Here is a 132,939-nt window from a genome sequence, read left to right as displayed (position 1 = left end):
TTAAGTAATCTTATATCTTTGACTTCACTTTATTTATATTGGTGCCAAGCTTAACAACATTACCAAATGGACTAGGTAATCTTATATCTTTGACTTTACTTGATCTACATTGGTGCTCAAGCTTGAAATTATTGCCAAATAAATTGAAGAATCTTATATCTTTAATTATACTTGATCTATATGGATATTCAAAATTGACATTGTTGTCAAATGGATGGAACAATCTTATATCTTTGACTACACTTCTTCTACATAGGTGCTCAAACTTGATATCATTGCCTAATAGATTGGGCAACCTTACATCTTTAAGTACTCTTAATTTACTTAGTGTTAAAGTTAAAAGAAGTTGTGACTATCTAATATTCTTAAATGCTAAATATACATAAATGCTTAAGCTTGATATTATTGCCTAATAAATTATACAAACTCACATCTTTGACTACATTTTATTTACATAAATGTTCAAAATTTAAATCTTTATCAAATATATAAAATAATCTTACATCTTTGATTATACTTGATTTATGTGGATGTTCAAATATGATATTGTTGCCAAATAGATTAGACAATCTTATAACTTTGACTACACCTAATCCAATTAAATGCTTAAGTTTGATATTTTTACTAAATATATTAAGTAATTTTTATGTTTGACTTTACTTAATTTATAATGGTGCACAAACTTGACATCATTACTAAATGGATTAGGCAATCTTTTATCTTTAACTATATTTAATCGACTTGAATGTATAAACTTAAAATTATTTTCAAATAAATTAGATAATTATAGAATAGATATTAGTTTGTTTTTATAAGATATTGGTAAAATAGACTAATAGTCCATAGAATAGTCAATTCAAGAGGACAGATGGTTAACTTAGTTATTAAAAGTGCTTAATTACAAGATTACGATTAGAATCTAGGAATAGAGAGTAAGTATATAGGAGTTGTAGAAGTTAGTCTGAGTGCCAGACTCTGATAGTCATGAGCTAAGATAAGCTTGGTGCAATCTCTTGTTTCTTATTTTTATTTTTGGTTTTAGGTTTTGATCACTATGAAGTGAATCTGTGGAATAAATCAGAGTTTGATTTATGAGTTATTGAGTATGTAATTGGAGTATTGTGTGGTTGAATTATTATGAGAAGATATTGGGAGTTTGTTATCAAATTCTGTGGGAGATTGTTAATGGATGGAAGATTATGATTATTGGTTATTAAGAGCTGTGTGTTTTGAAGGAAGAAGTCTGTGATTATAGAAATTATATGAAGACAGATTGTTTGGAGTGGAAGTCTGTTATTTCTCGTATAGGATGGAATTTATGTATTTGGAGCAATCTTTTTAGACAGTGCGAGAAATGCGCTTTATTGTTATTAGTGATTGCAGAGTACTATTAGAAAGTCGAAAGCATTGTAGTATTCTATGGTGTTTTTAGTGATTCAGAATATGGTTAATTGTGTGACCCTAACAAGTAGAACTCATGTACTTAGTCTTTCCCTACGTTTTAATCTCTTTATACAAGTTTATTCTGAAAGAAATTTGTAGAATAAGTAAAATGACAATTACAATAATCTTATAATTTTTCCTACAAATTACTTATATGGATTTTTATAAAAAATCCGGCCTTATCTAAACTTACAAATTTTTTCAACTGACTAAATATGTATTAAAATTATTACCAAATGGATAAAGTAAACTTAGATTGTTAAATTAAAATTTATGCTCTGATCAATATATTGCTTTATTTTTTTTATATTTTCTCTTTTTTGTATATGATTTAACAAAATTAAAGTTTAGATTTTTTTGCATCTACATACTATCATTATTTGAAAGATTTTATTTAATTAAAAATCAAATAAAGTAATTAAGTAGTACTATGTTATGTAAAAATTAGTCTAAAAATGTAATAAACATTTGATTGTAGAAAGATTTGATCTTACTTTGAAATTATATTGATAATCCAAAACAATATATAAGATTTTTAAAATATATATTTTTAGAAAACTTGAATAATTTAAGTAAGGTTTCAATTATCCTAAAAATACCTATTTAATCTTAGAAATTGTTTAGATATATCTTTTATATTTTAATTAATTCCAAATAAATTTTAAATAATTCTTAACAACTACAATCAAATCCTAAAAAATCCTAACTAATACAAAGTCACATTAAAAAAAAACCCTAAAAAATATTTAAAAAATCTTAAAGAAATTCTAAAGAATTATTTAATAAATCTTAAAAAAATTAAAAATCTTTAAAAAAATCCTTAAAAAATCCTAACTGGACTTTAATCAAACTTATAGCATATTTAAAATTCTAGTATTTATAAAATTTAAAATTATTCTTGATTTAGGTTTAAAAATATATTATATTTCTATACTTGTTGAAGATTATTTTAAATGCAGGTAAGATTTAATAAGGATTTATAAAATTTATGCATAAATAAAATTAAGTTGAAAAATAAATGAATATTTTTACCTAAAGGTATAATCATGCTTATGTGCATGCATCTTTTTTATTGATAGCTAACATACATAGTATTTATTATTTATTATTTATTTAATTTCAAATTTATAAATTAAATAGAATTAAGAATTGATAATATTTTTTGAATTTAATAAAAATAACTTATATTTATATTTATGAAAAGTCTTACAAATTTAAAATTGATAGATAAATTATATTTCATGAATTTTTTTTTCAAATCATTAGTATTTAATATTGGTATATTTAGAAGCCAATCAATCATAGCCTTGGAGGAAAGATTTTAAGAAAAATAATCAAAAAATATGCTAGAAATTACAATAAATGTAAAATACCAACTTAGACCAAATATTTATATCTAATATAGAATTTATTATCTATATTATATAATAAATGTGGTTTCTTTTTATATGGAGATTTGTAATAAATATACATATAAATCTTCAAGCTTGAACTAATTTATTGGATGATAAGGAATATAAAGTTATTTTTAGCTTTAGATTTATTAAAACAAGTAGTAATTGAAGAACCAATGTGTGAGCATAATTAAAAGTTCTAATGGTTAGTTATAATTTTTTTATACTTTTAACATATTTTTATTAATTTTAATACTAATATAAGTAATTAATAGATCCAAATTAGTTTTTTAGCTAATTATGACCTTGATCATATCTTTAGGTTGTTAATTAGATGAATACTTCTAATTAGTAGATTGATTGACTAATTTAAAGTTCAAAAGAAAAAAATAGTAAATTTAGAAGGAATGTGATTTCTTTTTCTTGAATTACTTTAATTCTTTTTCTTGAATTACCTTAAATCTTTTTCTTAGTAATAAAACTACGATTTTAGTAGAATTTTTCTTCTAATTCTGAGGAATTATTTCTTAAATTAATCCACAATCTTAATTTTCAATCCAAAAGATAATTTCTAATTTGACTATGGTTAGAAAGTCCCTTAAACCTAATTTCTCTATCTTTTTAATTAATTTTGAAGATTTTTAAGCTTAAATTTTATTTGATAATTTAATTAGATTAAAAATATAAAGTTTAATTGTTAAATTAATGATGATCTTAAAAAGATGGAGACAAGCTAAATTTTTGGTAGAGTTTCCTCTCATAGTGATTTTAATCACTACTTGAAGTTGATAAAAAAAAAAAAAAAATGGAAAAAATAACAAATTCAAGGCCAATTTATAATTAGGATTTTGGATTTGCCAAGAGTTCATGCTTAAGGGAGTTTAAATTGAAGAATGGTGATTATGAAGGCTTTGATGGCAAGAACCCTTGTTGATTTCCAAGTAAGCTAATTAGAATTAAAATTGTAGTTGAAATTTACAACTAAATTAGTAAATTAATTAATTCTTATGATTTAGAACTCAGATTTGGCCTTGTGAATAGTTGATCTTAGGATAAAAATATGTTTTAGAGACATTGGTGGTGTTGGTTTAACCAAAAAGGTGTTAATTTTTGAGTTCTAGGAATTTCCAACCTTAAAATCGGGTTTGGACTGAGAGTTATTGAGGATCCTTGATCTTGGTTAGGAATTTTTCGATTTTGATGGTGGAGATGTGTCCGCCACTTTGAGGTCTCCTCCCACCTGATTAAGAGGGCTTAGGTGACTAAAATCTCTCTCTCTCCATCTTCTTGTGGCGAAGCCATGGCAAAATATTCCCCCATCTTGTGAAACCAAATCTTCTTCTTTAAACTTGTATGGCCTTAGTTTTAACTCGCTCAGTCTATCTCTTTTTATTTTCTTTTTGTAAAACTTTTTAAGCAAATTTTACTCACCCTTAGCTTTGTAACTGCATAAGACACACTTAATTTGAAGTTGTGACGAATTTTTGGCGAGTTTTCAAGGTGGCAAGGATCTACTGCCTTAGCAATGTAGGAGTGTCAGCTTCAAAAATCTATAACTTGGTGACCTCTGACTCAAATTTGATGTAGATTGTTGAAATGAATGCACTCTAAAGTTTAGTTTACTATAAAGTTTAAAGTCTAATTTATGATCTATATCAAAATTTTAATGAATTTATAAATACGAAGGGATCTGCTACCTCAGTAGTGTTAAACAACCAACTTTGAAAAATTATATCTTAATACTTACTTATATTTTTTTTTTGCTAAAACTTGTTGAAAAAAGAATTCTACTAAGTGTGGTTTTAGAAAAAATTATAATTGTCAATTTTAAACTATCAAGTGATTTTTAGTGAATTTTTAAGTAGAATGGAATCTGTTGCCAAGGCAGCTCAAGTTGCCTTGCTTTGAAAACTTACATCTCAAATATCAAACCTTGGCTCACTATGAAATTTTGTAGATAGAAGCAACTCTACGCCAACCTCAACCGCAAAAAAATTTAAGTGCATAGGAGCTGTGTAGAATTGTTAGCAATTTTTTGAATGACAAGGGATTTGCTATCCTCAACTTGACAAACTCTAAGTAAGTTTTTTCTTCCCTAATTATCCCCTAATTACATCTCTTAGCACCTAAATTGCTATATTATCACTCTATAGAATAGATATTAATTTATTTTTGAAAGATATTGATAAAATATATTCATAGTCCATATAATAGGAAATTCAAAAGGATGGATGAGTGATTTAGTTATTAAAAGCGGTTAATTACAGAATTACGGTTAGAATCTAAAGAATCAGGGGAAAGTATATAGGAGTTGTAGAAGTTAATTAAGGTGCCTTCGCTATGATAGTGTGAGCCGGGGTAAGCTTGGTGCTACCTCTTTTCTTTTGTTTGTTATTTTCTTTGAATAAGAGGATTGAGAGTTTCTGAATATTGTGAAGTGAATTATGGAATGGAAATGTGATTGGTATTATTTGAGAAGAAGAAAAATTGAATGCTGAAATTTGATTGTAGTTCAGCAGAGAGAATGAGTCTGTGTTTGTGTGAAACACTGTAATGTGAATGGCAGTTCTGTGTGAAGAATTCCAGTGATTGGAACGAGGGTAATTGTGTGCTAAAAGCTGTGAGGGCGCAGTATTACAGTTGGAGATTATGAGGGTGAATATATTGGTGGAAATAGCAGTTATTGGTATGACTGGATTGCTGTAAAGAAGAGACCGATAAGGTGAAGGATGAGATTATAGTTTCCTTGTGTGTTCAGATATTGGAAATAGAGACGATACATTTAGGAGGTAATTGATTGTGTGACCCTAACGTGAATGCTTAAGCAACTAGTCATTCTCCATATTCGAATCCTCCTATATGGGTTTATGCTGGGAGGTTTCTTCTGGAATAAGTAAAATGACCAATCACATTTTGACGCCACTACCGGGGAGTGATAATAGCTTTGAGTGTTAGAAATTAATTACCAAACGTGTGTAAAATTTTCAATGGAAGACGATTTCAGTAGTGTTTGAAGCAAGATTATGGTTAATAAGAACGAGAGCATTGCATCGAGGAAAATAAATCAGTTGAGAGAAAGACAGGAAAGAGCACAAGGAAGGAACTTGCTTAGAGAGGAGCAAGAACGTAATCTTAAAAGGAAGCATCGAGAGAATTGGATTAAACCATGGTTGCAAGGTTGTCGACGCATCCGAACATATCAAGAACTGGACAGACTGTTAATTTTGCAGTCGTATGTACCATTAAAAAAATTGCCAAGAACACTCGCGGGAAATTTTGTTAACATTCCAGTGGAAATCTTGAGGCCATTAACTGAAAGAGAAAGAAGTGTAGAAGATTTTGGTACTCCATTGGGTATTTTTTCAGTAGGAGGTACGGCTGAAACGAGCAATAGTGGCTCTTCAGATTGGCACAAATTGGTCGCCAATAAAGATAACTATATTGTATTTCAAAATCCAACATTTTCAACTGCAATTCAACCAATAAAAGTAATTGCAAAAAATAACAGTAAATCGAGGAGCACTTAGAGCTCGAAAATTAGAATAAGAGAAAACAGAGATTATTTTAAAATGGAGTTTAGCGTAACAAGAAATTCAATGGAGTCAGGAAGACAAGCAATTCTGATTGCAGTTCAAATGGGTGCAGTGGGCGATCATACGACTAGTGTCGTGCCACTACCTACTTTTCAGGGATTTTCAAGTGCGGATCGCAACCAACATTTGTCTCAGTTTCTTATACCATGTATAGCTAATAATGGCAGAACAGAAGATATTTGGTTGCGATGGATGCCAGCAACCTTAAAAGACACGGTGTTTGAATGATACAACTGCCAACCAGTGGGTCAATTTCTGAATTGAGAAGCATTAAAGAATACATTTTTATCTCATTTTCGGCCAATTGGTTTTGAGGACCGCCTTCGAGAGAGGTTAATGAACAGCAAAATGATCTTAAGAGAGGCGGTGGAATCGTACTATGGCCGAGTGGCTGATATACTCAATAAGTGGCCAAATCATTAAATGCCACAGGCATTTATCTTATCCATATTAATCAATGGTTTGCACCCACCAGAGCTAAAATTTTTTATAAAAGAAGCTCAACCTGTTACGGTGGCTGCATGTCATGGCCATAATCATGTAAGCTAATAATTACATATAGAAATAGGTAGAAGTAAGTAAAAGTAGATAAAAGTAAGTTAATTCTATAATATTTAATATAGAAGCTTCCTAAAAACTTCCTTGACGCTGCTTTGACTTCATAGGTGTCTTTAATTGACTTTTTGGATTAGAAACGTGGTCAACAAGTTGGCCATGTGCCACACATGTTGTTAGCTTGAAGATCAAGCTAACTATGTGGCCCACACGTAGAAAAACTTGCCTTGTAAGTCAAGGCATGTGTCCTACAAAGTCAACACATATTGGAGGTCCTATAGAACGTTGCCACGTAGCCCCTTGTTAGATAGTATATATAGAGACAAGAGTGAAGGCTTCTTCACTCTTGTCAACTCCTTTCTTGCTCCTAGTCCAGGTTCAAGAGTCTTTAGTTTCTTGTCTTGTGGCAATAGCCATTCCAGTTTCCTTTTAAAATACATACTTGTTTATATTTTGACTTATTATATCTAGATAGCCTTTTGGTGTATATTTTCCCTCATCGAGTCTTTGTCCTTGATAGATTGACAAGAGTACACTTACAATATTAGAGCTTTGTTCTTCTTGAGTAAGAGTGGATTACCCCTTTCTCTTGACAAGACATAAGCGTATTAGAAGTTTACGGATTACCCACTTCTAAACTGATATTGTTCTTAGTATCTTCTTTGTTATCAAGTCTTTCTTTTCTTTTGTCTTGAGTAATATCAAACAAATTTTTCTTCTTAGTGTCATTATGGCAGAGCTTTTTGAAATGAAGAGTGCAATGGCACAAATGTAAGAGCAAATGAGGGAGTTAATGCTTGCCATGCATCAACTCAATTCACCAACACAGGAAAGAACAAGAATAGCAGAAAGTGGGGATATAGAGATGATCGGAGCTGCTTCAACATCTACAACAAATCACGTTCCTTTCCCAATTGTACAACATCCTGTAAGCACTAGAGAACCAAGAATTGTCTTACCCAAGAAATTTGATGGTACGAGATCAAAGTTTCAAGGGTTCATCAATCAAGTATAATTGGCAATTGAACTTCAACCGCAAAGCTATCCAACTCCAGGATCACAAGTCAAGTTTATTGGCACTCTACTTTCTGGTTCTGCATTATCGTCGTTTTCATCTTTTTTTGAACAACGAAATCCAATATTGGACAATTTGAAAGCTTTTTTGGCGGAGTTTCAATCTATGTATGGTGAACACGATGCAACTCGTGTTACAACAAATAAGATCCGAATTCTGCGACAAGAAAATCGCTCTGTAACAGTGTATGCTTCACAATTTCGACAACTTGCAATTGACATCAAGATGGATGATGCTGCACTCATCACTCAATTTTTTTATGGATTGCAATATGAAGTAAAGAAATTGATGCTCAACTTACCTGATCCTCAAACTTTGAGTCAAGCAATCAATTTTGCGGTAAAATGTGATAATCGACTTTTCCAATTTCGATCCGAAAATCATTCACGGGAACCTCAACGTTATTACTCAATGGCACTATCAACATCTTTGTCAAACGTACATTCGGAAGTAGAAGACATGCAAATTGACGCGGTACGTTTTAAACCTCTAACTGAGCAAGAAAAGATTCGTCGTCGTCAAGAAGGATTATGTTTATATTACGGAGAACCTAAGCACACTGCTCAACATTGTCCAAAGAAACGATGCAACTATAAAATGAGGGGTACGGCATTCAAAGAAGACAACATGTCGGAAAACGGATTCGTCCAGCTACAATAGGGATCGTGCAGCTGGAACCTTGTACAATTCCTAATGAAGGTCCTATCCTCTCCTCAGAACCCTCTCCTTGTTTTATAATAGACTTATATTTAGGACCTAAGAATTACAAAGCCTCTGCTTTATTAGATTCGGGAGCCTCAGCATGTTTTTTAGATGAACAATTTGTTAAAAGTCGTAAAATACCTTTTATACAGAAACCTAAACCAGTACATGTAGAAGTCATAGATGGTCGTCCCTTGTCTTCTGGAGATGTCACTCATAAAACTCATCCTATAAAAGTAACAATAGACGGTCATGATAGCTACATAGCTTTTAACATAATTAAATCCCCGTCCAATCCAGTTATTTTAGGTTTATCCTGGCTAAAAAAATATAACCCTCGAATAGATTAGAATTCGCGTAAACTTGACTTTTTCCAGAGCGTTATTAATAGTTCTACCAACCAAGTAAAAAATTATAAGTCTAGTATAGTAAAACCCGTACTGATAGGTACAAAAGCATTTATACACGCAGTAAAAGAAGGATCAACTTTTGCTATTTATGCTGCACCTATTTCTGAAAACGTAAAGACTTCAAGTAGCATTCCAAGTCAATATCAGGAGTATCAAGACGTTTTTGAGAAAAAGAATGCAGATATTCTTCATGAGCATCGCCCATATGATTGTTCAATCGACCTCAAGGAAGGAACTCAACCACCATTTGGACCAATTTACAGTTTATCGCAAGATGAGTTGGCTGAACTCAAGACATATATTGACGAGAATTTAGCGAAGAATTTCATACGCCATTCAAAATCTCCAGCAGGAGCTCCAATTCTATTCGTAAAGAAAAAAGATGGATCTTTACGAATGTGTATTGATTATCAAGGACTCAACAAGATCACAATCAAGAACAGGTATCCATTACCTTTGATATCAGGACTCCTTGACCAGTTAAATCAAGCTAAGATCTATACAAAAATAGATCTAAGAGGAGCATATAATCTAGTACGGATCAAAGAAGGAGATGAATGGAAGACTGCGTTTCGAACCAGGTACGGGCATTTTGAATATAATGTCATGCCTTTTGGACTCACGAATGCACCAGCTGCTTTTCAACATCTCATGAATGATGTATTTCGTGAATTCTTAGACAATTTTGTCGTCTGCTACCTAGACGATATCCTGATTTATTCTAAGAATGTTGAAGAACATGAAATACATGTTCGTCAAGTATTACAAAAACTCAGAGATGCAGGATTGTACGCCAAGATGGAAAAGTGTGTATTTCACACTACTCAAGTTGACTTTTTAGGATACATCATTTCAAATGATGGTCTCACGATGGATTCTAAGAAAGTCCAAACAATCATGGATTGGAAGATTCCAAGGACAGTAAGAGATGTCCAATGTTTCTTGGGATTTGCCAATTACTATCGGATCTTCATCAAAGATTTCTCACGAGTTGCAGCTCCACTTACACGCTTGACTAGTAAAGATAAATTTCAATGGAATCAAGAAGCGGAAGCAGCATTTGAAGCCTTGAAGACATCGTTTGTCTCTGCACCAGTCTTATATCGTGTTGACTTTTCCAAGGTATTTTTTATGGAAACAGACGCATCGGATTTTGCCTTGGGTGCAGTTTTATCACAAATGGGAACAGATGACAAACTTCATCCGATAGCTTTTCATTCAAGAAAATTCTCAGCAGCCGAGGTTAATTATGAGATCCACGATAAAGAACTTCTTGCAATCGTGGATTCCTTTCAAGAATGGCGTCATTATTTAGAAGGTGCTTCTAGTCCAGTCACTGTGTATACAGATCACAAGAACCTCGAGTATTTCATGTCAGCACGCGTGTTGAATCGTCGTCAAGCTCGTTGGAGTATGTCTTTGTCAAGATTCGACTTCATTATCACTTATCGGCCAGGAAAACAACAAGGTTTGTCCAATGCCCTGTCTAGACGTTCTTATTTTACACCAAAAGAAGGAGATGCAGCTTTTGAGCAACAAAGAACGGTCCTCTTGAAACCGGAGCAATTTCATCTCCGAACAGTGAAATCAACATTGACTGTTGATTCAACTTTTCTCAAGCAAATCCAGTCCAGTATGTCCTCAGACCCTCTTGTTCATGATATCGAGAATAATTCTTCCAAGTCTCATGATTCTTCTAAGTTCGAGTTCAAGAATAATCTATTATATTTTGAAGGACGCCTATATGTTCCAGAAGGAAAAGCACGTTTGCGTGTTCTTCAAGCACGTCATGACTTTCCAGCAGCAGGGCACTTTGGATACAATAAGACTCTGGAACTCATATCAAGAGATTTTTGGTGGCCACAAATGTGGAAGTCAGTCAAAGACTTTGTACAATCATGTGATATTTGTTCAAGATCAAAAATTCCTCGACATCGACCTTACGGACTTCTTCAGCCATTACCTATACCAGAACAACCATGGTCTTCTGTTTCTATGGATTTCATCACAGATCTTCCAAACTTAAGATCTTATGATTCTATATTTGTGATAGTAGATCGTTTCACCAAGATGGCACATTTTATGCCATGTACAAAATCTATCACAGGTGAAGAAGCAACTAAGCTTTTCATTGATAATATCTATCGCTATCATGGATTACCTAAAGATATCATATCGGATCGGGGAACTCAATTTGTGTCGAGATTCTGGAGGACTCTTTTCAAGATTTTAAAAGTGGACATAAAGCTATCTTCAGCTTTCCATCCTCAAACTGATGGACAAACAGAGCGCGTAAACCAAGTCTTGGAACAGTATTTAAGGTGTACCATCAACTACCAACAAGATGATTGGAGAAACCTTCTGCCATTGGCAGAGTTTGCTTATAATAATACGGTACATTCTTCCACGCAACAAACACCTTTCTTTGCCAATTATGGCTATCATCCACGACTTGATACTTTTGATTTTTCAAAAGTTGATAATCCTGCAGCAGAAGATATGGCAAATCGGTTGTCAGAGTTACATGCAATAATGAAGGCGCAGTTGAAGAAAGCTCAAGAACGACAAAAGATAAATGCAGATGTATATCGTAAAGAGCAACCACAACTCAACGTGGGTGATAAGGTATGGCTACTTCGTCGCAATATCAAGACCACTCGACCTTGTGACAAATTGGACTATCGTAGGCTTGGCCCCTTTTCTGTTTCTGAACAGATCAACCCAGTTGCATATCGGTTACATCTACCGGAGTCAATGAAGATCCATCCTGTATTCCACGTGTCTCTTCTTGAACCATATAAGACAGTGGATATACAAGGAAGAAGACAAATGCCACCGCCTCCTATAGAAGTAGATAATAATGAAGAATTTGAGGTAGAAGAGATATTAGACTCAAGGCGGCGCCGAAATAAGCTGGAATATCTTGTTCATTGGTGCGGATATGATATTAGTGAGCGCACATGGGAGCCATCCAGGAATCTAGCAAATGCATCAGCTAAAGTCAAAGTTTTTCATCAACGACATCCATCAAAACCAAGATGAAAATCTCTCTTATAAAAGAGACAAGATTGAGGCAAGATAACATTCAATTTCCTATCCTTGTTTGTAACTTCTTTGCATTTTGTGACGCTAATTAGATGGAGAGCCAATAACCACTGGATTCAACTCAAGAACCTTCGTTTGCTGACTTACCGAATGAGACATTGCGATTGTCACAACCTTCAAGACGACGCAACCGAGATGAAGACCCTCAAGAACGACATGTTCTTCCTCGAATAGATGGTGAGATACAACGCGTTTGGTATCACGACCTTGGAAGAGATTCTCGATGTTTGGTGATATTATTGGAGATAGGAACGACTCCTGATGGTGTTTCAAATGTATTATTTGAAGGAAGTTATGAAGGCCTCAACAGTGATCAAATAACAGGGTGGTCTTCTCGCCCTGGAATGGGACACTATCGATGGCTAAGAGGACCCATCAACTATCCTCGAAGAGAACAAAGATCAGAGTATGTAGCAAATACAATTCGCCGCATATTAGATTTTCTCAATATATAATCACTGCTCCTCGTGGAACTCGTCCCTAGAAGGGGGGGTAATGTCACGGACATACATATAATTACCTATATGAATAGATAAAAGTATGTAAAAGTAGATAAAAGTATGTTAATTGTGTAATATCTTCTAGAGAAGCTTCTTAGAAGCTTCATAGATGCTGCTTTGACTTTATAGGAGTCTATAGTTGACTTTTAGGTTAGAAACTTGGTCAACAAGTTAGCCATGTGCCACACATGTTGGAAGCTTAAAGAACAAGCTAACTACGTGGTCCATCCATAGAAAACTTGCCTTGCAAGCAAAGGCATGTGGCCTAGAAAGTCAACATATATTGGAGGTCTTATAGAACATCGCCACATGGCTTCTAGTTAGATAGTATATATAGAGGCAAGAGTGAAGCCCTCTTCACTCTTGTCAACTCCTTTCTTGCTTCTAGTCTAGTTTCAAGGGTCTCTAGTTTTCTTGTATTTTGGCAATAGCCATTCCAGTTTCTTTCTTAATATACATATTTCTATTTTGTCCTATTTCTTTTTGAGAAAAGTCTCAATTACTCTTTAGCTTTCATCGAGTTCTTGTCCTTGACAGTATTTCATGTCAGCACGCATATTGAATCGTCGTCAAGCTTGTTGGAGTATGTCTTTGTCAAGATTCAAGTTCATTATCACTTATCGGCCAGGAAAACAACAAGGTTTGTTCGATGCCCTATCTAGACATTCTTATTTTACACCAAAAGAAGGAGATGCAGCTTTTGAGCAACAAAGAACGGTCCTCTTGAAACCGGAGCAATTTCATCTCCGAACAGTGAAATCAACATTGACTGTTGATTCAACTTTTCTCAAGCAAATCCAGTCCAGTATGTCCTCAGACCCTCTTGTTCATGATATCGAGAATAATTCTTCCAAGTCTCATGATTCTTCTAAGTTCGAGTTCAAGAATAATCTATTATATTTTGAAGGACGCCTATATGTTCCAGAAGGAAAAGCACGTTTGCGTGTTCTTCAAGCACGTCATGACTTTCCAGCAGCAGGGCACTTTGGATACAATAAGACTCTGGAACTCATATCAAGAGATTTTTGGTGGCCACAAATGTGGAAGTCAGTCAAAGACTTTGTACAATCATGTGATATTTGTTCAAGATCAAAAATTCCTCGACATCGACCTTACGGACTTCTTCAGCCATTACCTATACCAGAACAACCATGGTCTTCTGTTTCTATGGATTTCATCACAGATCTTCCAAACTTAAGATCTTATGATTCTATATTTGTGATAGTAGATCGTTTCACCAAGATGGCACATTTTATGCCATGTACAAAATCTATCACAGGTGAAGAAGCAACTAAGCTTTTCATTGATAATATCTATCGCTATCATGGATTACCTAAAGATATCATATCGGATCGGGGAACTCAATTTGTGTCGAGATTCTGGAGGACTCTTTTCAAGATTTTAAAAGTGGACATAAAGCTATCTTCAGCTTTCCATCCTCAAACTGATGGACAAACAGAGCGCGTAAACCAAGTCTTGGAACAGTATTTAAGGTGTACCATCAACTACCAACAAGATGATTGGAGAAACCTTCTGCCATTGGCAGAGTTTGCTTATAATAATACGGTACATTCCTCCACGCAACAAACACCTTTCTTTGCCAATTATGGCTATCATCCACGACTTGATACTTTTGATTTTTCAAAAGTTGATAATCCTGCAGCAGAAGATATGGCAAATCGGTTGTCAGAGTTACATGCAATAATGAAGGCGCAGTTGAAGAAAGCTCAAGAACGACAAAAGATAAATGCAGATGTATATCGTAAAGAGCAACCACAACTCAACGTGGGTGATAAGGTATGGCTACTTCGTCGCAATATCAAGACCACTCGACCTTGTGACAAATTGGACTATCGTAGGCTTGGCCCCTTTTCTGTTTCTGAACAGATCAACCCAGTTGCATATCGGTTACATCTACCGGAGTCAATGAAGATCCATCCTGTATTCCACGTGTCTCTTCTTGAACCATATAAGACAGTGGATATACAAGGAAGAAGACAAATGCCACCGCCTCCTATAGAAGTAGATAATAATGAAGAATTTGAGGTAGAAGAGATATTAGACTCAAGGCGGCGCCGAAATAAGCTGGAATATCTTGTTCATTGGTGCGGATATGATATTAGTGAGCGCACATGGGAGCCATCCAGGAATCTAGCAAATGCATCAGCTAAAGTCAAAGTTTTTCATCAACGACATCCATCAAAACCAAGATGAAAATCTCTCTTATAAAAGAGACAAGATTGAGGCAAGATAACATTCAATTTCCTATCCTTGTTTGTAACTTCTTTGCATTTTGTGACGCTAATTAGATGGAGAGCCAATAACCACTGGATTCAACTCAAGAACCTTCGTTTGCTGACTTACCGAATGAGACATTGCGATTGTCACAACCTTCAAGACGACGCAACCGAGATGAAGACCCTCAAGAACGACATGTTCTTCCTCGAATAGATGGTGAGATACAACGCGTTTGGTATCACGACCTTGGAAGAGATTCTCGATGTTTGGTGATATTATTGGAGATAGGAACGACTCCTGATGGTGTTTCAAATGTATTATTTGAAGGAAGTTATGAAGGCCTCAACAGTGATCAAATAACAGGGTGGTCTTCTCGCCCTGGAATGGGACACTATCGATGGCTAAGAGGACCCATCAACTATCCTCGAAGAGAACAAAGATCAGAGTATGTAGCAAATACAATTCGCCGCATATTAGATTTTCTCAATATATAATCACTGCTCCTCGTGGAACTCGTCCCTAGAAGGGGGGGTAATGTCACGGACATACATATAATTACCTATATGAATAGATAAAAGTATGTAAAAGTAGATAAAAGTATGTTAATTGTGTAATATCTTCTAGAGAAGCTTCTTAGAAGCTTCATAGACGCTGCTTTGACTTTATAGGAGTCTATAGTTGACTTTTAGGTTAGAAACTTGGTCAACAAGTTAGCCATGTGCCACACATGTTGGAAGCTTAAAGAACAAGCTAACTACGTGGTCCATCCATAGAAAACTTGCCTTGCAAGCAAAGGCATGTGGCCTAGAAAGTCAACATATATTGGAGGTCTTATAGAACATCGCCACATGGCTTCTAGTTAGATAGTATATATAGAGGCAAGAGTGAAGCCCTCTTCACTCTTGTCAACTCCTTTCTTGCTTCTAGTCTAGTTTCAAGGGTCTCTAGTTTTCTTGTATTTTGGCAATAGCCATTCCAGTTTCTTTCTTAATATACATATTTCTATTTTGTCCTATTTCTTTTTGAGAAAAGTCTCAATTACTCTTTAGCTTTCATCGAGTTCTTGTCCTTGACAGTATTTCATGTCAGCACGCATATTGAATCGTCGTCAAGCTTGTTGGAGTATGTCTTTGTCAAGATTCAAGTTCATTATCACTTATCGGCCAGGAAAACAACAAGGTTTGTTCGATGCCCTATCTAGACATTCTTATTTTACACCAAAAGAAGGAGATGCAGCTTTTGAGCAACAAAGAATGATCTTCTTGAAACTGGAGCAATTTCATCTCCGAGCAATGAAATCAACATTGACTGTTGATTCAACTTTTCTCAAGCAAATCCAGTCCAGTATGTCCTCAGACCCTCTTGTTCATGATATCGAGAATAATTCTTTCAAGTCTCATGATCCTTCTAAGTTCGAGTTCAAGAATAATCTATTATATTTTGAAGGACGCTTATATGTTCCAGAAGGAAAAGCACGTTTGCGTGTTCTTCAAGCACGTCATGACTTTCCAACAGCAGGGCACTTTGGATATAATAAGACTTTGGAACTCATATCAAGAGATTTTTGGTGGCGACAAATGTGGAAGTCAGTCAAAGACTTTGTACAATCATGTGATATTTGTTCAAGATCAAAAATTCCTCGTCATCGACCTTACGGACTTCTTCAGCCATTACCTATACCAGAACAACCATGGTCTTCTGTTTCTATGGATTTCATCACAGATCTTCCAAGCTCAAGATCTTATGATTCTATATTTGTGATAGTAGATCGTTTCACCAAGATGGCACATTTTGTGCCATGTTCAAAATCTATCACAGGTAAAGAAGCAGCTAAGCTTTTCATTGATAATATCTATCGCTATCATGGATTATCTAAAGATATCATATCGGATAGGGGAACTCAATTTGTGTCAAGATTCTGGAGGACCCTTTTCAAGATTTTAAAAGTGGACATAAAGCTATCTTCGGCTTTCCATCCTCAAACTGATGGACAAATAGAGCACGTAAACCAAGTCTTGGAGTAATATTTAAGGTGTACTATCAACTACCAACAAGATGATTGGACAACCCTTCTGCCAATGGCAGAGTTTGCTTATAATAATACGGTACATTCTTCCACGCAACAAACACCTTTCTTTACCAATTATGGCTATCATCCACGACTTGATACTTTTGATTTTTCAAAAGTTGATAATCCCGCAGCAGAAGATATGGCAAATCGGTTGTCAGAGTTACATGCAATAATGAAGGCGCAGTTGAAGAAAGCTCAAGAACGACAAAAGATAAATGCAGATGTATATCGTAAAGAGCAACCACAACTCAACGTGGGTGATAAGGTATGGCTACTTCATCACAATATCAAGACTACTCGACATTGTGACAAGTTGGACTATTGTAGGCTTGGCCCCTTTTCTGTTTCTGAACAGATCAACCCAGTTGCATATCGGTTACATCTACCGGAGTCAATGAAGATCCATCCTGTATTCCACGTATCTCTTCTTGAACCATATAAGACAGTGGATATACAAGGAAGAAGACAAATGCAACCGCCTCCTACAGAAGTAGATAATAATGAAGAATTTGAGGTAGAAGAGATATTAGACTCAAGGCGGCGCCGAAATAAGCTGGAATATCTTGTTCATTGGCGCAGATATGATATTAGTGAATGCACATGGGAGCCATCCAGGAATCTAACAAATGCATCAGCTAAAGTCAAATTTTTTCATCAACGACATCTATCAAAACTAAGATGAAAATCTCTCTTATAAAAGAGACAAGATTGAGGCAAGATAACATTCAATTTCCTATCCTTGTTTGTAACTTCTTTGCATTTGTGATGCTAATTAGATGGAGAGCCAACAACCAGCAGATTCAACTCAAGAACCTTCGTTTGCTGACTTGCCGGACGAGACATTACGATTGTCACAATCTTCAAGACGACGCAATCGAGATGAAGATCTTCAAGAATGACATATTCTTCTTCGAATAGATGGTGAGATACAATGCGTTTGGTATCACGATTTGGGAAGGGACTTCCGATGTTTGGTGATTTTGCTAGAGGTAGGAACAACTCCTGATGGTGTTCCGAATATTCTATTCGAAGGAAGTTACGAAGGCCTCAACAATGATCAAATAACTAGGTGGTCTTCCCGCCCTGGTATGGGACACTACCGATGGTTGAGAGGCCCTATCAATCATCTTCGAAGAGAACAGAGATCAGAGTATGTGGCGAATACAATTGGTCGCATCATAGATTTCCTCAACATATGATGACCACTCCTCGTGGAACTCGTCTCTAGATGGGAGGGTAATGTCACGGCCATAATCATATAAGCTAATAATTACATATAGAAATAGGTAGAAGTAAGTAAAAGTAGATAAAAGTAAGTTAATTATATAATATTTAATATAGAAGCTTCCTAAAAACTTCCTAGACGCTGCTTTGACTTCATAGGTGTCTTTAATTGACTTTTTGGATTAGAAACGTGGTCAACAAGTTGGCTATGTGCCACACATGTTGTTAGCTTGAAGATCAAGCTAACTATGTGGCCCACACGTAGAAAAACTTGTCTTGTAAGTCAAGGCATGTGTCCTACAAAGTCAACACATATTGGAGGTCCTATAGAACTTCGCCATGTAGCCCCTAATTAGATAGTATATATAGAGACAAGAATGAAGGCTTCTTCACTCTTGTCAACTCCTTTCTTGCTTCTAGTCCAGGTTCAAGAGTCTTTAGTTTCTTGTCTTGTGGCAATAGCCATTCCAGTTTCCTTTTAAAATACATACTTGTTTATATTTTGACTTACTATATCGAGATAGCCTTTTTGTGTATATTTTCCCTCATCGAGTCTTTGTCCTTGACACTGCATCCCTTAATAGAGCCAAGATTTGAGAGGAATGTCATTATGATCAGTTTTTAATTGTGGGAGCCACGATGATTTCAGTTCATGGTAGATATCAAAATCCGATTTGGAACGAATCACTGGGTAGTTATTTACAGATGTTAGAAACATGGACCAATTCCAATACCAATATTCAAGGGCCTGTTAATATCACCCTATTGCAAGCTATACCACCAAATGTGACAACAGCGTATGCTCCATATTTTCCATATCAACAACAAGCATTAACTACGGCAGAGATATCAATAATGCCAACCCTAAAAGATTCTAATGAAACCTTGTTATTAAATTTGACGAAGAAAATGGAAGAAATGGCCATCAATATGGCCAAAGATAAGGAGAAGAGGCAAAAGCCTACCAATACTAGGACTAATATATGGTGCAGTAATTGTAAGGGCCACGGTCATTCTGTAACAGAATGCCCCTCACCCTCACAAATAATGGGTCAATGTACATTTTGCGGAGGAAAGCACCTAACAGCAAATTGTTAGAATTGGCAAAGACAACAACAACAATTTAGTAATCAGACCATGATCCCACCAATCCAATGGGACATCAATCAAGTACAAATGAATAATAGGTTTGGTTGGAATGGAAATCGAGCGAATAAACAAAACAGGAATTATTCTAATTTTTTAAACTCTGAATTTTATCAAGAAGGTGTATCCTATACTCACGGATTGGCAATGAACCAACTAAGATATCATCAATATCCACCCATGACAAAACCAATGCCAGACTCTATAGTAACAAAGGATCAACTAGGATCCTTTACTCATCCGACATGGAACAGACCTAGCCGTTATATACTGGTAGAGACACCCATTATCCCTAAAGGAGTTGGCAGGAGACCACTTCATTGCTATCGTTGCAGACAAATCAGACATTATGCGAGTGAATGTCCTAATCCAAGGGCCAGTGATGACTATGCTCCAATATGTGGAAATTGTAAGGAGTCTGATCAAACTTATCAGCAGTGTAATGCGCCCTTTAATTATAATAACCGGGACCCGCAAATACAAACAAGCTAATCAACGGAGGACAAAGGCCCTCTTCAACGAGACTCACCAGTACATCATGTTGAGGTGGTGAACGCAGTGCTTACCAGACGCCAACAAAAAGATAAGAATCTAATTCACGACTTGAATGAACTAATCGCAAGAGAGCAAGTAGCGCCATCTACGGGGCTAAACAAACCAATATCAGTATTGGAACGTATCACAATATTGAGACGTCAACAGACTAAGGAACCTAATTTAGTTCCACATACCAATTTACAGGGACCATCCAATCCAGGTCCTGTTACAGAATCTGTACCCAGTATGGGACATGAATCAGTGGCAGAACCCAATGAGGTCCTAATTACGGAGGCTTCGATTCCATTCCAAGCAGTTCCAATTTCTACGCAGTTTCGAGAAACGTCCTATCTGTTGAAAGATCCTCTCGGGGGGGAGAATTCCAAGGAAGCCCCGGCTGTTGTTCCAATTCCGAGTCCAGAGTGGAAGAATATCTTACCTCATGGAGTAAAATCGAAACCAATGAAACGCAAAAGAGGATTGGGAATTACTCTCAATATGGAACCCTACGACATTCTGAAGGATTTGGATGTTATTCAGCCTTCAATTATAATGAAGCAACTTTTTGCAGTAGCACCAGAATGTTGATCTACATTGAATTCAGCGCTAATACGACAAAGATCCTGCACTAAAGAAATTCATGAAGTTAGCTTAAACCTAGATCCGAAAGCACCAACAATCGATGTATCAATTGATGGCATTTTAATTCCAGGAATACAAGTCAATGGTGGCTCCAATGTAAATTTAATGAATGCGAATACAATGGAGGACTTCGATCTAAAGCAATTGCTACCTACAACATTGGTATTGCGAATGGCAGATCATAGTCGGGTAAAGCCAATAGAAATCTTACGCAATATTGTCACTGTAATTGCAGGATTGACATACAAAATCGATTATATTGTATTCCGATTACAAAGTTTTACATTATCGTATCCCATTTTATTGGGCAAACCTTGGCTTTATCAAATCAAAGCTAAGAACGATTGGGGCCAAGGCACATTGACAATTGGAAAAGACTGGGACCAGATTGTTCTACAGATTTACTCGGTACAATATCATAGAGAATCTCAATTGCCAAAATCAGAATTTACATCAAACAACGAGAGTCAATCAATTGAGGCAGATGATGATGCTATAGGTTCACCGCAATTTGGGGTAAGACAAAACACTTCAAAAGTAAAGGCAGGAATCTACCAATGTGGAGGTCCCGGCAATATATTTACTGCATCAAGAGAATGTGACTAACTAAGATCATGCTATTGCCGAATGGATGAACAATTCCGTAGTCAATAGAATCAGTACATTGGAACCAGATTTGGATGGTTCCTATATGTCGGATAATACAAGATATTGAGATCAGGAGAAGACAATTAAATCAGAGGTTGTTGAAGACCCTGTGTGTCAATCTATTAACCTGGGCACCAACAAAATGCCACAGCTAATTAAAATATATGCCAGTATTATCGGTACAGAATTGGATGCTTAGAAACAATTTTTCGTCCGTCACAAATCTGCCTTTGTATGGTCGTATACGGATTTGAAAGAGATTCCAGTTGACATTGTCGTGATGTAACATGATTAATAGGTGAAAGAGTGTGGAGATTATTATAATTTAAGAGATCTTAGTTCAAAGTATTAGAACAAATTATCTTAGAAATATAATTAATAGCCAAATGGTTAGAAAAATTAAAAGGTATCAATGCTACCTTTTAGAAAGGTGACTTCTACTTACTTTGTAGTACCATAAGTAAGGCAAATCAAAATAGATTGGAAAAATAAATGATATAGAAATCTATAGAAGAAAGTTAAGAGAAAATTCTAGAAAAAATTTACTTAGAAAAACTAGATATTGATACCTGGAGAGGGCCGGTTATGAACCAGGGTCGAAATCAGACCCTGAGGCACAAAACCGAGTCTCGACGACTATTCCGGGATTCTTTGGAAAATCAAAGAACGCAATTGGAGAGAAGGTTGAATAGAGTTTCTATGGGCATTGATTTTGGGTAATTTGGAGTTGATATGAATTTGTAAGAGCTTTGCAAAGTTGAGTTTTTTTTCGGATGACTTGGGTTTTATGAAATAAAATAGGGTTTATGTTTTGAGTGATTTCAAGAGTTTTGTTGCAGATCTACGGGTGAATTTTTTTAATTTCATGTTTATAGTTTTGTTGAATATATTTTGTGAATTTTAGCTTGATCTAACGGTTGAACTGAGAGATATTGAGGTTTAAGTGAGAAAGTAGAATTTTAGGTCTAGTGAGGGTTTTTAAGATTTTATGCAATCTGCTAGTTAAATTGAGTAAAACTTATTGTCACGGCCATAATCATGTAAGCTAATAATTACATATAGAAATAGGTAGAAGTAAGTAAAAGTAGATAAAAGTAAGTTAATTATATAATATTTAATATAGAAGCTTCCTAAAAACTTCCTAGACGTTGCTTTGACTTCATAGGTATCTTTAATTGACTTTTTGGATTAGAAACGTGGTCAACAAGTTGGCCATGTGCCACACATGTTGTTAGCTTGAAGATCAAGCTAACTATGTGGCCCACACGTAGAAAAACTTGCCTTGTAAGTCAAGGCATGTGTCCTACAAAGTCAACACATATTGGAGGTCCTATAGAACGTTGCCACGTAGCCCCTTGTTAGATAGTATATATAGAGACAAGAGTGAAGGCTTCTTCACTCTTGTCAACTCCTTTCTTGCTTCTAGTCCAGGTTCAAGAGTCTTTAGTTTCTTGTCTTGTGGCAATAGCCATTCCAGTTTCCTTTTAATATACCTACTTGTTTATATTTTGACTTATTATATCGAGATAGCCTTTTGGTGTATATTTTTCCTCATCGAGTCTTTGTCCTTGACAGATTGACAAGAGTACACTTACAATATCAGAGCTTTGTTTTTTCTTGAGTAAGAGTGGATTACCCCTTTCTCTTGACAAGACATAAGCGTATTAGAAGTTTGCGGATTACCCACTTCTAAACTGATATTGTTCTTAGTATCTTCTTTGTTATCAAGTCTTTCTTTTCTTTTGTCTTGAGCAATATCAAACAAATTTTTCTTCTTAGTGTCATTATGGCAGAGCTTGTTGAAATGAAGAGTGCAATGGCACAAATGCAAGAGCAAATGAGGGAGTTAATGCTTGCGATGCATCAACTCAATTCACCAACACAGGAAAGAACAAGAATAGCAGAAAGTGGGGATATAGAGATGATCGGAGCTGCTTCAACATCTACAACAAATCACGTTCCTTTCCCAATTGTACAACATCCTATAAGCACTAGAGAACCAAGAATTGCCTTACCTGAGAAATTTGATGGTACGAGATCAAAGTTTCGAGGGTTCATCAATCAAGTACAATTGGCAATTGAACTTCAACCGCAAAGCTATCCAACTCCAGGATCACAAGTCAGGTTTATTGGCACTCTACTTTCTGGTTCTGCATTATCGTGGTTTTCGTCTTTTCTTGAACAACGAAATCCAATATTGGACAATTTGGAAGCTTTTTTGGCGGAGTTTCGATCTATGTATGGTGAACACGATGTAACTCGTGTTACAACAAATAAGATCCGAATTCTGCGACAAGGAAATCGCTCTGTAACAATATATGCTTCACAATTTCGACAACTTGCAATTGACATCAAGTGGGATGATGCTGCACTCATCAGTCAATTTCTTTATGGATTGCAATACGAAGTAAAGAAATTGATGCTCAACTTACCTGATCCTCAAACTTTGAGTCAAGCAATCAATTTTGCGGTAAAATGTGATAATCAACTTTTCCAATTTCGATCCGAAAATCATTCACGGGAACCTCAACGTTATTACTCAATGGCAACATCAACATCTTTGCCAAACGTACATTCGGAAGTAGAAGACATGCAAATTGACGCGGTACGTTTTAAACCTCTAACTGAGCAAGAAAAGATTCGTCGTCGTCAAGAAGGATTATGTTTATATTGCGGAGAACCTAAGCACACTGCTCAACATTGTCCAAAGAAACGACGCAACTATAAAATGAGGGGTACGACGGTCAAAGAAGACAACATGTCGGAAAACGGATCCGTCCAGCTACAATAGGGACCGTGCAGCTGGAACCTTGTACAATTCCTAATGAAGGTCCTATCCTCTCCTCAGAACCCTCTCCTTGTTTTATAATAGACTTATATTTAGGACCTAAGAATTACAAAGCCTCTGCTTTATTAGATTCGGGAGCCTCAGCATGTTTTTTAGATGAACAATTTGTTAAAAGTCGTAAAATACCCTATGTACAGAAAACCTAAACCAGTACATGTAGAAGTCATAGATGGTCGTCCCTTGTCTTCTGGAGATGTCACTCATAAAACTCATCCTATAAAAGTAACAATAGACGGTCATGATAGCTACATAGCTTTTAACATAATTAAATCCCCGTCCAATCCAGTTATTTTAGGTTTATCCTGGCTAGAAAAATATAACCCTCGAATAGATTGGAATTCGCGTAAACTTGACTTTTCCAAAAGCATTATTAATAGTTCTACGAACCAAGTAAAAAATTATAAGTCTAGTACAGTAAAACCCGTACGGATAGGTGCAAAAGCATTTATACACGCAGTAAAAGAAGGATCAACTTTTGCTATTTATGCTGCACCTATTTCTGAAAACGTAAAGACTTCAAGTGGCATTCCAAGTCAATATCAGGAGTATCAAGACGTTTTTGAGAAAAAGAATGCAGATATTCTTCATGAGCATCGCCCATATGATTGTTCAATCGACCTCAAGGAAGGAACTCAACCACCATTTGGACCAATTTACAGTTTATCGCAAGATGAATTGGCTGAACTCAAGACATATATTGATGAGAATTTAGCGAAGAATTTCATACGCCATTCAAAATCTCCAGCAGGAGCTCCAATTCTATTCGTAAAGAAAAAAGATGGATCTTTACGAATGTGTATTGATTATCAAGGACTCAACAAGATCACAATCAAGAACAGGTATCCATTACCTTTGATATCAGGACTCCTTGACCAGTTGAATCAAGCTAAGATCTATACAAAAATAGATCTAAGAGGAGCATATAATCTAGTAAGGATCAAAGAAGGAGATGAATGGAAGACTGCGTTTCGAACCAGGTATGGACATTTCGAATATAATGTCATGCCCTTTGGACTCACGAATGCACCAGCTACTTTTCAACATCTCATGAATGATGTATTTCGTGAATTCTTAGACAATTTTGTCGTCTGCTATCTAGACGATATCCTGATCTATTCCAAGAACGTCGAAGAACATGAAATACATGTTCGTCAAGTATTACAAAAACTTAGAGATGCAGGATTGTACGCCAAGATGGAAAAGTGTGTATTTCACACTACTCAAGTTGACTTTTTAGGATACATCATTTCAAATGATGGTCTCATGATGGATTCTAAGAAAGTCCAAACAATCGTGGATTGGAAGATTCGAAGGACAGTAAGAGATGTCCAATGTTTCTTGGGATTTGCCAATTACTATCGGATCTTCATCAAAGATTTCTCACGAGTTGCAGCTCCACTTACACGCTTGACTAGTAAAGATAAATTTCAATGGAATCAAGAAGCGGAAGCAGCATTTGAAGCCTTGAAGACATCGTTTGTCTCTGCACCAGTCTTATATCGTGTTGACTTTTTCAAGGCATTTTTTATGGAAACAGATGCATCAGATTTTGCCTTGAGTGCAGTTTTATCACAAATGGGAACAGATGACAAACTCCATCCGATAGCTTTTCATTCAAAAAAATTCTCAGCAGTCGAGATCAATTATGAGATCCACGATAAAGAACTTCTTGCGATCATGGATTCCTTTCAAGAATGGCGTCATTATCTAGAAGGCGCTTCTAGTCCAGTCACTGTGTATACAGATCATAAGAACCTCGAGTATTTCATGTCAGCACGCGTGTTGAATCGTCGTCAAGCTCGTTGGAGTATGTCTTTATCAAGATTCGACTTCATTATCACTTATCGGCCAAGAAAACAACAAGGTTTATCCGATGCCCTATCTAGACGTTCTTATTTTGCACCAAAAGAAGGAGATGCAGCTTTTGAGCAACAAAGAACGGTCCTCTTGAAACCGGAGCAATTTCATCTCCGAGCAATGAAATCAACATTGACTGTTGATTCAACTTTTCTCAAGCAAATCCAGTCCAGTATGTCCTCAGACCCTCTTGTTCATGATATCGAGAATAATTCTTCCAAGTCTCATGATCCTTCTAAGTTTGAGTTCAAGAATAATCTATTATATTTTGAAGGACACCTATATGTTCCAGAAGGAGAAGCACGTTTACGTGTTCTTCAAGCACGTCATGACTTTCCAGCAGCAGGGCACTTTGGATATAATAAGACTTTGGAACTCATATCAAGAGATTTTTGGTGGCCACAAATGTGGAAGTCAGTCAAAGACTTTGTACAATCATGTGATATTTGTTCAAGATCAAAAATTCCTCGTCATCGACCTTACGGACTTCTTCAGCCATTATCTATACCAGAACAACCATGGTCTTCTGTTTCTATGGATTTCATCACAGATCTTCCAAGCTCAAGATCTTATGATTCTATATTTGTGATAGTAGATCGTTTCACCAAGATGGCACATTTTGTGCCATGTACAAAATCTATCACAGGTGAAGAAACAGCTAAGCTTTTCATTGATAATATCTATCGCTATCATGGATTACCTAAAGATATCATATCGGATAGGGGAACTCAATTTGTGTCAAGATTTTGGAGGACCCTTTTCAAGATTTTAAAAGTGGACATAAAACTATCTTCGGCTTTTCATCCTCAAACTGATGGACAAACAGAGCGCGTAAACCAAGTCTTGGAGCAATATTTAAGGTGTACTATCAACTACCAACAAGATGATTGGACAACCCTTCTGCCATTGGCAGAGTTTGCTTATAATAATACGGTACATTCTTCCACGCAACAAACACCTTTCTTTGCCAATTATGGCTATCATCCACGACTTGATACTTTTGATTTTTCAAAAGTTGATAATCCTGTAGCAGAAGATATGGCAAATCGGTTGTCAGAGTTACATGCAATAATGAAGACACAATTGAAGGAAGCTCAAGAACGACAAAAGATAAACGCGGATCTATATCGTAAGGAGCAACCACAGATCAACGTCGGTGATAAGGTATGGCTACTTCGTCGCAATATCAAGACTACTCGACCTTGTGACAAGTTGGACTATCGTAGGCTTGGCCCCTTTTCTGTTTCTGAACAGATCAACCCAGTTGCATATCGGTTACATCTACCAGAGTCAATGAAGATCCATCCTGTATTCCACGTATCTCTTCTTGAACTATATAAGACAGTGGATATACAAGGAAGAAGACAAATGCCACCGCCTCCTATAGAAGTAGATAATAATGAAGAATTTGAGGTGGAAGAGATATTAGACTCAAGGCGGCGCCGAAATAAGCTGGAATATCTTGTTCATTGGCGCGGATATGATATTAGTGAACGCACATGGGAGCCATCCAGGAATCTAGCAAATGCATCAACTAAAGTCAAAGTTTTTCATCAACGACATCCATCAAAACCAAGATGAAAATCTCTCTTATAAAAGAGACAAGATTGAGGCAAGATAACATTCAATTTCCTATCCTTGTTTGTAACTTCTTTGCATTTGTGACGCTAATTAGATGGAGAGCCAATAACCAGCAGATTCAACTCAAGAACCTTCGTTTGTTGACCTGCCGGACGAGACATTACGATTGTCACAACCTTCAAGACGACGCAATCGAGATGAAGATCTTCAAGAACGACATGTTCTTCCTCGAATAGATGGTGAGATACAACGCGTTTGGTATCACGATTTGGGAAGGGACTCCCAATGTTTGGTGATTTTGCTAGAGGTAGGAACAACTCCTGATGGTGTTCCGAATATTCTATTCGAAGGAAGTTATGAAGGCCTCAATAATGATCAAATAACTGGGTGGTCTTCCCGCCCTGGTATGGGACACTACCGATGGTTGAGAGGCCCTATCAATCATCTTCGAAGAGAACAGAGATCAGAGTATGTGGCGAATACAATTGGTCGCATCATAGATTTCCTCAACATATGATGACCGCTCCTCGTGGAACTCGTCTCTAGAAGGGGGGGTAATGTCACGGCCATAATTATGTAATCTAATAATTACATATAGAAATAGGTAGAAGTAAGTAAAAGTAGATAAAAGTAAGTTAATTATATAATATTTAATATAGAAGCTTCCTAAAAACTTCCTAGACGCTGCTTTGACTTCATAGGTGTCTTTAATTGACTTTTTGGATTAGAAACGTGGTCAACAAGTTGGCCATGTGCCACACATGTTGTTAGCTTGAAGATCAAGCTAACTATGTGGCCCACACATAGAAAAACTTGCCTTGTAAGTCAAGGCATGTGTCCTACAAAGTCAACACATATTGGAGGTCCTATAGAACGTTGCCACGTAGCCCCTTGTTAGATAGTATATATAGAGACAAGAGTGAAGGCTTCTTCACTCTTGTCAACTCCTTTCTTGCTTCTAGTCCAGGTTCAAGAGTCTTTAGTTTCTTGTCTTGTGGCAATAGCCATTCCAGTTTCCTTTTAATATACCTACTTGTTTATATTTTGACTTATTATATCAAGATAGCCTTTTGGTGTATATTTTTCCTCATCGAGTCTTTGTCCTTGACATTTGGTTAGGATTTGATTAGTGTTCAGTTTAGGGTTTGGATTAGGATTTGGATTAGGATTTGGATTAGGGTTTAGGATTTGGTCAGGGTTTGATTTAGGGTTTGGATTAGGGTTTGGTTAGGATTTGATTTAAGGTTTGGTTTAGGGTTTATGATTTGGATTAGAGTTAAGGATTGGATTAGGATTTGGATTAGGGTTTGGATTAGGGTTTAGGATTTGGCTAGGATTTGATTTAGAGTTTGGATTAGAGTTTGGACTAGAGTTTGGTTAGGATTTGATTTAAGGTTTGATTTAGGGTTTAGGATTTGGATTAGAGTTTAGGATTGGATTAGGGTTTGGATTAGGGTTTGGATTAGGGTTTAGGATTTGGTTAGGGTTTGATTTAGGATTTGGATTAGGATTTGGTTAGGATTTGATTTAAGATTTAGTTTAGGATTTAGGGTTGGATTAGGATTTGGTTTAGGATTTAGGATTTGGAATAGGGTTTAATTTAAGATTTGTTTAGGATTTGACTTAGGGTTTAGGAATTATTAAGGTTTAAGATTTAATTAGATTTGATCTAAAGTTGAGTGAAATTCAATAGGGTTTTAACTAGAATTAAATTAAGGTTGAATTGACATATATTTGAATAAAATTTGTGATCATTCTAATATTTCTTTAAGAATTTCATTGTTTATTTGAAATTTCTTTGAGTTTTTTTGAATTTGATTACGTTTGTTTACCATTATTATAGTCTAATTAGAGTATTGTTAATATTCTATTTAGGATTTTGTTATCACAATTTCTATTCTTCCTTCTACAGCCAGGTGCCCGGAGCATTCTCAAGCAAGACTTCACACATTACGACAACGTGTGTGATCACCAGATTATTCTGGAAGAGGATGTTATGCCAGTTCGTCAAAGATAATACCGGTTTAATCCAAAATATTCCTTTTTAGTGAAAGAGGAATTGGATAAACTTCTCGACGTGGATTTTATTTATCATGTTCCGCATACTGCATGAGTGTCATCAATCGTGATGGTACTGAAGAAGAATGGAAAAATCAGGATATGTCAAGATTTTTGAAAGTTAAATGTGGACACCAAGAAAGATTACTTCCCATTACCTTTCACGGACAGTATGGGTAACATATTGGTATTATCACCAAGTAGTAAAAGAATAGGAGTAGGGCACTAGTTAAAGTCATTCTGTGGTGTTGTTTTGGGTTGGCTAGAGTGCCATTTTCTTGTATTTCTTGTATTTTCGAGAGTAGTAGTTTCAGTTAAGACATAACAGTGAGGAGCCAGTCACAAGTGTCGATTGAAGATATTCCAGAATGGATGAGTCAGCAACAGCAACAATAGAAATTTCGAGATGTCCAGATCCTGAAATTAGAAGCTCAAATCCATGTACTGGGTGAGTACAATAAAGACCTTTCAGCTCAGTTGAGGAAGGAGTTGATGGAAGGATTAGAGGAGGACGAAGATTTGCAGTTGGAACCGGAATCGATTGAACCAATAACAGATACTGTGGCAATTGATTAATTAGATAGGCCAGAGGAACTAGTAATTTTTGTGGAGATTTGTTAGATAAATTTTAGATAGGTATCGATTGAGTGTTTGCAAAGATGCTACATAGATAGGAGTGGGGCTATGTAGAATAGATATTAATTCATTTTTGAAAGATATTGATAAAATATATTAATAGTCCATATAATAGGAAATTTAAAAGGACGGATGAGTGATTTAGTTATTAAAAGTGATTAATTACAGAATTACGATTAGAATCTAGAGAATCAGGGGAAAGTATATAGGAGTTGTAGAAGTTAATTAAGGTGCCATCGTTGTGATAGTGTGAGTCAGGGTAAGCTTGGTGCTACCTCTTTTCTTTTGTTTGTTATTTTCTTTGAATAAGAGGATTGAGAGTTTCTGAATATTGTGAAGTGAATTATGGAATGGAAATGTGATTGGTATTATTTGAGAAGAAGAAAAATTGAATGCTGAAATTTGATTGTAGTTTAGCAGAGAGAATGAGTCTGTGTTTGTGTGAAACACTGTAATGTGAATGGCAGTTCTGTGTGAAGAATTCCAGTGATTGAAACGAGGGTAATTGTGTGCTAAAAGCTGTGAGGGCGTAGTATTACAGTTGGAGATTATGAGGGTGAATATATTGGTGGAAATAGCAGTTATTGGTATGACTGGATTGCTGTAAAGAAGAGACCGATAAGGTGAAGGATGAGATTATAGTTTCCTTGTGTGTTCAGATATTGGAAATAGAGACGATACATTCAGGAGGTAATTGATTGTGTGACCCTAACGTGAATGCTTAAGCAACTAGTCATTCTCCATATTCAAATCCTCCTATATGGGTTTATGCTGGGAGGTTTCTTCTGGAATAAGTAAAACGACCAATCACACAGTCATTTGTCTTATTACCATCAATTAATTTTATTTAATAATTTCAAAGAAATTTTATCTCACTTAGAAATTAATCTTAAATTCTTATCTTTCCATCCATTCTTATCCTTAAGGATAAAATAAAATAAAAATAAAAATAAATTAAAAATTAATCTGATCTTTTAATTTTTTCTTATTTCTTTTTTTATCTTAACCTTTTAATTTTTTCTTTTAACCTTAACCTTTTAGCTTTTACTTTTAGCCTTAATTTTTTACTTCTATTACTTTTAAACTTTCATTTAATTTTTAATTATTAATTCTAACTTAAATTTTAATTTATTTTTTTATTTTAATTTTTTGATCTTCCAAATTTCATCTTTTATCTTAAAAAAAATATATTAATATCATTTTAGTGCTGAAATTAAATATTTAAGGCTGTTTATTATTGAATTTCTAATTCTAGATGAAGTTTTGTCATAAAAATTTCATCCATAAATAACTTCTTATATAGAACTCCGATTTATATGATTAATACTACTTTGGAAAGCCCTAAACTAGCACTCTAGCATGGTATTTATTGTTTCTAATTTATTTTATTCTAATTCATAATTTTTAGAGTTTAAATTTGATAGAATAAGTTTTGGGAGGAACTTAACTAAATGAACTACAAATGCTAAAAATTAAATCATAAAAAAATACATCTAACTTGTTGTTTTGTTGGATTAATCTTGATTATTATCTCATTTTGGTTTCCCTATCTTATAGATGATTTGTATCTCCACATTAATTAGTATTAGGCTTTGATGTAAGTTATAATCTAATTAAATCAAATTTAAGTGAGGGAAGAAAAATCCACTCACACAATAGAAACAAAAGAATAGGAGGTAGAACTCCTAAGAAGTCTAGATTAACCATAGATATAAAAAAAAAAAAAAAAAAAAAAAAAAAAACTTAACCATTTTTTATTAGAAGGAGATGGTAGTTGATCCACATTGATTTATGATAGTGAAAAAGACATTACTTATATTTATGGAGCCATTAAAGACTTGAAGAGGTTTTATGGATTAATAAGTATAATTAAAATGTATGACTCTACCATTGAGTTTGAAGCATGGTATAATGGCCAAGCTAATAAAAAGATGAAGGTTTAATTCTTATAATATAAGGAACGAAATGTTCCAATATTTAAAAGGTGCCTCTTTTTATTACTATTTAGAATTTGAAACCAAGTATAAAGCTAAAATTTAATAATTAAAAAATTATTAGATGTTAAAATTGAAGACTTTATTTACAAGAAAATACATATTAAATTATCCAAAATTAAAAATAATAGTCTCACAAGTAAAATATAAGATAGATTTAAGAATAAAATACAAGAGTAATAAATAAATTTTTATTTAATTTTATTTTAAAATTCTTTGATATATTTTAATTAAATTATTATAAAACAAATTAAAAAAAATATTAGAATTCCAAATATTTCAATTAAAAGAAAAAAAAACATATTACAATACAATCAAATTTTATTACAAATAATTTGGTAAGAAGAAAAATAATTGTGACTATGATAGACATATAAAATATAATAAGTCTTTTCTTGCCAAAGTAGCCATATCAAAATATTATGAATAAAAGAATATACTTTTTTTACTTTTTATGGAGCATAGAATATTTTTTTATGTAGTATGAATGAACCATATTATTAAGTAACTACTAGAATATAAGTACAAGAAGAAGTGCCATGGGATGCAATTGGTACATTGGATCTATAAGTTGGAGATGTGTAGCAACATGTTAGTCTATCCAAATTATTTATTCAAAAGATTTGAATTCTAAAATACTACAAGTATTTGCAAAATAATATAAGAATTATGATTTCTTGTAAGAATTGTGCAAGATTGTTAAGTAGAGATGGAGTTTCTACTGCAACAATGATCATTTGTAACACATCTTTATTTTTTGCTTAAATAATTGATGCACTTAAATTTAATATAATTAGAATATTGGATATTATAATTATTATATATAGGACTAAGAGAAGCCAATCTATAGTACCAATGAAGGCATGGACATTTGAAGAAGGTGACTTATAAGATAACTTATTGAAAAGAGACAATTTTTATATAGGCCTAGATACCAAGTTAGTGATGGACATCAAGTCATTCTTCTTGTATAAGGAATACAAGTATTATATTAATTATCTTTTGATGGAAAAAATAAGTGTTATATTAAATAGAATTTCTATTTATAAACTAATTTTATTATATTATTTTTTATATTTAAATTATTTCAGAAATATACTAGGCATAAAGCTATAAAAGATTTGATATTATCTTGAAGTTGGATTTACATAAATGCATAAGGAGTTTACAAACATCATTTTTGCAATCTTAAAAAATCTAAGCTTCTAATTATATTAAGTATACTTTATCAAATTTAAAAAATCTTAGAAATATCTTATTATATTCTAAGTAACTTTAAATAAATTTTAAATAATTCTTAATAGATAAATTAAATCCTAAAAAAATATTAATTATTCCTAAATAAATAATAAATTAATCATAATATAATCATAAAAAACCTTAAGGAAATTCTAATCAAATTCTAGCCAATTCAAAAGAAATTCTCAGTAAATTCTAAATAAATCTCCAGAAAATCTTAAATAAATCCTAAATTTTTTAATCAAATATTAATTAAATCCTGAATTAATGCTATGTAAAAATTAAAAAATTATATTTAAAAAATAAATAAATTATAAAAATTCTAATTAAATTTTAATAAAATCTTAAATGAATCTTAAAATATCTTATTCAAATTTTAAATAAATTCTACAAAAAAAATTAAAATTTATTAACATTTAATTTAACCATTTATTTTAATTCAAAAAAATTATATTTTTCAATCAATAAGTTGATAACAGATACAATTTTTTTAAAGAGATTCAAACTTATAAATTAAAAAAAAATAAAAAAAAAAATAAAAAAAAAAAAAAAAACTCATAATCTACCTAGATGTTAATCATCCTCTTCTTCTAAATATGATGTTAAATATCTAACACCAATACCTCCTTTTTTTTCACAATTTTCTTATTCTATAAGCTTATTCAAATCTAAAAAATTAATTAAAATACTAGTTCACAAAAAAACCAGTTCAATTTAATTAGCAGATTTCCTAAAATCCTAGAAATCCTTACTATTCCTCAAAAATTAAAGTTCCAAGATCCTAATCTACTTAGATTTCAATAAAATTTTATCTAACTATTAAATTAAGCTCAATTTTATAACAAGATTTTAGCAAAAGTATTTTCACAAATCCAAAAACTTTCACTTGTAAATTTGCTTTGAAATTCACAAAATTTACCAAAATCTAAATCTTTTTTTATTATACAAAAAATTAAGTTATTATAAAAAATATCTAACTTTACAAAGCTTTTATGAATTCAAATTTTTATTCAAATCTCTCAAAAGCAATTTTAAAGAAACCTCATTAAATTCACTCACTAACTCTACTTTTTAATTAACAAAAGAATCCTACATTTGCCACATGTGTACAATTTTGTGCCTTAGGATCTAATTTCAACCTTGATTTCCAATTAGTCACCTTTTGATATTAATCTATGATTTTTCTACATAAATTTTAATAAATGATATTCTTTATTTCCACCTAATATTTTTTAAAATATTATTTTTTCTAGCCTACTTTATTTTGTCTTATTTATGGCTCTACAAACAAAGTAGAAGCCATTTTTATAAAAACCCTAATTTATTTTAATAATTTCAAGGTAGCTACAACAAAGCTTATTTAGAATAAAAAACAAAAATAGACTTCAAGACAAGAGGAGTATTTTTTTCAAAACTTTATTTAAATTCTTCACATTCTTCAAGATATACAATCTTCTAAGCTATGTTATATCATTGGAAATGTGTCTATTACCAAGAATATACATGTTATTTTAGGTCTATTAAAACTTATTGATGTAGCAAAAATAAAATCATTGAATTAATGAACTTGCTGTTGGTAGACTAATTTTATACCTCAAGTATTTTAAAAGTTGCTTGTGACTATAAAAAACAACTATCTTATTTATTTGTCCAAGATATTTTGGATCCTTATGTGCAACCTTGTGATATAAAGGTGGTATGATAAAATACTTTATGTTGTAGTTAACATAGTTGAAGAGCCACATAAAATATTTCATACATTTTTCAACTTTGTCAAATCATATGCATTTTTGGGAGATGGATCAAATATTATTCTAGATATAAATAGTATATAATGTATAATTGTTGAACTTAATGTAAATGAAAGATAACATGCCATAGAATTTTATACTAATACCACACAATTGTTTAATCATTCTAACTTTGAATATCAAAGAAGGATGTTAATTGAACAAGCAATGAATTTAAATTGTTTACATAAATAATAGCTATAGTTTTAAAAAAGCAATTGCATTTGTTTACTACAAAGATATTTTTTCCATCATTCTTAAAAAAAAAAGCTATAATACAAAGTCTAATTCAACTCTAAATAAATAGTGATGTAACTTAAAGCAAAGAATAAAAACCATTACATTTCTAGAAATTATAGGATCTAAAAAAACTAGACAAATATTTTTTTATCATCTTCAAAAACTAATAAGATTCTTTAACACTAAATAAAAATTTATTTTTTATTAATAATGTTAATACAATAAATTATAATAAAATATTTTTCAAAAAAAAGAATTAATTTATCTATCAAATAATATAAAAAACATGTTATTCTAAATTCTTAGAAATAAATTATGAATCTTTAAAGATAGGAAGTAAAAAACAAAAAGTTAAGTAAATGGATTTTTTTTCAAAAATAACTTGCTTAAATAGTTAAAGATTTAAGCTTTATTAAGCCTCACAAATAGTATGTTGGGTAGCTTCTTTTTCCAACTTTCACATTGAACTTCCAATGCCAAGTGTTTTTACATATATTATTCATCTAATCTAAATTTTCATAGATATTAGCAATCATATTAGCTACTAGCTTATTAAATTTTACTTCAATCCAATTTGAACATTGCTATAAATCCCCAGAAATCATATCAATCCTTAAAATACCAATTTTTTATTTTAATCTATTTAAATTTTAATAAATTTGAATTTGACTTAACATTTGGATTCAAATTCACGTCACACTTCTAATACAAGTATATGTACTATTTCTCAAAATTTCACCTAAAAGATTCTTTTAGAATTTATAAAAAAAATTAAAATATAAAATATATTATATTTTTCAAAAAATTAATTATCTAAAATCAAAATGAGTTGCATAACTCTCACAAAGTTATTACAAATTCAAATTGCTCAAAATCAACACTATTTTGTTATATTAAAATAAACTTGAGAATAAATTAGGTATCTCTTTGTCAAAAAATTTGATTTTATCTTAAATTTAGATTTACAATCCAAAAAGAATGCTTAAGGTATTTAAATATACCTTTGTGGCAAACTTCAACAATCCAAGAAAGTTTCTAATTATACTATATATTCTTTATTAATCTTAAAAAATTCTAAAAAAATATTATTACACTTTTATTAATTCCAAATTAATCTTAAAAAATCCTTAAAAATCCTAATTAAGTCCTAAGAAATACTAATCAATTCTTAAGAAATCATAAAGAAATTATAACCAAATCCTAGCCAATTTTAGAGAACTTCTAAATAAATTTTAATGTAATCCTAATTAAATTTTAATCAAATTCGTATTGAATCCTCAAAAATCATAATCAAATCTTAATCAAATTTCTAAAAAATCCTAATAAATTCTTAAATAAAGTCTATGAAAAAGTTTAAATTTTAATAATTATTAATTTAAATAGTAATAACAATTAAAGTTTTTTTAAATTCTTAATCTATTAGTTAACAATTAATATACAAATTTTGAAGAAAAAAAATATCTAATTGAAAGAAAATACTCCTAATCTACTAAAGTGTTGGCCATCTTCTTTTTCAAACTTTAATGACAATCTTCTAGCATCAATAAGTCCTCTTTGTCCTATGTATTTTCTCTCAAAATTTTCTAATTTTTTTGAAACTATGTCAAATATCAGCACACAAAAGAATTATATAAAATCAACTAGCATATTGCTAAAAATTGTAGAAATCCTCATTGATCTTCAAAATCCAATTTTTGAGACTATAATTCATTTAAATCTCAATTAATTTTGATCTAATTGCTCGATTGAACTTATTCTAACAAAAAAAATTAAATAACTAAATCTATAGAGACACAAATTTTCACTTGCAGATTTGCTATAGAGTTTACAAACATTACAAAAATTTAAGCCATGTTTTATTCTAAAAAAAAAAAAAAAAACAAAAAATACAAAAAATACAACAAATGAACAAAAAAAATCACCTCAAATAATCCTAACTTTGAAAAATTCTCACAAAATTTATATCAATTCAAATTCTTTAAAACCAACATTTAAAGAAACTATATTAATTTTTCTTTCTAACCTTTACTCTTTGATCAATAAAAATATCTCTATATTTGCCATAGATATGAAATTTTTTATCTTAGAATTTATTTCAACTCTAGTTTGTAATTGGTCCTTTTTAGATATTAATCTAAGCTTTTTTCAGGTAATTTTTGCTAAAAGCTGTTCTTTACTTTTACTTAAGGATTTCTATTTTAGTTGTATTATATTACAAAAATACAAGTAAAAATGATTTAAATTTTTTTTTTTATCTTATACTTCAATAAAATAAAATAAAACAAAAGACCTTGATTTTTCCATAGGTATGCAATTTAATGCATTAAATTCTAGTTTTAACTTTAGATCACAATTGGTCCTCCTTAAATATTAATCTAAGATTTTTTTAGATAAGTTTTACTAGAAACTATTGGTGGTTTTTACTTAAAGATGCCTATACTATTATTTTTTCAAAAATACCTTATTTTTCCTTGTTTATGATTCCACAAAGTAAGCAAAAGTTTTTTTAATAAAAAGAGCAATATAAAGATTACTTTTATCTATATTTTTTATAAGAAAGATTACTTTTATCTATAATTTTTTTTACCAATTCCTTAATTAAGCTCTCTTATAAAATAGGTCTTTTTTATTCTTTCACCTAATAGTTGTGTTACAACAAAACAATGCACACCTTAAATCTTTACAAGCATTTTGATATAAGACTAAAATGTATAAAAAACATGATCTAGTATCAACTACTTATGCTTTTGCATGAATGCCAATGGATTACATTTTAATTAGAAATTCAAATAAATAGATCCAAATAAAATTTGATGCATTCAAAGATAAAGATTAGAATTGAAAATAACATGCCTTGCTTGCATTTTGTTAAAATAGCCTTGCAAAATATAAAAAAACTATATGGAAAGATCCAACACAATTTAGATTTGATATTTATATGAGTATAATTTATTTTTGGAATTATTCCTAAATTCATTAGTATATCCTATTATATTTTATGTGTATTTATTATATTTTAAAATAATAAGAATTTTTATTAATTAATGTGCTTTAATACACATGTATATTATTTTTATTTTCTAAAATTTCTTACAAAGATATAAAAAGGCACTTATAAAATAAAATAGCCACCATAAAATATTATATTATTATGTATGTAATTAATTAACATTATATTAATTCACAACTACTAATCATCATATGAATCAATATAAATTAATCTTTAAAAAATAAATATAATGGTACATTATATTATTTTATAATCTAAAAATTTGTATAATTATATAAAAAATAAATTTGAATGTTTGGTGTATTTATAGTTATATTTGTAATTATCAATTTTTAAAAGAAGAGATAAAGGATGACCTAAGCTTTTGATGTTTTATAAAACTCGTTGTATATAGAAAGATTATAATAAAATATAATATTATATTCTTAGTTATATATACTTTTTATCACAATATATGCAAGACTTATAAAGATTATCACAAAATTTATAATAATAATTTATAAAAATTCTTCGAAGAAGTATTCAATACTTTATTTATATCAAAGTAGCATATATTATATATTACAAATTTTAAAAAGTAATAATAGTTAGAAGTAATTTGTTTAGTAAATATTACGTTGACCTTATTATTAAAAAAAATAATTAATAGACTATATCTAATTGAATCTATTCTTCAAAATTCTATAAAATCTCTTATATAAAATAACTAAAGAGGGAGGAGGGGGTGACAAACCAACAAGATAAACAAGATAAGACAAAAACCATCTTTTATTGGATGCATCTTTTATTATTTTTATCAAAAAAATACATCAAAAGTGAAGCAACAGTTGAGTTTATAAGGCCTTAATAGAATTCCTACTGAATAAGATAACTTAGAGTGATTTTTGAGAGTGATTTTTGAGAATAATGTAGAGATAACTCAGAGTGATTTTTTGATTAGCTTAACTGATTTTTCTTCTCTCTGCAGATTGATTCAGCTATAGGATTTGGTTTAAATTTTGTTATATTGGATGGTATTTTGAGTTTTGCTATATAGGATTGAACATTCTCGACTTTTGAAGGTTCTTGGAAATGTTGATGGTTGTGCCATTTTTGCTTATATGTCATATGTCAACATTAAAAACAACTTTTTGTGACTATGTGATATGTAAAGCATCTATGTAAAGCTCGACTTTTTTGCATCTTCTTCAATATTGTAAATTTTTTTTTTCTCAAAATAGATAATGAGGTCAATAATCAAAGATTTTAAAGTGGTTCTATTTTATTTTGTAGAGTAGAATATAAACTGATTGCTCATTTTGGAGAATTGTGCATTTTTTTGTTACAAGGTTTGTATGGTGTATTTAATGGCATGTATATATTCTATTTTTTTTTACTCATACAATATGGCTCCAAAAAATAAGTATATAATGTAATAAGGGCAAAATTTGATGAATTCAAATAAATAAGTAAGGTATTTTTTAAAGGAAGTTAAAAAAATAGAAATAAAAAAGTATATATATTTAAGAAAGTTTCATGTATATTTAATTTTTTTTTACTCACTAACATATCTTTCTGTAACAACAGCATGGTTTCAACTAATATTAATATATTGTATTTAGAAAATGGAATTTTCATTTTTTCTAATCATCTATTTAAAAGAATCTATAAAATAATTTATTTAAAAATTGGATCATAATAGAAAAAATGTATGGCATAGACAAAGATGGCTTCACATTTGTATTTTGAATTACAAAAAGACTCTCACACAATTTAGAAGAAAACTCTACAATAGAACCAATTTTTTTCTACAATTAATATTAATACCCAACTATAAAGAGCTGCAAAATAATACAAATTGATTTAAAAGAGACTAGAGATTTACTCAAAGTGCCTCCTAGCAGACCTTATATGTAATTACACGTGAGAGCCTTCTAGGTGATAACGAACTCTGGTTCACGGCAGCAAAAGCCACTAATGTGGGGTCCCTTCTTCTGTATCACTGGTGACTTTCCATACTCTACACAAACTAAACTAAACTAAACTGTGAAACTAAACTACACAAACTACTTCCCATCATCATATAACTTATACCAAGGCTCTCATCGGTTGGACCATTGGAACTCCACTTCTAAAGTTCTCGGCGTTCCGTCCCGGTTCGTCTCAGGTTGCAATGTATACTGCCCACTAATGGTTCCCTGCATCACAACTCTGTCTATCTGAATAGTCACCTTTCCTAACGAACCCTGTAGAGGATACAACACAATACGGAGATGGGGTTAGTCCTTCACCTTCGACTAGCTAGAGCATATCAACCATTGGTCCTTGTGGCTACGTATAATGCAAACAGCTGTGGGCTAATAAAAAAGTGGACTGAAAAAAGGTATCAGCTGCAAAGACAATTTACTACCGATCATCCTGTTTTGCATGCCAGAAAGACGAAAGTAACATGTAGCTATATCGTCTGTGCAATTCCATCTGGTGCAATTACTGACCTTGCCAAAAGCACCCTTGTTTCTACAAGAGATGTGAAGCTTTTGTCCTTTGGGTGGATAGTCATACGCCCATGCAAAACCTTGCTTCCACTGCGGAGACACGCTTTGATTCACAACCTGCACCAAACAGGACGACATTCATCAAAGCTGAGCACCAAGTCAGGCGTACTACGTCGACTCAGATCGGACGGGATGAGATCCACAACACTTGTTTTTTTACATCGCCAATGCAGAAATCTCAGTCAAGGTAAACAAATGTACACCGACCACACGTGCGCACTGCCAGTACCCCGATTGAACATCTTTTTTCAGTATTAATCAATACTTCTACAACTCACATGCATCCTCCACTCACGGTTCTATAACCATGCATTCTATGTTCGTAGTTGCAAAACAAATCCAGAGAAGAAGCTAGAGGTCTCCGCACACCTTTGTCTGACGTGGGGGACCATTGCCAAGTGTCAACTTGCAGAAGGCGTTTGTGCTCCCCACGGATTGCTTCAGGTTAAGACCTTGCTTCACGGTCACCACCAAGCTGCCAGGTAAACATTGCAGTAGAATTTCAGCCTTCTCGACGAACCGTGGCGGCCCCTCTCTAACCAAGTACTGAAGAATTGGTATCGCTTCGGCTGCGGCCATGGCTTGCGCCTTCCCTACTTCCGCGGGACTATCTGCCCAGTCCTCCTGCAGCAGGAACAGACCATCCAGCGCAGCTTCCTGTGCTACCTCGTTTCCAGCCTTCAAAGCACCCACTAGCTGTGCAATGCTCTGCGTGGCCTCGTCAGTCGACCGCAGTCGGGGGAAGTTTCCCAGCATCACGGTTAATGCCCTTGCAACGTCTTCATTCACAGAGGCGGTGGCCCAGAGATCCTTCTCCAGGGCAGCTGTTCCAAACAATAGTTCAAGCTCAACATCAAGCTCCAACACGCAACAAGTAAACTGGTCACTCTAGACAGGGGAGAATATTAGCTTCTTTACCATCACAACAATACCGGTAACTTTCACTCAATTGTCAACTCACCTGCTAGAGCCAGGATCATTTCACTGGAAGCATATTCTTGTATCGTGTGATTTGCGAACAACTGCCCGATCAATATAGCTGCTTGCCCTACGCTCTCCGAGTTGCTAGACGCCAAAAGCTCCTGAACCACCTGAACACCCCCAGCCTCTGCGACAGCTCGCTTGTTCGCACGGCTGCTGACCACCACGTTCTGCAATGCGCACACCGATACTACCTTCATCTCCTCGGTCGGCTGGTCCTCCAGCAGGTTGACTAGTGCTCGACAGGCTGAAACTGCATCACTGCTGCGGGACAGGCCTTCGTGTTGAAATAAGTCACCAAGAGCAAGAGCTGCCAGAAGGCGAGCCGGCTGTGTGCGCGTCTGAGGATCCAGCAAATACTGCGATAATGGCGAGATTGCAAGCCTCGCCGCCTTCGCATCCCGCACCTTGAAGTTGTTGAACAAAGCCTCCAAAAGACGGGCTGCCGCTTCCTCACACTGGTGGCACCGCAGCAGCTCCAACAAGGCTTCCACGGCTCCTGCCTCGGCCATGCCCTCAGCGCTGCACGAATCTTCCCTCTCCAGCAAAATCAGGGCGTTCAACGCCACCACTACTATTGCCACGTTGCTGGACCGCAACAACTTCACCAGCACTGCTAGAGGCACCTTAAAGTAGTATTGGGAACTAAACCGAAGCACGTTTGACAGCACCAGGGCTGCTGCCTCCCACAGAGCGTGAAGCGGCTGTGGATCCGTCTGCAGCAATAGACCAGAGAGCTCAGTGATGCCCCCTGCATCCGCGATCGCATTCGGCCAGCTGCTCGACGCACTCTCCAATGCTCGTATCGCCTCTTTCTGCAGGCTCGGCACTCCCACCCCTACCAATCTCACAAGTGCAGCCACCGCTTGTTGCGTAAACACGTCACGCTGGAATTGCTCCAGCGCCAGAAGGTGGGACAGAAGCTCTGCAGCCAGCTGCTGGACGGGTTGGGATGAGGAATCCAGCAACAGAACGAGGGGCTCGATGGCCTGATTAGGTGTCAAAGTCAGGTTCGCCAGACGCTGCGGTTTTTCGAAAATGTTCACCAAAACTTGCATTGCACTGTGCAGCCCGGAAGTGCTCAAATCCGACCGAGTCAAGGAAAAGAAAAGCGGCTCCACAACCTTGGCTGCCGCCACTCCCTTGGCAATATTGCTGTTGTTCGTCAGAATGCGCAGCAGCTCCGCACACAGTGCACACAGCGAATCTGGAGCTTCCGGAAGTATGTCCAGCACGTTGTTAATGATGCCGCCTTTCACCATGTCCAACTTGCATAAAGGACGGTCCTTCGCCAGCTTGATGAGCCCACTCACTGCAGACTCGTGCAGACTGAAATTGGTTCCAACCACTAGGTCCACCAGAGGCATCACGGCCCCATTGGCAGCAACAGCCTCAGCCTGTTGCTCGTCGTCCAGCAGATTGTCCAGCGCACAAGCGCCGGCGTATTGGGCAGAGGGTGAATCCACATCCAGCAGTGCCACCAAGGGAGAGATGCAACAGGTTGCCTCCGGAGTGGACCGAACTCGAGGGTTGTTGACCAGCGTTCGGCAAAGGTTGGCAGCATCCTCTTTCAGTTCCAGCGAGCAGTCCGACAGCAGCACCCTGCACACTCCCTCCACGGCGTTGGCCTCAGAATCAGCGATGGCCAATACCTTAGAAGGGTTGTCCTCCGAAAGCGTGATGAGTGCACTGATAGCAACGCGCTGCTCCTTTTCCACTCCGGAGCTCAGCATTTCCACCAGCGGGGCGATGGCTTGTCCAGCTGCATGCCCTACTCTGATGTGCTCCGCGGCAAACAGCTCCTGCAATGCCCTGGCCGCACTCAGACGAGAGCCCCGACTCCCGAAACGTAGAACAGCAACCAACTGTTCCAAAGCACACACCGCAGAATCGTGTCGGCGCAGCTCTGGAGAGGTAAAAAGGATCCTCAAAAGATCTGCTGTAGCTTCTTCGATCACATCCTTTGGCCCGATAGACAAGTACTTGGTTAACCCATCCAAAGCACCAGCTTCTGTCATTGCAAGTTTGTTCACGTTGTTGTCGTTGGCCAGCTGAGTGAGCAGACCAAGAGCAAGAGGTGCAGCACCTGGACGATCAGCAAGAGGCTTCAACAAATTCACGAGCATTGGGATGGCCTTCCGAGCAGTTGCCCCAACCCGAATGTCGTCCACTCGGAATAACCATTCCAGTGCAACCTCATCGGGATGGCCGTGGAGTCCAAACTCCTTCGACAGAGAAACAAGCTTGCTGATATCCGACGCTGACATGCCCAACATCTGAATCAAACCTCCTGCAGCCCCTGAATTGGCCACCGCCAGCAAGGTGCCACGGTTGCCATTGCACACCAGGCTGGCTAAAGCTTGAGCTGCAAAGTATCGATCGATTGTCTCTTGCGACTTCAACAAGGTAACTAGTGATGGTATCGCTCGCATTATTGCAGGAGCCCGCGTCACATCTCTGTCAGAGAACAAAATCGCAAGCAGGAGTGCACTTACCCACGTACTCCCATTGTCCTCCACTTCAGCCTAAATTCCATAATGTTTCCACACCAAGTAAGGAACTCATCCCATGTTCCATGAACGCTCTGAATACCAAACTGAAACCCTTCATTTGTCTCAATAATCACATCGTATTGCAAGATCAAGCTTGTCAATGTCCACTCCACCACCATGCCAAAACACACACTCAATTTTCTACAAACGGCAGCAGGACGCCACAAAATACCAAGTGTGAGCAATCGGCACGCATCACAGACCCATCGATACATGACAAAAATAAATACTCCAACGAACAAAACAATCTCACCTCACGAGCATTGGGTGCGAATATTGCAAGCTTCTCGGTCACAACTTCGATTGCACCTGCTTCCGTGATTGCAAGCTTGCTCAGACCATCAATTGAAGCAATCACACACAGCAACCACAGAGCAGCTGTGCCTCCTGATATCTGCGCAGGCCCGTAATCCAAAAATACGCCCCCATCCGCTCCATCATGTGCTTTCTCCTTCCTCCTGGATACACCACTTTCATCAACAGTGAACGTCACATCTTCCTCTTCACTATCACAGGTGCCAAGTTCATCCCCTGTCTCTTCCAAAGACTTGAAGCTTATCATATCGACTAAGGATCGGACAAGCTCCACAGAGAACCCAGCTTCACGAAGAGCTACCATAGTCACAAGCCGGTGCTCCTTTGCCGCACAGATCAGCAACGCAGTGCCTCCAACCTTCACCTCCAAGCTTGACGACTGAATGATGCGATCCGCTAGTGCTGCAATGCATTTCTGATTGTCGGCAATCAGATCGCCCAGAACCACTGGCTGATCTCGACACAGCCTTGACAGGACCTCAATGGCTTTCCCCTGCACTGTCGCCTCCCCCACTGCAAGACACGTTACTAGAGGACTCATGCTGAATGGGGCTTCTGCCAAGACGGCCCACAGTGGATGACCGAATGAACCGCCTCTACTCGTTGTCCTTGCCAACGATGCAAGAGCCTCAAGGGCTTCAGACGTCGAGCTCTCTTCCGAGTTCCCAGCGGCAAGAAGAGATACCAGCGCCAGGACAGTGCCGCACTGATGCACACGCTCCACCATCACATCGTTCACATGCTGAGACCGAAGCAACCGGGCAACTGCTCCAGCGGCATGCTCCTTGCCCTCTAAGCTGCCCTCCTGCAGCGTTCGCGTGAGGGGTAATATGATATCCTCAGCAGGTGCCTTTTCGGCTATCTCCACGTCCAGCATAAGGTTCGCCACAGCCGTGGTCGCAACTTCCGCCACACTGATGCTCGAAGACCTAGCCAAACTGATCAAGGGCAACATGGCATCCTTGCCCACCGACGCAACCTTCTGATTCTGCCTGATGCACCCGAATAGAGCGCCTAGTGCCCGCGCTGCCTGCAGCGCAATCTGCTCGCTGGCTTCACTCACAAGCTTGATCAATGGAGGAATCGCCTTCACAATATCCGGGCTCTCGCATACATCTGGCCTGCAAGCAAAGATCTCTGCCAAAACGGAAGCTGAGTGCTCCTGGGTCTCGCATTTGCCGCTTCTCAGAAGCTCTATCAAAGTCTCCAGAGCCTCGTACGCCGGGGCGCCCTCCTGGAAAATATCCTCCTGGGAGGCCACGGAGAGCAAGCACCCCACCACGTGAAGAACGTGGACCTTCGAAACTGGCAACTCCTCGGTTAGCAATGCAGTCAAATTGCTAATGGTGCTCGCATCCGAATCCTGCACCAGTTGTGTCAGCGCTCTCGCTGCGATCCCTTGTCCCATGTAACCAGCATTCTTTAGCAACCCCAAAAGTGCAGGGACGGCCTCTGCTGTCTCCACACACACCCGAATATCTTCGCTGTGATTGCACAGGTTGCCAAGCACAACAGCCGAATCCTCTATCGCTTTCTCTGAACCGCTCTCAAGAAGTTGCACCAGTGGCGGGATCCCTCCGGCTGCAGTGATGGCCCATTTGCTCTCTTCTATCTCTTGCGTCATGATCGACAGCAACGAAGCTGCGTATTCCTGCTGCTGCTCCGTAGACTGGCCCAACAAGGATATCAGAAGCTGCACACCGTCCCGACCACGAAGCGCTTGCCACAGATCTCTGTGCCCGCAACAGATGTCCATCAGAGACATCGTCAGGCTCTCTTGCATCTCACCGCTGGCCATCATGATCAATCCAACCACCATCTTCTTCCCTTCCGAATGCTCTAAACCCCGTGCCAGGTACCCATTGCCATACAGACTCATCAGAGCTCCAATCGTGCGCTCCTGAATCAACACCGAAGTGTGGTGCCCAAGATGCTTCATCAGAACCTCCTCCACATGAAGAGGGTGTACGGCTTCCACTGATTCGTCACTGTCGTCCAAAACCTTGAGTGCATACGCCAATGCTCCGATGGCTTCGGCTGTCTTCACTTCGGACTGCCCCTTGGAGCTAATAATTTCGCCAAGAGTCACGATCAGAGCAGGCAGACCTCCAAGTATGTTGGCAGATGCACCAAGAGCGTTCTCCTGCAGAGCTTGGATGAACTTATCTTGCATCACCCCCTTGGAGGTGCCAACCGTTTCGCGGATCAACTTGTCCATCCCACCAGCAGCTTTTATAGCGTACCTAGATTCCCAGTTGTTAGCAGAAAGAGCTTGTAGAGCACCGGCCGCTTCAGCTCGCACTGAAACATCCTCGGCGCTTAAAAGCTGCAGCAATGGTCCCATGGCTCCGGCGTGCAGCACCAGCTCACCGCTATCCTCAACTGCTGACATCAGACTCGCCATCAGAGACGCTGCATTCCTCTCCGTTTGCGCATGTCCAGATGCCAGCAGCCTCACCAGAATACCGACACCGCCAGCATCCAGCGTGGCAGGCCAAAAGCCTTCGCTGCTGTTGCACAGGTTGCGAAGGGCTCCAGTCAGCAATCCAGGAAGAGAAGGGTCCAGGCTAAGTCTCGGCTGGAGCTGCTCCCACAAGCTCACAACCACCCCTTCCGTGGAAAAGATTTTCGACCCAACGTGATCCTTTGCACCTCCCTGAGACACGGCATTCAGGGCACGAGCCGCCACCGTCTGTGCCTCAGGAGAATCGGACTTCAGCAGTGCCAGGAGAGGTGGAATGCAACCCCCTAGTAACACTTTTACGCGCAGGTCCTCTTCCTTGCACAACACCCCCAGGATTGCGGCAGCATTCACTCTAGCAACCAAGGATCCAGATCGAACCAGCCCAACCAGTGCAGGCACAGCCTGTGGGTGAGAACCAACTGCCGCTCGAGCGGCCTCTTGGGTATCGGCCAATTCGAACACAATCCTAGAAGTGATCTCCTTCTCTTCTGTCGACGTGGACGTTGAGCGAAGTTGTTCAATGCAATCCGACATTTTCGCCACTATCCCATCAGATACGACCTCCTCCTCCTCCTCCTCTGCTGATGCCGGTGCGGACAACATTGCTAGGATCTGTTCAATTTTGCAGTTCGCAGCTCCTGACTCCACCTCCTCCATGTCTGAAAGGTTGCTCCATTGCCTGCACAGGACACTCACTGCTTTAGATCTTCTGGTCGAAAATGTCGCACCTAATAGACATCCACAATTTCGAGCGCGTAGTAAGCTATAAAAATCTTGGCTTTTGTGACACGTGCATTCGCACCGTATCCTCGAAGGCTTTCAGTTACACGCTCTAAAATGAATCCGAAAAGGAGAAGGCTACTTGGCACATGCTTGACCCTCAAATCAAACCCATGACTGAAACTGCAAGAAACATACCTTGTCAGCAAATTTGCTACGAGTGACTCGGGGGTCTCGGGTAACTCCTTGCTTACTGGTGCCGACTGGGGAGCCTCGGCCGACGTGAGAGTTTCCGGCGTCTGCGAACGCAGCTCCTCAGCCTGTGCCATCTCCTGCGCTCAAACCAATTACTCGTCAATAAGTACACAACCGCCAAAACGAGGCTGTCGTTAGACAAGCAGGTCACTGCGCTGAAGTGTGCAAGCCAGCACCCACAATCGCAAAGACTAATCGAGTTAACCATCGGCTGCTATCTTCTCACTCAAACCGGGAAATATAAATAAATAAGAATGATGGGAATTTGTAAATCATTATTGGATGATCCTGCTCATGGTATGAGCTCGACTCCATCTACTGTAATTATATTTCGACAAGCACACTTCCAGACTACGGCGGTCCACATACAGAAACGTTACACTAATGGAACCAATCGTGCGGATTCGGAGACGCTCTATCAAACGCAAGTCCAATACGAAGCCAACCGCAATGCACCTGCCACGACTCTCAACCTCCGAATTCAAAAGAAATGCTCGCAACTCAGTCCATGATGTATCAACATCTGCCATTCCAGCAACCAGGACGGAGCTCAAGCCACACCACGATCTTCGTCAAATCCACTCACCAAACACGCTTCCTGCTACAATACGATGGGCAGAGGAAGAAAATGTGCGCCAACATAATCAGGCTGCAGCTTCACAAGCATGTTTCCGCATAGAAAGGCACTCAAAATTTTACTACTGAATCACCAAACAAGGAGTCACCGATTGGCGATCTGGTCGAAGAAAATCTGATGACTCGACAGCCCTGCGAGGAGACGCCACTGATCGCCAGTGATTATAGCTCCGAGGAGAGACAAGAAACAGAGACACCACGAATTGCGAAGCACCTATCTGGTGCACGTATCTGACTCTCGAGCAGCTACAAGATCCTCTCGCTGCTCATACGTGCAACTAACTCACCAAACAATGTACTCCCTCGCTTCCCCATTTCTAAAGTGTCCAATGTCACAAAAATGCACACGCATGCCCACAGCCGAGCTGCGTTCTCCGCCACGAGCAAAACCTCAACCTCGCACCCATCAACATCAACAACACTGCAGAATCCAACTTCCAGCATAACACAGGCGCAAACCTGGGAATGCTGAGAATCGGGCATGGCGTCGGCGGATCAACTCAGCAAGCCCATCCACATACCCCACACTCTCTGAGTCCTTGCAAACTCCACAAAATATACCTCCCTCCTCCTGAGCCCCCTTCGTGGGCTTCCTCAGTCCCGGCGAAACGCCCCCACCTTGCTCAGAAACGTCTTTCCCCTCACGTGACCATTCTCAAGGGCGACTCCTCCGCCTCTGCAGCTATGCATCTCACTCGAGACCCCGCTGAATAATTGGATCCAACTGCATCACTCATGCATCAACGCCACTCAATTCACCACTCGACGAAACTAAGCTGCACCAAGCTTTACAGTCTCGCCCCGCTGGGCCCAACCCAAGAAACCAAACAGTCTGCTTTCTATGGTGGGGTATTCACGCTGGAGACAAGCGACACGTTCCATCAAACCCCCCCCCCCCCTCGCAATCACCCGAACCTAACGAACAACAGACATCATGCCTCTAGACCTCCTGGAAGGTGAATAATACGTCACAGCTATAATACAAGCTAATCGCCGCAGACTCGAAGGACCGTCGCCACAGAGCCCAGCAGAGCAGAGCATGAGCATCCCCGAATGAATGAAAAGCACTGTAGTCATGCACCTGCCAAAACCCACGGGACACCGAACTGGGTGGGACAAAACCGGCGACGACCCGTCTCCCCAACAAATCAGCTTCTACGTCTCCGTATGCAGGCTTGCCCCCAAGGAAGTGGCGCTATGGCGCCTGAGCTGGGTCTGCAATAGAACCAGCACTCCCCTCTCCTGTCTGCCTGCCAGAAAAATGTCTACTAGTCGGCCAGGCTGCGAGTGTCAGAGACGAGGAGGACAGTGGCCCAGATAAGACAACCAGACAACAGACACTCCTCACCACACTCACACTCCCACTCCCACTCATGTATACTCCACGCTACTTCCCAGCACCCCAATTATGGACCCGCCCTCAAGTCTTCCCTTCCACCTCCCGCAATCGCACGCTCCTGTCATAGTCCATTGCATGCATTCTGCACCTGAACAAGCCGACTTAAGAGCAGAACCGGAAGCGATCGAAAACCACGCTTACATACTTTACACCTTTCTTAACGGACCCGTTGGACGGAGACTTGACGAGCGACGATTCAACGACGACGGAGACGCAGCAGCGGCGAGAATAGTGAGCGGATGCGGGCCACCCACCCAGTTCGGAGTTGGTAGACAGACTGTGGTAGTATTAGTGTGTGTGTGTGTGAGAGTGTGTGTTAGAGTGTGTGTGTCCTGGGGAAGATCGATAGCTGCGACCATGCAGTTGTTGTAACTGTGGGTACTCACTCACTTACTTACATACTCGAATCTTAACAGGGGAATGAATGAGTAATCCTCAACTGCGATTGGATTCCACCGACGGCCCATCGAGTCCTGTTTTTCTGATGCCTCCGAATGCGGCCTTTTTTCCAGAGACTCGTCGCGACGACGCCGTCTCCGTTCACGATGGTGCTCTCATTGATTGGGGGTCAGGATTTTGTCACGTCTCGATTTTTTGTCTCGTTGTTGTTTTGTTTCTATTTTAATAAATAAATAAATAAATAAATAACAGAAAATGTGGTATGCATAGTTCTTGGATTTGGATGTGGGGATTTCGATTCAGCACAAACTTTTTTTGCTATGGGTTGTGTCATGGGGATGTTGGAGATGTAGATTTATCGAATTGTCTTAAGTGGTTTTGCTCTTTTGTTTTAGATTGAATTAGCAAGTCACAATGAGACCATCTTAATTTCTATTCCATTGTTAAGTTGGATTTTATTTAAACCATATTTCTAATTACTTAAATTTTCTTTCATTATTTTTTGAGAATGATTTTTTTATTGTCTTGTTTGTTTCCATGCATTTGGATATTATTTTTCTTTTATAAGATTTGTCTATTTGTAATTAACATTAATATATAATGATATTTTATCTTTTTTAGTCTAATAACTATTTTTCCACAAGTTTTCACAAATTCTAAAGTTATGATTTATAAGAAGTATTAGAAGAAACAAGATCGTTTTTAATTGGAACAATCTAATTTCTAATTTTAGAAGCTTAATTTTTTTTTGTATAGCTTATCAATCAAATAGTATGAATATGAGCTTGGAATTTATAACCAATATTAATAATTTTTTTGGTTGATTTCTAATTTTTTTGGTTGTTTTTAAACTAAAGAATTTTATGCATATATGTCAAATTAATGTGTAGTTGTTTTTTTTAAAACTATTCTTACATTATTTAGTAGATCTTTGTTGTTGGATATTTAAATCAATTATAAAAAAATATTGGATCTTACTAAATTATTTTCTTCTAAATTTCAATTCAATCTTTTTTGGATGTGAATGTAAATATGAGGCAATTTATGTCCACATCATTTCTATTGTGATCCAATTTTTAATTTAATATGTGGTCTAGGACTAGATGTTAAGGCAAAATCTATCTAAAATTTTGTTTGCAACTTAAGCTATCAATTTTAAAAAGATAAATTATAAATTATTAAGTTTTTTTTAGTACCAATTCAAAAATAATAACTAATTTGCTCAAATAATTGTATTTTAAAACACATAATTTCCTTGTAGTTGTACTAATACATTCAAGTGTTTCTAAAAACATATTCATTTCAATTGCATTTCAAATTCTTACAATAGTAAGAATTTTAAAATTCATCTTTTATAAATATCTTTTAAAATTAAATCCTTAATTTTTTTATTTGAAAGATATTGTTTGAACTTGTACATTTCAATAGACAAATATATTGATTATCCCTATTTGTGATTTTTAAATTTCGTAGTCTAATGTAGACATTGAGTTTTTGGTTTTTTTTTTGCTAAACATATATTGAGTTTTGGATAAGAGAAGTGGTGATGTCTTTTGTTTTATAATTTTACGTCAAATGTTTTAATATCTAAACAAGATTATTAAGTAGAGTTAATAAAGTATTTACAACCATCATCAAATACACCAAAATTAGAAAATATTGCATTTTTTTCTATGTCAAATCATGATTCTATGTCAAGATACTAATAAATTGGTATTCAAGTATTACCTGTGCACTGGGAAACAAGAATTCAAGTCTCGATTATGTCAATTAGACGTTGAGGCACGGTTGCATCTCACCTTAAGGCCTACTGTTGTCCATTTTTACCTTGAAGTTCTGTGTTGTCTGTTTCAGCTTTTAGGAGCTGCTTGATATATGAGGGCCTAAAGAGCTATAAAACATGTTGGTAGATGGGTTACTCCTTATTAGAACGTACACCTTATGCTTTTGGGTTTTGATTATAACTATGTAACAGCAAACGATTAAGTCATTTATTATGGATCGCTATATTGACAGAAAGCATTACAATGTCTTCCTAGCGTTGTGTACAATCAAATTCTCAAATAATTTAGCAATACAAAACCTCGAGACCCCATCGTAGTTTCTACTCTGCGGACTTCAGTTCTAGATGCTAACTATCAAATTTTATCTGCGAAACTTTTCTTTGCAACTGCTGCAGGCTTGACCAAAGCTGAAAGGGTCACCTTTTGCGAAGCATCGTTGACCACTTCGCTGGAGAATGGGACATCGAATACTAAAGCTTTATAAAGACAAACTTGATCTTCCTTGCAAAAATAGACCTGCACGTTCCGATTTTATGGATGTGAAATCTCAGCACTGCTAAATCTGAACTGTTAACATGTACTGCAAGTCATCTGCTTACAAATGGGTACAAACCTTCAACTCATACAATGAGATGTAAACGGCATATTCATATTGGATGAAAGACAGTTCAGTGCAGATAGATCACGTATCATATTCAACAGAAAGTTTAAAATCCTTGCGCACTACAAATTCTCTAATTAATTTTACAAGATCGCTATCAGGGTTGCATCTCTCACCTTGCAAGATACTCGAGTAGTAAATTTAGAAGCGGAATTAAGATCTCTCTTAAAATGAATTATCGCATTGCCGTCAGGTCCAATAGTGCCTGTGGCAGGATCCAGGGTTACGCCACTGTCCATCTCCAGTTCTACCTCGTACTTGCTTTGAGCCTCCTGCGTAATTTTCATCAAATGTGAAGAAAGTATATGAGAACTGCTGAAGAGGATCAACTAACCAAAACCAAGAGAGAACCACCAAACGTAGACTAATAGTATTATTCTCCAAAAAAGGGACAGTGGTTCAGCTTCCAAATTTAGGCTGGGTATGCAAGAGGCAAGGGATAATAACTCACATTACTGAAATGGTACCCAGGAGCAAGTGAAATTTGAAGCTGCAAGTCACCATTAAGAGAAGTAATTGGATCGATGCGTATCACTTGCGTGTCGGATGAAAGCCGCTGTCGAAGTCGTCGAGGACCGGTAGGTGCAGCAACACTCGGTGGCTGTACACCTTTCAACTCCAGAGTTTCTATCTTAGGTCCACCTTGTGCCTGAAGGTCTAGAACTCTGATGAGGCTGTTGTTGGTATCAGCTACATAAAGCTTACCTGCAGGTGCACATCATATCCCAATGAAAAAACCTGAAACATTGTCTTGGCGTGGATTCAATATTCAATCCTAACACATGATACTCTAGTTGGAGCTGTGAATTTGAGTGATCTTGCAACTCGAAAACCAGCTTTTGAACGGTATCATATTCACGACATAATACTCAGTTGATCTCTTCAGAAAAGTGGACATGCACTAAACTCTTGTCAAGATTCCTAATGATGACTCACTGAAATTAAAGTTTTTACACATCCTTAAGAAAATGAAAAAGAGGTTACCGTCTGGACCCAGTGCGATTCCAGCGGGCTCTGACAGCTGCGGACAAAATAAAAACGTACTTAGAAGTCAATGCACCGTAGAGCTTCCTTTCGAATCATACACCAATGTCAGAAGGCAAATTTTAGCTTCATACACTCCAATTTCCATAAATTTACGGGTATTGCTACTGTTAAAAGCGTCTTGAAATGTCAGAGGATGCTTCCCAAATTATTTAGAGAAGAATGAAAGGAGGTAACCTCGCAAAATAGAAGAGGATTTTATTTGAATTTCAGGATTTCCTGACATTAATTCATTCTGTGTCGATAGCTGACCAGGAACTTCATGGAAAGAGGGTAATCTCCAGTCAAGACATGATGCTGCCTTCTTTACTCTCACCAACAGGAAATAATCAGAAAAGAATGAATTACCTGTCCTTCCTGAGCCGTCCCATCCTTAAATCCAGCAGTTCCAGTGCCGGCTAGTGTGGTGACCTTTTGGGTACTTGGATTGAGAACTTTTATCTGCAAGCAGGATACTCCAATGTGAAACATGCTTTTGTCGTCAGGGATAAAAGACACAACAACATCAGCTTCCGTATGCGTACAAATCATTGTCTGGTACTTTTGATATAATCAATGACCAACCTTCTTTTCGATCAAGATTTAAGACCTGATCAACTAGCAGAACAGCTCTTTCAGGTCTTCTAATATTCAATAGTACGCAATATCTATACGTTAAAGCTCCAGAGTGTAAAGGAGACTCTGGCGCGCCTAAGCCTACAGTGGCATGCAAAATCGCTCCTATTTAAAATTTTGACAATAAATTAAGTGTGAACTCAAAATTGAAGGTGTAACCAAGTCGATCAACTTCACAGGTTATGATTACGTGGAAAACATGCCCACTTTTTCAAGTATTTGTTGAGGTTATGTGCAAAAGAACTAGAAGGTTCTTTAGAATTGAGTCATGTAAGCAAAGTGTCCTGGTAGCGCAGAACTTGCCTTGTGATTATAGGAGTCAGCAACATAAACCAGCCCTTCTGAACTGTATAGAACTCCTAATGGATGCTGCAATTGAGCATTGGAACCTACTCCATCCCTGTCACCAAACTGCACACCAGAACGGAATTCAACTTTAGTAATCTCCTCAAAATGACTACAATTCTAATGTTACCTGTCAATGACCTGAAAAACAATATGGAATATATTATGTGCGAATGATGGTTTCACTTCACTTAGTTACGAAACTAACCTGAAATAGATTATCTGAAAATGTTGGATCACCACCCGCTAACAATTTAGAACCTCCCGTCGTCATGTCCACTCTTCGGATAGAACTGCTCTCGCTGTCGGCAAGATACATATATTTGAAATCTATAGTAACATAGTCTGGTCAGAAGAATTTATAAAAGAAGCTATGCTCTGGTAGTTTACAGGTAATAACAATATAACATCATAAAATACCAAAAGTGAGGATTTGAACTTGAAAGCAAAACGAAAACCAAATATTTATACCTGGTGTAAAAGAGATTCCAGATGGTTGGGCATACGAAGTATCTTTTCCCCTGTTCCACAATCGAAAAACGAATTTTATACCTTTTAAAGTGAAAACCACCTCAAAAAAACCGTAACAAAAATTTTTAAAATGACAAATGGATATGTAATGGTCTATTCACCATGACATTCAAAGCTCGAAGAGGAAAGAAACAAGAACTGCAGATCCACCAGTTAAGAAATAAGTGATAAGAAGAGGATTCGCGTGTGAGACCTTTTTCCATTTTGGTTTCGCTCATAACCATCCCCACTAAACACTTCAGCTCTTCCATCTGCAATATTATAGCGCCAAATCTGATGCTGACCAGCCATTGCGATGTATACGAAGCCACCCTCTGCATCGTGAGCGACGTCCCAGGGTGAATTCAGGACCTGATCAGACAAATCAAAACCCAGCAACGTGTCAATGTTAACTGGCCGTGACCAAAATCCTTTCATTCTGTGTAAAATCTGCCACATTGAAATCGCCCATTAGAGCACAATCCCATTGAATCTAGAATTCAAACTAAAACACAACAAAAATATGAGTTTATGACTGGAGCCTTCGAAGTACCTGGGCTGAACCCTTCTTGCCACCCCGGTAATCTGAACCCTTGATACCGTTTCCAGCGAGCGTTCGGACTGTCTCTTTAGCAAGATCTATTTCTCTGAAAATGTCTTAATTTTAGCTTGAGAAAGCTTCAAGCAAGTGTGCACAGCAATGCGTTGAGGGAGGCATAATGTGCGCATTAACATGGATATTGAAAAGCATTGCCATCATCAATCAATCAATCAATCAATCTTGATGTATGTACTTTGCATAGATTATATTATGCAAACAATGCCAGACGAATTCGCCTGAACTTTAAAGACACAGATCGGCACACCGTTTCGGCGGGAGTTATTTATTTTTGAAATTCTTCAAGCAGGGTGAAAGGAAACACAAGGGTATTAGAGGTCTACAAAATGAGAACATACGACAAGACTTGATCCTTTCAGCTCCTATGGAGCTTAGAATATGTCAAGGAGAGCATACAAGCATCGAAAAGTGCAAGAGAATTACCTCAAAGCATGATTTTCAGTATCAGCAACATAAAGCACGTTCTTGAATGCGTTGTAAGCCACACCCTACACACCAGAGAAAACCTTGCCGAGTTGTAGAAATGAGGCAAAACTTATAATCAAAAAGAAGAAACGAAATATATCAATACTGGTAAAGTAATAACAAACCTGAGGTCGGTTGAACAAAGAAGTCTCAAAAGATCCGTCTTTCAGACCCTCTCCTCCACCTCCAACATTCACGATGAAATTCCCATCCAAATCAGTTACCACCTGGTTTCAAATCATTGGTCGTCAAACATCATCATATTGCTTTGATACTTGAATCCAACTCTAAGAGATATAAAGTTCATGCAAACTGAAAGAAAGACACACATCTAATTTGCATTCGAATCCACGAAAACAAACTATTTAATTCAGAAATATTGTTTTAAAATCAAAACAAAGCATTTGTTACAAAACAGGCTATGACAGTCCAACCTCCATATATCAAATACCACGCTTTTCAGCCCTAACTTGAAAATTTTAAATTTTAAAAGAATTGAAAATGGACATCCAACTAGAAAAAGCAACATTTAATTATTATTCATATGTTAGAATAATAGAAAACATCTCCGTAGAAGAATTGCCTTCCGTAAATGTCATTGTCGTGAGTTGCTCTGCAATACATTCTAAATTGGAGACCGCTAATTTTATCAACTGGTTTTTAAGAATTATATGGTTTTAAAGAATCTTTTTCATTTTTAATGTGAACATAATTTCTTAACTTTTAAAAACATATCTGATGGACAAGTTCGAAAATTGGTGCCTCCCAAGGTTTAATATATGTTGTGTGCAGGCTGTTGCTCAAATCCTCAGAGTAGACCACCACATCCTTGCCACATTCAAGACATGGAAATTCGTAAGATTCAAGTATGAGTTTTGATCTTACAATACGGTGATGGTTGCTGTCGGATATGAACAGGCGACCATTAACAAGATCTGTTGTCAGTTTTCCAGGAAACTTAAGAGGTGACGCAACAAGGCGAGAGTCCTTGTCCCTCTCTAAGCTTGGAATGAGAGGCTTAGCGTCCAAAAGATTCTTCTCTCCATAGAATTCAAGTGATGCCTCTAAGAGATCATCCAGATCCTATCTTCAACACACAGAAAATCGATTAAATGCCGTCGCACTTCGCTTCACAAGCATAAGCTTACTTGTACACGAGAGTCCTATTTCTTGTTAGAGAATATTAGAAACAAAGGTAAGATTGAGCCAAGAAATCACCTCTCGATGACCCTCTCCGGACAACATGGCAATCAATCTGCCTTTTGGGCTTACTACTGCCAGAGTCGGCCATGAGCTCACGCCTAATTGCCTCCACATAGTCATCTCTCCATCATTTACCACCTGTCAGAGCATCCATCCACCCCATTTTGCTCAATTCCACGTTGATAATGAACTAGAGAAATTCTAAGTCTCAGCATTTTCACGCCCAAAAAAAATATTGTTCGTTCTTACACAAAAAATCTCTTTAATAGGATGCCGCAAGCATCACTCAGTATAAACAATAGTTTTAGGATTACTGAAGGAGCATGTGCATACTAAGGAAAGAATAATTGTGCTCCAAGCTGGGAGCAAGGAAATAAGTTACCGGGTGAGTGACATCGTAACGGAGAACAGCGTTCCGAATGGCTGCGGAATCTTTTTCATTGTCGAATTTAGCAGAGTGCACTCCGATCACAGTCATCTGTAATCCACCCACACTTTACCCCTGTAAGATCTTTGGTAATAGAAGAAATTGGAGGTTTTCGTGTATCTCAAATTCGAGCACCATACTATCGACCTGCAGTAGATAATAAAAGTCTCACTTACCGGCTGGTCTTTGTACTTTTTCTCCAAGAATGCAAGATCCGGGAGTATATGCATACAGTTTATGCAACAGTAAGTCCAGAAATCCAGCACCACAACTTTACCCTTCAAATCCTGTCATGTTGTCAAAGAGCAGATCAGTAGCCAACTTGTTGTCAAATCGCGGAACTAAGAGCTTGTGTAAACAGAATTAAATACAGAAATAACATGATGATGTTCACAAAATTGTCAGTACATCACGATCAGAAAAGAAAATGATGCCTGTGTTAAGGAGCAAACCTTCTTAAGTGACAAAGGAGCGGTGTTCAGCCACTCAAGCTTTGGTTGAAATTCAGGTACTACCTGTCCAGCTCCTCTGTCCACATAAGACGACCAAAGACTTATTTCAGGTGGGTAGAAAGATGTTCGAACTCCTCTTTAGATGTCTTGAGAACAACATTCAGGTTAGCAACTTAACATAAATGACAGAAAGAAACAATATCTCCATCTACAATGGAATAATGATAATAATAAATAAATAAATAAAGCAGAATTCGAGAACCATACTTTGACTCAATGTCGGTTATGTATTGCTTGAACTGACGAACGCGTTCTGGACGAGCCAGTTCTGCATAATCATCATTTGACAAATTTCGGCATTGTGAGCGAGAATAGTGGTAAGTGTTCTAAGTGTATTCATACAGATTATTCCTACTTCCCGTATCAAACACAATTCGTGTAATAAAGTAGAAATCAGACGCATAGGATATAGTGAAAAAGAGGAGAAAATGCGACAAGTAGCTTGAAAAGGGACGCTCAATTGATAACACTCCCATTTAACCTCGTGATCTCTAGCTGAGTGTAGCAGAATCGATAACTTCATTCCCTTATCATTCTTTCCAAATATCTATTTTTCACGCAATTACAAACCATGACATCTAACGTTCCAAAGATGTACTCCAAATGTGAAGCGTAAGGTGATAACAAGAATATGAAACTTAGAACAAAAAATGCTCAAGATCTTGATATAAGCATATCCTACCAGATCCATTCGCAAGAAGTGGCTGGCCAACACCTTGAAGAGCATTAAGTAAAGCCTTGGGGGACGCATAAGAAAGCGCCTACATCCTCAGAAACTATGCATCAGTAACATTCCCACATTTATACGAAGGCTACACGAACGAGCTGGCAGACGCCTCACAAAAACCAGCCTGAGCAAACCAGACAAAACGTATACGTCGAGTAAATTGAGATAAGGTGTCTGCCACTCATAATATGCATATAAGTTGCAAACTCTTTTTTCTCTTGAGAATGACACGGAGATTACAATAATAATCAGAACAGTCAGAATTCCACATGCACTCTCACCACTTTAAAAATGTTCAAAGATGCAACACTGAGCCTTCAAAGAACCGTGAGAAGATTAAAATCTAGATCAAGACCTAAATTCTCTAATACGACCCAAACACGAGCGGAAACACCAAACCTTGAGGTGAGTCGCACTGAAATAGGCGCTTCCTAAACCAATTGCAAGACTACCAAGCTTCAGCACCTCACGTCTAGTTGTGGAGAATCTGCATATATACCCAATTTGGGTTAAATTACTAGCAAAGTAGGCTATACTGCAGTGAAGCTTCAAGAAAATGCTTGAAAATGTTCCGACGGAGATCAAATTTGAAGACCGTATGCCACCGACCAGCCCCATTAGCATACGCACAATACACGAAAGTAAACACTCAGTACGGAAAAAAAATTGAAATTCCGATCATTTATTAAAACCAGCTGTTGTGGGCTGGAAGTAACAAGACACGAGGCAAGGTCTATGGCCTAACCCGCCAGGTAATGGAACTTCGGCATTAAGGGCTGCCTGATAACTGTTGCTCAAGCTAGGGTTCACATCCTTCGTAGCATAAGCACTTTCGAATCCGTGTCTTCCTGCAGCGATTATAACAGTACACATGTCGATTTATCCTTTCTATCCCATTTAGTTGCCTGTTTCGGTGCAAGCAAGACAAGTGAATGCCCATACCGACCCATCTAAGTTCCACACTCTGCTTTGATTAAGAGGACAAACCTAGCTCTTGAATATCCTTCAGTGTGATTCTAGAAATGTCCTTTCTAACCAGCTGGGGTCCGGCCTCCATCAGCTTCTCCTCGCTGAGAGTAGTTGTCACCGAAATACACCTGCTCCAAGGTACAAAGATCAGAAATTCGTAGCATCCAGAAACACACATATACACCTCCGTAGCCGTGAAACTATCAATCTTATCAAACTGGATTGTCATCAGGGGAACCTGGGTGAGCGAATTCAAAAATAAAAAAGAGTTTGTACCTCATGCCAGCCGCTCTAGCTGCCTGTATGCCAGCATATGCATCTTCAATCACTACACACTGCAATCAAAACATCGCATTACAGTGTCTCGTGATTGGAGATACATCACCTTAGCATCTGGAAAACATATTGAATACTTCTGTTCATGGACGCTACATGTGTCTGTCTGTGTACCTCATGTGTTGGCAGCCCCAGACTCTTTGCAGCTGCGATGAAAATGTCCGGAGCGGGCTTCAAATTCTCAAACAAATCCGCCGAAACTATCGCATCAAAGCTGCAAGCATCACGCTGTCAGAAAACACAGGTCCAGACCGCATCCACGTTATAGCAAGACAACACCTGCTTGTTACTGTCCATGCTTAGAAGGTCCTGATCGACAAAAAGGCAAACGGCGACAAGGCACTCACAATATACGACAATAAACATTTCCTTAACACCAAGAAATGTCAAGTAAAAATAATATCGTAGCGAAAGATGGCCTCCCAGCAACAGTAAACAAGATAAATTGGGTGGAACTATACTTGGATTGAGGGAAGCCTGCAGCTGCAAGGTTTGCGTCCACTTTGACTCTATCCGCACTCGACGCCACCGCGAGTTTAAGGCCGGCCTCTTTACACTGCCGTCACATACAACCAGCTCGTCAACACTACGAATACATTCCGCTCCAGGGACACAGGGATCGCACTCGTTCCTGCAGTCCTTTGCGAAAAGCATAGCGCAAAGATATAGGTCCTAATATTGTAATTGATGGAATTCTAATGTTGCAGTTGATGGGGATATTCAACCCTCACCTGGAGAATCAGGTCCAGAGCTCCAGGATATCCTAGTCCAGAATTTGGTGGGGCGAACTGCGACAAACAAGTGGCAGCAAACTCACCGTTAGGCCCGAAGCATTGTAGCCGAGAGTTACCAGGGGATTTCACGATTTAACGGCATCTGCCAGCAGTGCATATCAAAATGGTGGAAGTCCCCAGAATTATTGTGTGGATTTGTACAGCGATACCTTCTCAATGTAGATTTGGAAGAAGCGTCTTTTCGCTGAAACAGTGTCAAAATCCTTCACTCCGTACTTCTTCGCCACTCCGCCAAGAAAATTAGCTTCACCTGCACCCAAATGACATAGTTGTAAACTACAGCACGGTTTCATTCGTCCTGATAGTATTTACAATCCATCAGTTCTGTATCATCTCACGTCATGAATTCATCACGGAAAATCGCGACTCAGATCAGGACCCTTGATACTGTTAGGCCGTCGTCGAGGTAGATGTAAGAAGATACTAGGATACTCTTTCGTACAAAATCTTGCAGCAAGTTCCTATTTGAATTATTTCTCATCTTACTTGCTATGTTTTACTTCTTCACCTGATTCGTCTCTGTTGGTTTACTTTCATTTTTTCCTTATTTCTTGTCTCTTTTTCAGAGAAGGCGGACGAGTGAAGCGGGATGTTAGTTATGTCCCAAACTAACTGCGCTCAAATTTAGCAACACTGCTAACCGTACATAAATACTAAATACAGGGAAATGCAAGTAAGAGAAGAGAAGAAAATCTTCAAACCAGGATGCGATTCATCAGTTAAGTCGTTTAATTCAGTCTCTAGGCCCTGTAATCGTCAACACTAAACCGAAACCAACAATTTGCAATCCACCGGATCAAAGATAACAGCAAACGAAGGGAACTAACAACGACCGGAGTCTAAGATGCATTACCGGTTCCCATGAACGGAATGAAATCCTCTTCGGTGACATTGTACCCCATCTCAGCAAACAACTCAACGGCAGCCTTCCGAGAGCAATGCTCGCTGTCACACAACACCCCGTCCATATCAAACAACACCCCGCGCACAACGCCCGCCTCTTTGTCTGCAATTGACACCCCTTGTCCCTCCTCGCTCACCGCGGCTCTCACCACCACTCCCGCTCGATAAGCCTTCCCGAATTCACCACCAACACGCCCCTTGGCACCACCACCACGAACCCGCCCCAGCTTCACCATTCCAGGCGACATCAGGGGCAGAACACCATCCTTCCGGGCCACACCAGTTCTGATAGCCGCAGCCTGGATGGCGCCCGCCAGCTCCATGGCGCAGCACGAGCTCGCCATGGCCACGTCCAATCAACCAAAGAAACAACACCACACTACGTCTTCGCCGGAATTCCGATGCTGCTCGTCACAGCACTGTCAACAACAACAACACTACCCTTGCAGAGACACGAAATCCGAATTGCGAGCGGCAAAGCTCTCTTGCTCGCTGGCTCTATCCAATCTGCAGTGAATTTGTGGATTTGTCGAAGCTGGTGACGACTGGCTGCACGACGTAGCGTCATCTGCTTCCGTTCATAATATTCATGGTGGCTCTCGCTCTGTCTCTCGCTCTGTCTCCGAGGCGGGCAATTCAGGGTCCTTATTCCGCGACGTTGACGTCATTTTGGTGGATTTGAGGCATGTCAAAATCTTTATCTACATCCTCACCTTCTTCATCCTTTCCTCATTCATCTACATCCTCTCACCTCATTCATCCTCATATCATTCATCCACATCCTCTCACATCATTCATCCGCATATTATTCATCCATATCCTCTCACCTCATTCAACCGCATCCTCTCATCATTCATCGACATCCTCTCACCTCCTTCATATACATCCTGTACACACCCCTCGCCTTCTTCTGCTTCTTCTTCTTCAGGTGACTTGCTTTTGGCCAGTTTGGTGCTTAGAAGGCCCTTCGGTACAATACAGCAGCAGATCACAATTCATGATCTGAGGGCCACTTCACACTATGGTTGTTTGTTAAGCAGACCTTAGACAACTCCACCAGAAATTAGGTCAACTTTCAATGTAAAAGTTTTATTAAAATATTATCAATGATATTTTTTGTTTGTTTAGTTGACAAAGAATCGGGGGTATTTTATTTTTTATTTTTTTTATTTTTTGGTGCAATATAATTTCTTATTGAGTTGACAACTTCTTAGTACCAAAACTACCATTAAGTGCCATGTTGGCATGTTTGGCCAAAATGTTTGTTGATTGTTTGTCTCTAGTGTGAAGGCCAAGTGGTCAAATTTATTAACTCCATCAATCATATTGCTTGGATCTTTTGTCTGCTTGATAATTGACCATAGTGTGAAGTAGCCTTGAATGTGTACATGTTGTTGTGTTTGGAACACTTTGCTAAAAATTGGAACAAAAACGGGGGTTATTAGTAGTCTGTTCAATATTGTTCCAAGTTGATTTTTACTTCTAAAGAAGATAAATAAAAACTTGTCAATTGTGTAATAACTCATGGAGAGTTTAGCATTGTGGGGGTCCCAATTTTTGAACTTAAAGGTTTATTGAAGGTAATAATTGCAAGATTATTAAAACAGTAAAGACATGATTTTTTTAATAAAAAATTTAAAATTTTGTAAATATGTGTATGTATTGAATATGTTAAAGAAATAATTTTTTGCTTGTTTATTTTTTTAAAACAACAATATCATTCAGTTTAATTTAATTTCTAAAATGCTGCAAGGTCTTTTAATAAAAAAAGTTACATAAATTTCAATAAACGGGTTAAACATTATCACTTCTTCACATTTTTTTAAATATTGATTATATTAACAAAATAAAATAAAATAATAAATATAATGTAATATATTATTTTAAAGTAAATTTGAGTTTACGAGCATTTTTCAAAAAATGAGTTGGAGAAATATGTGGTGAAAATTCGATTGAAATCATAAAAAACATATTGTAATTTCATCATCAAAAAACCATCTATTAGTTTTATAGTTTAATTACTTCAAAAGAATAACTTAGTAAGGTTACGCTGAAATACATCTTAAAGCATAATTATGAGAATTCGAAAAAAAACTAAATAAAACTATTCAAATCTAATTTATTAAAAAAACTCATAAATTTTAGTTTTATAATAAATATTAGTAAATATATATTAATAAAATTTTATATTAAATTATTTCAAAAATACCACAAAAAATATGTAATTATGTCATAGTAAAAATTAAATCTATTTTAATATATCATCCAAAAAATTTACTTTCAAAAAAAATTAAAAACTGTATTAGTAGTAATTAATAAAAGATGTTTTACATGCTAAATGTGATAATAAAGTAAAATTATTTCACAAAATCTCATTTATTATAGCTATTACTTGAAGGATATTCTATAAATCAAACTATTATATTTATTTAGTTTTGTTTGATATTTTTTTCTATTATATTCTTACAACTCTATGTGTTGTTTTTTTACCAATTTAAATAATTTAGTCTTTTATTTTTTCAGGAGTAATATTATTGGACTATGTTTAAATCATATTTGGTTATACTCTATGTATAATAATTTATTTTTTACTATGTATTATTTCAAAAATTTCATATACGAGTAAAACTTATTTGAATACATTACTATTGAAGCAAAGAAACATCCTTAAATACTAATGTGTATGTTTAAAACGAGAAAGAAAAAAAGAAAAAAAAAGATGTATCTATGTAATAAATTAATATCTTATCATGTACATAGTTATCAAAATATAATAATATAATTACTTTTTATGTTTGCAATCACATTTTTACTCAATTAAATTCAGTTTTGTTGATTTTCATCAAAATTAGATTAAATTTTTTTTTAAGAAATAAATTAAACTATAATTAAATTAATAAAAAACATCTAATATTTAAATTTTAAATTTTAAAATTTAATAATATGAATAATAAAAGAAATATTTATATAATTTTTAATTATAAAAATATGTACATATATATATATATTTAAAATTTTAAATATTAATTAATTTTATTTTTATTTTTTTAAAAAATAATCAAATATTTATTTCATATTATTTTTATTTTTATAAATTATATATATATATATATATATATATATATATATCTATATATATTTCTAAATTCTTGCATATTTTCTTGTACTTTAAAAACTCAACATCATAACTTTTAGTAATTTTTTCTTATCTAAATATATTTTTCTAAATTCCTTGGTGGCTTTAAAATAACATAAAATACATACTTAAATTTTTTGTATAAAGTTTTTTATATAAAAATTATACTTTTTCATATGCATGGCATTTAAAATTTTATATGTAAAAAAAATTAATTGATAGGTCATTTCAACCATTGGTAGTATCATATACAAAGGTAAAAAGACTACCTTGATATTTATCATTATTAAAGCCTTTATAACTTCTTTTAAATAAAAAATGTAAAATACTATCAAAAGTGGTTCTTATTTCTTATAATATGAATAAAAATCAAAAGTATCTTCTAAGATTTTAATATCAAATATATTATATTTCACCATCTATTTAAAAAAGAACATATTATTTTTGAGAGTCTTTATTTCTATTAAGTCATCTTGAATTTCATAACAATCTCAATGCATGTCTAATAACTCAACAAATAATAGCTCTTAAGTTGAATATATTGGTTGTTGATTGTCCATTTCATGAGTGCTAAAATTATATATAAACCAAAAATAAAGATAGAAGATAAAATTTAATCTTCAATAAACTTTGTTTTCTCAACAACAAAGAATGGTTCGACTCTTTGTCTTGGTTTTGATGAATTTTATTGATGAAAGCATCCATCTTCTTTGCTCTATTTACAAGATTTTTGGTTAGATCCTACATGCATTTACTAATATAATATCTATGCCAACATACAAGTTATTCAAATCTATTTTAGCATTGTCTTAGATCTAAGACTTTTTTGACCTCAATTTCCTAATTATTGTCATTTTTTATAAAAGAATATGGCATTTGCCTTCTTTTTAGTATATCCATAGTCTTATAAAGTTTAAAAAGAGACATATGGACACAAGATGGATCTTTATAGAACTTGATAGATATAATTAATAAGTAATTAGATTGATTTTTTCACAAAAAATAAATAGTCCGAGTATATGATAATTTAACTTGTTACAAAGGCAAGTAGTCTTGATATTATGACAAAGTAACTATACTTTTATGCCATTGTAGAATTAAGGTTGTTTCTTATAATGGAAATTTTTATTGATTTTTTATCATTCTTGAATTTTTTTTAATTGTACCTTTATTATTATATGTAGTGCTTGTAAATAATTTGTCATAACTTCTATCTCATCATTATCAACTTTTGAAAAGTTAAAATTATCAAGTTATGGATGATAATTATAATTAATATAAAAAGATATTTATTAAGTAGAAGAATATATTGTATTATTATAAGAAAATTTTACTACTAACAAAAGATTTATTCAACCATCTTGATGGTAGTTAATAGTACATCTCAACTACTACTTTAAAACTTGTTGTATGTATTACATTTGTCAATGAACTTGACGATAAAAATTAAAGTTAATTTTCTATCTATCTTTGATATCTTGAAAAAAAATCTCTAAAAACTTAATATAAACTTGGTCATTCTAACAAATATAATATCTCTAAGCAATCCATGATAGCAATAAATATTGTTAAGAAAAACTTTAATTATTTCTTCAACTGTAATAGTTTTTTTATATAATACAATATGTAACATCTTAGTGAAACAATATATTCTCACAAATATATAGTCACAAAAACTTGAGTACAGAAGGTTTGTGATAAAATCCATAAAAATAAATAAATAAATAAAAATCATAGTTTTTTTGGTATAAATAATGGTCGAAGCGGTCCATACGGTCAATGATTTAGAATATTTAATTTTAAAAAAAATTACATAATTGTACAAAGTCTTTAATTACCTTCTATATTTAATGCCACTAAAAATCTTTTGATATTAATACCAAAGTCTTGTTATCTCTAAAATATTTTACAGCTAAGAAATTATGTCTTGTTTAAAAAGTATAAAATTATATTTCACATTTTAAAACATATGAGCAATCTTTAAAATATAATAGATTATTTTTTAATCCAAATTTAGAAATATCATGAGATCTAGGTAGAGTAATTTTAAAATCAATAATAAAAAAAATTGACAACACTTTTGATTAAACTTGATTAAAATAGGTTGAATTAAGAATTAATAATGAATTTATTGCTTATAAATGAAATTATTCTAGCTTCAAAAGTTTTTTTTATTGTTAATCAAAATTTTTTTATATATATATACATAAATATATATAGATAAAATATAAAAATTTCTAAAATAATCATCTAATAAACTTTATTATTTTTTTAGTCAATAAATAATCTTAAATTCAAATCTTAAAAAAGAGATATTCCAATAAATTAAGCAGTGCTTTAAAATACGTATTGACATGAAATACTTGAGGTTCATATATTCTATATAAATTGCCATTGGACTTGAAGCACCTTCTAAATAATGGCATCATTTTGAAATGAAACTATAATTAAAAGAGGTTTTTTTTATTGTAGATCTTGTAGTTTTATTTAACTACTAAAAAAATTCTTATATAAAAAGCTATTAGGTAAAATTTGTCATCTATTCTTATTTATGATAATATACTATCCAAAGAAAAACAATTGATTCATATATTTTTATAAAAAATTCCTTAGAAAAGTCAATGTAATACAAAATTAGTGCAAAAATAAAAGTTATATTTAAAGCTTTAAATATGAATTGAACTTCTATATTCTACTTAAATTTGTCTTTACAAGTCAAACGTGTAAATAGAGTTCCAACTTGAAAAATGTTTTTGATAAAGATTCAATAATAATAGACAAATCTCAAAAAATATTGCACATTTTTTACTATTCTTTGAAATATCCAATCTATAACAGCCAAAACTTTCTTAAAATCCATTAAAAGGCCATTATTTAAAATGAGATAATCGAAGAAGTCAACTTAAATTGTGTGAAATATATACTTCTTTATTTTGACATATAATTCTATAATTTTAATTTTTATAATATAAAATATATAATTCATATTTTTCTATGTATTTAGAATAAATTAAAATATTATTTAAATAATAAATATCAAAATTATTTATAAAAAATCTCAAAAAAATTCATTTATGAGATATTTAAAAGTATCTATTATATTTGGGGATTCAAAATATATGATATTATATTCAAAATATCCTTACATAATTAAAAATATAATCTTTTATTTATTTATTTTTAAAATTTTATATCAAATTTTATATTCTTTGTGGATTTAATATTCTATAGATCTTTTATTATTCAATTAATCAAGAAATTTTAATATCAAAGATAAAAGATATCTATTTTTAATGATGATCTTATTGAATTCTTAATAATCTCTATAAATTTGATGTTATTCATCTTTTTTCTTTGTAAACAAATAAAATCTTTTATTTGACATTTTAAATGATATATGAAGTTCTTAGCCATGTTCTTATTAATGTATTCTTTGAGCATATCCAATTCATTTTGTAATAAGCTATAGATTGGTCCAAATTGCAATTTAGTTTTTCCTTGAAATTTAATTATGTAATTATAAAAAATATATTTTAAAAGAATATTTATATTTTTTTCAAAAATAAATTGATAATTATAAATATTCACTTGAAATGCCATTTAAAATATTTCTACCATTAGAAATAAGTGTGGCTTAAATTAAAAAAGATGACTTTTATTTTGCACTATGCATAAATGTTCTTGCACCTACCAATAAAGATTTGGTTATATAGGACTTATAAATTTTAAATTAATCAATAGAAGTCTAAATTTTTCTAAAGAAAAAATAAAGATTACAAAGGATCTAATCTATTTAAGAATTATATATTTTTAGTTATGATAAACCTAAAATGATTGGATTGGATGGAGATTTCATAATATTAAAAATTACTCAGCAATTATAAACATTAGTTGTTGCATCTATAAGATTAATTTAATAGGTAACATCTTCAAAAGACAATGAAAAATTATTTAGGACTTCTACATATACAAACTTAGTTTTTTTAATTAGGATTATTTCTTATTATTTAAAAAAATATTTATCTATAAAAAAAGTTGAGACTCTTAAATCTAACAAGGCAAAGATTTTGTAATTTTTTGACTTTAAAAAAAGATCTATCGTAAAGTGTAATAAAAGATCTTAGGAGGTAATATGACCTTTTATTAGGTATTTTATAAGATTTTGGCTACATGATTCTTATTTTAGCTACATGGTTGTTATAGTTGTTAGGCAAATTTTTTTTCTAACATATTTTATTCTTTAGCAACCATAATTTCAAATTTTTATTTCTGTTGTTTCTTTGAATAATGTTGAGTAGTTGCTTAGATTCTCCATAATACAAGTACAATCCTTCTTGACAATATTAAGTCTTTTCTTGCTTGATCAGAGGTTCAAAATATATTGTATCAATTTGCATAGATTTTGGCATTGATGAATAAGTTTCTAAAAACTTAAAAAATTATTGTTATGGCTTGAATTATGATTCTTCATTTAAAACTTTCTTCTTAGTATCTTTTAAAAAATTAATTATTGTATGCAATGGCTTAAGAAATAAATTATTTCAATGAACCTATTTTTGGTATTTTTAATAATGAATTTATAACATTTTTTAATTCATATCAAAATTGATTGTTAAGGGCTTGTTATTCCAATCTAAGTTATAAGAAAGGTTTAGAAATTTAGTAGCATATATAGTAGTAGAACATGATCAGTATTATTAAGTTAAGAGTTTGATTTTTGTTATTCTTTCTTAATTACTTTCTCTAAATATGGTTGTAAATACTTCTAAAGATGAATTTAAATCATAGGAGAGTTATAAATCATTTTTTTTAAAGGTACAAATTAAGAGAAAGCACTTCCAAATAAAAGTGCTTCTATAAATTTAAATTGAATAAATCTATTAAGATATTGGAAAGTATTTTATCTTAAATAGAACTTGACTTATTGTAGAGATTTTCAAAATTTTGATCTTATTCCATCAAAAAAAATTATCATACTGAGCCTTAATTCTTGCATATTTGTAGTAGTAAGTCTTTTTGGATTTAATTGTGAGGTTGGTCTATTTTCTTCTTTCAATTATACAACTTTTTGGCATAGATTTTGAACCTCATTGTTGAGTTCTTTGATAGGTGTGAAAATAATATCTTTATGATTGATGTTTGTAATACATGAAATTTATATCCTGAGAGTATTGACAAATTTGTGAAGATCTGCAATATTTATAAATTTATTTTTACTTCTTTCAAGTCTAGCATCCATAATTTTTTCTTCTATATCTATAATAGATAACTTTAAAAAAAACAAAAAATTAAATTAAAAGAAGAAGTTTCAAAATCTCTAATATTAAATAAAAAATCAGAAATAAATAAATAAATAAATAATCATCTTTTTTAAGAAAATAATCAATATTAGAAAACAAAAATATTAGTTTGAAGGTGAGTAGTCTATAAGCTTTAAAACACAACAAAAGAAGTAAAATGATCTATTTTTTAAAAATAAAATATAAATAATAAATTAGTACTTTTGTTAAATTGTCAAGGACATGAATCACAAAGAATAAAAATGTCAATACTCTTTTGTGTCACTTGAAAAAAAGTAAATATTTACTCAAAGATAATATGATATAAATACTAGAATGGCTATTGCTAAAGACTAAGAAACTACAAACTCTAAAAACTAGACTTAAAGCAAAAAGAAGTTGACGAGAGTAAATAAGACTTCACTTTTGCTTCTATACATATTATCTAACTAAGAACTATGTGGCAATGTTTTAAAGGACTTTTAACACATGTCTAACTTGACAAACATTAATTTAACTTGTAAGACAAGTTCTTTTACATGTGCAACATGTGGTCAATTTCTTGGCCAAATTTTCAATCTAACTATCACCTATAAATACATATAAAGTCAAAATTGCATTTATAAAATTTTTAAGAAGCTTCTTCACAAGATATTATGACATCTACTTAATCCTATGTATTTCTATCTAATTATTTTAATCTAAGTAAACATGTATGTCCATGACATATAATTTGGTTTCAACCTTTGTTAATAACCAATCCTCGTTAGATATCAATTTAAGATTTATTTAAATAATTTTTGTTGAAATTTTCTCATTAGTTCTATCTAAAGATCATTGTAATATTATTTTGATTAATATACCTTATTTTGCCTTGCTTATGGCCTAATAAAGTGTTTAGAAATTTAATTATAAAAGACATCATTAATATTAAAATTTCTTAATTAATTTTTTAATTTTTATCTATGTTGCAAAAGTATTTTATTACTATATTTTAAAATAAGCTTTTTTATAAAATTATATTTTTTTTTCTTTCATCTAAGAGATGTATTACAACATGACAACATTCATTTTTTTAATATTATAACCTCATTAAAATAATACATTAAATTTGTTTTAAAATAATTTCAATCTACATACATAAGTTTAATGTAAAATATTTTTTAAAAGATTAAATTTAAATAATTAAATTAAATATTGGAGAATATATTTTTATTCTTGTTTAATTTTTTTTAGAATGATAATAACAAATTATAAGTCAAAATATTAAGTCAAAATTTAATATATTAATTTTATGTATTTTATTTAAAAAATACAAAATATTTGATATTTTTTACATTATAATATTTTTTTCAATATATATGCTTAAAAAAACATGTGTCATTGGATATCACAATCTTTAATATTACCATCCATCTATTCCTTCATTTATCCTTATTTATCCATGTTCTATAAATGAGTAGGCTTCTATAAAGATAAAATTCACCTTTCTATAATGTTTCTTTCATTATTTTCTATAATGTTTCAATTTAAGACTATATTTGTTTATCTCAATAACTTTTATAGTAATAAAGTTAATTTAAATCAGTTATCATTTTAATTTTTTACATAAAAAACTAATAAAATATAAGATTTTTTTCATGATATTTCTAACTTCTATCTAACATTTATAGGTTTTTTTAATAAATAATACATACAGATAAAAAGCCAATGTAGACATTGGTCTCAATAAATAAACATTATTATTTAACAATAAGCAAAAATATTAAACCAACTAAGCTAATTATTACTAAGACTTACTAAAATTCCATCCTTATAACTTTGTTTTGTAATAAGACTTTTCTAATAAATCCATTAAAATTCTATGAAATACTTGAATAATCAAAATGACTTCAAAATCCTAATATTTTTTTATTTGAATAATTTAAAACTATACTTTAACAATTCCACCAATCAAGATCCATTGATGAAACTTGTTGCTTCTTTATGTCTTCATCTTAGATCTAAGTTGTTTTAAATAATAAACATATATAAATATGCAAATGCAAATATTATATCATATTTATACAAAAAATAGAAAATTATTTTTTATTGATCTATAGATATATATACTAATTATATCATTTTTTCAAAAAGTATAATTTGTGTCTAATTTAAAATGTTATAGATACTTGATTTATTTTATTTCAACAATAAAATAAAAATAAAATAAAAAAAATAAAAAACATTCTACAAACCGATCTTCATAATCTAATGGTCAAATTCAAAACATATACACAAATGATGTAGAAGGAACACTCTGATACAATTAGGCTACCATCAAGTCACCTTAACTGACTCATACATTGTGGAAGTTAGCATTAAATATAAACATGAATTTTTCCAAAATCACATGCATCATTGTTCTAGTATATCTCCATCACAATGAATGTGAGAAAGGAATTCTCCAGTCAGATGGATCGATTCCGCAAAAATTCTAAAAATTCGAAATGGCTCCATTAAAGTTCCTCCCCCGCCTTTCCTCGACGAAATTCAAACTTTTTAAAATTTCAAAATTTCAAGTTGCAAGGGCCTTGACAACGACGTCCGAAGCTGCCGACCGGCGATGCGTCAGGCCGCTTGACAATGGAATGCGCGTCAATGCGGCGAGGGCGGCGGCAGAATTTCGCCCCTCGAATCCAGCCGGAGAAAGTGGCGCACAGAAATCGTAAACCCTCAAACACGAAGCCCCAACTGTCACGGAATCCTCACCACGCCCCAAAGTCCTGGGAGAATTCTTCTAACGGTTTTCACAGCATCGACGCCGGCGCAAGTTGGTTTTCTAAATCCTGCAGCTGAATTAAAAACTTCCGTGATCATGTCACCCCAAGACGATGCGCAAATGCTCGTAAATCGATGAAGTCTGTCAGGGGTCAGTAGGTTCAGATTTTCGAAGTGTTCTGTGGCCGGGCGATTTCGTCTTCCCGCCTACGTGGTAGCTTCAAGAAGTGCTACAACTAGGAAGGGATTTTCCATTCAATGCGCTTGGTCGCGGGGGAAATTCCTCGCGAAAGGGCAATGGATCGGAGCCGTTTCGCGGAAGCGGTTGCTAATTATAGAGGATTGGACTGACCTGGAGATGTAGATGAAATTGAGTGTTGACATCAGTTGGGGGTGGAATGGACACAAGTCTACCGCGTGAGTGAGCCTGAGGGTTCTGTTTTTACACGTTTTGTAGGTGACACCGAGTTGCCCTTGAATTCGATTCGACGGAAGTGCATTCTCGGGCGTGTGGTGTTCTTGATTATGCAGAAGGAGCCGTTGTATGCGGAGGTGACGCAGTGGGATCAATTTGACTGGGAGTTTCTTTTTTCTTTTGCTGTGTACAGGGAGTAATAGGTTGTTTGAGATTGGCGGGTTGGAGGCGCGGGTGGTTTGTCTCGGTGGTGCTATTCGAATTGACGTAGCTGCAGCTTCGCCAGTTCTTTGGATCTGGTATTGCTCAGTGACTAGTAGCTGAGGGAGGATTGTTACTTCTGGTAGAGTTGGGAATTTGCCCTTCAGAGCCGTTTTTGGGTTTGGGAGGGGGTTTTTGGAGATACATCGGGGGTTTTGACAATGGAGGAACGTCAGGAAGTGGGAGGATGGAATGTGAATTGGGTTTGGTTGTGCTTGTTGTCCGGTTGTGTTTAGTATCACTTGGGCGCGAGTGTTGGTGCTTGGGGTGTTTTAGGCCGGTTGGTTGTTAGAAAGTTGGAGATGCGTGTTGAGAATTGATGACGTTGGATAATTTGTGTCTGTGTGGTGCTATCAGAGCAGGTCTATTTGGTGCAAGGGGTTTGAAGTGGTAGTTAGATAGGAGTTCTCATGCAGCGATATCCATTGCACATTTGCTTTGAGCATTAGCATAATGGGACATGTGGAGTATGAGACGGGTGGTGAAGAATTGTTGAATAGGAGTTGTCTGTGGAAGCAGTGGTGAGGATAAACAGTATCGCTGTATTCTAGAGCAGCACAGTTCTCGCCTCGAAGGCGGAGGATACCCCTGCCGGTGCTAACAGTGGTGAGCAAGCCATGGCTCTCAGCGAGGTCCAACTAGCTCATGATGTTGGATGGAATTGTCCAATTTTAGAAGGCGGTATTTTGCATCAAAACGGGTACAGAATATCTGGAGAGTTGCGGAGGTCAGTAGAATTTTCTGCTGGGAATAGGCGTAGCATTAAGGAAGAAGAAGATTACGTCTGCGCACTGGATGATGTAGAGAAGGTTAAAGTGGACATGCGCACTGCCTCGAAGGATCTTGGAGAAGAGGTCAGTGACGCCGCTCAGATTATTGATCGACACAACGGTGTGAGAACGGATGCGGAAAATTCGAATCTGGAAGACCATGGTCTGAGGAACAGAGTTTGGGCTTTGGAAGAAGAGAAAGGTGCACTGCACAAGGATTTGGCTGCTATGACATTGAAGGAGACAATCCTGAGAGACAAGGTTAGGGAATTCGAGTTGCAAATGGATGGTCACAGGAAGCGAGTGGAGAAAGCGGAGAGAACAATTCTAGAACTACGACAAGCGGCAGCTCAAAGTAGTAAACAATCTCGAGAAGCTGACATTGAGGTTGAAGAGCTTCGTTCGATTTGCGCTCGTAATGACGGAGAGAAACTCGACATGCAAAACAGAGTAGAAAGATTGCAACAATTGTGTATGGATCATGAGAAAAGCATTCATGGTCTCAGGCAAGGGCTGAAGAATGGTATGGATGGCAATAAAGAAGGAAAGATGAGCAGGTTGCAGAAAGAATTGCAAAGGTTGAATGATGTCGAGATCACTCTTCGTAATGAACTTGAAGCTTCTCGAGTTGAGAATGTAAACGTACGGCGAGACATCAACTACCTATTGGAGAGATTTACCAATCAACAGAGGGAGGGTACATTGAATATGAAGAAACTAGAGCAGGATTTAAGAGCTGAAATTGATTGTGACCAAGCTAAATTTGCCGAACTTCAAGATGAAAACAATCTTCTGTATGCAAAGTTGAGGCTATTGACAAGGGAGAGGCATGACACCAGAGAGGCCCTGCGATCCTCTAATGACAGAGTTTCCGGCTTAGAGGAAGAAAATCAATGCCTTCTTGAAAAGATTGCAAAGGTAGAGTGGGAACTGGAGGTTAAGCAGAAGGATATTCTGAGCTTACAATCTCAGATGGAGCGCTCCATACAGGACAGAGATTCAGCTCAGGCTGCGTTTGCGTTAAAAGAGAAGGTTTCTCCAAGAGGTGCTGCGACGATGAAGTTGAATGATAAAGAAGAGAATGAGTCTTCAAATGGTGATGTGAAGATGAAGGTGAAGGACAAAGAACTGCCGAATTCTGCACACCTGGGAAGTGAAATGCGTCAGAGTCTGCAGGCTGCGGCACAGCAACTGTACAGCATGAATGAAAGGCTGGAGGCACTGATGAATAAACTCTCCGAACGTGATTTTCAATTAGAGGAAGCTAGAGCAGTTATTGCGGGAAAGGACGATGTTGTTAATGATCTAGAGCATTCTCTCAGCAATTTAGCGAAGACAGTAGATTCTCAGAATTCACGTATCATGCGTCTCTCCAAACAGAATGAGGTCCTCACCAGGGAATCCCAGTCACAGTGTAAGCAGATAGAGGACTTTCAGACTCAGATTACAACTGCGTTGGGCTCTAAAACCAAAGCAGATCAAGAGCTGGACGTAACAAGAACACAATTGGAGGAATATGAGAAGCAGTTGGAATCACAGAGTTTGACATGTCAGCTGCTACAAGGGAGAGTGGACGCATTAGAGGTAAAGCTCCAGCATTGTCAGCCACAGATTACAAGTCTTCTGCAACAGAGGGATGCATTAGAGTTAGAGAGGGAAAATTTACACCATTCCCTTGCTAACGTCACTCTTCGAGTCACAGAATTTGAGCATCGGTTGGATGATAGAGAAGAGGTGGTAAAAGTACAGGAGACAACCCTGCAGAAACTAATGAAAGAGATGGATCATGGCTGTAAAGAATTAATTCTTGTCAAACAAGAAAGAGATGAAATGCAAAAGGATGCAGAGGCTATGAGCAGGGAAGCATTGCGAACAAGTATGGAGGTGGAAGTCTTACGTCGACGGATTCACCAGCTTGATGAAGACGTACTGCTTCGAGATGGTCAGATTTGTATACTTCGCGGCGGTCTAGAAGACTCGTAGCGAACTCCTTCCATTGAACGGTTCTGGGCACAACCAGAAAGTGTAAATACTCCAACTCTTGCTTGAGCGTTTATCAGCTCCTCTGCTTTCTACACTATAGCTTCAGACCTTATTCATAATTAATGAATATGACTGTGTTAACCATTACATTCTTCAAATGGCGATGGTTACCCTACAGAATTGGTGGATACCCTACGGAATATAATGTAGGGTATCTCCAGAATTGGTGGATTAACAACTAGCCTTTGTTCAGTTATCTGGATTCTGCGTTGATACGTTGTAGGCAGGAACACACAGGACTTCTGCCTGTTGAATGGTGGAGAATTCATTTGAGTATTCCATTTTGAATACACTTGGTTATGTTGAGACCAGAGAACGTGTCACCGTCTACCATTGCCCATCTGTGTGTTGCTGAAGTACTAGTCATTTCGAGCCAGTTACGTGGGTTTCTGTATGGTAGATTCTCTCTGGATCGTTAACATGAGATGTTGAGTTGGCGTCACCTTGTATCTACGATGATTTTTGAGCTGAAATTGAATTTGCGAGCTTGGTATCCTACGTTGCCTAGCATCTCTGACTTAGATAGAGTGACCCATGGATTATGTCTAGCTCCTGTGTTGTGATGATTGAATTTTGAGGGTAGTCTATGTAACCTATTAGCTCACGTATCGAAATCTGAGTGGCTTGATTTGGTTTCAGAAACATCTTCATGAATAGCGTGTTGCACGTAATTCATCTTCTTTTTTCAGGATCTTTTTGGTCTGCATCCATGCTTAAAGGGCCGTACCTCCTGAGCAACAGGTTGCAACTCTCAGCTGTCTGTGTCCTGTGCCTATCAGGTCATAAGCAAGATGCGCGTCTGGTGGCCCTTCACCAGATGCTGGAAGGCTTCGTCGTGCATGATTGAGATTTTAAGACTCCGGACAGTTTCCAGTTAAAAATCTAGCTTCTTGTGCTGCACCGAAACACCGATTCGGACAAACCAGGCTTTAACGCAGTACTACTCTAGAAATCCTCTCGTACCACCTCATCAAATTACTACGAAACACCCAACGCACTCGCACTCCTCCGAAACGCGTATTACTGCGCAATTTGATGGAAATGATGGATTATAGTCTCTGATCAAACTGCAGCTCCCCATCAAGAGAGTGACATTGCAACGTAACATCCGAGAATTAGCGAGATTATATCCCCATTAATTTCAATGTGAAGTCTTTGTTGTGAAGCTCGAGATCAGACTCAAGCATCTTCAACTCTGATTTCCCACTCCTACCCAAATGGAAAAATTGTCAATGCCCTCTAGATTCGCCTCGGATATTCAGATACGAAGTCCAACACTGTACCGTGGGACTGAAAGCCGTGCAAGATATTTCCAGTGACCAGCCAATTTTGCCCAAGCTTGATTAGGATTTGTATATATGACTTGTCAAACTTGCTTTGTTTGACGGAACAATGCTATGCCATGACGATTCGATGTGCCTCAACGTTTGTGACGCTGCACTATTAAGAAAAATCTGCCCAGAACATTGTTATTCGCATGCGGCCAGAATGCTTCATGAAAGAACAAAATTCAAAAACAGGACAAGAGCTAGATACTTGCAGTTTCGAAGCGTTTTGGAGTGAGACCATCACCTCAGCACGATGTCTGACCAAATCTGTGGCTACAATTCAGGTAAACCCTAAACCATAGCACAGATGGTGTTCAAAATTACCAAATCAAACAAGTTTCTTAAGAAGTGTGTTTTTTAAGAATTGCCAAAGCTGGATTTCTTTGGGATTGGCTACCTAGGGGATCAGCTTCAGCTAAATCATCCAACCCACCTGCTTGGTGATGGCCACAATGCACAATTAGGGCAAGACCGAGATAGTTTGAAACTAGTTTAGAGTGCTAGGAATTCACCCCTTCAGGCTATCTCCATTGATGCTGTGAATGAGTTGGTGCTGAAGATAGAAGGGGCCAACACAGTGGAGGCAGAAACCATGACACTCACAAATGAAAATGAAGCAATATATATATATATATATATATATATGAAAATGAAGCAAACATATCAGAACAATAAATCAATTGTATAAATCAAAGGAGACAAAAATCATCTCTAATTGGTTACATGTCTTATTTCTCATTGTTTTCATCAAAAGTGAAGTAATAACTCAACTTTTGATCAATCATAGATCAAAATCTTCACGTTGCTTTAGATTGCCAAGAATAGCATTGCAAGATCACTAAGCATAGGGTTTAGAAGCACCACAATGTGGAACATGGAACATAGAAGACCAGCATGCAACATGGAGTTTCACATCATATGAAGCTTCAAATAAAAGATTAATTTACAACACATAGTTTATAATGTGTTTTTTGTGACCAACTGCACACATTTCTGCTAGTATATATGTAGAGAGATGGGATTGGCTTGAAAAATAAATTACAAGGAGATGAATCAAGGACATAAATAAGTCCTGTCATTGATCAAATGGAGTTATTGTTGTGATGCTATCCTTGAATTAAAATGCCAATCAAGTACATGTTGCATGACTTTGAACGTATTGTAAATTCACTATAATATGGACTTACAATGACAATTCTTTAGAACATAAATTAAAATAAATATGGAATAATAAACTACTGTGTGTTTTTATTTAAGAATGAAATTGGTGTAATATATAACCTAATATATTAGATTATTATATAATATATATCTGAAATCCACTATAATTATAAATATATATATATATATATATATATACACATATATTATCAGATAATTTTATATCAAATTATATTTGAAATAATATTTGATCAGAAATACATATAATATATATTATTATATAATATATATCTGAAAAATTATATGAAATCCACTATAATTTTATATTTTTTTATATTTATATTATAGAACTATTTTATTTTTGGATATTATCCATTATATGATTAATTATAAAACAAATTGGTACTTTATTTTTAAGAAGTATCTTAATACAAAATCACAAGATACAAACAAAATATATAAGAACTAGGATTTAAAATAATTATAAAATAAATTGAGTTATATAATTATAGGTGTGCCAATTGTCTTTTTAAAGAAAAAATGTGGATTCTTCCTGATGTATACAGATTATTGTGGATTGACTCACTTTGATGATAATTAAAAATAATATTACAGAGATTTAAATAACTTAATCTCTATTTATGAAATAATAAATTAGATGCAAAAACTTCAAAATTATCCACATGTGCACAAAAAAACAATTCACATTCAAAACACATGATACATTGATACCATTTTCATTCAAATGAAAGCAGTTCGATCAATATTTGATGAAGAATAAAACAAATGTTTCTGTTACAATGTTAACACAATCAAAAACTAATGCAAGTACATAACTGGTATTCATTTCTATTTTGGCAATAAATCAACAATGGCTGCATGCATGAATGATAATTTGATGTTTTGAAGTTGGATGCATGTGAAGAGCATACAAGCCATGTGACTAAACACATGCATATCGTTCACATCAAAAATAATTATTATACTATATTTACATTTCAATCTTCTTCTAGTTAAATATGCTGATTATAATGAATTATTATTTTTTTCGTTCTTTTTTTGCAACAATAATTTAATGGATAAAGAATAATAAATGGATAACCATGTACCCAATCACAGCCTTCTTATAGCCACCAAGTCAGGTTTGGCACCATTCAAGCCCATCAAAATTGGATGGAACTTCTACCAATCCAGGTGAGTGTCACTAGATTGCCTCAAGAAGAGTGACGTTCCTTGAGAATATTCTTAAAATATTCTTAAAATCTTTGAAGACCTTGACTTTGATTCCCAATCAGAGGCAGCTATCGATGCATGTATGGAATAATGGAACTTTGAATAGTTCCAAGGTGATTCCCTTTGTGAGCCTCCTCACACTTGTCTGGTGATATTTGTGGCAAATTTAAAGGGGACACAGCTTATTCTATGATATTGTTCTCTTGTTGAGATTCCGCATGCTTGCTCAATGATTCACATGCTTAAGCTAACTTGGTAATTTTTTAGATAAGTTTTTTTTCTCACTGTGAAACCCAATTCACAATTGAAGCATCCATGGGAAAAAAAAAAAAAAAAAAAAAAAAAAGGTGCAGAAAGTAAGAATCTTGTGTATGTTTGCTGCCCCAGAGCTTGAGAAACAATGATACAGAGTTGTTCTGGTTCATGATCCAGCAGTTTCCACACATGCTGGCTGCCTATTATCATTGCAAAATACCATCTCATCACCAATTTTTTTACTTAGACATGGCACCAACAGCAACAAGCCGCACTGTGGGTTAATCTGAAGCATGTAGAGAGGTTAAAGAGAAGCATTCAATTGATTGTGGGAAGTTGCACCTGCATGATGCAAATCCATTTCATTATCAAGTTTGTGGGATAAGAATTGAAGAGCAGTAACAGTGAGTATACAGTCGAAAGAGGGAACCTGGTCGGCTTTGACCACATTGACCAGGGCGACATCAGAACATATTCTAGAGGTAAATAAAACCAAGAAACTAAATGTTCTCCTACGGTTTCTGCAACAGCAGGATCAAATATTACATAACCTATAAGGTGTTTTGATCATAATGGAAAAGAATACATCAAACCGCACTCCATGCAAGTGATGGAGCAAACGGGAGCTGGACTATGAAGCGGAAAATCAGTCGCACACAGATCGGTGTTTGACGCTAACAGAACTTCTACAATGCTCCAATTTACAAGTTATCTGCTGGACTGGTTGAAGACGCATATCTAATCCAAGAGTACACACCAGCTTAACTAAACATCCTTCACTGGATACCCATGAATCTCGACATCGGCCCCTGGGAGACGGACTCAAAAAGTTGGGGCAACGAGGCCACACGGGGTAGATTCATAAGCAATTCTCCTGTGGAGGGATTTTTGTTGAGGCACTGACCGACTGAGTTGAATGAGGGTTCCAACATATTGGTACATTTTGATAACCTACTATTAGTGTCAAAATTGCTGTCAGCCTGCCCATTGTCAGTGCCCATGCTTCGTTCGGAATTCGTAGTGTAATACCCAGGATTTTCATTTAAAACAGAAAAACCATCAAAACCGGGCTGTGAAAGGGGCCCAGCCTGAAAGTCTCTAGCTATGGCAGCTTGCATAGTGCCCACTCGGGCGGCAAGGAGGATTGCTTGCTCGTTTGAAAGCGAAACGGATGAGTCTCCGAGCAACAAATGCGCAATCTCATCCAAGAATTGTCTGTTTGCAGCTGACCCGCCGGCATTCCCAGAATAAAGATTCATTGATGACTTCATGTCTTGTAAATCGTAGCCAATTGCAGTAGAGTACCCAGAATCGACTGGGTAGGGACTGTAGCTTCCCAAATCCCCATAAAACTCCCCGCTATCACTGTCGCCGCCCTCCTCGCGTCTGCGAACTTCCATAACTGCAACGTGAAGAAGTTTGCAAATTAGTCGGTAATTTTTTAATATCACCAGTAGCAATAATCTTGAACAAGAATCACGTTCAAAAATAGTATACAGATTGGTGCTAGAAATACAACTGCAGAAAACATGCAGTGCATAAAAAAAGATTAAAGACAAACATGAGTATTAGCAGACGCCTACCAGAGCTTGGGGAAGATGTCTCATTGTTACGGTTCAAGAAATCAGACTCCAATTCGGGAACAACAGAAGGACATCCTGTCCTGGCTTGCAAATGCGAATATGGAGACAAGGGAGAGTCTGGTCTGTTATTGAAAGCATCGTACACATGTGCCATTGCATTCCGAGGCTTCGTCTGCTGCAGAACTGATTGACCTTCTAAGGCAGATTCACTTGAATCATAACGAGGACCTGAACCTGACAGAGTTCCGTCAACAAGCGCCTTCAGCCGAGGATCGCACTGGACAAGTTTCTCATAATGTCTGTTCAAGACACCTTCAGGAAACTGCAAGTAGTGAACCCTGTCACAAGAAAAAAGGAAAAAAAAAAAAAAAAAAAAAAAAAAAAAGGATCAGCATTTTATGATATCTGGGCCCAATACCGACACAAGTTTCCATATCTATCACCTAGCTAAAACCAGAAAGGAGCTCCATCCAGTGACATCTCGACGTATCTACGTGAGACGACGTGCAACTAATTTATCAACCACCAACATTTTTACATGCGAACAAAAATCCCAACGGCAAAGTAAAGAAAAGTGCTCACTTGCAAATACTTGCTTGGCCCCCAGTAAAATCGGTGGTAGCCTGCCATAAAGTGTGCTTCCTTGGCTGAGGATTCGTCTCTTTGAAGAACAAAGGCGGACGAGAAATCTGAAAACAGTCACCAACTATTATGAGATAATGATGTCCATGTACAATAAATACTAAACCAATCAAAGACGCATAATTCGAATCAGAACTGCAACAAACAACCGTACCTCGATCTCGAGAGATCCAGGAAGATTATCAGGACAAATAGCCTTCATCGCCGAGATATCAGACCACTGTATTTCAATCTTGCTTTTGAGTCCACTATCCAGCACCTCCCAAACAAGCTTGCGCTTGGCATAGTAGCATTTGGCCACTAGATCGCCTTCGTATCTGGATGCACGCTGATATACAAAAGTACAACACCGCTTATCAATAAATTCAAATAAAATACTCCTGTCACGAATCTTCAGGATACACAAACAGAAACTCGGCTTTAACGGTGCAGCATAATTTCAATCGCCATAAAGACCTGAAAATGAACAAAGAAACATGTCGCAGGAACCTACCTCCCAGGTTCCAATTTTAAGAGTTGATGCTGGAAAATTAGAAGCCTTCAGTTTATCTTGAGCAGTAGAGCCAGTTGGAGCTAAACACTTCACAATCCTCGATTTCCCAAAGCCTTGGGCAGAGTTTTCAGATTCAGTAGCTTGCGCAGTAGCACTATGTTGGAGTTGAAAAGAGATAAGGTCCAAGAGCGAGGGAGTTTTCTTCAGCGTCAAACCCAAGGGACTGGGCTCTTCGAGTGGGTTACATGGGGCTTGAGCAACAGAAAGAGGCGTAGGAGGAAGCATAGAACTGCTTTTCCTCAGAACGGATAGTTGCGGATACCTAGTTGGGAGAGGAGATCCACCTTCACTATCATGTTCGAATGTAGTTGATGGAAAACGACAAGAGCTCTGCGGCAGAGATGAAAAAGCCAAAATGTTAACCATGATCATTTAGAAAATTGAAGGTCCTATATACTTACTGTGTGTTACATTAGTTCTTCAACATGATCCATCCAAGCATCTAAAAAATGTGCACGCGCACGCGCACATGTCAACACACACATATACACACGCACAAGCACAAGCACACACGTAAAAATTAAAACACAATATGTGAATCACACGAACCAAAATGCAGCCAAAAAATTATTCGGAAGCAAGTCTTAAACAGAGGCAATTAATCAATACTCACCTGTAATACTGGCGAAGAACCAGTGTCATGGAGCTTAGTTCGTTTCCGACCATGCATGTAGATATCATAATCCGCAGCTTCTCCTTCGGCTTTACGATACAGCTGTGGCTCTGGCTTCGGGAGAGTGAGTACGGGAGGAAGAGTGGATGAGGTCACTTGAGCAACACGGGGACCATCTGTCCGGTTGCCTCCGTCATTCATCGTCAATCCTACACTGTAGATTTGCCTTCCCGGTAAAGGAGTGAAACCTCCAACTGCGACAGTTGAGCCAGGGTGTTCACTCTTCGTACGAGCTACAGGGGCCACATATGCCATCATTCTTCGAAAGACCTGTTACCTCGTCTTCTAAATTAAATAGCTTTTTCTCTCTCTTAACTTCTTGTAATGAAAAACAGCCTCAAACCAAGAGCCCAGAACTGCCCCTCCAACTGAAAAGCTAGTCCTCGCAATTGGGATGTTCGGTGATATGTTCGTGCCTGTTGCAGCAGCACTTGGTTACCAAGTGTTGTTTATTCGCTGGCACGCACTGCTAGCGAAAAAGATCTTCTACTCCTTCAACAAGAATTAACCAGATTCGGCGACGTGAGTCTAGAGGTCCACGCAGCATGGCCTCCTAAGCTGAGAAAAAGGGATGTTTCTTGAAGAAGTCACGAGCACAGCTTGAAATCGGCTTTAGTTCACCGAAAATCGATGGCACAAGCAAGCATGTTCTCTTTCAATTGATGAAAGGAAGAAGAATGAGGAGAAGAAGAGCTCAAAGATCACAAAAGAACTTGAGCTGACGAAACAAAAAGTTCAAGGTACTTTGAAAATTTGAAGCCCGAATAGAGCGACAGCAAGAAGGAGCAACTAAATCAGTCAGTATGATTTTAAATGAGAGAGTAAAAATAAAAAAAAATAAAAAATGTAAAAAACGGAACAAGCTTCTAAGCAGAAGATACTCGATAACAGTAAGGAAGTTATAGGTGGGAGCAAGGAATAACTATCTGAAGTATTAACTCTGTGAGTGCTAAAAGTACGGAACTTCACGATAGCCGTCCCAGACCCACAGAAAGGACCTTGATAAATGGGGAGACAAGGCGTGTAGCTAAGAATATAACTCAAATCGATAACAGAGGACAAGAGTGTCGAGTGTAGCAGACTAGCACACGACAACAAGTACAAACTTCTACGTAATTTGCGGGTACAAACAACCTTGAAACTGCAGGTAATTCCACGGGCATCAAGACAGGCTCACATCAAAGCATAAATTGAGAAGGAATCTCAAAGCACTCGTAGAACACCCGGACTGCCTATTGCTGTTGAAGCTAATTGTTACTATCCCAGCACAAACTATGATTCCACAGTCTGGAAGCCACAGCATCACAACACGGCCAGCCTGGAAAGCACGTCCAAAAATCTCCACGAACAAACGTCGCAACGTCGCAATTGAAATCCACAGACTCGAACCAGCACCAACAAACCAGAACCTAGTCACACCACAACTCTCAAATCTCACCAAATCCGAGACCAACCACTCAGGCCACAAAACAAAACAGTCTGGACTAACGCAGAGGAGGTACTCAACTCGAATCTCTCTCACAACCTCCACGACGGCAGCGATACATCAACCTCAACAACTAACCGATCGAAACGGTACCGCTCTCAGCACCACGGCGACGGAGCGCAGGCAACAGAAACCACAGTGAGGACGGCACGGAGAAAGGGGCAGAAGAGGGAGAAAGCTGTGTAGCACAGCAATTGCACGCGAATAATTCAAACAATCGGCGACAAGAGAGAGTAATCAAGAAGTTCACAGAACGGCGTGCACGAGGAGAATCGACGCAGCCCTCAGGGACAAAAGAAAAAACTAAAGAAGGCGAGAACGGGATCGATCAATCGCAGCAACGCAAGAGCATCACAGAGAGAGAGGGGTCGAGATCAAGATGGAGCAAGGGAGCGAGAGACGACGGGGGGTTGGAAAAGATCGCACTGCCTGCGCTCATCCCTATTTGTAGGTGGAGGGGCAGAGCCCCCCTTGTCCCCATACCCTTCTCAAAGGATGCTGCTGCGGGCATAGCCAGCCAGGCCCCATGACCCTCCTACACGTCCACTAGCCCAGTTCCGAGTAAAACTCCCTCACTGACCTGGCAGGCCACACCACGATTCCACTCGGAACATGCGACTGCCTCCCCCCGCCATGTAGCTTCATTGGCTGCTGGCCTTCCCAAGAGGCTCTCTTCTCTCTGCCCACAGTGCTCGCTGGGAATCGTCGGGCCGTATCACCGCACCTGTCCCACCAGCTCACCCGATTCTTCCCTATCAGCGCGGGCCCCCGGGGACAGGTCACCCGGTTTCTACCCATCTCCGCTGCGCTGGCACCCGGTTGTCGTGTCGCAGGCCGACCAACTGGGGACCAGCACCGGGGACACTATTATTCCATTGTCCCAGAGTCCTCATCTCTACTCACAAGTTAAGACTAAGTTGAGTCATTAAGTCACTAAGTCACTAGTTAAGTCACTAAGTTACCAGTTAAGCCAATGAAATGTTCGAGTCATCTCAGTATAAAAAAAAGTGCCACGTAAGATTCTACAGAAAATTCTACTTCATGTGTAACACAAGTTTTTTAAAACAATATTACCCTTTCATCAGGGGTAGTCGCCCTTTCTTAACATTGAACTGAATAGAATTCAGGGTGGCCCATGGTTTAGGAAGGATTGAAAGAGAAGAAAAAAAAGGGCACCAGTAATCAATAACAAACAGTTAGAGAGTTGGGTCTTTTCATTGAGGGCAGTTGAGCATTTTACTGTGACTTTTTGTCTCCACTCTACTCTTGAAAACCCTGCACGACATCACGAATGGTTGAAGCTCCTTCAGAGGCACTTTGTTTTTTTTATTATTATTATTCCAACTAAAGAGCCTTCACAATTCCTTTGTTGGGTCTTTGTTTCAAGCAAGTTGTTTGTACTGCAACCACAACTGAACCATCCAAGAGTGGAGGCCTAGACTCATGTGTTATAAACTTTGGCATCCTTGTGCAAAAACTGTTTCACAGATTGGCTCCCTTGGAAAGAAGCCAATTTAAGCACATGTAGTGAAGTTTCTTGACTTTTTATTGGCAATATAATGTGAATACTATTTTAATTCTAAATTTTAAATTTTTTTCTAAAACTCCTCCTTGTATTGTTTCAAAATCCACCTACATTTACACACACTGAGATGATAATGTTACAAACATGAAAATAAGATACTGTTGGAATAATTTCATACGTTCAAAATGTTGATGTGATACGTCATAAGAACTCTAAAAACCAAATACTTATTGTGTAGTTTGATTGGTTTACAAAATTGTTAAGTTTTATCAAAACTGTGCAATTTATTACCATGACAATAAAAGCATGAAATTATCTATAAGATGCATTAATGCATCTTAACTATGCTTACTACAATATATATATATATATATATATATTTATTTCTACATACATATGAGGTGAATAAATATATAGAGATATATTTACGACATGTCTATTTACATATATATATATATATACATTTATTTATTTTAAATCTTTATATTAAAAGATGCTTAGAGATTATTTTTTCCGCTTCTTCTTTTTTATTTTTAATTGTTTTTACAATTTGGATGCCTGAACATGTCAACCATGACAACGTTTGATTTTGATTGCATCCCTTTGTCCATAATGGCAAGAAATTAGAACCATGTTGTGCATGTGTGCACAATGAATTGAAATCCACACTACAACATGCCTCATGTTTTATTTTTTCCGTCCGAGAAATGAATGACCATTGAAAATTACAACACCAAAAAATAAACTTTCATATTCATTCCAAAATGCAATGGAGTAACGAAACTTCTTCAATCTCACCCTGTGTGTTGTAGTTTTGTTTTCTTTCTTTTCCTCTTCTTTTCTTGCTCTTGTTGTCTGTTTATTTGTTTATTTGTTTTTTTTCCTGATCCCATGTGGGACTACAATTACAGTCAAAGTTTGAACATGTGTAGAGCAATAGGCATTTATTATGAGCTCAACTCTTGATGGAACTTGCCATTTGTTGTAAATTTATTCCAAGTAGTCTTGAATACAATTCAAGGAGTAAGAATTGGTGCATTCTTCTTGAAATGAAGCAACTTACTTCCCACTTCTCTGTGAGGTTAGAATTGTTATTGGATTTTGTTGATCAATATATATATATATATATATATATAATTATTGTACTTGTAACATCATGAAATGTTACATTTTTTATTTTTTATTTCACACATATTCATGTAGTTCTTAGTAAGTATGGTCAATGAGGTTTAATCTAGGGCAATTTTGACACTGGAGATTTAAGCTTATCATTAAACAAAAGCAACCTTTATGGCAAGAGTTCACAGTCATGGACCAAGAGATAATAATAGGAGGTTTGTAAAGGTTTTGGTTGTTGGTAATTACAACTAGAAATGATGATGGTGATGGTTTTCTTCACACAATACATATTTTGGATAGCTTGATACAATGTAGTACTAGATGTCAAATTTTGTAATAAATTGAAGTATATCTCAATTGCCTACAAGAATGGATGATTGATTGCCATTGTGATGTTTTGTGAATTTCCCATTTTTTTATAATTTTAGATTAGACTTTGTAAACAACAAAATTTTTGTTGTTATCAAAATTATGTGGATATACATCTAATCTCTCAACACTTAAAAAAAAAAAAAAAAAAAAAAAATCATATTTATTAGATATGACAACAAACTCTTTGAATTCCAAACGTGTGGACTGCATCATTTCAAAATTTCGAAAATTATGTTTATTTTTTATTTTTATTTTTTGTCTTCTATGTATTAACATATAAATGTTTAAAATGTATTTTTTCATGTGCTAACTTTCAAATCACAAAACATGAACAAACACACGAACAAACAACATACAAGGCACAATTCAACTTTGAGTACCAGAGGAATGTGATAATAAATGACTTGCACCCACTTCATTTCAATGAATGTTGCTTGTTAGTCGCACCATTATTATACATATAAATATAAAAAATATATTTATAAATATTGTGGAGGTCAATCTTTGTTTTAAAATCTTTAAAGATCCATAATCAATAATAAAGAATAAAGTCAACTAATTCTAGCATATATCTCAATGCCTTCAAGTCTTGTTGAAGCAATGAAAATGAGTTCTGCACATTTTGCTCAAGATGAAAATATTAATGCTTTTACAGTGTGCGACACACCCTCGTCCACAATAGCAACATAAATAGACAAATAAATGAATAAAAATAATTTATTACTATGTTTTAGGAACAAACTTGCCATGTTGATGAGAATCATACACAATACCAAACCCAGTGATTAGTCCATGTCAGCATTGGGAAAAGTGTCAGAAACCACTTGTGTTCTTGGTGGAGAATATTGTTCTTCATATTCAGAAAATGTGCTTGTTCCTCACTTTATATTTATATATCTCTATTATTTCCAATTTCAATATAATGTATAAACTATCATACTTGGATAAAAATATTCATGTCTTGCATATCATATTATTATTATTTTTTTATTATTTTATTTTTTACTTAAAAACTGTTCTCTTTGGTGTATGAGGTAATTTTGAATGAGAACCATCATATTTTAATTATTAATTTGAAAAAAGGTATGACTTTGTTAATGGTAGTATATCCAGAGTCTAAGGAATAAACTGATGCAATTTTGAAGGCACAAGTATTCAATTGTAAATGATCTTCTTATTTAAGGACATTCAAGGAGAGAGAGTGAAGCCATGCATCTAACCATGAATTATTGTTTAAAACACATGATAAGATATAAATAGTGCAAATATACCTTCAACAACACGAAATTTCTCTGTATTTATATTAAAGATCTAAAAAAAGACTGTCTGTTTTTCACATTGAACCAGATAAACGAATGAAAAACATATCAACTGGTACTGAACGACGTTCATCGCTCAGCGTACTTTCCACCTCGACGCGCACACGGGGCCCACGGTGAAGGGACCCACACATAGAAGGGAAATGAAGGGGAAAGTTCGCGAAGTCTACAACTTTGATTGGAACCATGAAGGAACTGAGGAAAGACGGAAAAGCCGACGGAGACGGAGGTTCGACGACTTTTCAAGGGTGGGCTCAACGAGAAAATATCCGGGGCTGCGGGGCAGAACGAAATTGATTGCACAGGGAAGGTGATGCAGGCTGGACGGATGAAAAGCTGTGCGGCAGCGCTGTCCGTCGTTCTCAGTGGGCTTCCGTCAGCACCAGCGATCAGCGAAAGCCGTGGAGGCGGACGTTTGGCACGAGTCCAGGGTGGCGTTAGTTGGGCCAGGTGGACAAGCCTAGTACCTCTGCGTTGGCTGAGTAGGATGCGTTGGCGATGTCGACGTGGGCGGATGGATAGATGGATGAAACTAGAAGATGTTAGATGGACGAATGAATGAGTTCGTTGGTGTGGATGATAACTTGGATGGGTTTGCGTCGAACTACAGTCCTTGTCCGCCCTAATCGCGCAGAAGAGCCTTCCTTCAGCAGGATTTGGAGGTTCCGCTTGTGGGACGAGGGTTTGACGAAGGAAGGAGGAGGTCTTGGTCAATTTTGCTAGGAGTAGGACGTGAAGCTGGTGTATGATTTGTGCATGTGTTGTCAATTTTGGTAGAGAATGGATTGACCGCGCTTTCGGTGGCCAGACCCCGGCGTATTGGTGGATGGGGCGCTTGGCTAGAGGTCAGGAATTGTGATCGCTTGCGGAGCAGGGGGTAAATTAGGGTAGAGAGAAGTGAGGATTGAGTGATGGAGCAACAGGGTGGGAGCGGATGGTACGGTGGATCGCAGCAGCAGTATGGCGGGCACTCGCATGCGGGCATGCAGTGGCAAGGGACGCCGGAGATGCAGCATTACAATCAGCCACAACAGATGCACTCGTTGCAGCAGCAGCAGCAACAACAACAGCAGCAGCATCAATACCAGCAACCGCAGCAGCAGACTTATCAATCGCAGGGTGTTTTTTACGGGCAGCCCACCGGGTACTATGGGGCTCAACATCAGCAAGTGTCGCAGGCGCTAGCTCCGCAGGCCCCCGTGCCTCCGCCGCCTTCGCAGCAGCGTGGCATGGTGTATGGGCGAACTGAACAGGTGCGCTGGTGTTTAGATTTTTGCATTTGGTCAGGGAAGATTGAGGAGAGTTGTTTCTGCGCGAAAGTACATTTACCTTTCTTAGGGTTTTTGTTACTGATGAATTTCATTTGATTTTGGGGAATGCTTTGGGTTTCTTTTTGAGCATTTTAGACTGTACAATTCTATCATTCTTGTCCTTTTGGTCAGGAACTTGGGAATGTAGTGTGGTATGTACAATAGCTTAATGTTCGTTTTTTTGGGTATGGTACATGCGATTTTGTTGGTGTGAGTTGCATTTATCACGAGTGTATTCTATACCCTTTGATTCAGAAGTCTCAAGAAGTTTGCACCTTTTGCTTAAGATAACTATTGTAAACAAAAATACGTGAGTATAGGGGATGTTCTTGAATATCTTACTTCAAAACTAGTTATGAATCGATGATTATGTTTTTGACAATTAACGACTATAACAACAGATTTTAAAAAGGGAATTGCAGCCTTATGAGGCCTTTCAGAGCAAACAATGGTCTCATTCTTATGATTTCTCTTAGGGTTTCGTTTCATGGGCAAACGATTAGTAAGATGTTGTGTGTTGGAGAATTCTGTGACTTACATTGCAGTGCGTGGAACTTATGAAGGACATCAGAGCTCGTTTGTGGGCTTACCTGTAATAAATGAATTGCTTACTTTCGGTTACTGAAGTGTAGTAATGGCGATGGTGGCATTTACTGTTAATTTAGTGTTTGGAGTCATCGGGGCTGCATGGAAGACTTCTCAGACTATTTCCCATCGTTAACCTAGGAATTAGTCATTGACGACAAGTTTTTGGGCAGTGATCTGTTTCTTTGACTGAGTGGTGACCATTAACTACAGCGCAAAACATCAAGATAGCAGAGCCATACTTGTTACTGCATGACTTGATAACATTTAGTGCTAGTGGTATTTTTGTAAGTCTTTCAATGGAAAATGCAGTTGACATGAGGTGATTATGATTTTCGTAGGGATGGCCATCAAGCAATGGTTGGAATCAGCAGCAGTGGCCTTCGGCTGGTACGTCATCACTACGTTTCCTTTTGGCAACGTTTGGAGCATTACTATTTTTATCTCATATCGGGCTTACTTCTAGTTTCTATAGTCAGTTTAATATGTTCGATCCTTATCGTGATCGTGTCACTCCACCAGGAAATCCGACCGCAGGGCTTAGTCAAGAGGAAGAATGGGCTGCCAAGGCTAGAGCGTGGGCTGCTGCCAAAGCAGCGCAAGAAGCTCAACAGCAAAACCAGCAGGCACCGACGCAGCCAGATCAATCTTTTCCTGATAGTTTACAGCAGCCACCACCGCCACCACCACTTCCTCCTCCACCTCCACCTCCACCCCAGCCAGTGGACTTGCCTCAGCAGTTTGCTTACTCAGCAGGGGTACAAGAACCTGGAACACCAGCTTATGGCCATGATGCGCATTCTATTTATGGCCATAATTCTCACAACGCTCCTGGAACGTATGGAAGGGAAACTTCTTCCCGGAGCCATGAGGAGGATAGGAAATCATTTGCAGCAGAGGGATCAACGTCAGGTTCCGGTCTGGCAACAACGCCTGCTCCTTCTCCTCCATCTGCAGTACCAAGAAGCATTTCAGAGCTTGGACCCTGCAGCTATTCGCAAGAATTGTCTTCAAGTCACGTTCAGAATGTTAATTCATCAGGTATACTTACATGGATAGTCCCCAAATAAATGCTTATTTGGATGCTTCTTTTACGTTTATTAAATGCTAATGCAGGATTGTTACATGCTTTTTAATTTCTTTTTCTTTTTCTTTTTCTTTTCCTTTTCTTAATAAGTGGTATGCAAATCATGCGAATTATTTTGGTTACTTTTTTTTGGGAGGGAGGATTGTTGCTTCTTATTCGCAAGTTGCAAATTTTGGTTGCAGTTCTAACTGTTAGTTCGCAGAAATTGCAATTTTAGTTGTACTTTAGTGCAGAAGGACAAGTTCTAAGACTTTGCATTGTGTTTAGATTTACATGTAACTGTACCACCAGGGATGGAACAGCAGGAGATGCCGCAACTATCTACCCCTCCTCCCCCCCCTCCTCTCTCAGCCCCAACTCCCCTTCCGCATCTATCACACCAGCATCCACCACAAGTACCTTCTCAGTTATCACAAAACCAACAAACATCTCATTTGCCGCACATTCCCCCCTCTCAATTTGCATTTGGAGAGCCTCCTGTGCCAGCTCCGTATGATTTTCATCAGCAACCGCCTTATGAGTTTCAGCAGCCTCAATCTCAGGAATATCAACACCCGCAGCCCTCGCAGTTCAATATGGTTGCAGATGTTCCAGAAGCAGGTGCCTACGGTGGGTTGCCACATTCACAGACTTGGCCTCAAATGCCTTATCCTGCAAACAATATGGGGTCTGGAATAGGGGCAGGTCCTGGTTTGGGACACCAGGTAATCGGACTTCAATAAGCATTTCTATTCTTCTACCTATTTATTTGTTGCAAGACACTCATATCATGATCACTCTTTCGGTCTGTTAGTGCACGATATTTCTGGTGGTTTTGATGTTAAAACCAGTTTTTATTGAATAGAATGAACAGATTTTTTCCTGTTCTTGAGAAACAATACTTGAAATTCAGTGATTTACGACCTCAAGTTCTATTGTTTTGAAAGCTTCTATATCGGAAAGTGCTCACTTGATAGATAATTTTTTTTCGATCTGCAGTTTGAATACGAATTTGAGCATATGCATCCGGGGCATCAACATCCCCAGCATTTGCAGGGTCATGCAATGTTTCCTCGGCCTCCTCAGGGGCCAGGATTTCGACCAGGTGGTCCTCCTCTGGGACATTTTGGCTTGGGACCTGGAGCTAGTACGGGGATGGATTTTTCTATGTTTCCAGATAATGGTCATGGTCATATTGCAGGTCATGAACGACCCAAGAAGGTAATCGAATCCTACAACTTATTTTGTTCATATGCTAATTTATTCTGCCAATTTTGGAGTTCTTTCCTGCTGTGTTGACATCCCTGTCGTCTCCAGCTTGAGAGTTGTGGCTGGCGTGGTTATGTGCAGGCGTCAGTGCCCAACTGGCTTAAGGAAGAGTTGTTGAAGAAGAAAGCTGCTGTTACTGGTGGTTCTCAGTTGACTGCTGCTGATGATAATCCTCATGCTAATGGTGATAATATTGAAGTGTCTACTCACAGTAAGTTCGAGTTGATGGACAGGTCAAGAAGTGACTTGTCTAGAATGAGCGGTTCTGACGACGAGGAGGACGAGGTAAGCTTCTACATTTGTTAATAATTTTTAGCCACTTTAGGGTTTCCGGATTCAGCTGTGTGCCCTGACAACAAGTTCGCATGCATGGAGCAATCGACTCAAAAAGTTTAATAATGACGCTGAAAGTCCATATTACTGTATTGGGAATTGACGCTCGATGTTGAAAAGCAGAAATAATTTCTTGATTTCTGACAGTGGCGCATAAATTGGCACTCTAGTGCTTAACAATCCACATTTATCCATCAAACTCAGTTTCTATACATGTACTCTAATGAGGGATTAGTCGCCACGAGCGACACTTTATGTTCAACTGGGGGAGTGTTTTCCATTCTCGTCATCTAAGCATGTCAGCATTTAGCAGTGGAAATACTTTTACATAGTAAGAGTATTCTTTTTAATGGTGAAGAAGATGGTCGTCTTGGGTAACTCTCCTTCATGTTTGCGTGTAGGAATCTAACCAAAGTTCTACATCTTCAGTCATAGTATTTTTGCTCCGGGTCATTAGTTCTGGAGTGTATGATTTGATAACCGTTGTGAATAATTATGATTCAGGATGACACAGAAATTGTGAGGACTGCAGCGATGAATCAAGAAATCAAACGGGTTCTGACAGAAGTATTATTAAAGGTATGTCGTGAGATGATTGCTAGCTGCGTTTTTTTTTTTTTTTTTTTGTTTTTTTTTTGTTTTTTTTTTTGTTTTTTGTTTTTTGTTTTTTTTTTTCATTTGTCAAGTCGTTGCCGTGAATCGTTTTCTCTAGTGTTCAAATTTTTAACACTGTTGCATTATGCAGGTGACAGATGACTTGTTCGATGAAATCGCACAAGAGGTTATGGATGAGGACGAACTACGATTACTTGAAGGTTTGATATTTATTTTTTTGTACATCTGTACGTTTATGTCTATCAGTAGTGCTGCATTTCATAACTTTTACTCGTTTACTTTCTGGATAGTTCTATTTGGTTTCTTGGGTGCTCCTTGTTTTTTATTTGAAATGTTGAGCCATACGAAGCCAACGATATCACTTGTCGATTTAGGGATGTTTCAACATGTGTGCACCGGATTCTGTCCATGATTTTTCTTTTTTGCCTGCATCTAAAATCCATAGAAGAAACTCTACCATGAGATGTGCAAGTTTTTTTATATTAGTGATTTTAGATAGATATCTAGTTGTCATTAAGGGTTTGTCGACTCATTTAGTTTGGTTATACGTGTTGCAGATCCAGGCAAGAAAGCGTCACCTACTGACGAAGCCGGCGGAGCAAAAGCAAAATCTTCTACTCATGCTCCTGTTATTGTACCTTCTACTGCTCGTTCGTCTGCTGCTGTAAGGGTAGTTGTCGCTCCTGCTCTCAAGAAGAGTCAGAATGATAGTGATGACGACAGTGGGAGCCTAAGTTCCGGAGCTCCTGATGGAAACCTTTTGGGACTCGCAAGCTATGCATCCGATGACGAGGATGGTGGTCGCAACGGTCGGCAGGTGACTGAGGGCGACCATGCTCATGGAGGAAATTCTGACGTTGAGGCCTCTGATTTGAAAAATTTGGCCGCAGTGAAGGAAGGGAAGTCAAAACATGTGGATTCAGAGGATGAAGCTGTTGCAAAGGATGTTAAGCGGAAGAAGCGTTTGAGTGAGGAAGTTATAAATTCAGACAATCCCGGTCGTAGCCCGAGAAGAGCTCGACACACGGAGATGTCAGGTGATGAAGCTGGTCAGAATGAGCTTTCCGTTTCACAGAAATCAATTGTTACAACGAATAAACTTAAAAATGGATCGGCAGTCTCACAACCTTCTGAATCGGAGAAAGCATTTGAAGTTAGAGGGTTAGAAACAGCTGAAGTTGAGGAAGTTGCCGGTGCCCACCACAAGATGTCTCCTCACAACGCTCTGTTAACAGAGCGCAGAAAGTGGGAAGGCAATCATGACCCTTTCAAAAGGAGAAGTGGCGAGGATTCATCACATCTCGGTCGTGGGGGGAAGGGTGAGACAAATATAGGTTCAGCAGTCAAAGACAGAGATCAGTCTAATGCCAAGCAAGACGCCAAGGAGGCTGAAGGCGATGGTTATCATAAGAACAATCTAAAGCGGGAGAAGAATTCATCCAGGAATGCGAAGGACAGAATTAGAGAGAATACGGAGAAGGTTAAAGACAGAGAGAGCCAAAGAAATAAGGAGAGAGAGCATACTGTACAGAAGATCAGTGAGCGTGAAAGGGAATCAGATCGGGAAAAGCATAAAGAAAGAGAGAAGGATAAAGATAGAGGAAAGGGTACCAAATCTAGGGGCCGGGATTCTGAAAGGGAGAGACGCAAATCTACTTCTAGTCAGTTTGACCGAAAGAGCACGCTTAACAAAATGGAGAGAGAGAAAAGTTACAACAAGTCTCAGAGGAGGCGCTCTTCATCATCAAGTAGTCGGAGTCGGAGTCGGAGTGAAAGCAGCAGCGCTTCCGGAAGTCGAAGCAGCAGCCCTGGCCCTGCACGAAGTGAGAGCCCGAAAAGAGGGTAAGTTGAGAATGTCCCAAGACTATTATGTTCTTCGGTGGTATCGCATCAGCTTTACAAGCTCGGAATATCAAACCTCTTTGATTGATATTCCGTTTTTTCTGTGCAGAAAACAACAAGGAGGAAGGTCCAGCAAGAAATCAAGTCATTCCTCACCTCCATTGAGATCTCGAAGGTGTGTTGCTAATATACAATTACCTTCAAGTATTTCAACAAATAATGGTTTGTTTTTTGGTGGCTTGGTAAATCCGGTTTCAACAATAGCAGGCATGACTGCACGCCTTCTTGTGCTGAGGGTGCTGGAAAATGGTTGGTCTATGTACTGTACGTTGTTGTCAGGATCTTTTACTTGTTATGGTTTGCACGGTGCATGGATCACACCTTAAGTCAGTATTGGAAAACATGTCCGTAGTGATATGCAAAAAAATATGCCCCCAGAACTCGAAATTTGATCTGCCCCATCTATTTTAGGATTTTAATGTTATTTTATGGTTGCGGCTCTTATGTAGTGTTGAAATTTTCCGCACTGCAGTGTTTTGCGGTTTGTTCTTTCGTCTTATACTGGGGAGATGATTACTTGTGTAGGCTGCATGCAAAGCTCTCCTTCTGCTTGTTTACGGAGGTGCCTTGAGAATTTTGCTAGTCGAATGATCAATCGATAACAATAATGGCGCGACGTTTGAATTGCGTTGAAATATTATTAACGTTGACTAAAAACCATTGATCCCGCTTAATCATATTTGATCTGGTAGTTGAAGTGTCGTGAAATGAAGTCTGATCATTTAATACAGCTCGGGTCTTTTTATTGCTCCTAATTTCTCATTTTGAAGATGAGAATCACCTCTTCTTGGAATCGGCAGTTTCGAACATAAATACTTGCGTTTAGATTTGAATCGGTATTCGGTGGCAATGGATGCCAGTCAAGAGGCATGGTTGTCTGGTAAGGTATGTCCAGTCCGTGGAAATGTAGGAGAGGGTCACATTTTAGGATTTTAGAACGTCAGTAATTGTGAGAATTGAGTTCGTTAAGTTTTTTCGACTTTGCCTAAAAAAATTAACGGTATTTTTGAACCATTTACACGCACCTTAGATGTTAATTGGTCATGTTTTCTACTAATTATGTGCTCTAATGCTTTGTGCTCCACCTGTGTCTTTCAAGGTTGATGCCCTTATTCATTAAGTATCAAACATAATTAGTTCGAAAAACAATTGGATTCTAGTATTTAAAGCGCTACTTGTACCATTGCTACTTGCTTGTGTGAAACTTTCGGGTCTCAATGTTAGCTGTGTTCCCCATCAACACTGATGGATCTTATAGCGAACAGTAAGGGTGTGGTGATTTCAGTAAATCTTTTGAGTTCTGGGTGCATCTGTTGTATCATCGAGGTTATGCTTGGTCTACAGAATTCTGTTGCTTTCGGTGAGTCTGTGCCTCTTAGGTATTTCCTCTGATACTAACTTCAGATTACATAGAAATCCCAGCACATCCCAGCACACCCCAGCACAGAAGTACCTGCACGAGTCATAATGCTCAGTGCCAGAATGGACGCGCACATTCTGGGAGATGTTCACCGCATCTTAAGGTATGGGTACCGTTGGACATGTAAGTACAAACTGCCGGTTCCAAGTTCCTGTTGTGCAGGTGCCCTGTTGAGGGCAGGCCAATGCACAGCTCTCAAAAGAGCAGGGTCAGCTCTGTAAGAGGAGAGATTTTGATTGTGGTTTGACTTACATGGCAAGTGATGATGATGATGTGTTTATCTCTAGACGAACTTCGCGCTCTCCTTCGCGTTCAGTGCCACATAGCAAGGTCTCTCATCGCAGGCATTCCCCTTCTCTTTCCCGTGAGAAGGATAGGTACAATGCGTCACCCTCTTAATTAAAGTTTTGTTGGTGCCTCCTTTTAATGGCATTCTATAGCGTCTGGTTTAGTATTTGTTAGCTAATAGAAATTCTATACATTGTAATATCTCCGCGGAGGCATCTGGTGGAAACAATCCGTCATTCTGGATAAGAACCTCTTAACCTCTTGATGTGCATATCATGATCTTCCTGTGCACTGCAGTTGGTTAAGAGTTTTTTTTTTTTTTTTTTTTTTTTTTTTTTTTTTTTTTCCTATGCCCTGAATTTGTCTGTTTGGGAAGTGACATAAACCTGCCGGTTTCAGGAAGTCTTTCTAGTCATAACTATCTTATTGAAATGAGAGATTTGATTTGTTGAGCATGGGGTACTTTTGTTCTTTGGGACTCAGGAACAGGAAATCAAGGTCAACGTCACCAGCCCACAAGAGGAGACGGAGCTGATGGTCGATTTATTCTTTCTGGGATGCTTCGCTTGTATACTGCCTCTTCAATATTGTCATGTGTAAGAGAACTAGAGTTATTCAAGTGGTTGGGAATGCAAAACTTCCTATGCCTTACCTTCAGGAAACTTGTGCCAACTATCATCTTCGGAAGATTTTTTTTCTTTAGTATACTCGTGGAATTTGGCAACGGCCTAGTTTACTTGAGAAGTGTTAAATATTGGCCTTGTAGTATGTGATTTGCACAGCATAACAGCTGGCATGCGGAGCAAGACTTCTACGTGACAAGCTCCTGCTTATATCTGCCAGTATTCGTCGTTGTATCATGCTATCTATTTTGTTCATACAGCCACAACTTAACCCGGGTCATACTATTGCCTACGTTTTCTTTCCCGTGCATGGTTCCAGCTTTGACAATATTTGTGTTTATTTTCGCTGCTTTATGTTGAGGATCAAGTTATTACAGGTGGTGATGGCCGACGTCCTGTCCAGCGTTTGGCGCTTAAAATAATCTTGTGACCTAGGCATTGTGTTTGAAATCTGTCGCTTGTGCACCATAGTATTCCGAGAACTAACGCTAACTTTTACTAATTGCTTACATTTTAGTCAAGAGAGGTCATCTTCTTTCCGAACCCGGATTCTGGACAATGACAAAAATTAAGTTATCGCCCATAGTCTTCTTGTTTGACAGTTACTACACAGTATGCTCTATTATTTGTGTATATTTTACTTCTTTTTAAACGATAACGATTAGAATGTGTGATTTCTAGCCATTCAAATTTGAAATTTTCTCTAGGTGTTGGTTTATTGCACCGGCTACTTTTATTATCAGTCTGAAGGGGGTTGTGAGTTGATGCTCTTGTGATCAATTATTTAACAAAAGTACATGTAAGTAATGCACAAATTTTCACTTCATTTTATGCATTTTTTCACATTGACGCAGAATTAAACACATCAAACTAACCTGGATGGATGCAAAAACAACCTCTGGTACTTCAGAATACACTAGGTCTTTCCATTGTCTTTTCAAGAGTAATTTCAGGTTAAATGGTGTTAATGAACAATGAAATCAACATTTATCTTGTGTTCAAATGTGCAGGAAAATCTTATATATATATATTTTAAAATTTTAAATTAATAAGAAATGTGTTCCACGAAATCACTTAAACAAAACAAACCTTTTCTTAAAATGCTTACATTAACAATTTCCATAATTGCATCAAATATCAAGTTTTCAAGACTCTTTTCTTTTTTTTTTTTTTTTTTTTTAAAGGTTTTATAATATTCAAGAAACAACTAAAATATTACAAAAGATTTATTATAAAATTTGCAAGATTTCATAAATAATCAAAAGCCTAGATTTGCAAAATTACACCAATTAAAGACAAATGTTGCAAGGATTAAAACAGTGCATTATATATTAAATAATGTATACATTTTGTAATATTGAATAAATTTTCAGCCCTAGAAAACCTAAGGTAATGTATAGATCTTTAAAATAATTAATATTATGAAGTATTATTGATTCTATCCTAATTGTATAAACTTACCAAATATTATAATTAATCTTAATAGATATTTATGTTAATTACTTCCACATTATTTTCTTTAAAATTAGTGATTCTAATGTACATTTATACATAATGAAAATAATCACATATTTTGACATGCTTTAAAAAATATTAAATATAAAATAATGAAATATAATTAAGATTTAATTTTTTTACACAACTTCTCAATACAAAAATTCAAGTGTATCTAATTTATTCCTAAGAAGTTTTTGTGATGTTTCTATCTATTATTAATTACTTCTATTAAAACTATTATTCTTTGATTGACTAATATAAGTTTATGTTATAGTATTCTTCCTTCTAAGAATGAGTACCACAAAGAATAATAAGAACTTAAATTGCTTTAAAAGTCAATTAAGTCCAAAATTTATCAAATGTTTCTTATCACAAATTCTAATTTATGGTATGAACAAAGGTAGTCAAAAAGATCTTTGAGACATAAATTAGGTATAATACCTAAGTATGAGCCCTAGTTTATACCTAGGTAATTCTTAGGTAAGAAAAATATTTTATTATTTTATAATTATTAAGACCATTATAAATATCTTCAAATAACATATTTGGAATGACATTAAATATAGTATTTTCTAGTAAAAATATTACCAAGTATTTAAACTACCTTATAAAATTATGGATATTAAAGGCATTACATCTTGCCATCTATTAAAATAAATCACATTACTAAATTTGCCTCTTTTTTTTTTATTGTACACCATCTCATCAATGTAGTCTTTGATCATTGATTTGATTTTTGGATTGTAACATTTTATAGTAACAAATGGCATAAATCTTTATATGTTTGCAATCAAGTAGATTTATGTCTTGTATTATTATTAAATAAAATAAAATAAAGTATACAAATAATAAAAAATCATCTAAAAATTATCATAATAATTTACGTTTTAGTGAATTATTATTTTAATACTTAATTTAAAAGTATAGAAAATCTATTAATTCAACACAAAGTTTTATTTTTATTAAATTTATGTTAATTTAAATTTAACTTCTATTTAAAAATCTTAAAGAATTTCCACTAAAAATTTGATATAAGTTAAGATATTTGATTGTATATAATAAAAATTAAAATCACGTGATATTAATAGACATTATCAAGAAAGAATTTGGTTGCCTTTTGATTTGTATTAAACTTTGTACAAGGTCTAATATATGTCATTTTTATTTTAAAAAAATTACAGTTGGAAAAAAAACAAATTTATAATAAAATCCATTAAAAAAATAGACAATGGTTAAAATCTTTTATAAGGTTAAGTATATAACATAAAATAAAATAAAATTACAATACTGTAAAATTCTTTGATAGCTTTGTATAGTTGAGATTACTAAATATCTCTTGAAATAAGGTCTATATTATTTTGTATCCAAAAGAGTATGTTTGAAGTGCATGCAATTATACCTAGACTTAAAGAATATACAAAAAACCTTTGAAATAGAAAAGATCGTCTTTAAAACCGAACTTACTTAAATTGATATAAAGATTATTTTTAACTTTAGGTATAAGAAGATTACATAATACTTTTGACTTCACTTCTTAAATAAATGTGGAATCAATAAGAAAAGAATAATTGTGTAAATTAAAATGTAGTTTTTAAAGTTATAAAAGATTTTTTTTTTTTTAATCACATAATCCATCTTTTTTATTTTTACATAAATTTAGAGTATGTATACAAGACATATAATTACACATTTAATTTTTGTGAACAATCTAAAAGATTAAAAATGAATTGTAACAATATCAGGCACCAATGTATATGACAACAATTTAAGACACAAGCTAATAAAAAAAAAGAAAATTTAATATTTTTATGATTAGTGTAGATTGTGACTATACTAAAAAGAATTTTAGTATTGATTATTTTTTAAATTTTATCTATAATAGAAAAGAAATATTTAATTTAAATTATGTACTTATTATATTTTATTATTATTTTTTAAAAAATAAGATAGAATCTATTATTTGCACTTATTTATACAAATTTTTTGTTTCATAAAAATTGATATATCTATATTTTTATACATGAATAAAAAAATAAAAAAATATAAAAAATTATAAGAATTAAAATTAAGTTTATGAAATATTTTACTAAATGTAATATTTATTTAATATTAAAAATAAAAATTCGGTAAAACCAAAAATAATAATGTTATAGTTAAAATTTAGAAAAAATTTCAAATGTATCCTTCAGTACCTTAAAGTATTAAGAATATTCTTTTATTTTTATTAATTTCAAATATATCCCTTGTATTATATGTAAATAGGTATCACCAACAATGATTCTTGTATTCTATATGAAGAGATATCACTGGCAACTCTGCTCAATGATCATGCTAACATGTACTATTGAAGCTTCAATTCATGAAAAAATATCATCTTTAGTGCTTGCTCTATGCAATGCCAGTACTAGGTAGATGCATTACATAAATATGGAACTATTGTATATTTTCAAAAAATTTGGTATCAAATGAACATGCATCAAAATTGGCCAAAATATTTTTAACAACTCTTTTTGTTGCATGTGAAGATAATAGATTTAGCAATAACAACACAATTGGTATACACAATCATGTCAATGGCAACTTTAGTGGCTATTGATATGAGATGCCTAAAAGATGTACTTATGGCACCTAATGTAAGTTCAACATAATCCAATAAGTTCATGTTTTGACTTATTAATTTTTTTAATTTTTTAAAATTATTTTTTTATATTTATTATTTATATTACACAAAAATTAAAGATGGTATCAAATTTGAACCATCTAACAAGATTGGCACTTAAGAAACTTTACAAATGATTGATAATATTATATTTTTATTTGTTTGCATGTTAGTAGTTCTTATGTCGCAACACTACTATCAACAAAATAAATCCAAAAGTAATTCTTTTTTTCATAACCTCCTCTTTCACAAACTTGAAGCTCTTATTTTCTATTCCACTTTTCTATCTCTAATACCAAAAATATAGACACACATTCATCTAGTTGCATCTGGCAAAGACTTCATAAACATAATAAGCTTTGGTAGAGATCAATTGTAACACGATATAGATAAAATATTTGTATTATTAGCATATAAGAATAAATAGTTAGAATCATATTTGAGAAGTTATGGAAGTTTTTAGAATTGAGGATAAGTTAGTAGACCAAGTAGGATCCACCATGGAACATTCTAGAAAGAATTTAGGATAATTATTTAGGCGGAGTCTACCATAGAACATTCTAGAAGGAATTTAAGGCAGTTGTCTAAGTAAGATCTATCATCTAGGAACATTCTAAAAAGTCCAAGGTGGTAGAATAAAGTATAAATAGGATTGGCAAGAGCCTTTTGAGGCATCTAGTTAGATATGGCTCTGAATCCTTTCTCTTAATATAATTGGATTTTTTACTTTTTTGTTTTATTTTTTTTTGTTTTAATTCTAGTTGCTCAAATTTGTCTTCTATGTTCCATTGTATTTAGTTTTGTTTAGTTTTATTTTGGTTCAGTTTGTCCAATCTTGTGATGAGATTTTATGTTGTGGATTAGAAGGATCTTAGACACTTGAGATAGACTGGTCTTCTTTCATTGGTATCAAAGTGAGTATTAGATTGTTCTTTGGTAGTGTGTCAATAGTCATCATCTAGTCTAAGGTCACTTATTATGGTTACACTAAATACCATATTGAGGCTACCACGAGCTACTCTTAAAAAGTCAATTAGGAGGTGAGAAGGCATTACAATAGTGGAATCTAATAGGAGATTTACAACATAAGAGATGTGGTGGAGCAATCCTAGATGGAGGCTCAAATACAACACCTCTTAGGCGAGATAGCTACTTTGTAAAGACAAATAGAAGCCTTAAGGATAAAGAAGTTGACATCTACTAGGCTGAAATTGAGTAAGCCTAATACATATTTTAGAACTTCAAGACAAGAAGATGTATGTCAATGGCTCTTCAACATACAACAATACCTCCAATTATCTGGAACAAATACCACTAAAGGAATTATATATGCGGCCAACTATTTGAAAGATGTGACATCTATTTGGTGGCAATATTGAGTTCAAAGCTATAGAGCTCAAGTTAGATTTTTTGATTGGGAGGAGCTTAAGACCGAGTTTAGGAATCAATTTAGACTCATCAATGCAAAGAAGATAGCAAACAATGAGTTGGTAAATCTTAAACAACCTATGTCGGTACAAGATTATGTCTCTCAATTCAAGTTCCTATATCTCTAAATTGACAATGTTTCAAAAGCAGAGATAATGAATCAATTCCTATGAGGTTTAAAACATGGGATCCAATAAGAGGTGGAATATAAGGATCTATAAACATTTGAAGAGGCAATTTAAATGGCAAAGAGGATTGATGCTATAGATTTGAAAAATCGTAGAACAAGACCTATAGCACAAAGTCCTATGCCGCTATTTACTACTATAGCACAATAACCAACTCCAATAGAGATTGATGCCCTACAAGGATCATTGACACCAAAAAGATGAAAATATTAGTGCAAAAGGGATTCTGTTTTTATTGTTAGGAGCTTGGCCACCTAATCAGAGGTTGTCCAAAACATCAAAATTCAAGTACCAACAAAACAAGGCAGATTCATAGTCTTGAAACTTACCAAGTCGATAATAAGACAAAGTAGGAAAATAGGGCTTCTCAGTAAAAGCGTTGAGGGCTAGTATTAGGAATAGCTACTATTTCTCGGAGATAAATGGCATGACCTTGAATAATTATAAAAAAAATAGACTAGTGCATCTAACAAAACTACTAACAAGACAACTATGTTAAGTGCTTGTAGATTGTGGCTCTATGAAAAATTGTATCTCAATTGAAATTGTCAACTAAATTGGAATTAAAACTAAGAAAATCAAAAGATAAAGTATATACCTTACAGATGATCAAGAGAATGTATTGAGTGAGATATGTGAAGAAGAAATCTTAAAGTTGGCTGACACCTACATCTTAAGAAAGAGGTTCAAGATGACAAAGCTAAAATATGATGTTATTCTTAATATGCCATGGCTAAAAATGAGAAATAAGTAAGTTGATTGGGTAGTGAGGACAATCTTCTTTAGATATGGTAGATATAAGATGATTCTTTATACTTTCGCATCAAGTGAAGAAGAAAGACAATTTGCAATCAAAGACTTACTCATAGGAACGACCTTTATGAAGAAACAAATATAGCATAAGCAACTGATATATATATATATATATATATATATATATATGATGGTTCCAAATCTTGCATCAATGGTAGTAAAGATAGCTAAAATAATAAAACAAGCAGATCAACTCATATATGAATATTCAGATGTCTTTCCAATTGACCTACCTATTGGCATGCTTCCTGATTGAGGTGCCTCTTTTCAAATAGAATTATTGCCTAGAACCAAGCTAGCAAGTTGACCAATTTATCACCTAGCACCAAAAGAACTTGAAGAGCTGTAGAAGATATTGGACAAATTCTTTGAAAAAAGCTTAATTTGTGAAAGTACATCACCATAGAGAGCACTTATATTCTTTGCATCCAAGAAGGATGATGGACTTTGCCTTTGCATCAACTATTGAGGCTTCAATAATTAGATTGTTAAGAATGCATATCCACTTCTATATGTAGATGATCTTCTTGATCAACTTTGAGGTACAACCATCTTTACTAAATTGGATCTTTGGGGTGGCTATTGGCAGACACCTATTGCAAGAAAAAATGTAGAAAATCTGACATTTTGTACATGCTATAGACGTTTCAAATGGTTGGTTTTATATTTTGGCTTCACCAATATTCCAGCTTCTTTAATAGATTACATGAATAGATTATTTCAAGATCTTTTGAACAAGTATGTAGTTGTGTTTTTGATGATATCCTTATATATAATAAAATCCTTAAAGATCATGAGCAACATCTATGAGAAGTGTTGCATCGACTATAAGATAGTCGCTTCTATTACAAGTAATCAAAATGTGAACTTTGGAAGTTGGAAGCCATCCTTTTAAGGCATGTGGTGTCCTCCAAAGCCGTGCATATGGAGCAAGATAAGATAAAAGCTCTGGAGAATTGGCCAATCCCTAAAGATGCTTTTGAAGTTCACTCATTTTTAAGCCTTGCTAGATATTATCACTATTTTATTTGGCAATTTGTACACATTACTACTTCATTGACAAATCTATTAGAGAAAAGTATCCCATTTGAATGAAAACTGGAGTAGTAAAGCTCTTTTGATAGGTTGAAGGAGGCACTCATTACTGCTCCAATAGTGCAGCCAAATGATCTTAACCTTCCTTGTACGCTTGATATTGATGCTTTTAACTTTGCTATTAGAGAGGTCTTTCAACAAGACTTTGGTAAGGACCTTCAATCTGTAGCATATGAATTATGCAAGCTCAAAAGAGCAGAGCACAATTACTTCACATATAATCGAAAGCAAATAGAAATTATATATTCTACAAAGGTGTGACAATACTGTCTATTATAAAAGCTAGTGGCTGTTTAGATTAACCATCAATCCTTGCAATACAATTTGTATTTAAAAAATATGAAATCATGACATTATTATTAAAAAGAATAATTGCAGCTTTTGATATCCAGCTTCAATAGAAGAAAAGGCAACAACATATTATACTAGACAACTTATTGGAGAGACCAAATTTAAAGGACAAATTGAGAGACAAGGCAGAAGTCACTACCATTAATAGTGTCATTTCAAATCTAACCAAAGAGACAAAATAGAAAGAAGCTAAGCATTGGGATGCTTATTTTAAGATCGTTAATAATCGATTGAAGGTAGGCGATATATAATATTAAGATTACAATCTTGGTGATGACTTGCTTTATTTTAAGAAGCAGATTTATATACGTGACAATGCTATATTCCAGACGTGCATACTTCAGAAATGACATGACATTCCTATATCTAGACATCTAGGACAAACAAAGATTCTAAAATGGATCTCAAGGATATGGTTTTGGATAAATTTTGATCATGATGTTTGAGCTTTTGTATGCTTGATTGAGTCATGTCAATGTAATGAATCATGGAATATAGCGTGTCTTCGACTATTGTAGCGAATTTTGTTATCTACAACATATTGAGAGCAAGTGACTATGGATCTTATTACGTGCTTATTGCAGACGCCTCATAATCATACCATAATTGCCGTCTTTTAGATTGACTTTTGAAGCAACTTTACTTAGCTATAATATACTTGGATATTGATGCTCCAATGCTTACACGAGTCTTCTTTGATATTATCTTTCATCACTATAGATTATCTCATGTTATTGTTTCAAATTGGGATTCATGCTTCACTAGAAGTTTTTTCCAAGTCTTGTTCAAGCTACTATATATATGACTTACAATGTCTATAACCTTCTATCTCTAAATAGATGGATAAACAGAGTGTACAAATCGGACCTTAGAAGATATGTTGCAGGCATTTGTAGTAGTTCATCATAATGATCCGGATGAATGCTTGATGTCCTTGGAGTTTGCTTATAATGATAGTATTCAAACAAATACTGATTATTCACCATTTTTCTTTAACACTAGTCAATATCTAATTATGCTAACAACTCTCTATTGTCTCATTGATATTAACAACCCGACAATCGAGGAATTTATACAATAGCTTACAACAGCCTTACAAAGGCATGGCACTACCTCTTTATTGCACATAATCAATAAAAGTAGTATGCGGATAATCACCGACAACACAAGACCTTCTGAGAAAGTGATTAAGTGTTATTTTTTAATTCCAACTTGCCACTTATTACATCAACCCAAATCTATAAACTAACACTCCAATGGCTTGGACCTTTCTACATTTTTGTAGTGATTTTTGATGTTGCATATTGCCTTGAGCTTCTGCCACATATTCAGATCCATCCAGTTTTTCATATTTTGCAACTGAAGGAATTTCATATTGAGCCAAAGCACTTTTTGGATTGATACCAACCACCACCACTGTGACTAGTTGTAATTAATGACTTACAAGAATATGAAGTGAACATCATTTTTTAACATTGCTATCTTCATCGTGGCAATGGATGTCTACAACTTTAGTATAAAGTTCTTGGGAAAGGTTATTCCATCACAATGCAATGTAAAAACCTACACAAAACCTCACCTATTGCCAAAAGGTAATTTGGAAGTACTATTGAAAGCAAAACAAAGACGTTCCACATTAGTGGACAGAGATTAATTACAATAAGGTATAGATAAGATATTTGTATTATTGGCATATAGAAATAAATAGTTAGAATGATATTTAAAAAATTATGGAAGTTTCTAAAATTGGGATTAGATTAGTAAATTAGGTAGGATCCACCATAGAATATTCTAAAAAGAATTTGGGGCAGTTATTTAGATGGAGCCTACCATAGAATCTTCTAAAAAGAGTTTAAGATAATTATGTAAGCAGGATCCATCATCTAAGAACATTCTAGAAAGTCCAAGGTTATAGAACAAAGTATAAATAAGATTGACTAAGGCCTTGTAGAGCATCTAGTCAAATATGGCTTTGGACCTTTTTTCTTAATAAAATTAGATTTTGTATTTTTTTTTTTTTTTTTTGTTTTGTTCTAATTTTGATTGGTTAGTTTTGTCTTCTATGGTCCATTCTGTTTAATTCTATTCAGTTTTGTTCTGGTCTAGTTTGTCCTACTTTGTAATGAGGTTTTATGTTGTTGTAAATTAAAAGAGACTTAGATACTTGAGATAGACCAGACGTATTTCATCAACATTTTAGATATTATATTGAATTTTAGGAATAATTTTATTGACATCTTATTAAGCAATACTTCAATAATAGAATCAAATTGGTTCTTTGCATATTAAGTAGTTATATCTAATGTTCTTATACTGACTATATTTAAATATTTTTAAAATTCTTTCTATATCATCAATACAGATGCAATACTTCGTTGATAAGTTAAGTAGATATTATATGAAGAGTAATAGGATTGAAATAACATCAATTTTATTGTTGTTTAGTTTTGTCCAATATTTAGTAGATAGTATTGAGATAATGGGTACTATACAAATTGATTGCTAGATTTGAGCAATATGAAAATAAGCTATATTTTGGCAATTTATTATTACATAAAAAATAAAGTGCTAATTATATATACACAAAGGATTCAAAATAGCTATCACTACTTATAAATGTATTGTAATATCTTAGATATAATATTTTCATGCATTATAATATCTTAGATTTATAATACATTTATATCTTAAATTATACTTATAAATGTATTATATCTTAAATCTAAGATATTATATAATTGCTTGGACATATATGTGAAGATAATATTTAAAAAGAAAATGATACAATAGTTGTGTATAAGAATCTATGATGGTTTGATCTTTTGTTTTGTACTTGTTATCAATAGTATAATAATTGTATTGGCAACAGTACATTCTTTATTATACTACGCCATAAGCTGCAACCAAATTATTTTCAACATTAAAATTAACACCATCTTATATGCTATAAAGATTCAAGAATTTAGAGATTCTATAATATTTGAAGTTATGTAGTCAAATTGGTTTTTATCAAACTATGATAATGTTCAATACTATAGTCTAGTGCTCATTAATTATTATATAGCTTCTTTAGATACAACTCAAATTATTGAAAGATCAATGTTAAAATCTAAAATAGTTTTTGTCTTTCTTATTGTCCAAAAATATCCTATAAGTATTGGATTTTTAAATTACTATTTTAAATTCTTAGCCAAATATTATATACAAAATACATATTTACATATTAAAAATGCATAATTAATAATACTAATAAGAACTTGTTGTTGGACAAAATAAAAGGAAATTTTAGAAGCTTGTAGTTAAATTAACATAATTCAAGAACTAATGTCTTCAACTATTCCAAAAACTACTACTAATTTTTGTCATTTTTAGCCTTAATAATATTAAATATAAAATTAATAAAATAAGATATAGTTAAATCCTTGCATCAATTGTTGTAACAACAAGAAATATTTACTAGTATTTTTCTTTGAAATGAATGTTGTTTATACTAATGATGAGTTGATAGTATTACAAGCCATTTAAGCTTGTATTGTAGACAACAAACAATAGAAGAAAGTAATTTTGCTCATTGACTTTTAATTGTATAAAGCTCTCAAGATTCTTTTTTTATTTAGAAAAAATAAGCTTTGATATAGTTGTCTTCATAAGAATCAATCAGCTAAAAAGTTTTTTTTTTTTTTTTTTTTTTTTTTTTTTTTTTTTTTAATTCATGTTATTAACTAAAATACTATAATTCTTTCATTATATTAAAAATCTTTTTAAAAATCTATAGCTTTATATTGTGGTATATTATCCAACTTTTTCTTCATATTGTCTACTATCTAGTTAGTATTAGCATGTCAATTGCCTAAATGTTTAACATCAATACATATATGTTTAGAGATTAATGTCTAAATAAAAAATTCTCTTGTATCTACTAATTAAAATTGTAATACATGCAATTTTATTTGCAAGTGTTGGTGCAATACTTCACAATGTATCTTATTTGATTAATTTAGATAAGAAATGTTTGATTGGTTTTTATGATGGTTGTTGATTGCATCATGACAAATGGCTTCTTTCAATACATCACTACTTCTAAAAAATAATATCTATATTAAAAAATCTAGTAATTTTGAATTCAAAGGTTACACATGTATATTGACACAAAGTCATTTGTCAATAAGACATTGTCCTATAAAACATATCCTATGTAAACATTGTTAGGTAGCTATTAGTTAGATAGTATATATAGAAGCAAGAATAAATTCTTCTTCACTCTTTTTAATGCCTTTTTAATCTAAGCTCTTCTTTCAAGATATTTTGATCTTCTATCTTTGACAATAGCTATTCTCATTCAATATATTACCATCTTTTAGTGATTTTTTAGTCTTTTTGAGTGATATAAGAATATATTAAGATTTCTTTTTATTAGAATTTATATCTTAAATATTTTAACAAGTGTCTTAATTTATTGTTCTTGTTTTATATTAAATGTGAGTAGATTATTCTACTTCTACTATTATATTTTTGAAGCTTACAAACTATCTATCTTTAAATTAATTTATAATTTTTTAATACTATTTTTTCTTTTTAATAAAAAAAATGGATTACTTCTCTTTGTGGAAACTTTTATTTGATATTAGAGGTTTTGAATTGCCTTCCTTTAATTTAACTTTTTAAATTTGTTTAAATTTTCTATAGAAAGAAAAATCAAGGATATTATTTTTAGTAAAAATAAGAATAGATTTGTAACTATTATAGATCTTTGTGAGCTTATCAATACTCATAGGATGGAAATCTCATGTATTTCCAATGTGAATCATGGAGATATTATTCATATGACCATGGAAGAAGTCAACAATAAAATTCAAAGTCTAGGCCAAAGAGTTGTGTAATTAAGAGTAACAAGTAGATTAAGTTCATAATTGAATCTAAGAGGTCTTGCTATTATAGATATGAGAGACGTAAAGATAAATATATTGAAGAAGTTTGATAGAACAAGATTAAAATTTTGAAGGTTTTTATAACAAATAAAGCTCAATTTGAGATTGCATCCTTTTCAATATCTTTATGAATTAATTGAAGTTAGATTTATATAAGTACTTTTCTGTGGAAAGAATTCTTTTTTAATCTACACCTTTGATAGAAAAAGATTCATGACTATTTTATGATTTAAATTTATTTTTAGAAGTATTTATAGCTACATTTGGAAAAAAATGATTAAGAAAGGATAGTAAAGACCAAGCTCGTATATCTACAATAAAGATCATGTTCAACCACTTTATACGTTGTGAAATTCCAAAATCTTGTAACATGGATTGGAATGAAAAAGCTCTTATCAATCAATTTTGATATGGATTAAAAGATAATGTCAAAGATTTTTTTGTTGATAATGCCAAAAATATATTCATTAAAGCAATTTATTACTTAAGCCATTACATGCAACAATCAATTCTTTGAAAGATGACAAGAACAAAGTTTTGGTTGCAAAGATATAATTCAAGTTATGGCAACACCTTTTAAGTTTTTGGAAGCTTATTCATCTTGGTCAAAGTCTAAAAAAATTTGATGTGGTACGTTTTAAACTTCTTCTTGAAGAATGAAAGACTTCTCATTATTAAAAAGGTTTCTACTTATATTATAGAGAACCTGAGTACTTTACTCAATATTGTCCAAAATCACAAAATGAGGAGCATAGTTGCTAAAGAAAATAATATATTTAAAAAAAAATAAAAAATAAAAAATCTCCAACTATAGTGGAAATTATGCGACTAAAATCTTATACAATACCTAGTAAAGGTCTAATTTTCTCCTCAGATCTTTCATCTTGTTTTATAATAGAAGTTTGTTTAAAACCAAAAAATCACAAAGTCTTAGCTTTGTTAGATTTAAGAGCCTCAGCTTGTTTTATAAACAAAGACTTTGTCAAAAAATAAGAAATATTCATAATTAAGAAAACCAAATTTGAACCTATAGAAATAATAGATGATCATTTGTTGTCTTTTAAAGATATTACACATGAAATTATTCCTTGAGATATAAGAAGTCCTAGTCATAACAGTTTAATAATATTTAATATGATTAGATCTCTTTCTAATCTAATTATTTTATGATTATTATAGCTAAAAAAGAATAATCCTCAAATAGATTGGATTTCTTGTATCCTTAATTTTTTCCATAATTTAGTCTAAGATTTTACTAGGCAAGTAAAAACCTATAAGACCAAAAGATCCAAATCCTTATTGGTAGGTATAAGAGCTTTCATACATGTTATAAAAATAAGGTTGATTTTTGATATATATGCCACACTTACTTTTGATAGGGAAAAGAATTTAAATAACATTCTAAGTTAATACTAAGATAATCAAGATGTTTTTGAAAAAAATAATATAAATATTCTTTCAAAGCATTGCTTCTATAATTGTGCCATCAATCCAAAAGAAGGAGCTCAACCACCATTCAGATCAATCTTCAGACTATTACAAAACAGGTTGGTTGTATTCAAAGAATACATTAATGAGAGTTTAGCTAAAAGCTGAGACTCCTATCTTATTTGTAAAAAAAAAAAAAAAAAAAAAGAAAAAAAAAAAAGAAGAGATTTTTGTGGATGTGTATGGACTATTTAGAACTCAATAAAATCACCATTAAAAACATATATATCTTTTACCTCTGATTCCAAGACTTCTTGATCTATTAAATAAAATAAAGATCTATACAAAAATAGATCTATACAAAAATAGATCTATAAAGAGCATACAACCTAATATGTATTAAAGAAGGAGATGAATAAAAAACTATATTTTGAATTAGATAAAGAAATTTTAAATATAATATCATATCTTTTAGATTTACTATTACATGAGTTACTTTTCAATATCTAATGAATGATGTCTTTTTTAAGTTTCTTAATGATTTTATCATCTATTATTTAGATAACATCTTAATTTATTTTAAAAATATAAAAGAGCTTGAAATTCATGTTTGTTGTACATAACAAAAACGAAGAGATCTAGGATAATATGTCAAGATGGAAAAGTATGTATTTTACACTACTTAAGTTGACTTTCTAAGGTACATCATTTCAGATAATGGTCTTATGATAGATCCTTAGAAGATTCAAACTATTATGTATGAAAATTTTTAAAAATAATAAAAAAATATGCAATGTTTTTTGAGATTTATCAATCATTATAAGATCTTTATCAAGAAATTTTTTCAAGTTATAACTCCTCTTATATGTATGACATATAAAGATAAACTTTAATAGAGGAAAGAAATTGAAGCATCTATTAAAGCCTTAAAGATAATATTTATTTTTGTACCAATTTTGTATCACGTTGATTTTTCTAAGGCATTCTTCATAAAAACAAACACATTAGATTTTGCTATAGATGTTGTTTTGTCACAAATGGAAATAGATGACAAGCTCCATCTAATAGCTTCTCATTATAGGGAATTTTTAGTAGTCAAGATTAACTATGACATTCATAATAAAGAGCTTTTTGTAATCATAGATTCATTCTAAGAATAATGTTATTATCTATAAGGTACTTTTAGTCCAATTTGCGTATATACAGATTACAAGAACCTCCAATACTTCATGTCAACATGTATTTTGAATCATTGTTATGTCTGTTGGAGCATGTCTTTATCAAGATTTGATTTTAAGATTACTTATTGACTTAAAAAACAATAGATTAGTTAGACACTGTTTCTAGATATTCTTATCTTACATCAACAAAAATAGATGTACCTTTTTATTAACAAAAAATGGTTCTCTTAAAGCTAGAGTATTTTCATCTTCAAGCAATAAAATCAACATTGACTGTTGACTCAATCTTTTTCAAGTAAGTTCAATTAAGTATGTCATTCGAATCTCTTCTTTGTAATATCAATAAAAATTCTTCTAAGTTTGATAATAATTTTAAGTTAAAATTCAAAAATAATCTATAATATTTTGAAGGACAATTATGTATTACAAAAGACAAAACACAATTATATATTCTTTTAAGTTGTCTCAACTTTCTTACGACCAGATATTTTAGATATAATAAAACTTTAATTTTAATATCTAGATATTTTTAGTGGCCATAAATGTGAAAGGCAATCAAAGACTTTTTATAATCATGTGATATTTTTTCAACATCAAAAACTCCTTGTCATCAATCTTATAGACTTCTTCAATCATTACCTATTTTGGAACAACCATGGTTTTTTTTTTTCTATAGATTTTATCAAGAACCTTCTACTCTCAAGTTTGTATGATTCTATATTCATGATAGTAGATTTTTTTAAAAAAATAGAACATTTTGGACCATGTATGAAATCTTTCATAAGTAAAAAAAATTGACAACATCTATCTCTATCATCGATTGTTCAAGGATATTATAATAGATAGGAGGATTCAATTTGCATTAAGACTTTAGAGAATCTTTTTTAAAATTTTAAAGATAGATATAAAAATCCTTTTGGTTTTTTATCATCAAATTGATAGACAAATAGAGTGCATAAACCAAATTTTTAAGCAATATTTAACATATACCATCAATTATCAACTAAATGATTGAAAAATTATTTTACCATTAACAGAGTTTGTTTATAATAATATGATACATTCTTCTATACAACAAACACTTTTTTTTACTAATTATAATTATCATCCATATCTTGATGCTTTTGACTTTTCAAAAGTTGATAATTCTATGACAAAATATTTAAAAAATTATTTATCAAAAATACACACAATAATAAAGGCACATTTAAAAGAAAATCAAGAATAACAAAAGACTAACAAAGATACCTTTTGCAAAGAGAAATTTGAATTCCATGTTGAAAACAAGGTATAGTTACTTTGTCCCAATGTCCTTGTAATAAGTTAGATTATTATAAGCTTAGACCAATTCTTATTTATAAAAAAATCAATCATATTGTCTATTGATTATGTCTATTGAAGTCTATGAAGATCCATCCATATTCTACATGTCTCTTCTTGAGACATATAAGTTAGAAAATATCTTAGAAAGAAGATAAATGCCACCTCTTCTTATAAAAGTGGATAATAATCAAGAATTCAAGATAGAAGAAGTCTTAGATTCAAGGCAGTGCCAAAATAGGTTAGAATATCTTGTTTATTGTTATAGATATGATATTAGTAAATTATCAAAGATAAGAACTTGATAAAAATAAATATATAAGTGAGACTTTTCTCAAAGAAAGATGACAAAATAGAAATAACTAGATATGTATATTAAGAAAGAAATAGGAATGGCTATTGCCAAAAGACAAGAAAACTAAATATCCTTGAAACTAGATTAGAAACAAGAAAGGAATTGACAAGAGTGAAGAAGGCTTCATTCTTGCCTCTATATATACTATCTACCTAGGAGCTACGTGGCAACATTCTATAGGACCTCCAAAAACATGTTGACTTTATACAATACATATCTTTCCTTTCTAAGGCAAGTTTTTTATGTGGATGCCACATAGTTAGCTTGTTCTATAAGCTACCAATATGTGTAGCACGTGGTTAACTTGTTGACCAAGTTTCCAACCTACCAAACAAGTATAAACACATGTAAAGTCAAAGCAGCATCTATATAGCTTCTAAGAAGCTTCTCTAGAAGATATTATGAAATTAATCTATTTTTACTTACTTCTACCTATTCATATCATCTAGGTAATAATTACAATAAATATATGTCCGTGACATTATCTCCTCTTCTAGAGACGAGTTCCACGAGGAGCAGTGATCAGATGTCAAGGAAGTCTAAAATGCGACAAATTGTATTTGTCACATACTTTGATCTTTATTTTCTTCAAAGATAATTGATAGCACCTCTCAACCATCGATAGTATCCTACACCAGGGCAAAAAGACCACCCAATTATTTGATTGTTGTTGAGGCCTTCATAACTTCTTTCAAATAAAATATTTGAAATATCGTTAGGAGTTGATCTTACCTCTAATAAAAACAATAAACATCGAGAGTCCCTTCCAAGGTCGTGATATCAAACGTATTATATCTTGCCATCTATTTGAGGAAGAACATGTCATTCTTGAAGATCTTCATCTCAATTGCATCCTCTTGAAGGTTGTGACAATTAAAATATCTCGTCCAACAAGTCAGCAAACAAAGGCTCTTGAGTCAAATCCATTGATTGTTGGTTTTCTAACTCCTTAGCATCACAAATACAAAGAAGCTACCAAGAAGGATTGAAAGTAGGATGTTATCTTGCTTAGATCTTGTTTCTTTTATAAGGAAGGTTTTTATCTTAATTTTGATGGATGTTGTTGATGAAAAGCCTCCACCGTCTTTTTTGCATTTACAAGATTCTTTACTGGCTCCCATGTGTATTCACTAATATCATATCTATGCCAATGAACTAGATATTCTAATTTATTTTGGCCCCACCTTGAATCTAGGACTTCTTCTACTTCAAACTCTTCATTATTATCTACTTCTATAGGAGGAGGTGGAGCTTATCTTCTTCTTGATATGTCCATTATCTTGTATGGTTCAAGAAGAGACATGTGGAATACTTGATGGATTTTCATTGACTCTGGTAGATGTAAAGGATATGCAACTATATTGATTTGTATAAAAATAGAAAATGGTCCAAGCCTTCGATAGTCCAACTTGTTACATGCATGAGTGGTCTTGATATTGCGACAAAGTAGCCATACATTGTCACCTATATGGAATGGTGGTTATTTCTTTCGATAGACATCCGCATTGATCTTTTTTTGTTCTTGAGCTTCTTTTAACTCCACTTTCATTGTTGCATGTAGCTCTGACAAATGATTTGCCAAATCTTTCACCATAGGATTATCAACTTTTGAAAAGTCAAAAGTATGAAGTCATGGATGATAACCATAATTGGTAAAGAAAGGTGTTTGTTTTGTAGTAGAATGTACCGTATTATTATAAGTAAACTCTGCCAATGGCAAAAGAGTTGTCCAATTATTTTATTGGTAGTTGATGGTATATCTTAAATACTACTCCAAAATTTGATTAACATGCTTTGTTTGTCCACCAGTTTGAAGATGGAATGCCAAAGATAGTTTTATATCTACTTTTAGAATCTTGAAAAGAGTCTGCAAAATCTTAAAACAAACTGAGTCCCTTATCTGATATAATATCTTTGGATAATCTATAATAGTGATAGATATTGTCAAAAAAGAGCTTAGTTGTTTTCTCACCTGTGATAGATTTTGTACATAGTGCAAAATGTGCCATCTTGGTAAAACAATCTACTATCATGAATATAGAGTCATAAGAACCTAAGATTGGAAGATTCGTGATGAAATCCATAGAAACAAAAGACCATGGTTGTTCTGGAATGGATAATGGCTGAAAAAGTCTATAAGATCGATGGTGAGGAGTTTTTATATTAAGCAAACATCACAAGATTGTACAAAATCTTTGACTGCCTTCCACATTTGGAACCACCAAAAATCCTTGGATATTAGTTCCAAAGTTTTATTGTATCCAAAATGTCCTACTGCTGGAAAGTCATGATAAGCTTGAATAATACATCTTTTGGATCATAGAGGCATCCCACAAAATATAGTAGATTGTTCTTGAATTCAAACTTAGAAGTATCATGAGAATTTGAAGGGTTTCTCTTAATAACACAATTAACAGGATCAGAAGACATACATGATTGAACTTATTTAATGAAAGTTGAATCAACAGTTAGTGTTGATTTCATTACTCAAAGATGAAGATAGTCTGGGTTCAAAAAAATCATCCGTAAGTGATGAAAAGCAGCATCTCTTTCTTTTGGTACAAGTTAAGATCGTTTAGAGAGTACATTTAACAAACCTTGTTGTTTTTCCGGTCGATAAGTGATCTTGAATTCAAATCTTGACAAAGATATACTCCAACAAACTTGACAACGATTCAAAACATATCCTGATATAAAATATTTAAGATTCTTGTGATCCATATTCATGATGATTGGACTAAGAGTACCTTCTAGATAATGGCACCATTCTAAAAATAAATCCATGATTACAAAAAGTTCTTTATCATGCATCTCATAGTTGATTTCTTATATTGAAAATTTTCTGAAATAAAAAACTACTAGGTGAGGTTTATCAGCTGTTTATATTTGTGATAATAGGACACCTGAAGTAAAGTCTCATGCATTTATTTTCATAAAAAAAAATAGCTTAGAAAAATCGATACAATACAAGATTGGTGCAAAAACAAAGGTTGTCTTCAAAGCTTCAAATGCTACTTCCGCTTCTTAATTCTATTGAAGTTTGTCTTTACAAGTCAAATGTATAAGTGGAGCTGCATCTTAAGAGAAGAATTTGATGAAGATCCGATAGTAGTTGGCAAATTCCAAAAAGCATTGGACATCTTTTATCGTTTTTGGGATCTTCCAATCCGTGATAGCTTGAAACTTCTTAGGATCCATCATAAGTATATCATTTGAAATGATGCATCCTAAAAAGTCAATTTGAGTAGTATAAAATATGCACTTTTCTATCTTGGCATAGAGTCCCATATTTTTTAGTTTTTGTAACACACAACAAACATGAAGTTTATGTTCTTATATATTCTTAGAATAGATTAAGATGTCGTTTAGGTAACAAACAAAAAAATCATCTAAAAACTCCCAAAAGACATCATTCATTAGATGTTGGAATGCTGCTCGTACATTTGTAAGTTCAAAAGGTATGACATTGTATTCAAAATGTCCATATCTTATTCAAAACGCAATCTTCTATTCATCTCTTTCTTTGATGCGTACTAGATTGTATGCTCCTCGTAGATCTATTTTTGTATAGATCTTATCTTGATTCAATAGATCAAAGAGTCCAGATATCAAAGGTAGCGAGTACCTGTTCTTCATGGTGATTTTGTTGAGTCCTCGATAATTGAGACATATCTACAATGATCCATCTTTTTTCTTTACAAATAAAATTGGAACTCATGTTGGAGATTTGAAATGGCGTATGAAGTTCTTAGCGAAATTCTCTTCAATATACTCTTTGAGTTCAGCCAACTTATTTTGTAATAAACTATAGATTGGTCCAAATGGCGATTGTGCTCCTTCTTGAAGGTCAATTGAGCAGTCAAAGGAAAAATATTCCAGAGGAGTATCCGCATTCTTCTTCTCAAATACATCTTTAAAATCTTTATATTGGCTTGGAATGCCACTTGAAGTCTTTCCACCAATAGAAAAAAGTGTGGCATAAATGACATAAGGTGATTCTTCTTTTGCAACATGCAAGAAAACTCTTACACCTATAAATATAGATTTAATTGTATTAGACTTATGACTTTCTACTTCATTAACTATGCTTTTAGTTATACTTTCAAAAAAGTGAAGACTACAAGAAGTCCAATCTATTTTAGGATTATATTTTTCTAGCCAAGATAAATCTAAAATAACTGGATTAGAGGGAGATCTAATGATATTAAATATTACAAAGCTATTATGACCATTAGTTGTTACTTTTATAGGGAGGATTTCATGCATAACATCTCTTGAAGACAACAGATAACCATCTATGACCTCTACATGAATAGCTTTAGTTTTCTTCACTAAAAGTATGTTATGTCTTTAAGTAAATTCTTCATCTAAGAAACATGTTGAGGCTCCTAAATCTAACAAGGCAGAGGCTTTGTAATGTTTATGTCCTAAAATAACATTTATCGTAAAACAAGAAGAGGGTTCTAAAGAGAGAATAGGACCTTCACTAGGTATTGTACAAGGTTTCAACCGCACAGTCCCTATTATAGCTAGACAAACTCATTTTCTCACGTACTATCTTTTTTGAAAGCCATACTTCTCATTTTATGGTTGCTTCACTTCTTTGGGCAATGTTGAGCAGTGTGTTTAGGTTCTCTACAATATAAGCACAATCCTTCTTGACAACGACGAGTCTTTTTTCGCTGAATAAGATGTTTGAAATGTATCGCATCAATTTGCATATCTTCTACTTGTGTCAAGGACAAGAACTCGATGAAAAAATAATCCAGACAAGTGAGCCTTCACTCAAAGAAAGGTAACAAAATATAAATAAATAAGTATGTATATTTAAAGAGAAACTAGAATGGCTATTGCCAAAAGACAAGAAAACTAGAGACCCTTGAAACTAGATTAGAAGCAAGAAAGGAGTTGACAAGAGTAAAGAAGGCTTCATTCTTGTCTCTATATATACTATCTAACTAAGGACTACGTGGTGACGTTCTATAGGACCTCTAATATGTGTTGACTTTGTAGGACACATGCCTTGACTTACAAGGTAAGTTTTTGTACGTGTGGGCCACATAGTTAGCTTGATCTTCAAGCTAACAACATGTGTGGCATATGGCCAACTTGTTGACTATGTTTCTAATCCAAAAAGTCAATTAAAGACACCTATGAAGTCAAAGCAACATCTATGAAGCTTCTAGGAAGCTTCCATATTAAATACTATAGAATTAACTTACTTTTATCTACTTTTACTTATTTCTACATGTTTGTATATGTAATTACTAGCTTACATGAGTATGTCCGGGACATTACCGCCCCTTCTAGGGACGAGTTCCATGAAGAGCAGTCATCATATGTTGAAAAAATCTATGATGCGACGAATTGTATTCCCCACATACTCTGATCTTTGTTCTCTTCGAAGATGATTGATAGGGCCTCTCAACCATCGGTAGTGTCCCATACCATGGCGGGAAGACCACCCAGTTATTTGATCATTGTTGAGGCCTTCATAACTTCTTTCAAATAGAACATTTGAAACACCATCAGGAGTTGTTCTTACCTCTAGCAAAATCACCAAACATCGTGAGTCCCTTCCCAAATCGTGATACCAAACGCGTTGTATCTCGCCATCTATTCGAGAAAGAACATGTCATTCTTGAAGATCTTCATCTCGATTGCGTCATCTTGAAGGTTGTGACAATCGTAATGTCTCGTCCGACACGTCAGCAAATAAAGGATCTTGAGTCGAAACCACTGGATGTTGGTTTTCCATCTCCTGAACATCACAACTACAAAGAAGCTACCAACAAGGATTGAAAGTAGAATGTTATCTTGCCTAGATGTTATTTTTTTTATGAAGAAGATTTTCATCTTGATTTTGATGGATGTCATAGATGAAAAGCCTCCACCGCCTTTGCTGCATTTGCAAGATTCTTTATTGGCTCCCATGTGCATTCACTAATACCATATCCGTACCAATGGACAAGATATTCCAATTTATTTTGGCGCCGCCTTGAATCTAAGACTTCTTCTACTTCAAACTCTTCATTATTGTTCACTTCTATAAGAGGAGGTAGAGCTTGTTGTCTTCTTGGTATGTCCACTATCTTGTAAGATTCAAGAAGAGACATGTGGAATATTAGATGGATTTTCATTGACTCCGGTAGATGTAAACGATTTGCAACTGGATTGATTTGTGTAGAAATAGAAAATGGTCCTAGCCTTCGATAGTCCAACTTGTCACAAGGACGAGTGGTCTTGATATTGCGATGAAGTAGCCATACCTTATCACCCAAGAGGATTGGTGGTTGTTCCTTTCGATAGACATCCGCATTGACCTCTTGTTGTTCTTGAGCCTCTTTTAATTGCGCCTTCATTGTTGGATGTAGCTCTGATAAATGAATCACCAAATCTTTCGCAGTAGGATTATCAACTTTTGAAAAGTCAAAAGTATCAAGTCGTGGATGATAACCATAATTAGCAAAGAAAGGTATTTGTTTTGTAGAAGAATATACCATGTTATTGTAAGCAAACTCTACTAATGGCAAAAGAGTTGTCCAATCATCTTATTGATAGTTAATAGTACATCTTAAATATTGCTCCAAAACTTGATTAACATGCTCTGTTTGTCTATCAATTTGAAGATGGAATGCCAAAGATAGTTTTATATCTACTTTTAGAATCTTGAAAAGAGTTCGCCAAAATCTTGATATAAATTGAGTTCCCCTATCTGATATAATATCCTTGGATAATCCATGATAGCGATAGATATTGTCAAGAAAGAGCTTAGCTGTTTCTTCACCTGTGATAGATTTTATACATAGTACAAAATGTGCCATCTTGGTAAAACGATCTACTATCACGAATATAAAATCATAAGAACCTAAGATTGGAAGATCCGTGATGAAGTCTATAGAAACAAAAGACCATAGTTGTTCTGGAATGGGTAATGGCTGAAGAAGTCCAAAAGGTTGATGACGAGGAGTTTTTGATCTTGAGCAAACATCACATGATTATACAAAATCTTTGACTGCCTTCCACATTTGAGGCCACCAAAAATCCCTAGATATCAGCTCGAAAGTCTTATTATATCCAAAATATCGTGCTCCTGGGAAGTCGTGATGAGCTTGAAGAACACGTAAACGTGCTTCTTCTTCTGGAACATATAGGCATCCTTCAAAATAGAGTAGGTTGTTCTTGAATTCAAATTTAGAGGGATCATGAGATTTAGAAGAATTATTCTTGATATCATGAACAAGAGGGTCTGAAGACATACTTAACTAGACTTGCTTAAGAAAAGTTAAATCAACAGTCAATGTTGATTTTATTGCTCAAAGATGAAATTGCTTCGGCTTCAAGAGAACCGTTCTTTGTTGCTCAAAAGCTGCATCTCCTTCTTTTGGTGCAAGATAAGAACGTCTAGACAAGGCATCAAGCAAACCTTGTTGTTTTCCTGGCCAATAAGTGATGATGAACTCGAATCTTGATAAAGACATGTTCTAACGAGCTTGACGATGATTTAATATGTGTGCTCACATAAAATATTCGAGGTTCTTATGATCCGTATACACGGTGATTGGACTGGAAGTGCCTTCTAGATAATGACGCCATTCTTGAAAAGAATCTACAATTACAAGAAGTTTTTTGTCGTGGATTTCATAATTAATTTCTGCTGCTGAGAATTTTCTTGAATGAAAGGCTACTGGATGAAGTTTGTCATCTGTTCCCATTTGTGATAAAACCGCACCCAGAGCAAAGTCAAATGCATCTATTTCCATAAAGAATGCTTTGGAAAAATCAATATGATACAAGATTGGTGCAGAAACAAATGATGTCTTCAAAGATTCAAAAGTAACTTTCGCTTCTTGATTCCATTGGAGTTTGTCTTTACAAGTCAAACGTATAAGTGGAGCTCCAACTCGGGAGAAGTCTTTGATGAAGATCCAATAGTAGTTGGCAAATTCCAAAAAATATTAGACATCTCTTATCATTTTTGAGATCTTCCAATCTATAATAGTTTGAACTTTCTTAAGATCCATCATAAGTCCATCATTTGAAATGATGTAACCTAAGAAATCGACTTGAGTAGTGTAGAATACACACTTTTCTATCTTGGCATAGAATCTTGCATCTCCTAATTTTTGTAACACACGACGAACAAGAAGTTCATATTCTTCTGGATTCTTAGAATAGATCAAGATGTCGTCTAGATAACATACCACAAAATCATCCAAAAACTCTCGAAAAATATCATTCATTAGATGTTGAAAAGCTGCTGGTGCATTTGTAAGTCCAAAAGATATGACGTTGTATTCAAAATATCCATACCTAGTTCGAAACGCAATCTTCTATTCATCTCCTTCTTTGATGCATACTAGATTGTATACTCCCCGAAGATCTATTTTTGTATAGATCTTAGCTTAATTCAGCTGATTAAGAAGTCCAGATATTAAAGGTAGTGGATACTTTTTCTTGATGGTAATCTTGTTGAGTTCTCAATAATCAACACATATCCGCAATGATCCATCTTTTTTCTTCACAAATAGAATTGGAGCTCCTGCCGAAGATTTAGAATGGCGTATGAAATTCTTGGCTAGATTTTCTTCAATATACTCCTTGAGTTCAGTCAACTCATTTTGTGATAAACTGTAGATTGGTCCGAATGGTGGTTATGCTCCTTCTTGAAGGTCAATTGAGCAATCATAGAGACGATGTTCCGGGAATCTATCCGCATTCTTTTTTTTGAATACATCTTAAAATTCTTGATATTGGCTTGGAATGCCACTTGAAGTCTTTTTACCAGTAGGAACAGGTGTGGTATAAATAATATATGATGATTCTTTCTTAGCAGCATGCAAGAAAGCTTTTGCACCTATAAATACGGGTTTAATTGAGCTGGACTTATGACTCTCTACTTGATTAACTACACTATTAGCTATACTTTTAGAAAAAGTAAGAGTTTGGAAAATCCAATCTATTTGAGGATTGTATTTTTCTAACCACGATAAACCTAAAATGACTCGATTAGAGGGAGATCTAATGATATTAAATACTACAAAACTATTATGACTATTGATTATTACTTTTATAAGAAGGGTTTTGTGAGTAATATCTCCAAAAGACAATGGACGACCATCTATGACTTCTACATGAACAGGTTTAGTTTTCTTTACTAAAGATATGCTATGTCTTCTAGTAAATTCTTCATCTAAAAAACATGTTGAGGCTCCCAAATCTAACAAGATAGAGACTTTGTAATATTTAGGTCCTAAGATAATATTTAATGTAAAACAAGGAAAAGGCTCTGAGGAGAGAATAGGACCTTTACTAGATGTTGTGCAAGGATCCAGCCACATGGTCCCTATTGTAGCTAGACAAACTCGTTTTCTGACATATTATCTTCTTTCACAGCCATACTCCTCATTTTGTGGTTGCGTCATTTCTTTGGACAATGTTGAGCAGTGTGCTTTGGTTCTCCACAATATAAATATAATCCTTCTTGACGACAACGAGTCTTTTATTGCTCAATAAGAGGTTTGAAATATACTGCATCAATTTGCATATCCTCTACTTTCAAATGTATGTGTTGAAGAGGTATTGATATTGCGATTGAATTATAGTAACGTTGAGATCCACTTGTACGGTTCTCAGATCAAAATTCAAAAAGGCAATTGTCACACTTCACAGCAAAGTCAATTGCTTGACTCAATGTTTGAGGATCAGGTAAGTTGAGCATTAATTTTTTTACTTCATATTGTAATCCATAGAGAAATTGGCTAATAAGTGCAGCATCATCCCACTTGATATCAGTTGCAAGTTATCAAAATTGTGAAGCATGCAACGTTACTGATCAATTGCCTTGTCATAAAATACGGATCTTATTGGTTGCAACATGAATTGCATCATGTTCTCCATACATGGATCGAAACTCTGCCAGAAAAGTCTCTAGATTATCCAACATTGTATCTCATCGTTCAAGAAAAGATGAAAACCATGATAGTGCTGAACTTGAAAGAAGCGTACCAATGAATCTAACTTGCCATCCTGGAGTTGAATAGCTTTGGGATTGAAGTTCAATCAGAAGTTACACTTGATTGATAAATCCTCGAAACTTAGATCTGGTACCATTAAACTTCTCGGGTAGGACAATTCTTGATTCTCTAACACTGGAAGGATGTTCCACCATAAGAGAAAGGACATGGTTTCGTGCAGATGTTGAAGCAGCTCCAACCATTTCTATATCTTCACTTCCTGCCAATCTTGTTGCTCCTTGTGGTGTTAAATTGAGTTGATGCATCGCAAGCATTAACTCCCTCAATTGCCATTGCATTCTTCATTTCAACAAGTTCTGCCATGATAACACTTAGAAAAGAGAAGATGTCTAATATTGCTCAAGACAAATAGAAGAGAGGACTTAAGAACAAAAAAAATACTAAGGACAATATCAGTTTAGAAGAGGGTAATCCATAACTTCTAATATGCTTATATCTTATCAAGAAAAAGAGGTAATCCACTCTTAATCAAGATTAGACAAAGTTCTGATATTGTAGGTGTATTCTTGTCAATCTGTCAAGGACAAGAACTCGATGAAAAAATAATCCAGACAAGTGAGCCTTCACTCAAAGAAAGGTGACAAAATATAAATAAATAAGTATGTATATTTAAAGAGAAACTAGAATGGCTATTGCCAAAAGACAAGAAAACTAGAGACCCTTGAAACTAGATTAGAAGCAAGAAAGGAGTTGACAAGAGTGAAGAAGGCTTCACTCTTGTCTCTATATATACTATCTAACTATGGACTACGTGGCGACATTCTATAGGACCTCTAATATGTGTTGACTTTGTAGGACACATGCCTTGACTTACAAGGCAAGTTTTTCTATGTGTGGGCCACATAATTAGCTTGATCTTCAAGCTAACAACATGTGTGGCACATGGCCAACTTATTGACCACGTTTCTAATCCAAAAAGTCAATTAAAGACACCTATGAAGTCAAAGCAACATCTATGAAGCTTCTAGAGAGCTTCCATATTAAATACTATAGAATTAACTTACTTTTATCTACTTTTACTTACTTCTACCTATTTGTATATGTAATTACTAGCTTACATGAGTATATCTGTTACAACTTGTGAATATATGTATTGAAGAGATGTTGGTGTTGCCATTGAATTATAGTAACGTTGAGGTCTACTTGTATTGTTCTTAGATCAAAATTCAAAAAGATAATTCTCATATTTTATCGCAAAGCCAATTGCTTGACTCAATGTTTGAAGAACTGGTAAGTTGAGCATTAATTTTTTTACCTCTTATTGTAATCCGTAGAAAAATTGGCTAACAAGTGTAGCATCATCCTACTTAATATTAGTTGCAAGTTGTCGAAACTATGAAGCATACAACATTACTAATCGATTGCCTTGTTACAAAATATAGATCTTGTTGGTTGCAATACGAATTGCATCATGTCCTCCATACATGGATCAAAATTCCACCAAAAAAGCTTCTAGATTATCTAATCTTGGATCTTGTTATTTAAGAAAAGATAAAAACCATGATAATGTTGAACTTGAAAGAAGCATACCAATGAATCTAACTTACCATCCTAGAGTTGGATAGCTTTGGGGTTGAAGTTCAATCACAAGTTGTATTTGATTGATAAATCCTCTAAATTTTGATTTGGTGCCATCAAACTTCTCGAGTAGGACAATTCTTGGTTTTTTAACACTGAAAGGTTGTTGTACTATAGGAGAAGAGACATGATTTGGTACAGATGTTGAAGCAGCTCCAATTATTTCTATATCTTCACTTCTTGCCAATCTTATTGCTCCTTGTAGTGGTAAATTGAGTTGATGCATTGCAAGCATTAATTCCCTCAATTTCTCTTACATTTGTGCCATTGCACTCTTCATTTCAAGAAGTTCTGCCATGATAACATTTAGAAAAGAAAAAATACCTAATATCACTCAAAATAAGTAGAAGAAGGGACTTGAGAACAAAGAAAATAATAAGAACAATATCAGTTTAGAAGAGGGTAATCCGCAACTTCTAATACGCTTATGTCTTATCAAGAAAAAGAGGTAATCCACTCTTATTCAAGATTAAACAAAGCTCTGATATTATAAGTACAAACTTGTCAATCTCTCAAGGACAGGAACTTGATAAAAATAAATAAACAAGTGAAACTTTTTTCAAAGAAAGATGACAAAATAGAAATAACTAGATATGTATATTAAGAAAGAAACTGGAATGGCTATTGCCAAAAGACAAAAAAACTAGAGATCCTTGAAACTAGACTAAAAATAAGAAAGGAATTGATAAGAGTGAAGAAGGCTTCACTCTTGCCTCTATATATACTATCTACCTAGGAGCTACGTGGCGACATTCTATAGGACCTCCAAAAACATGTTGACTCTACACAACACATATCTTTCTTTTTTAAGGCAAGTTTTCTATGTGGATGCCACATAGTTAGCTTGTTCTACAAGCTACCAATATATGTAGCATGTGGTTAACTTATTGACCAAATTTCTAACCTACCAATCAAGAATAAATACATGTAAAGTCAAAGCAGCATCTATGAAGCTTCTAGGAAGCTTCTCTAGAAGATATTATGAAATTAATCTACTTTTACCAACTTCTACCTATTCATATGACCTAGGTAATAATTACAATAAATATATGTCAATGACATAAATGCACATGAGAGCAAACAAAAAATCTTGTAAATGCAATAAAAAAAGATGAGGGTTTTTTTTTTTTTTTTTTTTTTTATCAACGACATATATCAAAATCAAAATGAAGAATAGCAGGATCTATGAAAGATAGTGATTGTTCTTCATGAAACTCATCTCTAGAATGAAGGATTATATTACAAATAAAGATATTTACGTAGATAAGAAGTATTAGATAGAAAATAAATGTAAGTAGATTTGATATTATCTTATGATAAAACTTCTTAGAAGCTTTATACATGCATATTTGACTTTATATATTTTTGTAGTTGATTGATAGGTTACAAATTTGTTCATAAAGCTAGCCACATATTGCACGTATTGGTAGCTTGTGATACATGCTAACAATATGGCATGCATATAAAAAAACATTTCTTACTAGTTAAGACATGTATCTCATAAAATCAACAAATGGTCGAGGTCTTATAGAACATTGCTATGTAGCTTCTAGTTAGAGAATATATATAGAGGCAATAGTAAAGCCTTCTTCACTCTTATCAATGCCTTTTTAGTTCATATTCTTGTTTCAAGACTTTTTGATCTTCTTGTCTTTAAAAATAGCCATTCTAGTTTAATGTATTACCATCTTTAAGTGACTTTTTCATCTTTTCAAGTAATATAAGAGTGTATTGAATTTTTTTTTTTTTGTTTTAAAGATTTATTTCCTTGACAAGCTAAAACATGCCATATATAATTGGATTGTGAAAACTAAATTTATCAAGCTTTGTTGTAAAGTGTCAATACCATTATTTATCTTTATGATCTACTAACATTGGTTCTTCCTACTTCTTAAATCAATTTTTTTCTCTAATCCTAACATATTAGGCATGTCTCACTATTCTATAGAATTATCAATCAATAATTCTAATATAAATGTACAAAATTTCTATATTTATAGAAAATATTGACTTAGAATTGATACAGCATATAATATGCATAGAAGGTGATGTTTAATCATGAATTGTAGCAACAATAGTATCTATTAGCATAATCATAATGCAAAGTTGCTAGTGATATCCATTTATATATAATGTGAATTATTGCCAGTGATATCTATTAATGTACAATGTAAAAATCATTGCCAATGATACTTGTTTATATATAAAATAAGGGATACATTTGAAATTATCAAAAATAAAGAAATATTCTTGATATTTTATGCTACTTAAAAAATATATATATATATTAATCTTTTATATATATTAAATTTTATTCTCATATTAAATTTATTTTAATAGAGATTTTAGCATATCTAAATTGATATCAAAATTTAGATACTAAAAATTAAAAAAATCAATTTTTGATAATTATGTTTTTATTCTTTACAAATTTAATAAAAATTTGTTCAGCTCAAACTATCTAAATTATTCATAGATTTTACAATAGATTGTAAATTGATCCATATATCAAATGAGTTCTTTCATAATTAGTTACAAAATTATCAAAAATAATTTTAAGAAAAAATATTCTTGTTTTGTTATTCTTAAATATTTTTATATAACAATATATTTCTTTAGAATATTATATTTTTACTTGAATTAAAAACATATATTTTATATATTGTAAATAAATAAATTATACAAAGATTTATATTCTAATATGTAAAAATTTGATATTTTAGGCTTAAGACATAATTCTTATTTTATGTTCCTTATTTCTTATCTTCTTAAAGTAAATAAAGAATAATAGAAAGTTAATATATTTAATACATTTAAAAAAATATAAGTATTAAATAAAAATAAGATCAAAATTATATCTTTGATGTACTTCTAATTAAGAATTTTAATTTAATTTGTGATTTTTATATAGCTATAAAAATACTAAAGTATAATTATACAACTCTCTACAAACCTCAAAATTTTATTATCATATTTAATAATAAGGTCTTTTACTTAAAATGACATTTGATGATTACAAAAATTAAGCAAATTTTTTTTTTAGTATCTTATAATTCTCAAATGAAATTGACTATTAAGTACAATATTAATGCACTATATATAACAGCTAGTTCTTAAAATTATTGGATGTATGTTAATATAAAAATATTATTTGCAATAAGATCTTATTGTTATTTAATCATGCAGAAATTTATCTTGTTCTCTATTCATAGAATTTTTTTTTAAAATAACATGCATTTTGTTTAATATTAAATCTGATTAAATTAAAAAAATAAAAACCAAGATAAAGTTGATTCACAAAACATTGCTTTAATAAATATCACATAAAATTTTAGATTAGACTATTGTACTACAAAGAAATATTTAACTCTTATATTGCAATTTTTTAATTTTTCAAATTATCAAAGACATAAATAATGACAATTCTTTTACAATATAAATATTCTAAAATTAAGAATAAAATCCACAAAATTATGAATGGCATTAGTTTTGCCTCCACACACACACACACACACACATATACATATGTATGTATATATATATATATATATATATATAAATGAGTTTACAATAAGACTATGTGATAGCTTTCTGAAGATGATAAAGTTCACAAAGTAGGATGCTTCTATGATAGTTTTATTGAAGAAAGAAACATCTAAAAAATAATAATAATAGCCACATGGCACATTTAAAGATAACTTTATATTCAATTTGGGTATAAAAAAAATCTTTGATGTTTCTTGAAGGGAATGTTTTTACTTAACATGTTTTCTTTTATTTCTATTATTTAAATAAATAAATAAATAATCATATAAAAATATTTATTTATTTATTTAAATAATAAAAATATATCTAATATCTAGTAGATTTAAAGTAGATAGTTTTACCATGAATTATTTATCAAATATATTTATGTGATTATAAGCATATTTTTAATAAAACCGTGGTTAAAAACTAAATAAATTTAACAGTGTTTTTAATAAATTGCTTATATTCAAGCACCATGTGTCTATAATAAAGTATAATTATCTCAAAGTCAAAATATATGCTAA

The 132,939-nt window shown here is 34.7% G+C and overlaps 5 protein-coding genes and 1 long non-coding RNA gene across 14 annotated transcripts; 2 read left to right on the top strand and 4 right to left on the bottom strand.

Moving 5' to 3' along the window:
- Positions 1 to 40,307: 40,307 nt before the first annotated feature.
- On the bottom strand, positions 40,308 to 50,249 carry LOC112274783 (protein CELLULOSE SYNTHASE INTERACTIVE 1). Of its 3 annotated transcripts, none has more exons than XM_024504542.3 (7): positions 50,075 to 50,249; positions 48,301 to 48,434; positions 44,857 to 48,061; positions 42,032 to 44,576; positions 41,440 to 41,894; positions 41,011 to 41,127; positions 40,308 to 40,761 (listed from the first exon to the last, which is right to left on the bottom strand). In XM_024504542.3, exons 2-7 carry the CDS (start codon positions 48,429 to 48,431, stop codon positions 40,618 to 40,620), a joined length of 6,597 nt encoding a protein of 2,198 aa, XP_024360310.1. In that variant the 5' UTR covers positions 48,432 to 48,434; positions 50,075 to 50,249; the 3' UTR covers positions 40,308 to 40,617. The 3 variants fall into 3 exon arrangements, with proteins under 3 accessions (XP_024360310.1, XP_024360309.1, XP_024360311.1); XM_024504541.3 differs by lacking the exon at positions 50,075 to 50,249 and adding an exon at positions 49,453 to 49,857; XM_024504543.3 differs by lacking the exon at positions 50,075 to 50,249 and adding an exon at positions 49,555 to 49,857.
- A 2,511-nt stretch (positions 50,250 to 52,760) lies between these two features.
- On the bottom strand, positions 52,761 to 63,192 carry LOC112275107 (protein SUPPRESSOR OF QUENCHING 1, chloroplastic). The gene is made up of 28 exons (XM_024505135.3): positions 62,656 to 63,192; positions 61,952 to 62,052; positions 61,740 to 61,796; positions 61,470 to 61,564; positions 61,123 to 61,222; positions 60,949 to 61,007; positions 60,691 to 60,800; positions 60,449 to 60,551; positions 60,103 to 60,190; positions 59,659 to 59,737; positions 59,184 to 59,244; positions 58,917 to 58,992; positions 58,641 to 58,751; positions 58,420 to 58,515; positions 58,053 to 58,175; positions 57,720 to 57,917; positions 56,960 to 57,061; positions 56,793 to 56,857; positions 56,304 to 56,397; positions 55,965 to 56,122; positions 55,712 to 55,761; positions 55,449 to 55,570; positions 55,199 to 55,306; positions 54,629 to 54,721; positions 54,221 to 54,257; positions 53,688 to 53,941; positions 53,353 to 53,508; positions 52,761 to 53,091 (listed from the first exon to the last, which is right to left on the bottom strand). The coding sequence occupies exons 1-28, from the start codon at positions 63,047 to 63,049 to the stop codon at positions 52,930 to 52,932; spliced, it is 3,252 nt and encodes a 1,083-aa protein (XP_024360903.1). The 5' UTR covers positions 63,050 to 63,192; the 3' UTR covers positions 52,761 to 52,929.
- A 10,684-nt stretch (positions 63,193 to 73,876) lies between these two features.
- On the top strand, positions 73,877 to 77,685 carry LOC112275335 (uncharacterized). Of its 2 annotated transcripts, none has more exons than XM_024505625.3 (3): positions 73,877 to 74,297; positions 74,489 to 74,594; positions 74,919 to 77,685. In XM_024505625.3, exon 3 carries the CDS (start codon positions 75,174 to 75,176, stop codon positions 77,307 to 77,309), a length of 2,136 nt encoding a protein of 711 aa, XP_024361393.1. In that variant the 5' UTR covers positions 73,877 to 74,297; positions 74,489 to 74,594; positions 74,919 to 75,173; the 3' UTR covers positions 77,310 to 77,685. The 2 variants fall into 2 exon arrangements, with proteins under 2 accessions (XP_024361393.1, XP_024361389.1); XM_024505621.3 differs by having other exon boundaries at positions 74,914 to 77,685.
- A 4,203-nt stretch (positions 77,686 to 81,888) lies between these two features.
- On the bottom strand, positions 81,889 to 86,691 carry LOC112275061 (uncharacterized). Its single transcript, XM_024505014.3, has 6 exons — positions 84,738 to 86,691; positions 84,065 to 84,454; positions 83,726 to 83,899; positions 83,512 to 83,618; positions 82,930 to 83,267; positions 81,889 to 82,748 (listed from the first exon to the last, which is right to left on the bottom strand). The coding sequence occupies exons 1-6, from the start codon at positions 85,053 to 85,055 to the stop codon at positions 82,123 to 82,125; spliced, it is 1,953 nt and encodes a 650-aa protein (XP_024360782.1). The 5' UTR covers positions 85,056 to 86,691; the 3' UTR covers positions 81,889 to 82,122.
- LOC149986644 (uncharacterized) lies at positions 86,691 to 87,494 on the bottom strand. The gene is made up of 2 exons (XR_016500147.1): positions 87,358 to 87,494; positions 86,691 to 87,125 (listed from the first exon to the last, which is right to left on the bottom strand). It is a non-coding gene; the product is annotated as an uncharacterized LOC149986644 (long non-coding RNA).
- A 3,770-nt stretch (positions 87,495 to 91,264) lies between these two features.
- Positions 91,265 to 100,321, top strand: LOC112274828 (uncharacterized). 6 transcript variants are annotated; one of them, XR_002967522.3, is made up of 13 exons: positions 91,265 to 91,871; positions 92,855 to 92,903; positions 93,036 to 93,554; positions 93,868 to 94,304; positions 94,579 to 94,800; positions 94,930 to 95,133; positions 95,686 to 95,760; positions 95,927 to 95,996; positions 96,354 to 97,638; positions 97,748 to 97,813; positions 99,112 to 99,221; positions 99,406 to 99,495; positions 99,890 to 100,321. XR_002967522.3 is itself a non-coding variant. In XM_024504620.3 (12 exons), exons 1-12 carry the CDS (start codon positions 91,530 to 91,532, stop codon positions 99,939 to 99,941), a joined length of 3,405 nt encoding a protein of 1,134 aa, XP_024360388.1. In that variant the 5' UTR covers positions 91,281 to 91,529; the 3' UTR covers positions 99,942 to 100,321. The 6 variants fall into 6 exon arrangements, 4 of the variants coding, with proteins under 4 accessions (XP_024360388.1, XP_024360387.1, XP_073386277.1 ...); XR_002967523.3 differs by having other exon boundaries at positions 91,281 to 91,871; positions 99,896 to 100,321; XM_024504620.3 differs by lacking the exon at positions 99,112 to 99,221 and having other exon boundaries at positions 91,281 to 91,871; positions 99,896 to 100,321.
- The last annotated feature ends 32,618 nt before the right edge of the window (positions 100,322 to 132,939 follow it).

The sequence above is a fragment of the Physcomitrium patens genome, chromosome 22, assembly GCF_059467195.1.
Source record: "Physcomitrium patens ecotype Gransden chromosome 22, ASM5946719v1, whole genome shotgun sequence".
Classification (NCBI taxonomy): Eukaryota; Viridiplantae; Streptophyta; class Bryopsida; order Funariales; family Funariaceae; genus Physcomitrium; species Physcomitrium patens.
This window is presented reverse-complemented; position numbering and strand designations above follow the sequence as displayed.

What these genes read in the sequence shown, in the direction of transcription:
- LOC112275061 (XM_024505014.3), bottom strand. Translation starts at nt 85,055, where the DNA reads ATGATGGCATATGTGGCCCCTGTAGCTCGTACGAAGAGTGAACACCCT. An exon ending in GTTCTTCGCCAGTATTACAG is followed by an intron (nt 84,455 to 84,737) that starts GTGAGTATTGAT and finishes TCTCTGCCGCAG; the next exon opens with AGCTCTTGTCGTTTTCCATC. An exon ending in TTAAAATTGGAACCTGGGAG is followed by an intron (nt 83,900 to 84,064) that starts GTAGGTTCCTGC and finishes TTTGTATATCAG; the next exon opens with CGTGCATCCAGATACGAAGG.
- LOC112275107 (XM_024505135.3), bottom strand. Translation starts at nt 63,049, where the DNA reads ATGGCGAGCTCGTGCTGCGCCATGGAGCTGGCGGGCGCCATCCAGGCT. An exon ending in CATTCCGTTCATGGGAACCG is followed by an intron (nt 62,053 to 62,655) that starts GTAATGCATCTT and finishes ATTTGGGTGCAG; the next exon opens with GTGAAGCTAATTTTCTTGGC. An exon ending in GCAGGCTTCCCTCAATCCAA is followed by an intron (nt 61,223 to 61,469) that starts GTATAGTTCCAC and finishes TGATGCTTGCAG; the next exon opens with CTTTGATGCGATAGTTTCGG.
- LOC112274783 (XM_024504541.3), bottom strand. Translation starts at nt 49,476, where the DNA reads ATGCCCGATTCTCAGCATTCCCAG. An exon ending in GTAGCAAATTTGCTGACAAG is followed by an intron (nt 48,062 to 48,300) that starts GTATGTTTCTTG and finishes TGTCCTGTGCAG; the next exon opens with GCAATGGAGCAACCTTTCAG. An exon ending in ACAAGGGTGCTTTTGGCAAG is followed by an intron (nt 40,762 to 41,010) that starts GTCAGTAATTGC and finishes TATCCTCTACAG; the next exon opens with GGTTCGTTAGGAAAGGTGAC.
- LOC112275335 (XM_024505625.3), top strand. Translation starts at nt 75,174, where the DNA reads ATGGCTCTCAGCGAGGTCCAACTAGCTCATGATGTTGGATGGAATTGT.
- LOC112274828 (XM_024504619.3), top strand. Translation starts at nt 91,530, where the DNA reads ATGGAGCAACAGGGTGGGAGCGGATGGTACGGTGGATCGCAGCAGCAG. An exon ending in TGTATGGGCGAACTGAACAG is followed by an intron (nt 91,872 to 92,854) that starts GTGCGCTGGTGT and finishes TGATTTTCGTAG; the next exon opens with GGATGGCCATCAAGCAATGG. An exon ending in CGAACTACGATTACTTGAAG is followed by an intron (nt 95,997 to 96,353) that starts GTTTGATATTTA and finishes TACGTGTTGCAG; the next exon opens with ATCCAGGCAAGAAAGCGTCA.